Source organism: Sarcophilus harrisii, chromosome 1 (genome assembly GCF_902635505.1).
Source record: "Sarcophilus harrisii chromosome 1, mSarHar1.11, whole genome shotgun sequence".
Classification (NCBI taxonomy): domain Eukaryota; kingdom Metazoa; phylum Chordata; class Mammalia; order Dasyuromorphia; family Dasyuridae; genus Sarcophilus; species Sarcophilus harrisii.
Genome location: NC_045426.1, coordinates 661,840,798 through 661,952,058, shown reverse-complemented (window position 1 = coordinate 661,952,058; position 111,261 = coordinate 661,840,798). Strand labels below are relative to the sequence as shown.

General features: G+C 43.3%; 3 protein-coding genes and 1 non-coding gene across 9 annotated transcripts; 1 reads left to right on the top strand and 3 right to left on the bottom strand.

Annotated features, from left to right (window-relative positions):
• Window positions 1-5,963: 5,963 nt before the first annotated feature.
• ANO8 (anoctamin 8) lies at window positions 5,964-27,400 on the top strand. 3 transcript variants are annotated; one of them, XM_031947999.1, is made up of 18 exons: window positions 5,964-6,242; window positions 15,146-15,257; window positions 15,416-15,548; window positions 16,005-16,143; window positions 16,267-16,363; window positions 17,973-18,089; window positions 18,484-18,611; window positions 19,065-19,226; window positions 19,687-19,839; window positions 20,073-20,199; window positions 20,768-20,823; window positions 21,336-21,410; window positions 22,359-23,150; window positions 23,526-23,717; window positions 23,944-24,075; window positions 24,265-24,375; window positions 24,860-25,496; window positions 26,669-27,400. In XM_031947999.1, exons 1-18 carry the CDS (start codon window positions 6,129-6,131, stop codon window positions 27,037-27,039), a joined length of 3,648 nt encoding a protein of 1,215 aa, XP_031803859.1. In that variant the 5' UTR covers window positions 5,964-6,128; the 3' UTR covers window positions 27,040-27,400. The 3 variants fall into 3 exon arrangements, with proteins under 3 accessions (XP_031803859.1, XP_031803861.1, XP_031803860.1); XM_031948001.1 differs by lacking the exon at window positions 5,964-6,242 and adding an exon at window positions 8,178-8,300 and having other exon boundaries at window positions 15,147-15,257; window positions 26,669-27,039; XM_031948000.1 differs by lacking the exon at window positions 5,964-6,242 and adding an exon at window positions 9,809-10,736 and having other exon boundaries at window positions 15,147-15,257.
• A 5,216-nt stretch (window positions 27,401-32,616) lies between these two features.
• On the bottom strand, window positions 32,617-67,583 carry DDA1 (DET1 and DDB1 associated 1). 4 transcript variants are annotated; one of them, XM_031948002.1, is made up of 6 exons: window positions 67,489-67,583; window positions 65,506-65,729; window positions 42,543-42,623; window positions 41,934-41,985; window positions 39,485-39,546; window positions 32,617-33,533 (listed from the first exon to the last, which is right to left on the bottom strand). In XM_031948002.1, exons 2-6 carry the CDS (start codon window positions 65,638-65,640, stop codon window positions 33,423-33,425), a joined length of 441 nt encoding a protein of 146 aa, XP_031803862.1. In that variant the 5' UTR covers window positions 65,641-65,729; window positions 67,489-67,583; the 3' UTR covers window positions 32,617-33,422. The 4 variants fall into 4 exon arrangements, with proteins under 4 accessions (XP_031803862.1, XP_003760882.1, XP_012397702.1 ...); XM_003760834.3 differs by lacking the exons at window positions 65,506-65,729; window positions 67,489-67,583 and adding an exon at window positions 59,702-59,761; XM_012542248.3 differs by lacking the exons at window positions 65,506-65,729; window positions 67,489-67,583 and adding an exon at window positions 59,662-59,694.
• Window positions 67,584-81,319: 13,736 nt separating this feature from the next.
• Window positions 81,320-82,480, bottom strand: MRPL34 (mitochondrial ribosomal protein L34). The gene has a single exon (XM_031947998.1). The coding sequence runs from the start codon at window positions 82,130-82,132 to the stop codon at window positions 81,734-81,736; it is 399 nt and encodes a 132-aa protein (XP_031803858.1). The 5' UTR covers window positions 82,133-82,480; the 3' UTR covers window positions 81,320-81,733.
• Window positions 82,481-93,705: 11,225 nt separating this feature from the next.
• Window positions 93,706-93,812, bottom strand: LOC111719238. The gene has a single exon (XR_002769449.1). It is a non-coding gene; the product is annotated as a U6 spliceosomal RNA (small nuclear RNA).
• Window positions 93,813-111,261: the final 17,449 nt, after the last annotated feature.

Below are 111,261 nucleotides of genomic sequence, written 5' to 3'. Positions count from 1 at the left end.
CAGGTGCCAGGGCTCAGGGAATGCTGACCATGGGGCCTGATCTCCATTCTACTCCCCCCATTCCTGCCAAGTTAGGTTGAGGTGTGGGGTCCCCACTGCTGTTGCTGTTTCTCCCATTTCTACATGTGGGGCAGAATTTGAATTTCCCTACATTTCTTCAGCATTCTCTTTTCTTAATCTGATCTGAGACAAGAGGAGCAAACAAAGAGGGGCTATATCAATCCCTACAACTGAGATATATTCAGGATAGGTCAGTGGAGCATGCTGAGTGATCAGGATTGTGAAGAGGATCCCTTAATACCTTCTGGGATGCTTTCCCTTTTCAGCACCTACCTTAACTTTTATGTAAAATGAACCATATTCTCCTTTCCCAATGGAGCAGAAGGGGACTCTGGACAAGATTATATAAATAGATGCAGAAAAAGCATTTGACAAAACACAATACCCATTCCTATGAAAAACACTAAAGAGCGTAGGAATAAATGGAGTTTTCCTTAAAATGATAAGAAACATCTATCTAAAATTATCAGCAAGCTTCATATATAATGGGGATAAACTAGAAGCATTTTCAGAAAGACCTGGGGTGAAACGAGATTGCCCACTATCACCATTACTATTCAATATTGTATTAGAAAAATCCACATAGGTCATCAGCATTTCTGTATGTTATCCACAAAGTTCGGCAGCGAGAGAGAGAGAGAAATTCCATTTAAAATAACCAAAGATAAAAGGCAGCTAGGTGGCATTGTGTATAGAGCATCAGCCCTGAAATCAGGAGGACCTGAGTTCAAATTTGACCTCAAACACAACACTTCCTAGCTCTGTCATCAACTTCTGTAGTTTCTTGTTTGTATCATAAATATGTTATAAAATGTGAAATTTATATCATTTAAAACAAAAATAGAATCCTACTTAATAAAGTCAAGAACCTGGATTCAGTTAGTTCTAAGCTTGAGTATTTCTCCATGGGCTCCTTCAGTCTGTTTAGGAAGGCTAGTGGAGCTCCATCTTTCTCTAGCACGATTTCAGTCACCTTCTTCATAATTGGACTTTTAGGGACCGCATTCCCAATTCCCTCCACGATCATCCTTCTTAGTTCTCTCATATTTTGTCTATGCGGGGCATTATCATGGTCCCGATTAGGGTCTTTTGGGGGGGGGCGGGGTTCTGCCTCCGTGAGTCAGTGGACGTACAGCAAGCTTTCACAGCCGCCCTCCAAATTTGCCTCTGCTCCTCCCCAGCGAAGAGAATGTCTAATATGGCCATTGGCTCCCGCCCAGTGTACAAGGGAGCCCCAGGAGTGGGTGGCCCCAAATGGATCCTCTCTCAGATTCTTCAGAAAAGGGGGGACCTTCCCGCATCCGATTCCCCGTGGAGCCAAAGGAACTTCTTAGAGGGAATAAGTGGGTGAGATGAGAAGCCAGGAACGAGAAGTTCTGGGGCTTTGACTCTTGGTGGAGGAGAGCCTGCGGTGGGATAGCAGCCCTCCCGTCCCATCCCTCCGATCCACCTGGTCCTCTTCCCGAAGGTACAGAGGGATGGGGAGGAGATGGGGGGGGGCGGGGAGAAAGAGGGGAGGCTGGCTGAGGAGCACGGGGAGGATCCTCTTCCTCCATCTCCTTTTCCCTCCGTATGAAGTGCTCCGCAGCGGGCAGCCAGAGGGCAGCATACACACACTCCTCCACGCGCCGAGGTTCTAGGCTATTCACCTATTTGTTGGGCGGACCCAGTCCTCCGGGAACCCTCCTTTGGCCAGACCTTTCCTCCGAGCTGGGCCCGTTCCAAATGAAGCCGCAATATTTGATCATTTTTCTCTTGTCCTTTCCTTCGTATGTTGGTTGCTCATCCCAACTCCGTAACCTAGACCCTGACGGACGATTCCCCGGTACTTTGGGGAGGGGAACCCCACCATTCGCTTTTGACCGAGGCTTCCCCACGTCTCTTGTGGAGAGCTTTCTGTTTGCTGACTGAGAATCTCATACTCCGGGACATGACTGGGATTTCTGACGGGGTACGGCCAATCCGGGCCCAACTGGACTAATCCCCACAAGGAGCTGACCAGGATCTCTTGGAACTTTCAACCCCACAGACTCGACCTATATCCCACTCTATCTGGTCACCCCGAAATCCAGAACAAAGAGGCGTATCCGGCTCGTGACCAATCAGTGGCTCCCTTTCCCTGGGGTCGTTTCCTATTCTCGCCTTCAGTCCCCCTTCGGGTCTCCTCAGAGGAGAGTCTCCTTCACATTTGCCAGAGGGGGAGAAATCCGGGGATTAGACCCCAAAACTGTGTAGAAGGGCGGCCCATCAGAATTCAAAATCCGGAATCCGAATCAGAGATCAAAAAGATCTTTATTCTTTCCTCATGAGAAAGGGCACATCTCGAGATCTCTACAGAGGGTGGGTCTCAGGGGTTTGACAAATCTGCCCTTCCCGTGGCTGCTGCCTTCTTTGGGGGTCAGTCCCCCATGGCACTCTGCCTCATGGTGTCTTTCTCCTTCCCCCTCCCCCATACCACTCTGCTTCCCAACCCCACTTCTCCTCCTTAGAACTAACTCTTTTAGAGTGCTAAGGCCCTTTCAGGATTTAGCCTGCCAGCTAAAGGCACGCCCCAACCTCATGGGAGTGTTTCCTTTCTGCTGGTAAATGGCAAGTTCCATTAGAGAGCTTGCCTCTCCATCATTAATTATTAAAACCGCTTTCTATGCTTTCCCATTCTATTTCATATTTACCTTTCCTGGTGTCTATGGCATCCCTTCATTACATCTCTAACCTATTCCCCTAAATAAATCCTTCTTTTACCAAAAAGAATGGCTATTGTGAATTCTTCACGTGACCGAATCCCAACTTTTGGTATCTACCATCATCTGGAATCTACATCACCCACATCATTTTGAGGCCCCAAACAGATCATATTGGTATCAAACCCATCAAAATGAAACAAGCCTGAGGAAACCGCACTGTCAGCCATCCCTCATACATCCCTGCAAGGTGGATACACTTCCCCTCTAGTGAGACTCACAAAGCCTACATAACCCGGTCACCACCATCCTATTTGTCCACAGCACCCCTATCTGCCCAGCTCTTTTATTCAGCCCATTATGACTCCCAAGAATTCTCCCAACTGATATTTAGCAATTCCACTTGTTCTGGGAAAAGGTATCAATCAATATCAGTCATTAAATAAACATTTTATGAAGTACCTTCTATTGCCAGGTACCATGCTATGCAGGAGGGATGCAAAAAGAGGAGAAAGACAATTCCTGATCTCAAGAAGCTTATAATTGAATGGAAAGATAAATAAACAAATATATACAAAGCAATCTATAGAAGATAAGAAGGAAATAATTAATGGAGGAAAGGCAAAGGAATTAAGAACGGTTGAAGAAGGCTTCCTGTGGGAAGTGACATTTTAGTAGAAATTTAAAGGAAGCCAAGGGAGGTCAGTAACTGGAGCAGAGGGAAAGAGTTCCAGACATGGGGGATACCCCACCCCAGCAGAATTCAGAGAGCTAAAGATGGAAACCATTGTGACTAGATCAAAGAGTATGTGTCTGGATGGATGTTTAAGAATACTGGAAAGGTAGGAAGGGGCTAGGTTATGAAGGACTTTGAAAGTCAAGCAGAGCATTTTGCATTTTGTCCTAGTAGAAAGGGCGGGAGAAAAAAGGCCAGTGGAATTTATTGAGTAGGGAAATAGATGCTTGGACCTAAACTTCAGGAAAATCTCTTTAGTGGCTGGATGAAGGAGAGATTGGAGTGGGGAGAGACTTGAGGCAGGCAGACCCCCCAATTCTCCTGCCTCACCCATCTCCACTCCCCCAAAACCATTGCAATGATCCCAGCAGGAGGTGATAGCACTAGAGGTGTAGCAATGTCAGAGAAGAGAAGGGGTGTATCAGAGAGATGCTAAACAAGTGAAATTCCCCATTTTGGCAATAGCCTGGCCATGGAGGATAAGAGATAGGTAGTGAGGAGTCCATGATATCTAAGATAGTGAAGAGAATAGGTTTTGAGCCTGAGGGAGTGGGAGGATGGTGTTGCCCTTTACAGCTATTGGGGGTAGGGGTTAGGAGGGGAATTAATGAGTTCAATTTTGGACCTATTGAATTTACCATGTCTACTGTTGATCTAGTTTGAGATGTCTGAAAGGCAGTTGGAGATGACAGAGGAGAGATTGGGGCAGAATTAGTAGATTGGAGAATCATCAACATGGAACTATGAGCTCACCAATTTAGGTGGTATAGAAGAAAAGGACGCAGGACAAATCCCAGAAGGACACTTAAGATTAGAGGATATGAGATGGAGGCTCCAGCAGAGTGGACAGAGAAGGAGTTGTCAGAGACATAGGAGGAGAACCAGAAGGTAGTTGTACCCCAATATATGAAACGTGCAGACCCTTACCAACAATTTCCAGAGCCTTGGGATAAATGTAGTAAGAAGGAAAGTTTATTAGCTTTATTGAGAAAGGATACTCCCAGAATACCAAAGCTGGTGTTAAAAGAGAAGTATTCATGTGTTCAGCAAAGCAGATTATATAGACCCTAAAGGAAACCCACCCCCATCCCTTTTTCCCCTTTGACCTCATCTTCTGGGTCTCAGGAGGTACACTCCATTCGAGGAAATCTACCCCAGCACAAAAGCAAAGAAAACAAAATTTTTCCTAACATGTCTCACCAGATGATGAGGCAAGGACCCCTTTCCCTTCTAGTCTGGAGGTTGGACAACTTTTTAGTTTTGACTATTCATGGTCAGGATGTCCTTTAAGCTGTCAAAAACAATTTGATTTACAGGGCAAGCTACAGGATATTCTGAGCCCTTCGGAATGAGAGATACTTTCCTAGCATAAACATTTAGGCTTTAGCCCTGAGAGGACTTCATCTCACCAAAATCCTAAAGGGAAGAGAAAATCAAGAAGGAAAGAGCGATCAACGTGTTCAAATGTTGCAGAGACACGGAGGGGACTGAAGATTGAAAAAAAGGGGAAAGGATTCGGCAACTAAGAGATGATTAGCATCTTTGGAGAGCAGTTTCAGGGGAATGACAAGAAAGTCAGCTTGCAAGGGAAGGGGGAAGGGGAGTGTCGGGAATAGCGGGGGGAGGGGAGATAGAAAAGCCGCCCTGGCCTCACCTGAGCCCGCCCATCTAGCCTGTCTGGCTGACGGCTTCTTTGCCCACCTGTCTCCCAGCCCCTCGTCTGCCTCCCTGGATCCCTGTCTGCCAGTCCATCTGTCTCCCATCTTGTATCCACCTGTCTGGCATTCTTCGAGCTTCTCACCCTTTGTCTTACATCCACCTCCCATCTCTCCTCCTGAGTAACTGCCTCTTTTCCTGCCAGCCCGTCTCATCGCTGTCACACACACACACACACACACACCGGACGAGTAGGAACTCCGCACTACCCTAGGAAGGTGGTCAGAGCCCGCGGGTGGCACTGGGTCCCAGGAGGACATCTGGCCCGGCCCCCCGCTTTCACGCCAGAGACAGTCCGGGTGGCTTTTGTCCGTCTCTCATCCCAGACCCAAGGGAGGGCCGGCGGACCCCCCTCTCGCTCACTCGCGGGCGCGCTCCCCGACACCCCCCGCACCCATTTCTGGCCCCCTTTGATGGGTCGGGGCAAGCTCCGCGGTCCAGCGGGGGAAGGGCCCCGTTTTCCCATCAGGGGCGAGGCTGACCCTGCGTGCGCTGCCAGGCCGGGTCCTGGGCACATCGGCCCCAGCCCCCGGGGGGCCCAGCCAGGTCCCCAGAGCTCCCCCGGGCGCTGCGGCCGGTCCCGCCCCGGGCTGGTCCGATCTGGGGGTGCCGGGAGATGCTCCGAGGCCCGGGTCCCCCCGCAGCTCCGGGGCGGGCGCGCTCGGCCCCCCGCCCAGGCCTGCCGGAGGCGGCCAATCAGCGGCGGGGGGCGCGGCCGGCCGGGCGCTGGGGCGGGGACGGGCCCCCCCAGGATCGCGCGGCTCCGGCGGCGGCGGCGGCGGCGGCGGCTCCAGCGGCTCCAGCGGCGGCGGCTCCTTCCTTTGTCTTCCGCCAGCGCGGGCGGCGGATCCAGCCCCATGCCCCTGCGGCCGCCCCGGCTGGGCTGCGCCCCCCGCGGCCCCTGAGCGCTCCCCCTCCGGACCGCCGCCGCCACCATGCCAGACTCGGCGGGGCCCGGGGCCGGCGGCCCGGCGGAGGGCGAGCGCGGCAAGCGGCCCCCCCCGGAGGGCGAGCCCGCGGCGGCGGCGGCGGCGGGGGCCGGAGTCCTGTAAGGCGGCACTGACCGGGGCGGGCGGGGCGGGAGCTGGGGCCGGGCTGCGAGGGCAGGGGCGGGGCGGGCCCGGGGCACTGCGGCCCCGCGCCCGCCCCCCCCCCCCCGCCCCGGGCAGCGGGCTGCAGTGGGGTGGGACGGGGGCATGCGAGGCTCTGGGCACCCCAAGGCCCGGGCGCTGCGGGGCAGGGCAGGGCGGCCTCCCCATCAGTCCCCGCTGCCCCATCTCCCAAAGGGAGCGCCGGCCCAAGGGCCCGAGAGCCCCCTTTAGCCAGAGTCCTCGGTCTCCTCCTGCTCTGCGGTCCCGGTGACCTCAGATCAAGGTGAGGGGCCTTTCGGGGACCTCGGTAAGGGCAGGGGGAGGGGGCTCTGCGGGGGAACCAGGCAGCCTTGGCGGCCTCCTCCCAAAGCCAGGAGCACTTGCCCAGGTGGGACACGGACAGGGCTGAGGAAGCCGTTTCAGGAGTCAGCTCCCCGCCAGGCTGCTCCAGCCTCTAGGTTCCCCCAGGCCTTTGAGCCCCAAACCCTCCTTGTCTTTGCTGGGCCCACTCGCTGCTCCTTCCTCACCCACCTCAGGCTGCTGTCACCCACCAGAGCTGGGGTCTAATGGGGCCAAGGTCACCTGCTGAAGCCTTCCTTACAAACCCTCTTCTTTGTTTCCTGACCCCAGTGACTCCCTGGAGCCCAGATCCAAACTCAGCATCCCAGAGCGCCTCTGACTTGGAAACTAGCTCCCAAGCCCAGACCAGGAACGCCTTAGCGGATAACCCCAAACTGAGCCGAGCCCCAGAAGTAGGGAGCCCTGAGTGGTACAAATGGCAATGTTTATTGCTCCTTGGAGCACGACCGTGTGTTATAGGCCACAGACGTGTGTGTGTTTGGGGGCAATCTCTGTGCCCCAAGGCGGGACTGTCATGTAAAACAGGTGAAGCATCCTGGACAGCGCCTTCAGAGAGATTCCAAAGGTGGCAGGCACACACACCTACCGGTGCCTGACCAGCTTACTCACACACGTGTATTTGGGCAGTGGCCCACACGCCCAGGATCATTTGCAGAGCCCTGGCCCAGATCTGTAGCTAGGTTACCTGCCCAGGTACACAGGTATGCAATGCTTTCTGCAGCCTGTCCTTCTTCTCAGGCGCCTCTGATGTGGGTCAGCTTCTGGGGACACCAGCTCCCACTGGAACCATTCCACTGTTGCTTTCAACTCCAGGACTCTCAACTCCTCAAATGTGCTGATCTCGTCTCCATCCTGAGGCTTTAGCCTCTTAGCCCTTGCTGCCCCCAATCCAATTAATCTAAAAGAAAACTTCCAGGGTCCAGCCTAGATAGTGCTCAGAGTTTCCAACCGAATCCTTAATTTAAATTCCTTAGTCCCAATTTGTTATTTTACCCTCTCTAGGCCTAGAATTTGTCTTCAGATCTCCCCATTAGAGATCTGAAGATGGGCCACCTAGGTTTTCTAGATTTGAGTCCATTGGTCCATTTTGTAATCCCAGTGTAATCACTCTCAACCAATCAAAAAGCTCCATAATTACTACTGGATTTGGGGCTTCCTTTTTACTAGGCACCTGCTTAGACCTCTCCTAAGAATGAACTAGAAAAGATCTTCAATTGATGTTCCCTTCTTTTTGGACCTAGGAGAAGTAATCCCAGGCCTGAATTCTATCAATGTAGGAAAACCTGGGGTCAAAACATCTACCAAGTCAGAAGAGTTCTACTGTTCTTTAATTTATAGTCTTAGAGAATTGCCAGGGGTAATTTAGCCTCTATGTGTCAGGGAAGAACTTGAGTCCAGGTTGGACTCCAAGGCTAGCTTTGGCTCTTGGTTCATTTCAATACTGACCCTAAGTTTTTCCTATCGTCTCAAAAAAAAAAAAAAAAGTTGGGCTCATTTAACTTGATAGCTGGGTGATTTGCCCTCCTCCGTTCACAATTGACCGAACTTTTTCTGATCGTCAGGCTTGTTTCACCCAGATTTGCAGATGGGGCCCAGCCTGGATCCTTCCCAGCTGTGTGAGCTTCTGTCACATTCTGCAGGTTCTCTGCAGACAAGGTAGTTACACTCGCAGGTTTATATGGCCCATCTTGTATCCATGGCATTTTTACATACAGCTGGACATCCTCTCTCCTGTAATTACAGACTCTATAAACACCCACAGGTACCTGTGTATACACACATGCCCCTGTCCTCACCCCCAGCTGTGATGAAATCATTCTTGGCAGCTTCACATGCTGGGCACCCACCCAGGAGCATACATACATGGATATGCTGGGGCCAGAGCTTTGAGATTATGTAATATGGTCAACTCTGGACTGTCTTCACCATGACTTGACCTGGAGAAGCAGCACTGAATGGGGAGAGGAGGGATCATTTGAAGGAACAGATAATCCCAAACCATTTTCATTTGGCTTTGAAATACATGTCTCTGAGTTTGTTCTGCCAGGCCTGGGAAACTGAAGAGACTGCTTGAGTTACTTTGAGCAATAGAACTGATCTGTCAGGAATAGGAGGTGGAGCCTGGTGAAGAACTTGGCCTGGCACTGAGCAGCTACTGAGTGAAATGGAAGGAAAAGAACCAGGGATTACCTGGGATTTAGGAGACTCGGTTCTATACCTAACCCTGACTGTAACTTGTTAAATGGTCTCTAAGCTTCCTCATTTTTAAATGTGGTAAAGTTTGGATCAAGTAGTCTCTAAGGTCCCTTCCAGTTCTGACTTCCTGTGTTCTAAGGAACCTCCAAGTTCTGACACTCTCTATTCTAAGGGCCCTCCCAGCTCTGACACTGTTCTAAGGAACCTCCCAGCTCTGACACTATCTGGTCTAAGGACTCTTTCAGTTCTGGCAGTCTGTGTTCTAAGGAGTCTCCCAGCTCTAACATTCTCTGTTCTAAGGGTCCTCCCAGTTCTGACACTTTATGTTCTAGATTCCCTTCTAACTCTGGAAAAATTTGTATATTCACCAAATACCACAGGGTGCCCAAATGAAATGATTCTTACTTCTATCATCTGATGCTCAGTTATATTCCTTAGATTTTAAATAAGAGTAGTTACTGCCTAGTAATCATTTCATTTGATCCTTTGAAGAAGATGTCATGAATTTAAGGAGTGATTCTATAACTTTTTTCCTCTTCTTTCTACTTTTCTACTTTTTTCCTCCAAAAAGGCCCTCGGGTCCTTCAGTTTGCTTGGATGAGCAATAAGAACAACTCTTGAGGAGTTTGCTTTCTCTTCTGTACAGTTGCCTAATATGCACCTTTGGAGTCTTATCTAAAGTGACAGAAATGTACTGTGCAAATGTTCAAACTCTTGAGCGTGTGAGCTTCTGGAATGTGCTATCTTCATTTTAATCTTTGAAACTACTCGTGCAATTAAAAATACAATACACAAAAAGGAAAGAATGAAATGACATTTTATTCTCTGTCCTTAGTACAGACATTCTATGTCCTCAGTTCTCTTTTGATTCTGACCTTCTATGCCCCTGTATTCTGTGGTTCTTTCCATCTCTGACAGTCTAATCTGTATGTTTTAAGGTTCTTTCTAGCGCCAACATATTTTCCTTAAAGTTCTAAGATTCCATCCAGTGCTGATGCTTTGTGATTTCCACAGTTAATTCACATTCAGAATTCTGATTCTGCCCTTGGCAGTGTGTAAAATAGTCTGCCCACGTGTCCCTACACAAGGATATTCCCAGGTCTTGCTTGTCTAGGCATCCTGGTTCTCCAACAGGCCTGTCTTTCTTTCCTACTCTGGCTGGATGGCTGCATCATTCCCTGCCCCTGCTTTGTCCTGCTTAGCCTCCCCCAAGAGAGCTCAGGCTGTGCCAGGGAGCATGGGCGCTGATAGTTCTGGTCTTGTTGGCTTGGGGAGAGACTGACTGCCTTTGTCTCCAGGCTGGGGTGCCTAAAATATGCCATAGTAGAAAAAAGAATTAGATTTGTTGTCAGAGGACCTGAGGTCACATCCTGGCTGAGCTACTAACTCCTCATTTGATCCTGAGTGAATAAATGACTTTCTCCCTGGGAGCCTCAGTTTCTCTATCTGTCAAGTAAGGAACTGGATTTAATGCTTTCTGAGATCTCTCCCACTCTTTAAATCCTCTGATCTGAGAAGTCAGGAAGTCTGAGCTTTTGCCAGGTTCAGAGCAAAACTTTAGCTACTTTTGTGGAATGACCCATGGTCCCTTTGGTGGGCATGGGGATGTCAGGAGATATGTATGTGGAAGGGTTGAGGTCTTGTCTCTCAAATGTGGAGAAACCAGAATCTTCCTTGAGCTGCATGTCCCAGGGAAGCCTGCCTGTTCAGGAACTGCAAGAGTTAAGTGAGACACACGTGTGCACACCCAGAGACTTACCCACATAGAGCTAGGGAGAACCGGAAACCCTTTGAGTCAGATTGGGGTGGGGGTGGGGGAAAGAGCCAAGCAAGATCCCCGAACAGAAGATGGCTTGGTTTCCCGATCTCCTAGTCCTTGCTTGAAGTCATTTTGATGTAAGTTGGGGAAATTTGTCACTGAACATGGGTCTGGTCCTAATCTCTTCAGTCCTAGGGCATTTGTGTCTCCATAGAGACAAGCTCCTCGTTCCTTATGCCCCTTTAGGCTTTAGGGCCTGGTTTCTGGCGCTTGTGGGAGGCTAAGGCTTGTGGCAGCCCAGGCAAGGGCTCCAGGACCGGTAACTGGCTGAGTCTGGAAGAGAATCGGGGTGAAGGGAGGGAGGTGACAGGAGTCAAAGAAGCCCCAAGAAGTCTGGGAACTCCTAAGGATTGTTAGTTTGGGTGTGGGTAGACTGGCACAGCCTTTGTCCCTCCGTGCCTTCTCCCCAGCCTCCAAGGGCAATAGGATCTTGTGGCAGGGGACCTGATGCTTAGTTGACTTACTCCCATTGTGACACTTCCCTTCCCCACTATCCCCAAGCTAAGCTGTGAGCATCTAGATCTGATGACCAATAAGTCATTTATCTTCCCCTTCTTCCCTTCCCTCAGTATGAGAGAAATATCCCTAAATATGATAGAAAAAGCTTTGGAATTGGAATCAAAACACATGGTTGCAAATCCTGCTTCTTCTGCTCTTTATTACCTTGGACAAGTGAATCCCCTTCTCTGGCCCTCAGTTTCCCCAGCTGTAAAGTAAAATGCTTGGATTAGTCTCCAAGGTCTTTTCCAGCAGTGATCTTCAATAGAATCTTTGTTGGAGAAATTTCAGGTATCCCTGCCATTGTAGGTTAATATTTTTTGGCTTTTATTTCCATCTCAGCTTCTTTCTTTAAAAAAAATGTCTCTTTTTACTGTTTATATGGACAGATTTTGTTTTAGTTACCATTTGGGTGCAACAAATAGTTCCTAACAAATTTGCAAACAGCCTTTCCCTGCAAGCACAAAGTAGATTCCCCAACAGTACCATGTCATTTTCCAGTTTTTGTCAATTATCATTTATTACAGTCAGGGAACTTGGGTACCATATTGCCATGGGTCTGTGACATAATTTTACTTGCTTTTATTTATATTACAATAAGTCATTTTCTATAGAGAGGCAGTGTGGTGTAGTGAATAGGGAAGAGGGTAGGATCTTGGAACTTGAAAACCTGTGTTCAAATCCTACATGCAACCCCATATACTTGCTGTGTGAGAGAACAAGCTATTAAACTCTCAGAGCCCCCTAAGGTAATTTGAGGCAATAAAAAAGCCCTGAATTTGAAGTCAGAGGACATAGATTCAAATCCTGATTCTGCTACTTATTACCATGTCATCTTGGCTAAGTCCCTTTACATTACTAGGATTCAGTTTCCTCATCAGTAAAATAAAGGAGTTGGATCTTGGAGGCCCCTTCTTACTGTAAATCTGGGATCCTAGAAAGTTACAGCCTAATTGCAATTTGCATCAAATTTGAGTTTGAGGAAATCTCAAACCGTTATAATCACAGGCCTGGCTAAAAAGAATCATGGCTTATTTTGTGGTGGGAAATATTTTTGAAGAGGTAAGTATGGCTGAGTGGAAAGTGATCAAAATGCAAGGTTGGCTCCATTTCCTAGTCTTAGCACTTCTTAGATGTGTGACTATGGACACATTCCTGACTCTGTTAAATGGTGATAATCTTTATATTGTCTACTACATTTATATGTCACTATAAAATTCATTCATTTCATGAGTATTTTTTAAAATATCTGCTGTATGTTAAAATATCTGCACTGTAAAAGGATCTGAATAGCGTAGTGGCTAGAAAGTTGAACCTTGAAAGGCAATACTGAATTAAAATCTGGTCTTACTAGATGTGTGACTTTGGGTAAATTACTTAATTTTGGCCTGTCGTGGTTTTCTATTTTGTAAAATGAGGAGAATAATAGGACCTGCCTTGACAGGTTGTCATGAGGTTAAAATGAAATAATATTTGTGAAGTGCTTTGCAAAACCTCAGATGCAAGATATTATTAGTATTATTACTGTGTTGACTATATAAATACAAAAAAATGCAGTAATCCCTGCTCTCAAGGAGTTTGTATGAATATAGGTACATATATGCAGAATTAATACTATATATGCAAAGTAAATATTTGCATTCATTTTGGGAGAGAGGGTCCTAACTTGGTGAGATCAGGAGAGGCTTTGCGTAGAATATGATTGAGCTTCATATTGTAAGAAGTTAGGGATTCAATGAAACAGAAGTGAGAAGGGATGGCAGACAGCCAGTACAAAGACACAGAGGTGAGAGATGAACCACCTTGTTTGAGAAACAGAAGACCAATTGGCCCATACAGTATAGTATAAAGGGGGGCATGTATAATGAAACTATAAAGATAGATTGGAGCCAAGTTTTGAAGGTCTTTAAGAATCAAATCTTTTAAGAAAATTTTTTTTAATCTTTTAAGAAGCAAAGTTTCTAGCTGATCCTAGAGGTAGTAAGGAACCATTGGAGTTGATATTGAGTAGGGAAGTGACATCAGATTTATGCTTAAAGATCACTTTGGCAGCAAGATACTGGTAACAGTAAGTAGGCCAGTTTGGCTGGAACACAGAGTACATGAAGGGAAATAATGTGCAGTATGTCTGGAAAAGTTGGCTGGAACCAGATGATGGAGGGCATTAAATGCCAAATGGAGAAGTTAGTATTTTATCTTAAAAGGCAAGAGGAGTCATTAAGGAGTCTTAAGAAAGGGGAGAGACATGATCAGATCTGTGCTTTAGGAATATCATTAGCTGTGGGGATGGAAGGGAGAAGAAGGAAGATAAAGGCAGAGGGACCAATCAGGAGACTTGCAATAGTCCAAGCAAGAGGATGAAAACTTGGCCACATAAGAGGCAGGATTAGATGTCAGAGATGTTTCGGGGGGAGGGTTCAATTTCAATTGACATTACTTGGCACTTGATTGACTTATGGGGAAGGGGAGGAAAGAGAGAATGAAAATTAAAAGTGGCTTCAGTATTCTGGATCCAGGAGACTGGAAAGATAGCAGTGCCCTTGAAAATAGGGAATTGAGGAATAGGAGAGGGCTTGAAAGAGATTAGCAAAAGTAGAATATCAAAGGAACTAATGAACAAAAAGTAACAAAGTAGGGATCCAGCATGCCCAGATCTCGAACTATTACAAAAGAATTTAGTACTGGTTTAAAAAAAAAATTAGATTAGTGGAACAAACCAGATAAGCAAAACAGAGTCAGAAACAAAGGAAGTAGTAATCCAAAATTTAATAAGCCTGATAATATAGGACCATGGAATTAGAGGAGCAAGGGATGTTCTGGAGGCTATCAATCAAATTCTCTCATTTTACAGATAAAAAAACCTGAGACTCAAAGATTTAGGGAATTTGCCTAAGGTTCTAACTCTAACTCTATGGAATGGCAGGATCCAAATCTAAATCTCTTGACTCCAGGTTCAATATTCTTTAAAAGATACCACTTTATTGAGATGTTTTGTTTTTTTTTCTTGTGCAGCATGATAAATGTGGAAATACGTTTAGAAGAACTGTACATATTTAACCTATATTGGAATACTTGCTGTCCAGGGAAGGAGGGAGGGAGAAAAAAATTGGAATACAAGGTTTTGTAATGATAAATGTGGAAAACTATCTTTGCAAGTATTTTGAAAAATAAAAAGCTATTATAAAAATAAAATAAAATAAAAAGCAAAAACAAAACAAAAACAAAAAAGATACCACTTTGTAAATAGTAGTGGTTAGTTTTGGTAGGACTTCACTTTTTTTCTAATACATTTAAGTATGAGGTGCATTGGCTAGAGTGCTGAGTTCAAATGCAGTCTCAGCCATTTTTACTAGATATGTGACCCTGGGCAAACTATTTAACCCTGTTTCCTCATCTGTAAAATGAGCTGGAGAAGGAAATGTCAAACCACTCCAGTATCTGGACAAGTTGGACAAGCCAGAAAACAGCTAAACAAGATGTTAGATTACAGCTCTAAGTTGGAAGGGACTTCTGAGGCTATCTTCCTCGTTTTTTTTCATCATTTTTTTTTAGTAGATGAGGAGAAATAAGGCCCAGACCAAAAAAAAAAAAAAAAAAAAAAAAAATCAGAGGCAGGTTTACACACAGAGTTGGCGATTTTTTTCTCCCTAAACCACATTCCCTCTATTTTCCCCAAAGCCCTCAGAGGTTGACAATACAACGAGTATTATCTCCATTTTACAAAGAAGCAAATGAAAACTCAGGGAGGGAACATGGCTTAGCGGGATCTAAGTTCAAACCCGGCCTCAGACACTTAACACTTAGCAGCTGTGTGACCCTGAGCTAATCCCTTAACCCCGATGCTTGAGCAAAATAAAATAAAATAAACTTAAGAGAGCTGCAGTTTCACAAGGTCCGAACCAAGATCTGAATCCAGGTTTCCCGTCTCCACGTCCAGGGCTCTGCCACATCCTTGGGTCTCACGGACCCTTTTCTTTCTCTTTTCCCAGACAAGCTGTTTGGGAAGCGGCTGCTGCAGGCAGGGCGCTATATCATGTCCCACAAATCCTGGATGAAGACGGTGCCCACGGAGAACTGTGATGTGCTCATGACCTTCCCAGGTACCCCACCTGCCCAGGCCCTAACTCTTGGGAAGGCCCGCTTTCTCCGGGAGGGAGAGAGGGACGGACCCTGCTGGGACTGGGGAGGAGGGGGCTCTGAGGACCCTCCGAGGGACCGTCGGGAACCCGGCTGCTTCCTCTGCCCCCCCTCCCCTCAGACACTACTGACGACCACACTCTGCTGTGGCTTCTGAATCACATCCGCGTGGGTATCCCGGAGCTCATAGTGCAGGTCCGGCACCACCGGCACACACGGACCTACGGCTTCTTTCTCACCGCCACCTATGAGAGGCACGTTCAGACCCTGGGCCCCCCCCCCCTCCGGCCCAGCCCGAGCCCGGCTTCCCCTCCCCAGCTCTCCTCCAAGCATCCCCTCTCCCCTCCCCCGGCTTGAGGCCTCCTCCTCATTCATCATTCTCCAGCCCCCTGCAGCTCTGGGCTCCCTCCGCATCCATCTCCTCCCCCCTCGGCTCCCCGTTTGTGGGTTCTTCCCCGTCCCTCCATCTCCTCCCTGAGGGCTCTGGGACCCCTCCCTGAGCATGTCCCGCCCCCTGCTGTGAAGCTGAGCCCCAAGCATCTTCCCACCACCAGCTCCGGGCCCCCCTTCCCCCCCAGCTTCCCCACGAATCCCTGGCAGCCCCGCCCTCGGCTCTGGCCCCTCGCTCCGTTCTCCCCTCTGCACGCCCCGCGCCCTCAGAGGCTCCGTTGGGGGAGGGACCTGCGGTGACCCCAGCCCCCTCCCCCCAGCCTGCTCCGCGGGGCCGATGAGCTGGGGCTGCGGAAGGCCGTGAAGGCCGAGTTCGGCGGCGGCACTCGGGGCTTCTCTTGCGAGGAGGACTTCATCTACGAGAACGTGGAGAGCGAGCTGCGCTTCTTCACCTCCCAGGTGCGCCGCCCCCTCGGGCCCAACACTAGGGGAGGGGCGGGGGGGGGCTCCCCTTCTCACCCCCGCGGCGGGCGGCCCTGGGGAAGGCCCAGAGGCACTCCATCCCCCCACCCTCCCCCGCAGGAGCGGCAGAGCATCATCCGCTTCTGGCTGGAGAACCTGCGGGCCAAGGCCGGGGAAGCGCTGCACAACGTGCGCTTCTTGGAGGACCAGCCCATCAGTGAGTGCGCGCCGGGGGAGGGGTCTGGCGGGCGGCGGGCCGGGGCCAGGAGGACCTACCCCTCCCGAGGGAGCCAGAGGAGAAGGACCTCTTGGGAGGGCCCCCCACCTGTCCATCAGCCTCCGTCCCTCCCCTATGGTGGGGACAGGTGGGGGGGGCGGAGCCGTGAGAACTGCCGCATGATGGGGTGTCGTCAGATCTGGGGTTGGAGGACCTGCTAATGAGTGAGGGTTCAAGGGAGGGGCCTAGGGAGAAGCCCTCCCTAAAAGTGCCTGCGTTCCAGGGGACGAAGTTGTGGAGCTTGTTCTAAAGAGCTAGTGGGGGGGGGTGTGTGCAGGGAAAGAGCCAGCACTGGGTCAGGAGACCTGGATTCTCCTAACATCTTTCCTCACTTCTGTCATCTTGGTTGGACGAGCCGCCTCTTCTGCTGTCCTCAGTTTGCTCATCCATAAAATAGGGAAAATTATCCTTTCCCACCCCCTCACCAGGTATTATAACTGGGAAAACACCTTAGTGCAGGCAAAGTTATTATGTATCATAATTATGGTAACCACTAATGAATAATTACTTTTGCTCTGATCAGAATTATCACTAATTGCCTAAAGTATTCTCATAACATAATTATGTTGACAATTAACATAATTTGACAATAATAAATATAGCCATCATCATCATAACATAGGGATTAGACAGGACTTGGAGCCTCTTTGTCTCTCTCCCTCTTTAGCCACCCTCCTGCATGAGTGCACACACACATCCTCTGAAAAGTACCCAAAAGATTGTATTTCTCATTGTAAAAATTATTTCAGGTTCCACCCACACTTAGGTACAGACCCATATACACATATATAGGTCAGAAAATTATAGTTTGTAGAGCTGGGAAGGCCCTTGGGGCTTAGAATGTCAGAGCTGAGAGAAATCTCAGGAAACATCTAGTCCAATTCTTTCATTTTACAGATGAGGAAACTGAGGCTTAAGACACTTAAATGAGATCGTAAGCAGAAAAAGGGATTCCTGATCAAAAAGCCACACACACACATGTGCAGAACGCATGCACACTAACCTATTTTGAGGCAGAACCCTGAGAACCTTGTTCTCCCAGGGCATCTCCAGGCTTGGGAAATGGGTTGGAGAGGTGTGAATTGTGTCTGTAGCTTGAAAGTTAGGGGCCTTTCAAGGGCAATTGCTCCAACAAATGGTCTGTAAATTCCCTGTGTCGCTGTCTGTGGTGCTGAACGAGGAAAGGGAAGGCTCTATCCTCTGGAGAAAGCCTTGAATGACGTGGGGGAATGTCTGGGGGGCAGGAAGTGATTGATAGTATAGAGATTATCCAACTAAAACCCCAGCCTGGATTAAAGCTATATGGGACAACTGAGTCTTCCAGTGAAGAGGAAGGCTCTACTGGACTCAGAGCCCACTTCTTTTCCTTTCCTCTCACCCCAGTCTCATTTTTATCCTCACCAACACTCAAAGATGAAGGGAATATTTTTCTCATTTAGAAAACCAAAAAATAGGGCTCAGGGGAAGGCGGGGACTTAACCAAAGTCATGCCCAGAATTGGTAACTGTCAAGAACTAGATTTGACAAGTCTCCATCCCTCCTTCCCCAGTCCCAGAGTTGGCTGCCCGTGGGATCATCCAGCAGGTGTTCCCAGTACATGAGCAGAGAATTCTTAACCGGCTCATGAAGTCCTGGGTGCAGGCTGTTTGTGAGAACCAGCCTCTAGGTAAGGTGGGGACTTGCATCCTCCCCTTCCCACTGTGGTCTTTGTCCCATCTCCTTTGGTCTTAATGGTCAGCCATTCCCTCTCCATGTAGAAGAAAACACGGTCCCTCTTTCTGTCTTATTTGGACGTGTCCCTGGCTAGTTTTAACTTCCTCTCCTTGCTCGGGGCTTGCACATGGACTGAAGACCACCTGATCTCAACTCCTTTCCCATGCCACAAGAAGCCTTCTCCTTTTCCTATGTAGCCCCTTCTCTTTCTTATCCAGCTGCATTGTTCCCCCCATTCACCAGCCCCTTCCTCCAGTCCCAAAGGGAGATCCTTAGAAGGGGAAGGGGGGATGGCTTAGTTCTTATCATCTGGCCCCAAGCCAAAAGCCTGCTTCTTTGGATCCCAGATGAGATTTGTGACTACTTTGGCGTGAAGATTGCTATGTATTTTGCCTGGCTGGGTTTCTATACCTCTGCCATGGTCTACCCAGCTGTGTTCGGTTCTGTGCTCTATACCTTCACTGAGGCTGACCAGGTGAGCCTTCCCTTGGGAAGACGTGGATGTCCCAGATTACACCTGGGGAGATTTACCCAGAAGTCACAGAGATGTGGAGACACGGGTCCCAAAAGAGATATGATGCTTGGGCAATGGGGAGAACTGAGATTCAGTGAGACTTGGGGAGATTTGGGAACTCTCAAGAAGACTTGAGAAGACTTTGGGCCTTGGGGCAATGTAAGAAGTCAGAAGCAACAGGGGTTCAGGGAGCCAGATTATTACAGAAAGATGATGCAAGAGGAGGCAATGTGGGGAGAGCACATGGGGGTAGGAAAGGGCAGAGGAGGAAGACCACTCTTTGGCTTAGCACAGAGCCTGGCACTTTAATATTTATTGGGTGGGATTGGCTCTGAAATTAGAGATGGAAGTTGCTAGGTCTGGGATGTTCCTGCTTTGTCCTTTTCCTTTCATTGTCCCTCTGGATTCCCCCAGACCAGCCGGGACATCTGCTGTGTAATCTTTGCCATTTTCAATGTGATCTGGTCTACACTGTTTCTGGAGGAGTGGAAGCGCCGTGGGGCTGAGTTTGCCTATAAGTGGGGGACCTTGGACACCCCCGGAGAAGCCATTGAGGAGCCCCGGCCCCAGTTCAGGGTGAGCTATTCAGTCCCCCCGAGGTCCAGACCCCATCCCAGGCACTTGAAGACAAGGTGGGGACTCTGGAGATTAGACCTCACGGTCCCTGGGAGCACAGTGCACATGAGGCTGACTCCGAAGTCACACTGAAGGGACGGGAGCAACTCAGAGGCTGCCTGGAGGAGATGCTGGACCCAGGTAGGACGAAGGTGTTCCAGGCTCCGCCCCAGGACCAGGACTCATCCAGCATGGCGTGGTGGGAGAGGCAGGAACCGTCCCTCCCGCGGGTCTCAGGTTCCTCATGGAAGACGAAGTGACTGATCTCTGTGGTCTCTGAAGGCTGTTTCTCCAAAGGGCTGAATAGCAGAGGGCCCTGAATACGGGTTTACTTTGTCCTCAGAAGCGGGGTTCCCTTGGGAGTTATGGAAGGTCCCTGAGCTGGGGGACCAGAGCCCCTCAATCATGCCTCCTCCTCCAGGGCGTCCGGCGGATCAGCCCCGTGACCAACGCTGAAGAGTTTTATTATCCACCTTGGAAACGGCTCCTCTTCCAGCTGCTGGTCAGCCTGCCAGTATGTGCCACCTGCCTCATCGGGGGCTTCCTGCTCATGCTCGGCTGCTTCCAGCTGCAGGTGAGGTGCCCTCCTGCCTCCTCCTCCCCCAGACCTTGGTCCCGCCTCAGCCCAGGCTGAATGCAGACCCTGCAGCCAGGATCCCACCCCCGAGCTGCTGCTAGGACCAAGCTGCCCCTGAGTCCAGCCCGACCGTGGCCAGGCCCAGGCAGTACCCAGGATCCCAGCTGCCAACGGCCTGAGCCCGTCCCTGCTCAGTGCTGACCTAGTCCTCTTCCTTCCCTGCCGGGCAGGAGCTGGTGCTCAGCGTGAAGGGGCTGCCGCGCCTCGTCCGCTTCCTGCCCAAGATCGGCCTGGCCCTCTTGGTCAGCGCCTGCGCCGAGGCCTACAAGAAGCTTGCCTACTGGCTCAATGACATGGGTATGCGAGGGACCCACCTGCCTAGAGAAGAAACCCCCGGCCTCCGCCCCTCAGGCATCTCAGGCTGGGAGGGAGCAGGAGGATGGGAAGCCATCACTGGCTGGAAGCACTGGGGAAGGGCATCAAGTAGAGATGGGCCTTCTGGGGGCCAGAGTGTCATCACTTGGCCCTTTAGTGTTCTCCATGTTTAAAACCTCGGGCGGTTCGCAGCCCAGACCAGTCCATGAGACTTGGCCCAGAACACTCCCCAAACAGAAGGCACAGAGAGGCCCGGGAAAGCCGCCCGCGGGATCCTCCAAAGCCTCACCGCTTGGTTTCAGAGACCCCGATCTTCCCATCCAAGCCACTGATTGGGTTGGCCGGAGACTCTGGTCCCTCCGTGGCCTGCTGCCTCCAGGCAGCCTCTAGCTGCAGACCCCCTCATCAGGGTTGTTGGCAGCAAGGGTTGCCTCCCTATTCTCACAACTCAAGTATCCTACCTCAGCCTGGGTTAATGTGGGGAGGGGGGACCATCCAAGACCCCAGCTCCCCAGCCCTGGCAACTGCCCCACCCCCTCTCCTTTGGCAGAGAACTACCGCCTTCAGAGTGCCTATGAGAAACACCTCATCGTCAAGATAGTTTTGGTGAGTGAGGGGTTGGCTGTGCCTGGGGTCGCACTCCAAAACCAGGGATTTTCCAAGAGTATTGTGAGCCAAAAGTCTCAGTTCCCACATAATCAGTGGAGTCAGTCACTGCCCCCAAACTGGAATCACAGCAGACGCCCGGGGCCCTGGATACCCTGCTGGGCTTTGATTTGGGCCCAAGCCGAAGGTTGGGTTCTATGATCCTGGGTGTTCTTGGTCCTGGCTACACCGTGGGGGAGACCGAGGGGGGAGGAAGAGCCAGCCTTTTAAATCGGAGGTTCAGTTCCTATTGACCGGAAGGGCTGGAGTCGGTCAGGAAGGACTTTGCAGAGGTGGGACCAGAACAATGGCTAAGGTTTTGAGGAGAACCTGGGGAGGATATTCTAGACTGAGGGAAGAAAGGAGCGAGCCTAGTGCCTGTTGAGGTTGGCAGGTGTAGGATGTCCTTGCTTGCCTCAAGGCCCTGGGCTCCCCAGACTCAGCCCCCTCTCTCCCACCTACCCTCCACCCAGTTCCAGTTTGTAAACTCGTACCTGAGTCTTTTCTACATCGGTTTCTACCTCAAGGACATGGAGAGGCTGAAAGAGGTAAGAGACCCCCATGACCGTGGCCTGAACTTTTTGGCTTTTTGGCTCCCAATTGGGCTCCAGTCCCGGCCCTTCTCCCCTTCTCCCCACCCCCGAGCCTCTCTCTGGCAGATGGAACAAGGGAGCCGGGAGCCAGGGCATCCCCCGAGCTGGCCCTGCAGCCACAGCCTCCAGTCCTCCATCACCCCCTCCCCTCTCCATCTCCCCCTCTCCCTGTTTCCTTGCCACTCTTCTCCCTCTGCCCTCTCCCAGTGACTTCCTGAGCCCCCCTCTCCTCTCTGCCTGTGTCTCTCTGTCCGTCTCTCTGTCTGTTCTGCCACCCGTCCTGTCCCTGTGTCCGTCCCTCCACAGCTCCTGCTCATCCTCTCTCTCTCCCAAAGCCTGGAGCGCCAGCTCCGAGCGGCTGTCGTCCCCTACGCCGCCCTCCGTCTCCAGCTCCTCCTCTTCTCCTTCCAGGGTCTCCTGGCTCTGGCCAAGGCCAGAGTACGGGCTGGCGTAGGTGGGGTCATGCGGAGGGTGTGGCCAGCCAGGCCAGCGAAGGGGACGGGCAGGGATGGAGTGTGGGGCCGGGAAGCTGGGTCGGGGAGCTAGGAGGGGGCCCGGGGGGGAGGGGAAGTGCTGACCAGGCGTCTGCAGGTGGGGTCCTGAAGCCCAGGCCTTTGGGGAGAGGAGGGGGGATCGCTGGGGTTTCCTAATTTTCCCACTTAACCCTCCATGGGAGAGGAGCACCCTTAGAACCTAGACCATCAAGAGCTCAGATCATCCACTCCAACATGTTGGGGAAACTGAGACTCACAACAGGAAAATGCTTTGGCCAGTCCCTCAGGGCATTAAGGGAGGGTGGGCTTGGTGACTACACTAGTGACCCTCCTTGGGTGCTCCCCTTCCCCTCAGCCCCTGTGCTCTCCTCCCCCGGGTCCCTCCCAACCCTGCCTCTCTCTCCCCCAGATGTTAGCCACCCTGCTCATCACCCGTCAGTTCCTGCAGAATATCCGGGAGGTGCTGCAGCCACACCTGTACCGCCGGTTGACCAGCGGGGACCTGAGCGCCCACACGCTCTGGGAGTTCTCCAAGACCTTCCTGCAGCTGCTCACCCACAGGCCACCTGTCCCAGAGGCCCGGCCCCGAGAGCCCCTGGCAGGGCCACCTGAGCCCAGGGCCCAAGAGGGCAGCGGGGGCCGCAAGTGCCTCAATGGGGGCTGTGGGGTCCCCGAGGAGGAAGAGGAGGAGCGGCGGAGGCGGGCTGGGGAAGGAGGGGAAGAGGGGGGCGGTGGGGGGGGCGGAGAGGAGGAGGAGGACGACGACGATGAGGAGGACGAGGAGGAGGAAGATGAGGAAGAAAGCCTTCTGGACTGCAGCCTAAAGCTAAGGAAGGTGAGCTTTGCCGAGCGGGCTGAGCGGCAGCGACGGGCAGGCCCGACGGGTCCCGAGAACTTCCTGGAAGAGGGCAGCCCAACCATGGTGGACAAAGGCCTGGACCCGGCCGCCGTGTTCGCCTTGTGTGAGGATGAAGAGGATGCTGAGGAGCCTTCCGACAGCCCCAGCCGGGAACCCCCAGAAGCCCCTGGGAGTCTGCGCGGGGAAAGGGCGGGTGGGGAGGGTGACGAGGCTGAAGCCCCGGGCCCCGGGGAGGATAAGCGGCGAAAGCACAACCGCACGTCCTGGATCGACCCGCCTGAGGAAGATTATTCCCCCCAGCTGACCCAGGCCGAGCTGGAGAGCTGCATGAAGAAATACGAGGTGAGCCCTGCAGAAGGGCCCAGGCCTGGACCCCGAGGGCGTCAGGGAGTGATGCGGAGGCCCTCTGAGAGAGGGGACGGGCGGAGGGGCAGGAGCTGGGGGCCGCTGGCTCTAGGGCAGGCCTGCCCTCCTCTGACCCCGGGCTCCTCTGCAAACGGAGAGCCGGGGGTCTGGAAGAACGCAGCGCACCGAGCTGGGCACGAGTCGGGAAGACTCCGCTTTGCCTCAGGGGGACTTCCCCTGCGGCCTCCATTTCCCTCTCTGTCAAATCGACCGGAGAAGTGAATGGCGGACCTTCCCCGACCCCGTGCTGACATTCTGGGTCGTTATGGGATTCGGGGCGGTGGCATTAGCGGGATCTGTATCCCCCCCCAGGACCCCTTCCAGGACTACCAGGAGATGTTTGTCCAGTTTGGCTACGTGGTGCTCTTCTCCTCCGCCTTCCCCCTGGCTGCCCTCTGCGCCCTCATCAACAACCTCATCGAGATCCGCAGCGATGCCTTCAAGCTGTGCACAGGCCTGCAGCGGCCCTTCGGGCAGCGGGTCGACAGCATCGGGCAGTGGCAGGTGACGCACACGGGGGGGGGGGGGCACGGTCAGGGAGGGCACCCACACCAGGCCCGGCCAAGGAGCTCGTGGGGGGGAGGGGGAAGGAGGGCCCTAGGGATGAGGGCCCCCCCCTGACGGATGAGGGAATCGGGGAGGGGGCCCCAGTAGGAGGAGGTTCCCCGGGGGATGAAAGCCTGTGGGGGTGGATTAGGTGACACTTCTGCCTGTCCCCTTGACCCTGCAGAAGGTGATGGAGGCCATGGGCATCCTGGCCATCGTGGTGAACTGCTACCTGATTGGCCAGTGTGGACAGCTTCAGCGCCTCTTCCCATGGCTGAGCCCAGAGGCTGCCATCATCTCCGTCGTGGTGCTGGAGGTACAGAGGGGCCGGGCCGAGGGCGCCCTGGCATGAGCCGTGCTGACCCGCCGGAGGGGGGGGTCCCCGCTCAGCCTTCCCCCTGCCCCGGCTTCCTTTCCGTGGGGCCTCGGAGGCCTGGCCACCGGCATGTCGGGGAGGGCCCGGGGCCTCCTTGCTCACACCTGTCTCTCCCCTTCCCGGCCGCAGCACTTTGCCCTGTTTCTGAAGTACCTCATCCAGGCGGCCATCCCTGACATCCCCGCCTGGGTGGCCGAGGAGATGGCCAAGCTGGAGCACCAGCGGCGAGAGGCCTTCAAGGTGAGCGTGTGCTCCCCATCCGGAGCGAGGCACCCCGCCGACCCACTCAGGACCAGGACGCATGCCCCGCTCAGTGGGGCCTCAGTGGGGCCTCAGTGGGGCCTAAGGGGGCCCTCCCGACGGCGGGTCCCTCCCAGCAGTTCCCTGACTGTCCTGGCATCTGCTCCCCGCCGTGGCTCCCCTTCTCACCCTGTCCTCCGATGGCCCTCCTAGTCTGATCTATCGACGCTCATACTCAGCCCCCCGCTTTCTCCTCTGCCACCCTCCAATGTCAGTCTCTTCCAACGCCCAGCTCTCTCTCACCTGTCCCCCCATATGTGGCCATTCGGATTCCTCTGGTCTCCCACCTGTGGCTCCCTTTCTCCTGGGCCCGCCATCCTCCCTACCCCCACTCCCTTGCCACCCGGTTTCCCTGGCCCACCTGCCCCCGCTCTCGGGACCCCCTGTGCCCGGCCTTCCCCCTGACCCCCCCGGCTCTCCCCAGAAACACGAGCGCCAGGCTCAGCACCACTACCAGCAGCAGCAGCGGCGGCGGCGGGAGGAGGAAGAGCGGCAGAGGCACGCGGAGCACCACGCCCGGCGGGAACGTGAGGCTGGGCGTGAGGAAGGCCGGGCTGAGGGCAGCGGGGCAGAGCTTGCCCCCGAGAAGGCACCGGCCAAGGCCAAGGGGGGGCCCGGCCCCGACAGGCCCAAGAGGCCGGGCTCCCTGCTCGCCCCCAACAATGTCATGAAACTCAAGCACATGATCCCCCTCCAGGGGAAGTTCCTGTCCTCATCCTCTTCGTCATCCTCCTCCCCTGCAGGGGGTGCCGGCCCAGCCACCCGCCAGCCGCAGGCCCCCTCACCCACGGGGGAGAACCGCCTGCCCGCCTTCCTCAGCTTTAAGTTCCTCAAGTCACCAGAGGCCAAACGAGACCAAGAGCGCAGCCACTCGCCTCCCAAGCCCTTCCACGCCGGCAAGCTCTTCCCCTTTGGGGGCCGAGCGGAGCCCGCCACAGCTAACGGGGCAGGCGGGGGGCAGGCGCGGCCCGACAGCGCTCCCGGCAAGGCCCAGCGGCCCGGGCTGGCGGACGAGGCCGGCGGGGAGGAGCCAGAGGCCCGTGCAGAGGAGGAAGGCTCAGGTCATAAGCTTTAACGTGGGGTGGGGTGGGGACCTAGGGAACACCCGGGTCCCAGTTACCAGAGGATTGAGGGGCAGATGCAAGGACAAAGGGGGCCTGGCTGGGGAGGGGGAAAGCCATAGGTTCCTTCTGCTGCATCTGACCCTTGGAGGTGAAAGGGTATGGAAACTAGGGACTCCTCCCAGTTCCTTTGGGTAGGGGTAGCTCCTCAAACCCAGGGCCCCCCAGGAAGGCACTCTGCTCTAGAAGCTATGGGTACAGGTTTCAGAGACAGCAGGGGTGGTCTGGATAGCCCCCCTCCCCATTTCCTGCCCTGCCCTCCTAGGACAGGCCACCCCTGCATGGCTGACCTGCCCACCTCCATGGCCTTCCCTCCCCCCTGCCTCTATGCAAACCCCAGTGCCCCCAGCCTTAGCTGGGCTGGCCCAGGGATCTGTCCTCTGGGAGGAGACCTCAATCAGGGAGAAGGGGCGAGCTGGGAGTGGTCAGTCATCAGCCGGTCTGAGACCCAGGAGCAGGGCTGGGGGGCTGGGTCCCCAGGCCCCAGAGACCCCAGCCGCAGCCCCAGGCTGTTCCGCAGAGGCTCAGCCCAGCCAGGCCACAGGCACAGCAGGGAGTTTCTCATCAGTGCTGTTCGGCTTGGCACTCCCACCCCCTCCCACCCAGCCCAGCAAAGCCTGAGCCAGAGGGAGAAGCCGGTATCGGGCAACACCTTGGGAGCCCTCCCTCCCCTGGCCCCCCAGTCTGGGAGGGGTTAGGGGCTCCGAGGCATGGGGCTGGACCCGATGAGCTTCCCCTGCCTCTCCTCTTCCCCCCTGAGCCATTGTCTAGAAGCAATAAAGCCTTCCTTGGGGGTAAGGGCGGGCCCCAAACCTACCCCGGCCCAGCTTTTCTGTGCTTGGTGCCAACCCTGGGGCACAGGGCTATGGGCAGTGTTGGGTGGGGGTGGGACCAGGTTAGACTTTTTCTGGTTCTTAAAGGGGATAAGTAGCAGGGAACCCCCTAAGGAAGAACCTCCACTCCTGACCCCAGATTGGGGAATGCCACTTTGTGCCCAGGGGCAGCTTGTCTGAAGCCAGTGTGAAGCAGGGGCAGTGCCAGCCAGGCCCTAGTCCTTTTGGTCTAGCCCCCAAGGGCACCGCACTGGAACTGCCCCCTCTCCCCTTCCGCAGGGACAGCGCAGCCAGCTTCTGGCGTCCCCTCCCGCGTCCATCGCCGGAGCCCTGCACCACCACGCTGCTCCTGCCCACCGTCACCCAATACGCCCCCGCCCACGAGCTGCTGGCAATGGGAGGGCCCCTGGAGTTGTGGGGGAGAGGGGAGTGCCGCTCGAGGAGAGGGCCACGGAGCCGAGTGCCCCCCCTGTGCCCGGGCCCCAGGGAGCCCTGCCTGGGTCCCTGCCCCCCTCCCTGCAGCCCCAGCTCAGGGTGGTGACAGGTTCTCCAGCCCCCCGCTCCCGGGGCCCTGCCCTCTGCCCCCAGCTGACAGCCCCAGCCCCAGCCCCAGCCCCCAAGCCATCTGCTGGCCAGCTGGGTGGCACTAGGTAGCCCCCTCCTCCCCACTACTCCACCCTCCACTCCTGGAGCCCTGGGCTTTCCTTCATTCACATATGCAATATGAGTTATTAAGGCAAGGAGCTGAGGCTGAGCATGGCCAGTGAGGGCCAGCCTGTCCTCCCCAGGCCAGGGGAGGCAGCGGAGTGGGGGAACATATATATCTGGCTGCTGCAAGCCAGCCTAGCCTGGCCCGGCAAGTGGACTGGGGGGGTCAGGATCCAACCGTCCCAGGATGTTTACTCCCCAGCCACTCCCCAGGGCTCTGAGGGTTGGCCACCGTTCAGAGGCAAAGAGGAAAAGGCAAGTGTTTTGCCGTCTTCTTTCTTTCAATCTAGAAGGAAATACCTAATGGGGATTATTTTGATTTCTTCTTAATTTATTTTGTCATATTTTTGTAAACTTTGCAGAAATGCAATAAAACTATATTTCAACAAACCTGTCTGGTGGGGACATACTAAGTAGAGTGATGACTCCCAAGGCACCTTCACCTGAATACCCAGCTCTCCCCTCATTCTTATCCTCAGACCAGGAACCCCCCTTCATTCCACCTCCAACACCGCACCCCCCACCAGCTGCCATTTCTTCGTGGCTCAGCCCTGATCCTTCAAAACTCCAAGGGTCTGGGATCAGGGAGTGGGCCCAGAAAGCCTGAGCCATGGACTATGATCTGGTCCCCTCCTCCCTCCTCACCTTGGGGCCAGCACTGATGACTGGGCAAGTGCTTCAGGTTTCCATCCACAACAGCTCCCTTCCCCCATCCCCTAGATTCTTTTGGCCCTGCCCTGCTTCCTTTCTGGCTTCTGGACCCTGATGAACCCGCAGGGTAAGGCTGGCCCTAGGCCCAAGATCCTGAGAGGCCCCTAAAAGTCTCCACTAATAGAGGAATCACATTTCTGCTCCGTGGGCATCAGGGTGGCAATGGGATATCGTGGGGAGGAGGGAAGAGCTCACACCTAAAGTTGCAGGACTCGAGTCCTCCCCTTGACCCTAAAGCCCACCTGGCCTGTTTCTGGGAAGGACAGAGAAGAAATTCTTTTATTGTCTATTAGCCCCCCAAGGACAAGAGGAGGCTTGAGAAGTTATAGTGGGTGGGGACCATTGGAGCTGACACCGGTGAGTTTTCCCAAGGGGGCAAGTGTTGAGGCAGAGCCTGGACCTCACTTGGCAATGGATGGGTCATCAGGCTGGCTGCCCGCTTAGGTCACTTCCAAGTGCAGAGCCCGGAGGCACCTGGACAGGTTAAAGCAGCGCACTGGCCCTCTGTGTGATTGACTTGGCACAAAATGAAGCCACAGGCCCCAGCAGGAAGCTGGAAGCCCCTGCTGGGATCTGGGACTCCCCAAGTCAGAAAAAAAAACAAACCCCAAGCAGGCAGGACGGGACACCAAGTGCCCACCCCTTTGAGGGAGGTGGCAAGCAGCTGGGAGCCAAGGGGACGGGAGACGGGAGGCAGGAGGGCAGAAGCCAGGCTCAGACTATATCAAGTACCTAACACGGTGTACGGCATTGGGTACGAAAAGCAAAACCAAACCAAGCCTGCACTGACCATCCCTGTCTTAAAGGAGCTCACATTCTAGCCAGTGACACAAATGAAAGTTAACTTTCTGGTTTGGACATTCTCTGTTCAATTTAATTCAACAAACATTTATTGCCTACAGTATTACCATGTGCAAGAACCCGTGGTGCTAGGCCACTGGGGAGACAGAAAGCGGAAAACAACTCCTGCCCTCAAGGAGCTTACATTCTCCTGGCACAGATTACAAGGAAATGCAAGATAATGGGAGGATCGAGCCCACAAGCCACTGGGGGGGGGGGGGGGGGAGGAGAAAGTCTTCTGCTGGGGGAGGTACCCGAGAAGGGCCTGGAGGAAAGCTAAGGAGTCTAAGGGCAAGGAGGTGAAGCACTGTATTCTAGGTGGGTGTATCCAGTCTGCACCAAGGCACGGAGGCAGAGATGAGCCAATGTGGCAGGAATGTAAATCGCATGATGGGGGAGAACGGGAAGTCTCCCCACCCCCAGCCCTGACTTCCCATGTTCTAAAAGCTCTCCTAGTTCTGACATACTGTATTCTAAGTCCCTCCCCCAAACTCTCACTATGACATTCTGGGTTCTAAGGATCCTCGTGATTCTGATATTCTGTATTCTAAGTCCACTCTCACCTCTGGTATTCTATATACTAAGTCCTCTCCCGGCTCTGACATCCTGTGTCCTAAGAACCCTCTCAGCCCTGACATTCTTTGTACTTAGAGCCCTCCCATCTCTGATATTCTATGTTCTAAGGATCCTCTCAGCTGATCTTCTAAGCTTTGTGCTTAGAACAGGCCCTTTCTGTTCTTTATCATGAAGCCCCTCGCACTAACAATCTATGTCCTTTTTTTGCAGCTGAGGAAATCAGACTAGAGGTGGGCAGAGGTTACACATGAGCTGCCTTGCCTTCCCATTAAAAGACCTGGTGAAAGCCTAAGAATACCTACTATCTCAAGAGATCTCAGCAGCCAGTCAAGTCTGTAACAGGAACCCCAAAAGTTCCCTGGGCAACTTACTGGCCAAAGAACTATCTAGAAATGCACAAGGATTAACTAAAGCTTCTGATATCTTTGTGGGGTCCAGGCTGGAGTTATAGGGAAAAATAAGTGGCAAGGAAGAATCTGCTTTTAGGCTCTCAGAAACTTAATGGAACGAATTCTTACCCACAATGAACCCACCAACTTTCTTTTCCAGAAGATGGCAGAGCCAGGAGCAGTAATGGTACTATGCAAAGAGGCCTGGGCTCCTGTGGGACTGAGAACAAGCTCCTTCCCTCCCCTGGGTCTGGTTCCCCTTTTATAAAATTAAGGAATTAAATGATGAGATCTCCAAGCCCCAGACCAGCTCTATGATTTGAATACAGAGGACGCCACACTGGATTCTGCAAGACAAAGCCCACAGGCTGATTCCTAGGAAGCAGTCAGGGCAGGAGTCCAGACACCTAGACCATCAGGCGGCCACTTACTGGTCCCTTCCCCCGCAGCTAGACATCTCCCTCTTTCTTCACCACTCACTGGCAACCTCAAAAACCGGAATGGATGATGCATCACAAGCCCCACAAATGCAATGCTGTAGATGATGAAACCCTCAGTGCCTCTGGAACTTACTGGGGTTGGCTAAGTAAAAGTTCTCCTATGTAACTTTTAAGAGGTTCCTAAGAGAAAAATCAAGGCTCACATCAAGTGTGGAAGGAACAGCCAGATTGGGCCTGCCTGGGACCACAAAGGCTCTAGAGCACCTGGGTCCAGTCATCATTCAAATCTCCAAGGCTCTTTCCCAAGTCTCTCTTCCCCACCCCTCAAACTGGGGAGGTGTATCCTTAACTCCTGTTTGGGAGTCCTATTTGGGAAGCCAAGTAAGGCACCCCAAATAAAAAGTGGGGCCACTTGTAAGGCATGGCCCAAGCCTCCCTGCATGAGATCTGAGGGACAGTCGTGGGCCAGATGTCTACTGGGAAAGGCAGTGGATTTGGAGTCAGACACCGGGCTTCAATCCTGCCCTTGCCTGGGTGATCTTAGGGAAATCCCCATAGCTTTCTGAGCCCGAGTTTACTCATTTGTAAATCAGCAACATCATCTTGAAAGACAAGACTTCCATTCCCCCTCTTCCTACAGAGCTGTTGTACGGAAACTAATTTGTAGACTTTAAGGCATTAACAGAAATAAGAGAGTACTGTTAATAGAACTGTTCAGATTTGAGGGAAGGTCTCAAAGGATTTCCAAGAGAAACAACCATGGAGCATTTGTGAAGGTTTTCTCCCACAGGTTCCCTAAAAAGATTGTCTGCCCCATCCCACAAGGAAGAAGAAATAAGCTGAATGAGAGGTTTGCCAAGTGCTCTTCTCAGTCTAGACTCATGTGTCATCCCAGTAGAGTGGAAAGATCACTGTTCAAGAGTCAGAAAACATGAGTTCATATCCTGGGCTCTTATTATGTACATGTCCTCTGTGTGTGTGAGGCAGTCCCTTCCTCTCTGGGTGTCAGTGCCTCAGCTGTCAAAGGAAGATGTTGGGACCAGATGATTTCATTCACTTGCAGCTCTAGATTCCACATCATTCTAAAACTGAGGAAGGAGAAGAGAAGAAGGAAGGGGGATCACAGTCTAGCAGCCCCTTCAGCTCCTATGCAAGGAAGAGTTTTGACTGAAGACATGGCAGTGGCCCAGGAGACCAAAGGCTGGTCATTATTCTCCAAGAAAAGCAGAGACACCCTTTGAGCCAGCTCAGGCAGGATCCACCTGGCAACAGAGGGAGGGCGAGGCCTCTGGAGTCCAAACTATCTGCCAGTACACACCACAGTGACTCCATCCTGCACCACAGCTGGGATGTAACAAATCCAAGAATTCTTGCCCAGAAGTTCTTCAAGTACCAAGTGACTCAGAAGGAATCCTTCTGAGGTGCACCTGAAAAGCCACGGAAGGGTGCTATCTCTCTCACGCTGAGATCCCAGCAAATAGGGAACAACTTGGGGTAAAAACCTGAAGCGACCTCAGGGTCAGAACAAATTCAGGGTCTTCCAGCTTTGTCTTCTAAGGAGGTAAAAAAGTAAGTTGAGATGCTTACCCCCTACTCCTCTCCATCCCCAAGCTTGCAGGAAGGCTGAATGCTTTCAAAGTTACCTCCAAACTCACACAAGGGTGAGACTCCCATTCCTGCCAGCAGGCCTAAGCTGAGCTTAGGCTCAGGGAGTCCCATTCCCATCTACAGCGCTGCAGGAAACAGCTCTATTCCCTCCAAACAGTAACACTCAGGATTCACTATCCTTTCCATTATCTGGGGTTTCAAAGCAAGTAGCAACCAAACCAGTCCCAAGAGGAGGTGATGGAAGGGAGAGGAGCCAAGTGTTTCATTTCAGTCCCAGTCCAAGTTGCACATTCCCAGTCTGCACATTCACAGACCCCGTGCTTCTGGCCTCCACAGCATCTGCTCCTGGCTAAGAGACCCCTGGACTCATTTTTCTCCAACTATCCACAGATCGGGATGATTTGGCTCCAGCTGTGAGACAAGAGCCCTTCTGATGGCACCACTATCACTTTAAGCATTCCTACTGTCCTCCCTATAACCCCATTACAGGGGATAGGGGCAGGCAGAAGACTGGAGGTTGTCCCTAGGGCAGTGACACAGTTTGGAAGCCAAGTCCCAGTTTCATTGAGAGCCAGAGAGCCAGTTCTTTCCCCGGCTGCAGTGTGAGAAGGCAGATCACCATCATCCCCAACCTGTCTTCCTGAACCAGAGTGACAAACATCTGAACAGTGGGGTTGGCCTAGGCTGTTCAGAACCTGCTGGAACACTGTTTTTCTGTCAACTGAAGTTCCAAAGACCCAGAGAAAAGCCCAAGACTGTGAATATCCTTAGACAGTACCATAGCAGAGTTGCCCTGCCCATGAAAAGTATCAGCCCCGAGGGATACTGCTGGCTGGAGAAACTCAATAAAAATGGCCAAAGAGGAGAGAGATAACAGACAATCAGACTCAAAGACTAAACAGCTTTCTCAGTGCAACATTACTAATTGTGCTGCCGATCAAATACTCAAGGTGGGATAAGAAATATCCTTTTATTTGATTGGAGAAGTTGAACACGCCAGTCCTTATTAAATTGATGGGGGAGGGAAAAATAATAATAATAAAAACAAAAAACAAAACAAAACAAAAAACCAAAGGAGTTCCGTTAACTCCAGCTTCCTGGAATGGAGGCCCTGCAGTTGGAGCACTCAATACTACCCAAACATGCAGCCTTTGCCAAGTGCCCAGGGGACACAAGAGAAGCCCACAAAGAGCCTTCTGAACTGACCAACTCCAGCAGGGAGGAGTCTGACGGTTTTTGAGGCTGAGAGTGGAGCTGCAAGCAAACCCACTGGCCTCCTAAGGGCCCTGCCATTGGGAGGAAACACTGTGAGCTCCAAGAGGTCCCAGAAGAAGCTTGTGGGTAAGGCCTGGAAGGCCCAGACTGCATTGTCACTGAACCCCCACCCCCAGACTCTGGGACTAGGCAATGCCCCAGCCCTAGAGGGGACAAGACACATAAGGCTGTGCTTGGCTCCCACCTTTTCCCAGCTACTTCCGAGTTAATTAAGTAACAGATCTAGTAAAACCTGGAAAAAAAAAGTGACCATGTATTTTTTTAAAAAGCATCTACCAATGTTACACTACACCATCCGATGACTTGCTTTTAACCATCACTCCATACATTTTACAACATAAATAAAAATTACGGAAATAAATACATTGGCTCCTATGAAGTCAGAAGTGGTTTGGGCTGCATAGTGCGGAGGGAAGGGGCTTACACACTGTGATGAAACAAGACAGGAAGCGCCTGTAGACAAGTTGTCGAGGGAAAGCAAGAGTCCTAAGTGTCTTCGTTCATGTCCTGGCTGTCTGTCCTGGCAATTTTTCGGGGGGGCGCTGAACTCTCACCTTCTAGTTCTACTTGTTCCTGGTCTCTCTTCTTTGCAGCATTCTGGTTAGGAGAAAGAAAGGAAGAGGTAAGCACTCCGGTGACCTTGGCCAGGTCTGCTCTGGGCCTCAAGGCCATGTGTAACCTGAGAAGACTAGACTAAATGATGGCCACCTGAAAGCCCAAGGTCTGCACCCCTCTTCTGGAGAAGTACCGAAAAGACAGCTTTCCCCTTTAGGTGGGAGGCCAGCTAGCCCCCCAACATAGTAGCTGCTCAGCCAGCAGTCATAGTGAAGTCTTGAGAGCAAAAGCCTGCTAGATAGTCCCTTACCGAGGACCCGCTCCATTCCAGCTAATGCCTGGCCTCAGGCAGGGCCCTTCCTCCTGGTCTCTTAACTGAAGGGGCCACAGACAATAGCCAGGGATCTCTTTGGCTCTACATTCTATCATCCCGTCAGTCACTCTGCCCTCTCTGCCCTCAGTTTCCTCATCTAAAGGTAGCCTGGACAGTTCCAAGGTTCCCTCTGAGCTCACTAATATTGGCCGTGCTGACATTCCAAGGCCCTTTCCCCTCACTACACCACAAAGCTCCAATGAAATTGGTCCCCAGTCCCCTAAGCACGCCCTGGGCTCTCCTCTGCTCATGCTAAACCTGAGTCTGCTGTTCCTGGAGCACTCATTCCCAATATTACCTTCTTCAAGAGGCTCTCCTGATTGCTGGCACATAGCAGGAACTCAAACAATGCTCTATGACTTTCATTAAGAGTTGTCTCCCCAATCCCTATCCCCCAGATTGAGTTCCAAGGAGTAACAGACCCAAGGAGTAACAGAAAGTAAGGACTTTCCAAACAGCAGATGCTTAATAAATGCCTGTATAATAATATACAGCCTCCACACCAAGGAGGGCAGCAGGAAGCATGTGAGATGAGGAAACAAAGTGAGATGTCCAGAGAGAGGAGAGAATGCCATTGCTTGGACAGCCCAGGCCAGAGGCCAAACGTCTGTCAGGAATGCCAGAACAAGGACTCGTGTGAAGAATCGGCTGACTTGCATGCTTCCAGAGGCCGGCCTGGATCATCTAGACACTCTTCATGTCTTTTCAGTGCAGTAGAATAACAAATCCCTTCACAGGGATCACATTCCTCACCTCAGAAATCTTAGATCTTCAGGACACAGAAGGGACTTTAAGATAGCAACTTGTCCAAGCAGATCAAGTATTATTTTACAGAAGAGGAAACCAAGGCTAATTGATTTCCCCAAGGTCAAGCAGCTAAAATTAGTGGTGGAGCTGTGGCTGGGAAGGCCATGCTCTCCTCACTCCAGGGCAATGCTTATCCCCAAGGGGTTCAGAGCACTCCCATCCCTCTAGCATCTATCTGTAGCATTCTCCAAACGCTTTATGCACATGAACTCACTAAAGCTTCACAACAACCCCGAGTAGGCAAGTGATGCTCCCATTTTACAGCAGGAAACTGAGGCTCAGAGATGAAGTGACTTGTCCAGAGTCACAAAGTTAGCAAATGACAGAGACAGGATTAAAAAACAGCCTTCTGGTTCCAAATTTTCTGCTTTCTTTTTGATGAGGGGGGACAGCAACAAGTTTTATGACCGCACAAAGACAGTGGGGAGGGACCCCTCCCGTCCCCCATGTTTGCACAGAGTTGTCCTAATGAGTGATTCTGGCAGATAGATGGGCTTTTTTGGGGAGTAGCGGCCATCAATTACAAGCTGGAGCAGGGGACTGGTGAGGTAAGTTGAAAATTAAATGGTATGTAATACCTAAAGAAAAGAAAAGGGGTGGTTGGTGAACAAAAGGACAGAGCAAGAATTGGGATGAACTAGGTGCAAATCTAGTCTTAAACACTAAACCTGTGACTCGGCAAGTCAGGTGAACTGTTTACCTCAGTTTCTTCAATTGTAAAATAAAGATGATAATTGAAGCATTTATTTCACAGGGTTATTGGAAGGAGAATATGAGAGAATATATGGAAAAGCATTTCATAAATGTTGGTTATGACAATGAAGAAGAGTTCAGACATAGCTCCATTTTTACCTAAACCTTATGATGCAATCCTCAGTGCATATAATCAATTGCAGCCTGAGTGATTATTATGTGCAGAGAGAAAATATGTGCAGAGTATTTGGATTTTGGAGACTCCAACCCCAAACTCCAGAGAATTCTCAAGGCCATTTAGTGGAATGCACAAATGCACAATGTTCCTCTATAGGCCTTCCTTGAATCACAGTATCAGAGGCTAAAGGGGGCCACTCCCCTCCCATAACAGGCAATCCAGAGAAACTGGACCTCAGGAGAGCAGCTGGGCCAAGACAAAGGCCTCTCAAGCTTACAAAGCGCCTCCCTCCTAACAGTCTTAAAAGATAACCAGGCCATCTTCACTTACGTACAAGAAAACAGGATCTACAAAGGTGAGTAGTCATGACCACCAGTGCCTTCACCCCCTTGTTTCTTGGAGTCTAAAACAAGGCCATACACACCTTATAATAAAGATTTAGTGACGTTAGTAGGCTAACCTACAGACCTATGCCCCTAAGACTGCCAAAAGAATTTTCCACACATAGGGTTAATGAAGGACTTTTATTTACCTATCAAGAATAAGGCCCAAGGCAAAACCAATTTCTGGGCACTGCTGTGCTTCACACTCAATTTACTGACTCCATATCAGTATTACATGCCTATTTGCAGGAAGCTAAAAGGATGGTTTTTTCTCAACTTCTCTCCCCTCCCCCCTTTCAATCTACTAGGAAGGGGAGAAGGAGGGGGACAGGCATACCTCCAGGGCAGCTGGCTGGGTTGCCAGGTTTGCAAAGGTGAGGCAGTTTTTAAGCATGTAACCCTTCTGCAATCTTGGATGGCTGCAAACAAGGGTTGGGCGGGGCACAGAGGGAGTTAAATGGTCCTGCCCTGGATATCCTTGGCACAAAAGAGCGACCTTTGCATTGGCCAGAAGGCTCAGTTAAGGAGACTATTTACATCTGAGAGTCAGGAGTCGGAGAAGGCAGGGAGAGTATGAAATTACAGCACTTCACGAACAACATCCAACACTCCATGTTGAGCCACTATAACAAATGATCAGAGAACCTCGGAGTTGGAAGGGATCTCAGAGGGAAATAAGGCCAGTGCTTACTTAGCAGAAATCCTTTCCATCAAGAGGCTGAAAAGTAATAGTAGAATGAGCCCTAGACTTGGAGTCAGAGGCTCCGGGATCAGGTCCTAGTTCCACTGCTCCTACCTGTCTCCCTCACGCATGTCATCACTTCTCTGCTAAATAAACTCCAATGACTCCCCTAGCAGCTTCATGAGTAGATACTTTTAAGAAACTCCTTTGTCTTGGTCATGTTCATCATGTTCATTTACATCTTCCAATCTGTTAATGTCCTTTCTATGGCCTTGTTACACAGAAATGAAAATTTCAAACTGGTCTAAACGGATCAGAGAAAAGTGATCTGATCATCTCCCCTCATTCTGGAGACTGCAAGTGTATAAAAACAACCTAGGACGTAATCAGGTTGGTATGATTGTTACAACATCACAACTGATCTTTGAGAGCTTCTAGTTCACTAGGACAATCAGTTCTTTTTCACATAATACTCTTTCCTCACTCCTTCCCAAAAAATTGTTGTCTAATCAAGACTCCTTCCTTCTACATTTGGATAACTATCTAAGTATATTGGTTACAAGGCGATCACCAGGAATGGTGAGAGATGACAATAAAAGTGGTAGGAGAGGCAGAATCTGAGTCAGGGAGATTGTCCCATACTACTAGTACAATGGGATTGAGTCATTGTTTTAATGGGATGTGACTTAGTCTGACTAGTCAGTGCTTCATTCCATACTGGGAGCACACTGTGAATAGCAATATATCCAAGTATGTGGTTACCTACACAAAGAATGGGCCAGAATGAAAATGACCATCCAAATAAAGGTCAATTATTATGATTCTTCTTGGTGCCACCTTTTAGGGAGGATTAAGACAAATTAGAGTATATCTATCTGTACAGTCTAATTCCATGCATCTCAAATTTGACCCCTTCTCCTTTCTCTCAACCCTTCATCCATATTGCCTAGATTACTGCAAGGGTCTCCCAGTTGGTTTCCCTGCCTCAAGCCTCTCCCTACTCCAATCTATCTCTATCCTCCACATAGCTAATCTGACCACGTCACTTCTTTCTTCAATAAACTGTAGTGGCTCCTTGTTTCTGGGATCAAACAGAAATTTCTCTTAACTTTTCACTAGCCGGTCTCAACCTTTCCCCCCAAATTAAGCATTACTCTCCTGACCCAATCAAACTGGCTGCTTTCTTGATGTTCTTCCCCACCATATCTCCTGTCTCTGTGACTGCACCAGCTGTGCCTCCTCCTGGTTATAACTCCTCCCTACCCTCCCATCACAGAATCCCCAGCTTCCTTCAAGCATAAGCACCACTAGAAGCATCTCCTCACTATATCAAGTTCTACTATCTTTCCTCTCCAAGGTAGAACCTGAGACCTATTTTATATCTATTATTTTCTGTATACTGTAAATATATAAACATACCCTGTTCTCTTCCTAATTTCCTCAGAGTAAGAGAGTTATTTTAGTTTTGTTTTTTAGGGAGGTGATATTTGTACACTCACCACCTACCACCACAGTTCCTGGAAAACAAGGGTGCTTAATAAGTACTTATTGTTCACTGATTTATTGGAAATTCTACCAAATTGGTTGAAGAAATTAGGGATGGTAAATTTGGAAATGATAAGACCTGGGAGGAATAAAATAACTGTCTCCAAGCATTTGAAGAGTATATGAAAGTGGAAAAGAAATAGGCCTTGTTCTGCTCAATCCCCCAGAGCAAAAGAAGGAGCAATGGCAGCAGAGCTGGAGGGTTCCCAGGGTCTCCCAAATGTTCAAGGAGCCTGGCAGAAAGAAGAGACAGTGAATATGCATATAAGCAAGTGTGCCTATGTCTACACTTGTGCATGTACAGCTTTACATGCACCTAAGCCTGCAAAAAGACAAATCTATTTAAGAGACATACAGTGGAGCAGAGCTAGGTGGCACAGTGGTTAGAGCACCAGCCTTGAAATCAAGAGGACCTGAGTTCAAATCTGACCTCAGACACTTAACACTTCCTAGCTGTATGACCCTCAGCAAGTCACTTAACCCTAATTACCTCAGCAAAAAAAAAAGACACACAGCAAGCATGGTTGGAGATTAAGGATGGAGATCTCTCACATCCTCATGCATACATGCAGGCACACATAAATTATGAAATATACATGAATCTCAGAAGACAGATATAGCATGGGAGGAGGGAAGAAGTCTGTATGGAGTGGAATGTTCTATATACTATCTGGTCCAGTCATGGTATCTATTGGCTTTACTTAACAGTTTCTCGTGGTCCTAAGAGAGGATTGGGAATGAGTATCTAAGTGATTCTAGTGCAGAACAAAAAAGAATCAATAATTTTTTTTAGAGAGATCTGACCTAGGAATCAAGAAGCCTGGGTCAGTCAGTTTATTACCTGCAGTAAATATTTTTGGCTTTTACTGCCTGTCTGTGAGGTGATAACTAGCATGAGATGATTTGGCTGCTCTGTCCATTCCTTTTAGTTCTGTCATTCTTTGCTCTTCCAGAATATCAAGAGTTGGGAAAACTGCTCTACACTCAATAGTGTCGCCCTGTCACATAGGACTCAGGAGGCCATGAGGAAGAGTAGGGGGTACTCCTGGCTTCTAAGTCAGACCATCTGCTGAGCCCCAAGAAGGAAGATGACTTCAAGCAAGAATCATGGCTCCCGATGCCCAAGAACCTGACAATCACCTTTTTGGGTCTATATGCTCAGCACCTCAGAGTATCTGGCACCTAGTGGCCACCTGAAAGTGCTAGTTGGCTGGGTGACTGATCAAAAGAAAGAGTTTGCCTCGAGAAGGGCAGCCACCACCCATCATTCCACCTGAATATTCCTGCAATGAAATGGTATTCTCCCCAAGTTGCAGCATTTAAAACACTTACCTTTTTGTCCCATTGCTGATGAAGATAACGTAAAAGAATGTTTGTCTTTTCTGTTACGATAACTGGAGGGGTAGACACACAAACAGAAAGCAGCAGTTAGTCATGATGCTTCATTTTCAATTACTGTGTCAATGACATATGACAGTGGCGGCTCAAATGTCCAGCAATCACAGCAGATGGAGGGGCTGCAATTATGCAACTTGTCATCTTTGCCTAGGATACACAAGTGTTGTTTCAGTTCTATCACGAATTCCAACCCCCAGAACCATTTTGAATTAATGGGAAATCTTATAAAATATTTTAAAGCAAACAGCTCTACCTCATACCATGTGACTTTAGACAAGTCTCTCACTCCCCTCTGAGCCTGTTTTTTTCTATTCAATGAAGGAGATGGATTAGGGGTCTTTTCCAAATCTCAAATGTGGCCTCCTTCAGGGAATAAGATGAACAAAGTATTTCCCAGCACTAGGCCAGGTCCTTAGGTGTTCCGTTTTTTTGTTAAGAATGATTTATAATGAGCAGATCAGTATTTCAACAGGGTATCTTAAATGCCTGAGGAGTTTAAAAGCGAGCAAAAGAACTCCAGGATAAAATTCTATTTACTTCATTAAATGAAAACTTCCAAATACAAGCTATTAGCCAACTGATAAATGGTCAAAAGATATGAACAGACAACTTTCAGATGAAGAAATTAAAGCCATTTCTATTCACAAGAAAAAAAAATGCTCTAAATTACTATTTTCAGAGAAGTGCAAATTAAAACCAACTCTGAGGTACCATTTCAAACCTCTCAAATCAGCTGAAACAACAGGAAAAGATATGATTAATTTTGGAGGGGATGTAGGAAAAAACTGGGATACTACTATATTGTTGGTGGAACTGTGAACTGATCCAACCATTCTGGAGAGCAATTTGGAACTATGTCCAAAGGGCTATCAAATTCTGCATACATTTACTGGGGTCATATCACAAAGAGATCATAAAGGAGGGAAAGGGACCCAGACCCACATGTGCAAAAATGTTTGTGGCAGCCCTCTTTGTAGTGGCAAGGAACTGGAAGCTGAGTGGATGCCCATCAACTGGAGAATGGCTGAATAAATTTTGGTATATGAATGCTATGGAATATTATTGTTCTGTAAGAAACAACCAACAGGATGACTTCAGAGTGCTGGTGCTGAATGAAGTGAGTAGAACCAATAGAACATTGTGCACAGCAACAAGATTATGTGATGATCAACTGTGATGGACACCCCTCTTCAACAATGAAGTGATTCAGGCCATCTGCACTCAGAGAGAGGACTATGGGGATGGAATGTGGATCAAAGCATAGTATTTTCACCTTTTTTGTTGTTGTTTGTTTGCTTGTTTTTTTTTTCTTTCACCTTTTGATCTGATCTTTCTTGTGTAGCATGATGGTTATAGAAATTTGTTTAGAAGAAATGTATATGTTTAACCTATATTTGATTGCTTGCTATCTGGGGGAGGGAAATGGGAAGAGGGAGAAAAATTTGGAACACAAGGTTGTGCAAAGGCAAATGTTGAAAACTAATTTTACGTGTATTTGGGGAGCAGGAAAAAAAAAAGAAAACTTCCCAAAGAGGCATCATTCTTCCAGCCATACTTTATAGGGCCCCTAATAGTATTGATAAGGATCAGCTTGTCCTTAATAACAGACACCAAGACACCAAACTCAGATAAAAAAACTATTCCAGGTTGTTGCTCCATAGACCTAGCCTTGGGAAAACCAGTAATTTTAAAGATTTTATCATTGCTATTGTTCTTACTATTATAAATAGCAACTCATATTTATATGGTACTTTACAATTTATAAAACGAGGTAAATGTTGCAAGCATTATTATCCCCTTTTAAGAGATGAGGAAATTAAAATGTAGAAAGAAAATATGAGTTTTGAGGATTAGGAAAGAAACACAACTACAACCTGGACTTGATTTTCTGACATGATATCCAGTTTTGTTTTTTACAACACATATTCTTCAGTATATTCTTATTCAGGCAATTCTTTCTTCAGAGATAGGGTAAAAAGCCAACTTCTACCTAGTCATGTCCCAATTTCCCCACTGAAAAGATATGGCTTAACAAGGCTTATTTAACTAAGGTAACAGCACCCCCTCTTCAGTAAATGAAAGGAATGAAAAGCTTGGCCCCAGATGTTCTGATCAGAGAATGCAGAGCTATGGAAGCTAGCTTGCTATAAATGGGGACAACAGCAGGGTGGAGATCTTGATCCTCTTTCCCGGGCTCAGCCTCTCAAACATAAATCATTTTGGACCATAGCCTCTGGTTGGCCTGGGCCTAGCCTGGCCCGACATGCCAGCATCCTTCTCCTGGGAAAACAGAAGGTGCTCTCCTCCCCAAGTCCTGGGCTAGTAAACCCAAATCCCTGCTTGGCATCTAAGCATAATAGGTCAAGAGAAAGATTTCACTTACTCTGTTCTGATGGATATTCTCTTGTGGGAAGATAGACTGATGGCCGTCTGTTCTGTAGGAGAATCAGAAAGGAGGAGATTAGGAACCATGTAGTGATGAGGAAATCCCAAAGTACTTGTAAATGAGGATGAGGACATATTCTACCCCTTCCCACAACCACTCAGCTCAGGTTAGCTACTACTGTGTTACAGAGGTAGAATGTGACCCCCTCAGAACTTAGATACTTGGAATTAAAATGATAAGGAGGATTCTTCCATGATAGAGTTTAATTCCTCAATTTACAGAAAGGAAAACACTCAGAAATCCATATCCAAGCTAAGACTAGAGCTTGCAACCTTCAACCAAGTGTCCTTTCCCCTCCACAATGCTGTGTCCTTGCTTTCAATGGGAAAAGCACATGAAACTAAGCATAAACTACAATTAATAATCCACCTGAATTAGATGCCTTACAACTGCTTAGCAGCAATTAGAGTTCCAAACTAATTCTATCTCTAACTACAAAGTCACTCTGGCAAAAAAAAAAGGAGCTCATGGCAAGTGATACTCCATCCAAGTGCTTCATTTAACAAAGCCTCTAGGAATATCACCCCACCCTTCAAAACTACTCACCGAGGCTTTGCACACCGAATCAGCATGAAATCTACTAAAATTGCTCTTGTTGTAGACAGGTAATCCTTTCAAAAAATCTGCCTGGAAAAAACACAAGAGATCCAGTAACATCAGTAAAAGACAATGTTCATTAAAGCCAGCAAACAGAGAGTAGCTCAACCACCGTGAGGGTGACCTCCAAGATCTCAAGATGGGGTCATGAGGGTGAAGAGTCAATGCTGCCCTTTATTGTGTGTGATAAGCAAGGTCATCTTGTGATTGTTCCACCATTCAGGTTACTACAGGCTCCCCAGCACTCAGCATCCTTTATATAATTTGTTCAGACAGAAAAGGAGAAAGAAAGGCTCCTTTTTGGCCTGGAATCTTTCCATGAGAGGAAATCCACAAAGTGCATTGAGTGGTCTTCCCATCAATTGTTCTCTCCTTCCACCCTCAGCAGAAAAAGTCATTTGCACCAAGAAAAGGATTTATAGTTAAGAGACTTAAGATCATCATGGAAGACTTAGAAATGGGAAAAGGACAGAGACAGGGCAAACATCAGTAAAACAACTTCTCAGAGTCCTTTCTCCCCAGATCCCAATCATTAGTATCTCTTTTTTTCTTCTTATCCACATCTTTTTGCCCCTTCCCCTCTTCTCCTTTCCTATTAGAAAGAGTGTAGGACCTAAAGCCTTAGGTGCAAGGCCTGACTCCACCATTAATCACTTTATAAGGTATAAACTGGGGATAATATTTGTACAGCCTGTCTCCCAGGATGATTGTCAGCAAAGTGCTTTATAATCTGTCAAGTGCCACAGAAATATTATTATTTCAGTTCTCCCTGTTCCTAGCCCAAGGATAATGTTTTGCTAAGTCCATTGGTAATGCTCACACAGCCCAAGTTTCACAGTGGGATCCAAAGACCATACTGTGGCTCTTAACTATCATTTGGTAACAACACCCCCTCTGTATAATCACTTGATGAAGTCATGGCTTCACTGGTAATGACAACCCTTCGCCACCCCCCCCCCCCCCCCAAGTTGACTTCTTGAGGAGAGCTTCTTAATGTAGACCTTTTAGTGATGAACCTCCCCATACTTAACTACTAGTTAAATGAATCCTTTGACAGGCATATTAGCAGTCACCAGGCCAATACACAAAGCTTTTTTGATCTGGTATACTCTACCTTTGTTGACACAGACTTCAGAGGACCCCAGGACACCCCCACACCAGCAACAGGAATCTAAACAGCATTTTAGTGAAAGTCCTGAGAAACTGTACAGGGTTGTAGGAAGGACAAGGACCCTGGGTTCAATTCCTGGCTGTTCTGGATTCCCTCAATCACTCTAGACAAGAACTCTACATTATCTGGGTGCCTCAGGTTTTCACCCATAAAAGGATTTAGATTAGCTGACCTCCAAAGTTTCTTCCAAGTCTTTTAGGAATTACCCCCCTTGACTATTCAGTCACACACACAACATAGTATTTTCATTTTGTTTATTGTTGTATGCTTGTATTTTGTTTTCTTTCTCATTTTTCCCCCTTTTGATTTGGTTTTTCTTGTGCAGCATGATAGTTGTGGAAATATATATATATATATATATAGAAGAATTACACATGCTTAACATATATTGAATTACTTGCCATCTAGGAAAGGGAGAAAAAAATTTGGAACACAAGGTTTTGTGTGAATGTTGAAAACTATCCATGTGTTTTGTAAATAAGCTTCATTAAAAAGAGAAAGAAAGAATACATAAATGTCAAAACAAATCTAAGTGCTAGATTTTAAACATTATTTTCCATTAAACTTCATCCTATCAGTTTAAAAAGTGTCCAGGAATCATTTGTACTGGGATTTGGAGTATCTTATTATACTTGGACATTTCATTGTATACTCTTTAGATTGCCCTATTACTTTGGAAATGGATTGCCTCAAAAGGTCCTTTCTTCTTGCGGATCTTCAAGGAGAGGTTGGACAACCATTTAGTAGGTATATTACAATGGAGAACCTTTTCTACATGGGTTAGGTGAATGCTGATTGAGATTCCCTCTAACTCTTAAATTGTATAATATATACAGATTGACCATTCTTTTTTAAAAAAAAAAAAAATATATATATATATATATATATATTAAAAAGCATTTATTAAATACAAAAAAAATGAAATTAAATTTAAAAATGAAAGAATTATTCCCCTTCCAAGTCAATAGTTATCTCCCTAACCTGCGCTCTTAATAACAGGAACTCAAGTATTAGACTTGACACAAAGTACATGGTTGAGACAGTTTTCTACAATTGTTTTCTCTAACTCTAAAAGTCAGCAGAAAATTGTATTCTTTTGCCTTAGTAGGAATAAACAAGAAAGTCTCCTGCTCTATGAATGCTAGACAGCTTTCAAAGGAAAGAAGAAAGACTGCTGCAAAAGACATGAGGTAAAGAGCAGATAAGAAGTTAGCAGGAAATCATTTTTGCTGACCAGCTAGACATGTTATCCTAGAGAAGGCAGCTGAGAAGAAAAGGAGAGACTAGGAGATCAGTATTATCTTCTCAAAGATGACTAGGGAGACACTAATACATTATTGGTGGAACTATGAATGGATCCAACCATTCTGGAGAGCAGTTTGAAAGTGTGCTCAAAAAGTTATCAAACTGTGCATACCCTTTGACCTAGCAGGGTTTCTATTGGGCTTATATCCCAAAGAGATCTTAAAGGAGGGAAAGGGATCCACATGTGCAAAAATGTTTGTGGCAGCTCTTTGTAGTGGCTAGAAACTGGAAACTGAACGGATGCCCATCAATTGGGGAATGGCTGAATAAGTTATAGTCTATAAATGTTATGGAATATTATTGTTCTATAAGAAACGACCTGCAGGATGATTTCAGAGATGCCTGGAGAAACTTACAGGAACTAATGCTAAATGAAATGAGCAAAACCAGATCATTATACATGGCAACAGCAAGATCATACGATGATGAGTTCTTCTGATGGAAGTAGCCCTCTTCAACAATGAGATGATTCAAACCAGTTCCAACTGTTCAATGATGAAGAGAGCCATTTATACCCAGAGAGAGAAGACTATGGAGACTGAATGTGGTTCACAACATAGCATTCTCACTCTTTTTGTTGTTGTTTGCTTGAATTTCATTTTTCTTTTCTTTTTTTTTTTAAACTGATTTGATTTTTCTTGTGCAGCATGATAATTATATAAATATGTATGCATATTTTGGATTTAACGTATATTTCTACTATATTTAACACATATTGGACTACTTGCCATCTAAGGGAGGGCATGGGGAAAAGGGAAAATTAGAACACAAGGTTTTGCAAGAGCTAATGTTGAAGAATTGTCCACACACGTTTTAAAGAAAAAAAAGATATAAATAACAGATATAATTTTATAGACACCCAGGGAACACACTGTGATGACCAGATCTGGAACTTTGCAAAAGAGGTGGAGATGCAAGAGCCAAGTTCCCATTTCAGCTTTGTCACTACTCTAGTAAACTTTGGTCTCCTTTTAACTGAATGAAAGAGGTCATTTGCCTCAATGGCCACCTAATCTTAATCATTGATAGATACTGCATCATCCAGAGCCATCTCCAGTTATTTTGATCTATATCTTTTTACTGGTTCCAGATGGTTCTGGAGGGGAAAATGAGGCAGGTGACCTTGCCCAGCCCTTCTTCACTTAAATCAATTCACTTGCATGTCATGGCATCACCTCTCTGATGTCATGGTCCTCTTCAAGAACAAAGGACAGACAACAATTCTACTATTGCTAATAGCAATTAAGTGACTATTGAAATGGAAAGCTGCATTTGGAGCAAGGAAAACTTGAAATCCTGTTAGTCTCAAACTTAGTTTCCTCATCTACAAAAAAAGGAGATAACAGAAGCCAAGTAACACCTTTGTGGCCATGAGCAATTCACTCCCCATCTCTGTATGTAAAACTGGTGTCTGAAACCTGATTCTTGGGTTCATGAGCTAAAGTTATTTCCTTTATAATTATAGGACTGCTAATTCTCAAACAGATGTTTGGCTGCTATCAAAACACTGAAGACAAAGCAAATCTAAAGTGATAACAGAGAAAGGTGGCTGATTCTCCAACTGATGAATGGTCAAAGGGTACATACAATTTTCAGATTTTTACAATTTTTAATATGAAAAAATGTTCTAAATCATTATTGATCAGAAAAATACAAATTAAGACAACTTTAAAGTACCCCTACACACCTTTCAGATTGACAGGAAAAGATAATGATGAATGTTGAAGGGAATGTGGAAAAACTAATATAAGATACTAATACACTGTCAGTGGAGTTATGGACTGATCCAACCATTCTGGAGAGCAATCTGGAACTATGACCAGAAAGCGATCAAAGTAGGTGTGGTCAGCAATGTCTCTACTGGGAACTATCCCAAAGAAATCATAAAAAAGGGAAAAGGACCCACATGTGCAAAAATATTTGTAGCAACCAGGAACTAGAAACTGAGTAGATGCCCATCACCTGGGGAATGGCTGACTAAGTTATAGTATATGAATGTTATGGAATACTACTGTAAGAAATGACCAGCAGGATGATTTCAGAAAATCTTGGAAAGACTTATATGAACTTACATGCTAAGTGAGAAGAAGAATCAAGACAATACTGTACACAGCAACATCAAGATTCTGTGATGATCAACTGTAATTTCAACAGGATTAATTCAAACAGACTTGTGATGGAGAGATTATATCCAGAAAGAGGACTATAGGTACTAACTGTGGATAACAACATACTATTTTCACCTTTTTTTTTTTTTGTTGTTTGCTTATATTTTGTTTTCTTTCTCATTTTTTCCTTTTTTATCTGAATTTTCTTGTGCAGCATAATAATGGAAATGTGTATAGAAGAATTGTACATGTTTAACATATATTGGATTACTTGTTGTCTGGGGGAAAAAGGGAGGGAGAAAAAAAATTGGAGCAGAAGGTTTTGCAAGTGTGAATGTTGAAAATAATCTATGCAAATGTTTTGAAAATAAAAAGCTTTATAAAAAAAAGATGGCTGGCTCATAATAAATGTATATATATATATTTAAAGTTAAGAATTACAGCACATTTTCCTTGTTGTGACATGGGGTTTAAGTAAGTATTATTATCCCTATTTTAGAGACAGGGATCAGAAATATAAGGTGATTTTCCCATGGTTAATAGAGACAGGTTTGAGCTAGATCTCCTGATTATCAGTGTTCTTTCTACTCCACCACCCTCAAGATTGTAAAAAAGAGACTTAAAAAGGAAGAAGTGGTTTGTTCAGGGTTACAGTCAATACAATGCAAGAGCCAAGTTCCCTAACCATGTAATCCAGGACATAGGGCCACCAGAGAAAGCTCAGCAAAGCCTCCAGCAGAGGGAACTAATATTAGGGGAAACATTCTCCACTAAACATTTCAAACATCACCATTGGTTTCTAGTGCAGTCTCATGGAACCTTCTTTCAGAACCAGTATAACAGGTCTGGAGCTCAAATGCTTACTTACAAAGACAGTAGGAACTCCATTAGGCTGGTACATGCAGTTCAATTCCACCATTTGTATTGGAAACAAGGCATCAAATCTGAGAGGGAAACTAGGCTTCTAAGTAGGAAACCAAAAACAACGGGCCCCATTCACATGTCTGTAGGCCTTTTAAATTAGAAAGCATTTTGCATATATAACCTTTACTGACTCTCACAAAAATTCAGAAGACAGACAGAATAAGTACTTTTGAAAAATATGAACAAACAGACCCAGGGAGATAAAACTACTTACTTAATGTTACATAGTTGTACATGGATTCTTATGACTTCTAGGCCCAAAGCCAAGAATAATGGACATAGGAGGCTGATCTACAATGTGCAAGATACTTAGTCAAGAGCTAGCTTTTAAGAAGAGAGAAAAGGAGACCAGATGATGAAAGATCAAGTATAAATGGGAACATTTCCTACCTGTGGGACCCTGGGCAAGTCACTTAACCCCAATTCTCAGCAAAAAAAAAAAAAGTACAAAGGGAAGAAAGGAAATCAGAAAAAATAGTCTTCTCTTCATCTATAACATGCCGTGGATTCAAGAGATAATATTGATAAACCAGTGACAATCAGAAGGGACAAAACCTCCTGGGTACCTGTAATACTCTTCACTGCTTGGGAATCACTGCCACCTGGCTACTAAGGCATGCTGAAAATATCAAACACTTATCAGGGTTATACAAGATCCAGGGATGATCTATAAGTTTTCCCACCAGGCCTAAGAAAACTCCTTGATTTCTGAAGGATGAATAAAAAGATGGTTTCGATTCTACTTAGAGCCTGTCATCAACACACCATCTGATAACATGGGTTCTGAAGATTATTGCTTAGCCTTTCCTCATCATGATTTTGTCCAGTCTTGCCAACCACAGCATTAATAAGATGAAGTCATTTTCATATTTGTAGACTCACAAGTGCTAGCTGCTGCATCCCTAATATTATGAACCAGTGGTGACTGTATTGGTGGCTCTTGGCAAAAAAATCAACCTCTCACCACACCCTCCAAAGAAATGGGTTCTACTTTGACGCTCCTTGTGAAATTATTCAAAGGGTTAAGTCATGATGGATGGCAGTGTAACTGAGATTGGCACCTGGCATTCAGTAGAGATCAATAAGTAATTAATAGTTGCTCTCAGGCAGGCCGCCTACAAAAACCACTGGTAGCTACATCACTCAGCAACATAAAAACTGGAAAAGTCTTATCCTAATCAATGGAAAGAGGCAGAAGTTTCAAGGGACATGGCAAGAGAAGCTGTATTTCTTAGTCAAAAATTAAAGGTTTTGCAAAGGTCAATGTTGGAAAAATTACCCATGCCTATGTTTTGTAAATAAAAAAAAATAATAAAAAGGAAAAAAATTTAAACACAAACATCTTTTCCCCATTATCCTATTTACTTTTAAATGCCATCCCCACTCTCAAAAAATTTAAACACAAACATCTTTTCCCTATTATCCTATTTACTTTTAATTGCCATCCCTACTCTCCGTTCAATAAACTCCAGTGGTACCCTATTACCTATAAAAAATACCTTATGTGGCTTTTAAGACTTCTAAGAAAAATTCTTCTCCAGTCTTAAGACCTCCTTACCATTCCTTCCACACTATGCTCCATCCCTTGATACTCCCTCCCAAATCCATGCATTTCCACTGGCTACCTCACAAGCCTGGAATGCCCACCTTGGCTCTCTTCTAGCCCCAGACAAAATCCCACCTTCCACAGAAGCCTTTGCCAATTTCCACAATCCAAGCACCTTTCCACTGAGATTAACTCCAATCTGTCCTACATGTCTCATTCATATATAGTCATTTAACATGCTGTCTCCCCCATTAAACTTCGTGCTCCTTAAGAGCAGGATTGGTTTTTGCCTCTGTATACCCAATGCTTAGCATAGTGCCTGTCAAAAAGCAAATGTTCCCCAAATGCTTTTTGAGTGGTTCGGCTTCTCAGAAGTGGGAACACTTTCTACTCCAATCTTACCCTTTGCCTCTCCTCTTTATGCCACACTAAATTAGCCAGTGTGACCCCGCCCCATGTGCCCTTCTTGAAAAAAATCCTGTTTTCTTTGCAGCTTTCTTTGTTCATGCTCTTTTCTTAACCTCCATTCCATACCTCTAAACTCAGACCTTCTGAAATTCTGCCCAACCTTCAAGGCCTTGCTTTTACCTTAGCCCCCAAGTTGGAAATTACCCTTTCTCCCTTGGATGTCATACAACAAGCTAACTCTCTTATATACATATGTCATACAACAAGCTAACTCTCTTATATACATATTATGTTTTACTTTGCATAACTGTTAATGGAATGCATATATATTGTGAGCTCCCTAAGTGCAGAGACCATGTCTATCTCTATCTTTCCCACAGCCAAGTATAGGTGTTGCACATAGTCGCTATTTAATAAATAAATGTTTATAAAATTTAGCTGAGCAGGGTAATATTTGGGAAGTTCAAGGGGCAGACTTCAGCACGAGGAAGGATAAATTTCATAACAATGAGAACAGCCCCAAAGTGAAATGGGTCATCTTGAGAAGTAGTGGGTTCCCTCCCCATTACTAGAGACAGATGACAACTTTTCAGGGATCCTGTTGAAGCACAAGTTAGCTCTTCTAACTCAAGGATTCTGTGTTACATCATAAATGACCACATAAAGGCAAGAGTCCCAGATGTGATCCTCTGGACCCAGAAGGGTAAACTGTGACAAATCAAGTTCTCACAACAATTATAGCTTCTCTCAGAAAGAAAGATATACACTAGATTTTGTTGCAGAAACAATCTTGCCTGTCTCAAAAGACAAGAATTCCAAACTGAAAACACACAGCCCAGATATCACAGGCCTTAATGAGATAGTAAAAGTCCAATGGCCTAACAGGAAGCAGGGAATCTTTGTTTCCTGTTATCTTGCTTAAAGCAGAAAACCACAGCTGCCCAACTTCCTAGAAATATGCTGTCTTAATAGAACCAAGGACAACAACAACAAAAATCATCTGTTTCCAAATTGAAATCCAAGAAAAGATAGTTGTTTTCAAACATTGTTATGCTCATTCCACTTCGTTACTAGCAACAGGGTTTCTTCCAACACAAAAGACAACAATCCCTTTTCCCACACTGTTGCTAAAATCATCCCATCAGAATAGTCAATATTGAAAGGGTTCTGGAAAGCTAGGCACACAATGTATTTTTGGTGAAGCTATGAAGTATTACAACCATTCTGAAAAGCAATGTGGAATTATGCAATAAAGTAACTAAAATGCCTATACACTTAAACCCAAAGAAATCTAATACTAGATGTATAAACCCACAGAAGTCATGAACAAAGTCCTTATATACACCAAAATACTTGTAAGTAGCACTTTTTGTGGTAACAAAGAACTGGAAACAGAGTGGATGCCCATCAACAGAAGACTGGCTAAACAAAACATGGCACATGAATTATAATAGAATATGCTGTAAGAAAAAAAGAATATAATGAAGATAGAGAAGCATGGGAAAATTTACATGGTACAGAATGAAATAAGTAGAGCCAAAAACAAAATACAGTGACAACATGAATGAAAAAAAAAAACCCACAAAAAATGTATGTGGATATTGCAAAATCACAAAGAACAAGTACAACTCTAAAAAAAAAATATGAAAAAATATCTTCACCCCACACCTTCACAGAGGTGAAGGTCCATGGATGTGATATACTACATATATTTTCATTTTTTTTTTTGAAGTTATGATTGATTTTGCTGAGTTTTTTTGCCCCATTTCTCTCTTTCTTTGAAAAATATTGTTACATGAGATGGCTCTCTGGAAGTGTGAAGGAAAAATACTCAGAAAAATCCTGGCGATGTAAAAAACAAAAGATGTCAATAAATGTAATTTCTTTAAAAATTATCCCACTCTTAGAAAATGAGTAGCTGCCCATCAAGGAGAATAGCTGAACAAGTTGTGGTATATGAAAATAATGGAATATTATTGCTCTATAAAAAATGATGAACAAGCTGATTTTAGAAACACCTGGAAAGATTTACATGAACTGATGCCGAGTGAAACAAGCAGAACCAGGAATAAATTGCACACAATAATAGCAAGAATGGGTGATGATCAATTATGAAAGACTTGGTTCTTCTCAGTGGTTCAATAATTCAAAGCAATCCCAAAAAACTATGCCTCCTTATTCTTCTTGGATCAAATACAAACTCTGTTGTTTGGTATTTAAAGTTTTTCCCAACCTAGTTCTAATTTTCCTTTATAATTTAATTTTAGTCGCCTGTGGAAAATGGAAAATATTACTTGTCAGATATCTATGGATAAGCTATGATCAAACAAGTTTATGATCAAACAGGACACAAAGGGATCATGAAAGACAACATGAACAATTGTGATTATGTAAAATTAAAAAGTTTTTTGCATAATCAATATCAATGCAGCCAAAATCAGAAGGAAAGCAAGAAACTGAGGTAATTTTTTTTTACATTATGTTTACCTGATAAAAGTTTAATTTCTCAAATATATAAGGATTTGATCCAAATTTAGAAAAATAAGGCCAACAGATAAGAACGGGCATTTTTCAGAAGAAAGCAAAGATAACAATGTCATATAAAAAATGCTTTAAAACTACTAATAGAAAAATGCAAATTAAATAACTCCGAGGGGCCATTTTACACCTATCAGACTGGTTAACATGATTTAAAAAAAATGAAAATGACAAATGCTGGAGGGGATATGAAAAAATAATACAGCAATATACTACTCTATTAATAAGAGTTGTGAACAGAATTACATAAAAGGCAGTGGAATAGTAAACTAGTTGAATCATTCTAGAGAACAATTTGGAACTAGACTCAAAAAGTTATAAAACTGTGCACACCTTTCACCTAGCAAATGGATACGTACATTGGGCATGTATCCATAAGGGGGAAGGAAGGAAGGAGGGCGGGAAGGAGGGAAAGAGGAAGGAAGGAGGGAGGAAAGAAAGAGAGGGAGAAAGGAGAGGAAGAAAAGATGGATAGATAGATGGATGGATGGAAGGAAGGAAGGAAGGAAGGGAGGGAGGGAGGGAAATAGGGAGAGAGGGAGAGAAGAACTTATGTGTACAAAATATTTATAGCAGCTCTTTTTGTGGGTACAAAGAATTAAAAATTAAGAGGATGTCCATCAAGTGGGGAATGGCTGGACAAGTTGTGGTATATGACTGTAATGGAATAGTACTGTGCCATAAGAAACAATAAAAGATGATTTCAGAAAAACCTGAGATTTATAACTGACACAAAGTGAAGTTACCAAAACACTGCACATCCAACTTTAATGATGATAAACTGACTTACTTTTCTTGTTTTTCTTTTTCTTTTCTTTTTTTTTTTTACAATCTTGTTAATAGGGAAATACGAATGATTTCATGTATAATAGGTATCAATCATATTATGATTTCAGAAAAACCTGAGATTTATGAATAACACACATGAAGTTAACAAAACACTGTACATAACTGCAATAATCAAATGATAACCAACTATGACTGACTTTTCTTGCCTTTTTTTTTTTTGGCAATATGGTTAATATGGAAATACAATTGACTTCATGTACAATAGATATCAATCATATTGCTTGTCTTGTCAATGAGAAGGGAAGTGGCTGAAGAAAATTTGGAACTCAAATTTCAAAAATATGAATGTTAAAAAAGTAAATAATATGTTACTTCCCTTTATATACTCTTGGTCTAGTTAAAATGGCCTTATTATTATTACTTGCATTCCATTTCCCACCTCCATGCCTTTGCACACTACCCCTCTTAGAATCTCTAGTTTCCTTTGGAGTTCAGCAAAAATATGACTTCCAACAGGATTCTCCCAAGTACTGGTGCTGTTCACTCCACCAAAAAAATTACCCTATAGCAATTATTTTGTAAATACTTAAATGTTTACACATTTTCTCCCCCAAGAAAATCTAAGGTTTTTCAAAGACAGGGACTATTTCATTTCTTTATATTCCAAGTGCTTGGAAAACACAATACTTTTGATTGATAGGTTCTACAATCAGTTGCAAAGACCCTGAATACAAGCCTAGCAACAAAATTTATGTTATAAATCTATTGGTCTTAGCATCAGCAGACCTAAGTTTGGAGAGAGTCATTACCCAAGAGATGTTATTCAATGACTAATTATTCTGGCTAATTATGATTGGTAGAGGGGATGAAATCCACATTGGTATAGGGAACATCTACAACAATAAAATAAGAAAAAATCTGGAAGCCTCCATGCAGGAGGCAACATTTGAGTTGAGCCTAATATTTCATAGTAGAAATAGTTAGAAGAGCAAGTGATCATCTTGTCCAACCTTTTCAATTTGCAAAGGGACAGACTGATCTGTTTAAGACCCAAAAGCAAATTAGTTACAAAGCCAGGACTAGCATCAAGGGTTGATTCCCAAGCCAGTCTTCTTTCTACCACACCAGGCTATCATCCCAAAGGAAGAAAATGACATTGCTAATCTCTGAGGAATATTTACCTTGCCCATAGTAGATGCTCAATAAATGCTTGTTAAGATTGTGAGTTCCCTTCAGGGGAAGGCTAATGTCTTATTTTATCTTCATACATCCAATGCCAAACAGTATTGCACATAGTAGGTATTTAATAAATGATTATTTGATCATCTTGAATTAAGGCAGAAACATTATGAGCCATTGGCAGCTAAATGGTGCAACAGATGGAGTACCAGGCCTGAAGTCAGGAAGACAACTTCCCGAGTTAAAATTTGACCTTAAGATACTTACTAACTGTGATCCTGGGCAAGTCACTTTGCCCCGTCTGCCTCAGTTTCCTCATCTGTAAAATGAACTGGAAAAGGAAATGGCAAACTACTCCAGTGTCTTTGCCAAGAAAACCCCCAAATGGGGTCACAAAGAGTTAAATGTGACTGAAAAATGAATGAATGGGGAGGAAACAACAAAAAAATGTAAGACATGTTGGAGGGGATACCAAAATTTTTTGTACAGTTAAAATAAATGAAGAGAAGATTAGAAAAACAGGCTGAAGCCAGATGGAGGACGTTGAATGCCAAAACAAATAGCTCTGAAATATAGTCCCATGTTAAAGTTAAGAGTATCCACCTTCTATACTTCTGGAACACACAGTATTTATTTCCAAAAGCAGAACTGCAAGATCCTATATAATCAGAGTTCATTCAAAAGGTATTTAAGAAAAGGCTTTATATACAGCTAATGTTCTCTCAAGCCCTATTCCCTGAGGGAATTATAATCTTGCTAGGAATAACACTCAGGTCACATTAAAAATTAATCTCTCAAAGCACCCTTAGGTGAAGGCTGGTTATCTAGGACCACATACCTTTTCAAGTCTCAAACTCTTACCAGTCCACTTGCTATTTTCTAGATCACTGGTTCTCAAAATTTTTGGTCTCAGGACCCCCAATGCTCCTAAAAATTATTAGGGATGTTCAAAAAATGTTGAAATACATTGGTAAATTATAAAAATAGCTTTGACTTCAATGATCTCCTGAAACCATCTTGGGGACTTCCCCCCACTGGGGGAATAAAAGAACCTGGTATTTCATTCTGATAAAGCAGATGAAAACATTCATCAACCATCCAATAGGCAATCCTGTATTTACCCCCAGCACAACAAAAATTATTAGGGGATAACATAAACCATAAAGGTCAGGGAGAGTGTCAGAAAAAGCAGGATTTCAGTAATGCTGACTTGGGTAAACCTGAAAACAAGGCCACATGTAAGAAAAAATTGATACCTCAACCCCTGAAACCCAATTGTCTGTGGTAGGAAACCCTGAAATATGGGACTATATGGAAACGACTATTGGGCATGCATGGGGACTCATCCACTAAGCATGAAGTCCTAACCCCCCACCCACCTCTTCCCAGGCCCCGCCCATGGCAACAAGCAGAAGAGAGAGGCTGGCGTGGCAGGAAGCAGAAAATGGTAAACATGGACAGTGGAGGGAATGTGGCCTCTTCATTCACTGCAATGAGGGATACCCCTCTCCCTCTTTCCTGCAGCTTGGAAATCATTCCAGGGATCGGCTCCCCGAAGTGGCTGAGATGTTTGTGAAGTTATACTGACAGCAGCAGGAGCAGGGACCAACTGGAACAGAGAGATGGCAGCAGAGTTCAGAGAGACCTAGGGGAAAGGGGCCAGAAACAGATCCTTCTCTTTCATACCAAGCTAAAAGGTTCAATTAAGCTGCTGAACAGAGTGATTCAACTGTAGAGTCGGTTGCTTGACACTCCTTCCCCTCCTCCCAACAGAAACACATCAACAATCAACCACAATAACAAAATAAGACACTGCTCATCCTATAAATTCTAAGGGGTGTGGTTTGTAAGTGTATAGAGGGGGGAAGGGCTCAGGGCAGATCCTAAAAGGTCAGGGCTGTAAAGAAACCTTAGAAAGCATCTAGATTAACACTTGCATTTTGCAGATGAGGAAATTCAAGTCTTAGGGAGGAGATATTACTTGCCTAAAGAGTGGATAAGTCCTAGGAACAGGTTAGGATTGACATCCTCTTCCCCCCAATGGTACAAGCAGAGGGACTGCCCTCTGACTATGACACTTTTTGGAAGAATGGCAGGAACACAGAAGTTTGTGAAGAAAAGCCACAATGTGCACAATTTTAAGAGTGGAAAAGGCTGCCCCCACTGGTATCCCCACAGAGGGAATCAGCAGAAAGAAAATGTTAAAAAAAAGGATTTCAGGAAGGGTTTTAAAGGATGATACACAAGGATCCAAGAAAAGCCTTGAGGGAAAAATCCAACTCCCAACAGTAATGCTGGGGTGCAAAAGGAGATAAAAAATTAGAATTGCTCACATTTTCCTAGCACTTTGGAGTTTCAAAGCAATATGTATGTGGGGGGAGGGGTGATTTCGATAAAATACTGTGAAAGGGACTATGGAAGCTATTATCCTCATTTTACAGATAGGAAAACTGAGGGATTAAATGATTTGCTGCAAGATCACAAAGCTAATTTGTATGAGGCAGGATACCCAAGTGTTTCAGTCTTCAAATCTATAATTCTACCCACCATGTAATACTGCCTCTCAACAAAAATGGAGAAAGATAAAAGAAATAATAACGGAAAAAAGGGAAGGAGGGGAAAGAAATAGGAAAATAAAGAAAAAGATGAAAGAATGAGAGACGGGGAAAGAAAGCTCTAGTCTAAGCATAGGCATGAAAAAGAGAAGGGGGGAAGGAGGAAAGCTCAGGAAACATCAGATAGCCAGACACTGGTTACGTTTTTACTATAAATGAAATATTCCAACAAGTGGGGGTGGGTGTTGGATGAAGCAAAGGAGGAGAGGAATGGAAGATGGGAAGGAGAGCCTGGGGCACTAAACTGATGTGGTATCTAGGTCTGAAAAGGGCCATGTCAAGAGAATGGGGGAGGATGCGCAGCAGAGAGGAATGACAGCAGAGCTAATGGCCAGGGGATAGATAAGGTCCCCCGGGTGGAAGGGGGAAGGAGAAAGTGGTGGAAGCTAGAGGGCCAGAGATCTCCGAAGAGGGAGGAGGTATCTAAGGAGATGGAGAGGAAAAGAAATGAGTCACGTGGAGGATTGGGGAAGGGGTTTTCATGCGGTTGATCAAAGGGACCGAGAGGTGATTCAGGATTCGAGGAAGGGGGGAGACAAAAGGATCGAGGAGGAGGAAGGTTGGGGAGAAAGAATCCAAGGGGGAGGCGGGAGTGGGGGAGGGGATAGGTGTGTCTAGACTAGAAGATGAAAGATGGGGAAGAGGAATGTTGGGGGAAGGGAGAGTTAAGAAAAGAGACAATGGAAGGGAATGTCGGAGAGTGGAATTGGGGGGAGACCAGAGGTGGAAAGGAATGGGGATGACAATGAGGGGGACAGACACGGGAGGGGCCAGGGACAATGAGTAAAATAGGGGAGAAGGGGGCGAAAGAAAAATGGGGAAGGGGAAACGAGGAAAGGGGGAAGGGTGGGGTGTAAAGGAAGGGCGGGTGTGGGGGAGGGGCGACAATGAGAGGAGGGGGAGGGGTGGGGGAGGGGCGACAATGGGCTAGGGGAGGGACCCGCGGCAGCGCCGACCCGATCTGGGGACTGCGCCCTCAGCGGCGCCTGCCCTAGCTCCCGAGCACGGGTCCGAGCCGTCCCCGAGGGCAAGGCGCCATTTTGTGGGGCAGGAATGGGTCCGGGGAGCGGAACCTACCATCTTCCTCTGCCTCTTCCTCAGCCGCCGCCGCCGCCGCCACCACCACCGCCGCCGCCGCAGAACAACTTCTAGCCCGACGCTGCCCAACGTGACGCTGCCGTCACGGATTGGTCCGGGGCTACCCCGCCCCAGAGGCTTGAGGACGTTTAGCCCATCCCCATTGGCTAATAACCAAACCAGTCTATACTTATTGGCTGAAATGGAGAGCCCGCCCACCTTATACGCAATCGTGCTTGGTTGAAGGAGCAAAAAAACCCCGCCCGGGAGTTTGAGGGAGCAGGATTCCGGAAATGGACCGAGACACGGAGGTGGGGGTGGGGGGGGATAAAGACCGGAGCTTGCCTTTGAGACTCATGGGAGTTGTAGTTTGAGCACCGGAGACGTGTTTCTCCTGGGGAGGTTTCATATATGGTGTCGTATAGCGACTAAATCTAGCCATCAATCAATAAATCCGCACGCTTTTATTACGCGCTAATGGGTCCGGCCCTGGGCTGGAGACGCAAAGCCAGTGAAACAGTCCCTCTCTTCAAAGACCTTACATTGCTTTGAGAGAGAAAACGCAAAACATTCACCAGACAGCTGCCCGAGGACAGGGCTAGGTGTGAATGGAAGTGAGGGGAGGCTTCCCGCGGGAGGCGAGGCGGCTCCCGAGCCGCGTCTGGGGCGAGGGGGAGAACGCCCCGGGGAGAGGAGCCCCTGCGGCGGGAGGGGCTGGCCGCGGCCTCCTAGGATAAGGGACAAAGCCAGCCCGGCCGATTCAGTCCCAATCAGGTACATCGCTGGTGAAGCTCCCCGAGCCCCGCCGACGCTTCGTGACAGCCATCTTACCCCGCCCCCTCCTCTGCCGTTCAGGGACAATGGAGCCCTTGCTGCTCCCGGATGGCGGGGGAAGGCAAAAAAGCTGACACGGAGCTAGCATTGAATGGAAGGGACCGGGAAACCACAAACCCGTCTACCCGAGAATCCCAACAGAGCTACAAGGTAACCTTCGAAGGGAAGACGCCCCCCCGCCGAGGGCAGCACGGAGCCGAGCCTGGGGCAGCCGGGGATTCCGAGAGGCCGAAGGCCAGCGTGGGGAGAGTCTTTGGGGAGCCTTGCGGGGGCAGAGGGCGCCGGGGGGCCAGCCCGCACCGCGGCGCTCCCTAACGCTCTGCCCTGGGCCCCCTTCTCGCCTCCGTCTCTCTTGATGATCTCATCGGTTCCGATGGTTTCAATTCTCACCCCTGCCTCTTAGGCCTTAATGAGCCTGTCTCCTCCCCTCAGGAAAACCCCACATCTCCAGCTGCGCACTGAACCCCTCTTAAGTTAACGTGCCCGTACCTCCGAAAGCCCCCTTTCCCTAAGCTCCCCGTTACTCAAGGACACCGGTGTCCTCCCGGTCACCTTTGACTTGCCCCTTTCTCACCCTTCCCACAAGTCCCATCATGACCTGGTACAGTTATCACCTTACACCTGGCCTCCTTCGGGAGTCTGCTATTGTTTCCCTTCATCTTCCTCCCCTTCCTGCCCGCCCTCCGCTCAGAGGTGAGGGACGATCAGCCAATAAGCACCAATTAGGTGCTGAGAGGCAAAGGACTGACCCTGTCTGGGAGGAGCTCACAGATGGGGCTCCCTGAGACAAGCTTAGAGGCTCAAGGACAGAACTCTAAGTGGTTTTTGACTTGATTTAGGCCTCTTGCTCCAGTGGGCTTTTGATTACAGTCCCACCCCAGGTAAAGGTCTCTAGTGATCACGCCTTACTACATCCAATCAGAAAACCAAGTTCTGATGTCAACCACACCGCCCTATCAGGAGCCCGGTTATAGTTCCCCCATGAAAGGTCTGCTCATTCTATAGATCTTTGCAAACTTCTCCCACCTCATGGCATCTTCCTTTTAATGGTGTCTTCTTCCTGGTTAATAGCAAGTTCTACTAGGGAACTTGTCTTTCCCCTGGTTAATTGTTAGACCTCTTTTTCCTCCATAACTCCTCTTGGAATTTAGCCTGTTCTTAACAGATAATAAAATCTTAGCTCCTTGACTTGAAAGTCTAAACCTACATATTCTTTCAGGAGGTCATGACACTGGCCCATGACCCCAGTATACTTTTGGGGTCTCACCCATACCTCATCATTCTGGTGACCTGATATGGAGAAAGTCTGAATATACCCCATAACCTCCACATCACAATGAAATGAGGCAGACAACATGCAAACAGTGATGCACAACCAAGCTATTTGTAGGAAAAATAGAAAATAATTAACGGAAAAAAGGCATTAGAATTAAGAAGTATTAGGGAAGGGTTCCTGTAGAAGCTGAAACTTCTGAATCAGTCTCTCTTGTCCAACAAGTGACCATCTTAAGACCACTTAGTCCAGTGGTTCTCAAACTTTTGTTTTCAGTATCTTTATCCTATTAAAAATTATTGAGGATCTCTCCAAAGAGTTTTTGTTTATCTGGATTATATTTATAGACATTTGCCATATTGGAAATAAAAACTATTTTTGAATTTGTAGACCCGCTAAAAGGGTTTCAGAAATCCCCAGGATTCTCTAGACCATACTTTGAGAATCACTGACTTAGTCAGTAGAGATATCCCATGATCCTTCCTGCTAACATGTCATTTTTGGTCCTCAAGAGCAATGAATGATCCTATCAACCAATCAAATGCTGTATTTTGTAATGCCTCTTTTGCATATTTGGGTATCAAACCTCATAAAAATAAGGTACTGGAAGGAAGCATCTCAGAATGTGAGGAAATATGAGGTCCATTTCATTAGCAGGGACCCTGGACCCTTTAATAAAATGCCATTGGCATATCACTCTACCTCAGTCTCTTTTATTGTAGGTTGAGCAAATTTAATTCTCATAGAAATAGCATCTTGAGATGGGATTGTATGTGAACATCAACCTCTTTAGCCAGTTCCTACAAGAGACCTAAAAAGGAAGTGCACTCAAGTTGAATTTTCAACACAGACATCTGCCTTCAAAGGTTGGATTCTTCTCATTATCTGCATCTAAATTCTCTGAGTCTGGGGTTGTCTCTCCAAGATTGATGAGTTTACCTTGATTTATTCTAAATTAATTTTCTTTAAAAAGAGTTACTGATAGGACTAAGAGGGACTGTTTGAATTTGTGACTAATCCATTTAAATCTATAAGCTCCAGAGCACTAAAATTCTATTTTTATAAAAATTAAATGATCTAGTGGATGACCATCATTTGGAGGATGTTGAATAAGTTGTGGCATATAAATGTTATGGAATATTATTGTACTGTAAGAAACAATCAGCAGGATGATTTCAAAGAGGTCTAGAGAGACTTACATTAACTGATGCTAAGTGAAATGGCTCTTTTCAACAATGAGATGATTGAGGCCAGTTCCAATGATCTTGTGATGAAGAGAGCCATCTACACCCAGAGAGAGGACTGAGGGAACTAAGGGTGGATCACAACATAGCATTCTCACTTTTTTTGTTGTTTGCTTATATTGTATTTTCTTTCTCATTTTTTCCCTTTTTGATCTGATTTTTCTTGTGCAACGAGATAATTGTCTAAATATTTATGCATATATTGTATTTAACATATATTTTTAACATGTTTAACATATATTGGGATACTTGCCATCTAAGAATGGGGATGGGGGGGAAGGGGGAATTTGGAATACAAGATTTTACAAGGGTCAGTGTTGAAAAATTACCTATGCATATGTTTTGAAAATAAAAAGCTTTAATAAAATAAATAAATACATAAAAATTAAATGGTCATAATTTTAGCTCTTTATACACAGGCTACTGGGGTTCCCCCACTCCGTTTTCTTTACTTTCATTTTGTTTAGACTAGAGAAATTCAGCAGTGGAATTGCTAGTTCCTCATTTTCAGCCAGCTAGCTAATTTTAAAACTTTCTGTTGACAGAGTATTTTTGTATTTATTTTTTTTTATTTTTTTTGTATTTAAATTCTTTAATTAAGGAGTAATTAAATCATTCTTCTGTTAGCAGAGAAATCTCTTCCACAGCCAAGGAACTCATCTAAAAGACCCTTAGGATCAGATCAATCCCTAGATGGAAAGTGATTCCTCCACCACAAGGGAGCAATAGTTCAGGCGAGAACCAATAGCCTTAGGGAAGAGATTCCCCACTTCAAGGGTAAATTGTCAAGACATGAAAATGATGTGAACTAACTCTTCCTAGTAAAGAAGAAGCCCAAATGGAATAAGGTGAAGTTAGAATCTACTGTTAATTCATCCATCCTGTCTTTGGAACAATCTTGATGGGAACTTAGCTTTCCCAGACTGTCTTGCTAAAAGACTCATAATGTAAACTCTATCAGCCATAATTGCATTCAAAAAGAAAGTTCGCTTTCCCAGACCATATACAGCATATCTTTAGACAAGTCTGGGACCTGGTCTATCAGATACATTTCATCTAGCTCTTCCATTCTCTCTATGAGTTTACCTTTAAACCTGGCAAAACCCAAGGCTCTATTTCTCTTATAAAAGATCTGGTTATGATGAAAATCTTTGCAAAATTTTTTCAAAACTAAGACTATTATGAGGTTATTCTTTCTTTCCCATCTCATAGTGCCTTCCCTCTAATGGTGTATTTCTCCTTACTCTGGTTAACTCTGGTTAGTTTATATGTTTTCCCACTCTATTTCATATTTACCATTCCTGGGGACTATTGTATTCCTTCATTTTGTCTGCAATCTCTTCCCCTAAATAACATGTTTATTTTAAACTAGGAATTGTTACTGTGACCCCATCAAGACCACCTTGTAAACAATCCCAACCTCTTCTAACCTGAGAAGAATGCTCATTTTAGTTTTACAGAGGTGAGGAAAGGAGAATATTCCCTTTCATATCATTATTCATTATCACTTGTATTTGGTTGGGATTAAGTCAGTCACTGACAATAAGAGCTAAATTTTCAGGAAGTTTTAGAGGAAAGTAGATATAATGTTGACTTATGAAGGACCTTTAGGCCCTTGGTTGACTGGTTTTGGTATTTTAGAGATTAAATTCAAAAATTAAGAATTGGAAGTATTGGATAATTTGCTAAAACAAATCCCTGAATATTACATTGTTAGTTGGAGGAAAAGAAATTGCATATAGGTGGAACCCAGATGGATAGAAGATTGCTTCCCTCAATTGATAATCTGAAAGGGCAGGAAAAGGGAGCAGCAGACATTTCCTACATCTTCAGTGGAAACTTCTCAAATGGAATAAGCCAAAAGGCAGGTATCTCAGGAACCTAATCCAATTCTCTCAAAAGTTCCTCTGAGGAGTCCCACTCCTACTTGGGCATGTCCCCAGGAGAGATGGGTTCTGTGGCCTCCCTGTCCCAGTCATGACTAAAGAAAGAGCTATTAAGCTATGTAAAGTTTTGTTTGAGAATACAAAGAATTTAGGAAATTCTTTTGATCAAAGCACGGAATTTTTGATGACTTAAAAATTACAGAATTTTATTGAACAATCTCCCCGAATCAGCTTAGAACAAATGAACTACTAATATTACAAAATTCATCATCATTCTCAATTTTTCTTCCTGGGATTATACTTTGGCAAAAAGCCTAAGGAATGAAACTTTAACCAGTTCTTCTATCTATTAGGGATTTGTTCTAAAAACAAAGTGATCTTTTGATGGAATATTAGTTCTAGGGAAAGAGCAGTAAGGAGACCCCCCTGACTAGAGTGCTTCTGTTCTAATAATCTGTCAATGATTCTAAAGTCTTTTGGCTTTAGAATCAGGGATCCCAAAATCCCCCCAAACTTAAAGTGCCATCATTCTCACAATCTGTCTGTCAATGATTGTAATTCTGGCCTAGGAAAATAATATTTCTTCCCTTAGACCTTATGGTATATATATTAAGGATCTTGAAGCTCTCTGACTCTAGAGTACTATTATTCCAACAATCTGTCTATCAATGATTGTAAAGCCTTCTGGCTTTAGGACAGTCCTAGGTCTGCTGGTCAGTGATAACCAAACTCCTGAGACCACTCTGAGGAGTTCTACCTCTAGGCCATAAAATAGCATATCAATGACATGAAGAACTGGATAAATGTGTCTTCTTGCTCCTGGTTCTTTGCTAAATTCTTTTGGAACTTAGCCTGCGTCAATTGGTGTTACAATTACAATAAACTTTGCCCCTTGACTTGGATATGGGTTCAAGCCTCCAAATTCTTTTGAGTACCTCATGACACCGGTCTGTGACCCTTTTGGGTCATAACTTTTTGGGGTCCCTTCCCAACCTCAACATTTGGTGGCCAGTGCAGGGAGTCCTGCTCTCCTGACTTGATTCCCTCTTTATTAGAGTAAGCCCCTTATTTTTTCTTCCTCAGTCCTAAAGCTGGTACACCCCAAGCCACTGTGAGAAGGCTTGTCTGGGTCACCGTGAGCTCCACACTCAGCAAGATTTCCTTGACTGGGGACACTCTGACTTGAAAATTCTTGCAATTTTCAGCAAATATTCCAGGGAATCTTTGCCACCTTTTCACCTTCTCTGGGATGCCAGAGGAGACAAAGTGCTATAGGATGGCTTTTAGCAAAGAAATTTTTATAGCTTTTGGCAAAGATGGGATAGTCCTCTTCAATGTCATTTTTGTCTGTGTCTGAGTCTCTGTGCAGAATGTCTGAGTCATGTTTGTAATGTGAGCTAAAGTCTGTTACCTGGAAAGATTTAAAATGCAGCAGCAAGAAAAACCTTCTATGCTATAGTTGGAATGCTGGGAAGATTATGACTCCCACCTTAAAAAGGGAAAAAGCCTCACTTTTTCCTATGGACCCCAGCTCTGGCAAAGGTGGGAGCTACAGAAATGAAGTTAACTAATTAAAATTAAAATAGCATCTTAGCAGATTCTCAAGGCTTTGAGAGCAATGATTAAGAAGTTTGGCAATTAGTCATTTTAAGATTGCAAGAAAAATTATTGAAACACTGGAAATAATTTTGGTAATTTACCCCATTCTGAAAGAAAAGAAAAAGGAAGAAAAAAAACAAAACAAAACTAGGTAAATAGCAACTTTTTGCTAACCTTTCCTTGACTCCTGTCTTGTCTGGAATCTCCTTCTGATCCATTGGGAAAACATCCCAGAAGGTATCCAAGGGACCCTCTCCATTCCACTCCCCACAGTCCTGAATGTGCCTCAGTTTGGGGGATTGCTAACAAGATCAATATAGCCCAAGCCCCTCTGTTTGCTAACTTCTCTCAGTTAAGATCAAATAAAGAAAAGAAAATGCTAAGGAAATGTTGAGAAACTCAAAATTTTGTCTCACCTGTAGAAAGGGGGAAGCAGCAACAGCCATGGGGACCCCACACAACCTTGCCAACACCCCCCCCAGCTTGGGGGGCGGGGATACAGTGGGGGTCAGGACCATGGTCAGCATTCCCTGAGCCTCTGAAACTACCATCAAGGGAAGATCCTGGCACCAGTCACTCCAGCCTTCATCAGGTTCTGTCCAGCAATTCCTGGGAAGAATCCGGATACCCCTGGTACCCCCTAGCATGGTAGTGTGAGATGAGAAAGCCAGTCAGCCTCCGCATTTGGTAAGCCCACCATTCTCTGCTTCAGTTCTGGATATGAATTAGCTATATAACTTATGGCAAATTATTTTATCTCTGTTTCATAATTGCAAAATTTAAAAAGTAGTAGCAAACTGCTATAATGCCCAGTTTTCTGATTTGTAAAGAGAAATAATAATGATTGTTGTTGTGAAGATCACATAATTGCAAATGTACTTAGCATAAAACATTCTATATGAATGTTAACTGCTTTATTGGATATAATTGTTTTATATTTGATAAGTTTATATGAGTTTTTGGATGTGACCAACAAATAATTCCAGTGTTTATTTCAGGGGTCCTCAAACTTTTTAGATAGGGAACCAGTTCACTGTCCCTCAGACTGTTGGAGGGCTGGACTATAGTAAAAACAAAAACTTTGTTTTGTGGGCCTTTAAATAAACTTCGTAGCCCTGGGTGAGGGGGATAAACATCCTCAGCTGCTGCATCTGGCCCTCGGGCTGTAGTTTGAGGACCCCTGGAGGTAAATGATTTCTATGTGAGTATAAAGTAATTTGGAAGCAAATTCAACTAAATTAAGGCCTCTCTGAGACTAGAAAGATAGTGCATAGAGGAAAGAGCAATTCAGTGAAATTTGTTATTTGAAATACAATAGTAAATGCAGTTTTAAAGGAGCTCTAATTAAAGCCCACTAAAGGGATATATAAATTGTAAACTATTTGCATTGATTGTGTTAACAGAAGATGTAAGAGTTTGGGAACTTTAGGAAAACAGAAAAGCAGTTTGCTACTACTTTAACATTTTTGGCAACAAACAGCCTACTTTTCAGTTATCTAGAGACAGGTTTCTGAGGGCCCCTGTCAGTAAAAATTGGCACCTTAACCCTTTTCCTGGCTGGAAAAAGAGAAATGGTTTGTGTGAATTGGAAAATAACCAAATGGCAATTCAGTTTGTCTAGAGCATTTAATTAGAATTTAGGGAATCTCATTAATTAAAGTTAAGTGAATTTTAAAATCTGTTCAATCTCAGTCTTAAGAATTGTCTTGTTTTCTCCCTAAAACAAAAGGGAAAAGAAATTGCAGCTAAGATGGGCTATTACTTAGGAAAATTCTAAAATTGTTAACTAAATTATTTGGAGTTACTGTCATCATGTAAAACCTAAAATTGGTAATTGCTATGTGTGGAACAAGAGGGATGAGGTGAAAACCTTATCAGTTTATCTCCAAGTAGGAGAGTGTGCAGTACCTTTTCCCCCTTCACAGAGGGGGAGGAGGTATCAAACAGCACAACCCATGAAAATACTAAGAATAGTTGGGGTGGGCAATAGCAAGCTCAGTCCTTTCCCTGGGGTCTCTGTCAACCCCCCTTAATTTGTAAACTTGCCAATTTTCTTGAAACTATCAGTGTAAGCCAGGTCATCAGCCCTGAGAAATGAGCCTGTTTAGACTCTGTTTTCTGTTTACTAAATAGGCTTTCTCACCTCCTAAAAAAGGAATGTATTTACTAAGAAAATATAAGCTTGTATAACGATGGATCTGTTGCACCAGGATAAGTTTAAACATATAAAACATCTTAAATAAAATCTCCTATAGGTTTAAGTCCTGGTAAACTTTTAAAATAACATACCCAGCCCTAAGCTGCAATTAGTAGAATTTGCTATCAGAAATAAAATCTCTTGGGACTGTAACTGATATTCTTTTGAGTTTTGAATTTGATTGCCTGAGTCAGTAGCTCACCGTTCCAGAGAAATGCCCTAATTTACTCAGAGAATGCCTTCCTGAATTGTCATAGCTGAGCGTCTTATCTGGGCAAGAGCTGGGAGGACAACCTTGGTCTCTGTTCAAGGTGGGACTCAGTTTCCCAGCTCTGTTTCTTTGTTTCCCACCTGATTATTCCTGAGTCTGGCTATGAGGTGTAATTGTTACTGTGTGATGGGCTGTCATACAGATGTAACTAAGGATGCTTTATTCCTGTCATATATGCTCTCAGGCTGAGGCCTGAAGGACCAGTTTTGATGCTATTATAATCATGTCCCTGCTTTTTCCTCTTATAGCAAATTTCTGTAATCAGGGCAAATGGTTAGCAGAAGCCCCGAGCCCAGTACAAGTATCCCAGGGGACACAGTGGTCTTCTACCTTTGCAGATGCTTTCTTTGGGATACCATGGCATAAAGACTCACAGTCTCTTTTTGCCCTTGAAGGGGCAAATCCAGGGGAGCACAAGCCCCGCCAGTGCCCATGGGCAGTCATGTCCCTCCCACGGAGGTAGCTCAGGGCCTCCGGGACAGCCCCCACAGGCTTGGACGGCCCTGACTATCCAGTAGGTAGATGATAATTCCATCTGTAGCCCCACTGAGGCTTCTCTGGCTGCAGCCATACAAACTCCTAACTTCCAGGCCCCTTCTTTGTCTAAAGGCCCACATTGGCTATCATTTGTTAATCACTCCCTGAACCCCTGTGTGCTTTCCTGGGCAAGGCTGGGTTTTGTACCTAACTGTAGTTATTGCCAAGGCCCTCCATGATCTGTTCCAGGCCCTGACACAATTCCCTTCCAATGGGGCCCTGATCAGGCCAAGGCGTTTAAGCCCCTGAAGGCCAAACCCATCTCTTGCCCCGGCCTTAGCCCTGCCTGAAGCCTTTCCCACTGTACATCGCTGGTGGGGCAGGTCCTAGGGGTCTCAACTCAGTCCCTGGGACCCTCACCCAGACCCCTTGCTTACTTCTCAAGGAAACTGCGTCTCTAAAACTGTTTTAGAACTGGGAAAAGGAATGAGAGTGAATATCTACATTGACTCCGAATGTGTCTTTCATGTTTTATATGGAAAGAAAGGGGACTTTTGACAGAAAAAAATAAGTAAATAATTCCTCCACTAAAGATTCAGGGGAAACTCTACAGTTATTGCAAGCTGTCCATGGGCCCAGAGAGGTCTCTGTTATAGTTGTAAAGGACCCCAGAACGGGGATTCACTTCAGACCAAGGGAAAAGCAGGCCTGCAGATTCAGCCGCCTGTGCTGCTGCCTGTTTGCCCTGACCCTGGCACTTTTAATTCCCCAGCTCCTATACTCCTTTTCGAAGGAAAGGGGACACAGACACACCCTTTCCCACTCTGGGCAGTTTCAAACACCCTGAGACCAATTTCTAATCTCAGAGGCCAACCAGTGGAAACTTCTCCTCTAAACCAAGGTACTTACTTGGGGAAAAAAATGCTCTCCAGGCCTTGTGAAACCTATTCCACAGGTCACAGACTGGGAGAAGCAATTAAATGGATCTGTCAGGTCTGCCCAGTTTGTAAAAGGACTGCTAACCCCCCCTCCTGAAGCCCATCTGGAGGAGGGTACACACCCAGAGGAGGACTGGCAGGGGGATTGTGTACACAGGCCCCTCTCAGGGACGTCAAACTGTTTTTGGTGTTTGCTGACACCTTTATTAATTGGGTAAAAGCATTCCCTTGTAAGACTGAAAAGGCTCAGAGGTTCTGGCTAAAGGAGATCAAACCCATTTAAGATTAATTATTATCTCCACTCTGCATGTCACCCTCTCTACCCAAGGCCTAAAGCCTTTTAGACATGCTTGTGCCCTAGGCCACCTGAACACCCCTTTCATGTGTATGTCACCACTATTCTACTACAGGGATTTGGGGGAATGTTCTTTTGTATTTGCCCTAGGAAAAGCTATCTGGATGAGAGACATGGTGATAGCCTCGACTACCCCCAGCCTTCCTCTGGGTGGGGTTCCTGGTTCCTGTCCCTAGTGACCCCCACACTGACTCCACTTTTAATTATTCTTTTTGCTCAAATTTGGCCCCTGTATTTTTTATTTATTTTTTTATAGCTTTTTATTTACAAAACATATGCATGGGTAATTTTTCAGCATTGATATTTGCAAAACCTTTTGTTCCAATTTTACTCTCCTTCCCCCCACCCCTTCCCCCAGATGGCAGGTTGACCAATACATGTAAAATATGTTAAAGTAGATGTTAATACAATATATGTACACATGTCCATACAGTTATTTTGCTGTACAAAAAGAACTGACTTTGAAATAGTGTACAGTTAGCCTGTGAAGAAAATAAAAAATGCAGGTGGACAAAAATAGAGGGATTGGGAATTCTATGTAAGTGGTTCTTAGTCATCTCCCAGAGTTCTTTCCCTGGGTGTAGCTGGTTCAGTTCATTACTGCTCTATTGGAACTGATTTGGTTCATCACATTGTTGAAGAGTGGCCCCTCCATTTTTTACCTACTTGTGAGCAAAAAGTCCTAGGTCTGCTGGTCAGTGATAACCAACTTCTGAGACCACTTCTCAGTTCTACCTCTAGGCCATAAAATAGTATATCAATGACATGAAAAACTAGATAAATGTGCCATCTTGCCCCAGGTTCTTTGCTAAATTCTTTTGGAACTTAGCCTGCGTCAATTGGTTTAACAGTTACAATAAATTGTACCCCTTGACTTGGATATAGTTCAAGCTTCCAGATACTTTTGAGACACCTCATGACGCCAATCTGTGACCCCTAACCTTTTGGGATCCCTTCCCAACTTCAACATTTTAAATGGGTGAACCCAATTGGCAAATTAGGCTAAAGAAATTTGTCTTGTTATTAAGTCACATATTCTATTGATAAGATTTTGAAAGTTTTAACATAGTTAGGAAACAGAACTATCCCAGGTAAAATCCCTTCTACAAGATGACCATAAGTTCTAAACTTAAGAGAGAAGACAGGTAAGATCTTGACGTCAAAATCTCCTAGAGAAAAACTTAAAAGTTCAGGGCTAATTTAATGTTATGTCTTATTATATATTTTGTGTTGTCTGTTTTGTAAGTGATGAAACAGAATTTAGGAATAGTGGGGTCCTTACTTCAGATAGAAAGGGATCTTATATAATCAAGAAAATGTTTAGAAGAACAGGAAATAATTATCTCCTTATGTTATGCTATTTGTGCTTCCTGCTAACTCATAGCTAATAGGTGTTTTACATATACCTTTTCTTTTGGCACAATCAAATTTTAAGTCTGTTTCCTTAAAAAAAGAGTTTAATAAAAAGGCTTAAAAGAAGACAAGTCTCTCTTTTTTTCTCTGTTTCTCACACTGGCCATATTGGTGAAAGACAAACACAGAAATTAATTGACAACATTAAAAAATAACTGGAAACCAAGTCGTGAAAAAAGGAATATCAAATTTTTTTCAATTCTAGATTATAATCTGGATGTCTTTATAAATATTTTGATGAGTTTAAAGCATACTAGCAATTCTGTAGAGCTTAATGAAACAAACACCAATAACAAAAAGTCACAGATCAGTTATTCCTTAAAAGGGATCTTTAAAATGACTAGGAATTGATTTAAAGTTGAAATCTGTATTTTTAAGAACTATCTTTTTAGTCATGAGATATGTTCAGGAGAGATTCAGTGAAATGGGAATTCAGGGCAGTGTTATAATAAGGAAAAACTTAGGGAATAGTATGAATGAATCTAGAATAAAACTCTTATGGACTTTAATTTCATAATTCATAATTTAAAAAACATTTACTTAAACCAAAAGAAGTTTCAGCTAGCCAATCTCTAAATCTGTATCATTTTGAGGTATCAACTGTGAAACTAGTTTTTAATGTAGAGTAAAGATCTATTTTAAAGCTACTTAAAATTGGGGTAGGTTTATCGTAGAAAGGAATTTTTATTATTAGAAAGCAGAATAAGAAAATTTTAGGCCATCTTCAGAAAAGAATAAAAGTGAGTAAAACTGGAGTTCATTTACTCTTCTGTTGTTTATTGTTTTTAAACAACCAACTAGAGGGCACCAAGAAACTCCTGATGATTAGAATTCTAGATTGAAGGTGATTGCCAAAGTATTTGCAGAAAAAGAAAACTTGTTTTGAAATCAGAAAGCAACCAGAAGTAAATGAAATTTAATGATATTATTGTCTGGGTAAATTAAAACAGTAAACTTGTATTAAAATCACTTGGTAAGTAGAAATAAACTCAAATAGTATAAATAAGGCTATAATAAGTTAAAGAATTATTAATGATAGAATCAAACAAGAATATAAAAAAGATATAAAATAAATTAAGTGCATGCACATTTAATAAAATTTTGGGAGGAAAAACAGAACTTACAAATTATTCTAGAACAAATAAACATTTTATATGATGAAATAAGGAAATTTACAGTATAAAAAATTATTCTAAGTGGAAGCTTGCAAAGTCATAAAACAACCAGTGATTTAGAATTTTTACTAAATGATACCTTACAACAGGTTAGGTTAAAAAAAAAAAAAAAAAGAACATAAGCTTTGAGTGATTTGAAAGAAAATAGGGAAAAAGTTATACCCTAAGCCCTTCAAAAAGTATAACCTCGATCAGATAGTTTTACTAATGCAATTCTTATTAACTCTATGTGAAGGTCAAAATTTTTTTTAATAAAAATAAAAATTATCAGACTATAATTAAAAGAAGCTTTCTAATTCAAATCATTGTCCAGTATATATATTAAAGTATGTGTACATTGATGATATTGGGTCTTGAAATTTTTAATCTTGACTGTTAATGGCCTTATTGAAGTTGAAAATTTTAAATTATTTAATTATATTTCATTTAGTTAAGTTAGATAATAAGGATTTCTTTTAATTTCTAAGCATTGGGAAATTAGCTCTTGTTTTGATATGAGGCAAAAATAAAATTCCCAACCAGGAGACTATCGAAACTTTGTAAAAGAAAGAGGCATTCAGGAGTCAGAATCATTCACAATCGGCAAGCACAAAAATGGAAGTTGCCTTTGAAAAAATGGTTCGGTGTTTCATTAAAAGTAAGTGATATTATAAAAGTGAATGTTGAGGAGCATAGTCAAGGTGGCAGAGTGAAGATTGGGACTCTCCTGAGTTGTCCCCTAAATATCTCCAAATACCTTTAAATGATGACTCTAAACGAATTTTGGAGCATCAGAACAAGAGTGGAACAAGAGTGTCCACAAGAGTGGAACAGCTTTCTAGCAGGAGAGGGCTTGGAAGGTCAGCAGGAGGGGTAGGTCTGGAGCAGCTGGCACAGGCCAAGCCCATACAAAAGGGCCCACGAAACCAGGGGCAGACAGCGGGCCTCTCAAGTGGTGGCAGCGGCAGCGTTCTCCAGACCCCTCAGCCCAAAGAAACCAACAACAACTCAGTAGAAAAGCTCCTGGCTCTGGGAGCCACTGAATCAACAGCAAAATGTATATGTATTCTAAGAGAGACAATGGTGATTCGTTTCCCATTTCAGGTTCTCAATGCAACAATTAAAATTCTCCAAAGTTTTAGATGAATAGTGTATTTTTAATATACTAATTCTTCTTATAGCTCAATTTTATATTGAGTTTGTATCAAAAAGCAGATCTGGAAGGAAGAAGCCCCTTCAAAGTTAACCTAAGAACATGGCTTGTTTAAATATAAAATTAAAGACCTTGAACTTTTTTTCATCTACATCAAGGATGTGTGATCCTTAATAACTGAATCCATCTAAAGCTATGAAGCTTTGGTTATTGAAACTTGTCAGACCTCCTGGGACTATAATTGCTATTCTAAAGGTGATTCCAGGTATGATCATTAAGGACTCTTATTAGGTCAATGATCCATGATACCAGTAACCCTATGCATGAATTGCAGGTGAAGTTTTTATGAGGAAGGCTGGAAGAATGACTCTAAGCATGAGCTGAGGTAGGATTTTCTGGACTTTATTTCCCCAGTATAAAATTTCCTCTTAAATGGAAAATATCACACCTGAGAAGAGGGAAGATACTGATTATGTTCCATCTGATAAAAATTAACTCATAATCTACTAAATATGCAATAGATGTCTGAGGTGACTCTCTCATTAACCAAAGGAAAGTGTCACTTCATCAGAGACTGGAATGATAAAGAAAAAGGGAATTTTCTGAGGTAAGATCGCTAGTAAAATTTATTGATCAGCCACTTTCTATATGCCAGACACTGTAAAAGGCTCTTCCAACACACATGCTGCCTTTCACTTCATCCATATCTTCCCCTACCAACTAAGGCACTAAATAGGGGCAGACTCATAGTATGATATGGAGGAAGACCTCAAGGGCCCTGCCTCACCACCTCAAGTGGCTCCCGTCATTGAATTCTCAGTCCAAGAGGAGAATGGAGGGGGTCACATGAAGGTCCACAGTACAAGGAGGAAATTGTGAGCCCAGAGAGGTACAGGACATTATCTGGTTGGCACTCAGGGTATAGAAGACCACAGGATGGGGTCAGAGTCAGAAAGGATTCTACCTGCCCAGCATCTGCCCCATCTGTCCCATTCTCCCCACTATGGACAGTTGCCATCTGGTCATACTCAGACCTCCATTACATCTCATGCCAGGCTACTGGCATTCCAGAGGGAAAATTATGAGCAGTTAAATGAGAGATTTAGAATCTGAAGGTCGATATTCAAATCCTGGTTTCTTGGTTTCTTCCTCATGTATAACTTAGTCATGTCCCTGTAGAGGACTGCAGATATTGGGGAACTCTGAGAAAAGTATACTTGAAGCAAAGATACAGCAGGGTGTTAACTCAGTGTGACTGATGAGATAACGGTTCTCTAGTTCACATATACTTAGTACTTAGTATGGTGATGTAATGGTTCTATAGTTAGCATATGCTCAGTGTGCTATAGTGATGTAATTGTACTAAGGTATATAAGGGCTGAGAAGACTTGAAATAAGCGGACTCAAGAGAGACTTGGGTGAGAATGAACTCGAGAGAGACTTGGGTGAGAGTGTGCTCGAGTTCTATCTCAGAGTCCAAGAGAGATCCTCAAGAAAGTTAGCCCGGGCATTACATGTCCCTTCTATTTCCATCTGCAAAATGGATGAATGAAGCATTTATTAAGCTCTTACAATGTGCAAAACACTGCACTGGGACCCGGAATACAGAAATGTTAGGCAGTGTCTGCTCTTAAGGAGCTCCCATTCTAGTGGAGAGTCAACCCATGTAGGGAGCTTCAGCTACAAGTCTGTCGGATCACAAGGCAATAAAGCAAAGCCTCTTCTCTATGTCATTCCCACTGTCAGTTTCTGATATAGATCTTCTGAGAGCACTAAGACTGTATATGATGATCTGTTCTGATGGATGTGGCTCTTTCCAATAATGAGATGATTCAGACTAGTTCCAATGATTTAATGACGAAGAAAGCCATCTGCACCCAGAGAGAGAGGACTGTGGGAACTGAGTGTGGACCACAACATTCTCACTCTATTTGATGTTGTTTGCTTGAATTTTGTTTTCTTACTCATTTTCTTTCCTTTTTGATCTGATTTTTCTTGTGCAAGATAATTGTATAAATATGTATATATATGTTGGATTTAACATAGACTTCAACATTTAACATGTATTGGATTACCTGCCATCTAGGGGAGGAGGTAGGGGGAAGGAGGGAAAAATTTGGAACACAAGATTTTGCAATTGTCAATGCGAAAAATTATCCATGCATATATTTTGAAAATAAAAAGCTTTAATTAAAAAAAAAATTGCTTTCCCAGATGATGGCCATGAGGACTGGTCGGGGAGATGCTATCACCCTCAGGGTTATTGTGCCTGCTGCTGCTCCTGCTGCTGCTGAAAATGAGTCTCCTCTTTCACAATGATTTCTCTTCTTGGTCACTGCCAAGAGTTAGGCTAGAAGCAGGTCTGATTGTTTTCTAGCTGTTATCTAAAGTACCTTCCAACTTAAGGTACCTTTCTTTAATTGGCTATTGGATAACATTTAAAGTCCTTATCTTAGGATTCAAGGCCAACTAAAGCCTGGATCCAACCTTCCCTAAAAATCTTGTTTTTCAAGTAGTTCTCTTATCTGTACCTCTCCTTAAAGGTTACTTTTCTTCTACTCTATCTCTGCATGCTGACAGCCTCCAGGTTAAAAATCCTGTTCAAATACCACTTCCTCCATGAACCTGCCTCTGAGTGCTCCTCCAGCCATATATATGTCACAGAACTTCAAAGCTGGAAGAGACATGAGAAGTCATTCATCCCAAACTCTACATGAATAGGTATCCTTTATGCCACATCCAGAAATGGTTCTTCAGTCCCTGCAAGAAAGCTTCCAGTGGAGATGAGCTTTTACCTCCTAAGGCAATCAAACTACTTTCAGAAAAATCTAATTGTTGCAAAGTTTTTCCTTGTTATCCACTGATCATCTGCCCTTCTCTAACTTCTACCCACTGTTCCAGCTCCAGTGCTTCAGGCCCAGAAAATAAGGCTCATAATAACCTTTCATATCCTTCTAGCTGGCTATTACCCCCTCCCCCTAAATTTTCTCTTCTCTAGACTAAATATCTCTAATTCCTTCAAACAATGCTCTTATGATATGACCTCAATTTCAAGCTTTCTCACCATCTGGGTCTCCCTTTGCTGGACATGTTTCAGGCAGCCAACACCCTTCCTAAAACGTGACACTTGGAAACTAAAACCCACACTCCAGTTGTGGTTTGACCAAAGCAGAGAAAATCTCTCCTGCCCCCCCCCCCCTTTTTAATGAAACATGTTTTAATGATTAATGTTTTGGCATTGTTTAACAATGTGGGTACAGCCAGATGAGCTAGGATTTATTTCTAGCACACTTAGCACTACTGATTATATAACTTCTATACTGAAATGTGTAGACTTCTGCAAACTGGTATCTGTAATAAAGACACATCCATGCCCTCTCCAGTTTGGATAAGGTAGATGTAAACAGATGCCACAACTTCTTTAAAACAAGTAAAGAAAACCCATAAAACTAATAAAAGAACCCGTCAGTTCTCCTGAGATAGTGGATGTGCAATATTAAAGCATGGCAAACCAGCACACACAAAGTAGCTCTCATGTGGCCTTTGGGTAGTCGTGCATATCCTAATCTCCATTACCAGACTGGGAGATTTGGGGGATGATGTATCTCCCCCACAGTGCTGGGTAATGTCAGCCTTACAGGAGCCAGAGCCTGACATCTGGATAACCATTTCAGGGATGAGGGGTCTGAGTTGGTAATGGTGACAACGGCCCTAAGGAAGCTGCCCGCTCCCTAGGACACCAACCTGCTACCTCTTCTCTTTACTTTCTCGTCTTTGCCAACAGTAGCAGCATCGTTACAGGACCCCAGGCTCAAAAACATCAGTGTCATCTTTTATCCCTCCGCTGTTAGATCCCATACTTCCAATTAACCATAATACCCCATCTATTCTACCTGCAAAATGGCTCTTCTATTAATTCCCACCATCTAATTCTTGGTATATTTATTAACTTTCCTTTGAGGCAACTTCTGTCTCACCAGGATCTAATCCCATTACAAGTACAGGAAGCTTTAATTTTCCTTTTTTCTGATATGAATTGGTTTGCTTTTCCATAAGCAACCTGGTGGACCCCTGATCCTCTGCATTCCCCATCTTGGTGTGGGTCTTCGTTGCCTTAGCCTTGCTGCTCCGAATTCCTGCGAGCTCAGGCTTAGACTTCCCAACAGCATGGATTAAGACATGGACCTGGGCCTCCCACCTGAATCTTAAGGGGACCTTTAGTAGCCTCCCTGCCTTTATACTCTAAAGCCCTGCTCTGGTCATCTCCTTTCTAGCAGATCATCAATCTGCCTATTGTGGGACCTTATAAAGTTCTAACTCGGCCGTCTTTCGGGGTTCTCCAGAATAGGATTCCAAACTAAAATTTCAGTTTCATCTTGCCCGATACCCTAGACAAATTGATGACATACCAGTCCCTAAACATCCCTGTGAATCCCATTTCTTTGTGTTTGCTCATATTCTTCTCTGTGTCTGGAACAAACTGCACATACCCCTGCTCTTCATCTGTCCATTTATAAATATATTTGCCTTCCTCAAAGCCGTCTATAAATTCCTCATGAGAAGTCATCATTCTTTCTTCAGACTATTTCTGGTATTGTCGTTTCCTTATGATCCCATGACTTGAAAACATCCTTGGTTATCTTCTCTCACCTTCACTAAAAGTCAATCCTTTCTGTGATACAATCACTATTTGAATAATACTCTTTATGAACTGCTATTATCATAACACTCCTACTCAAAAACCTTTGGTGGTTCCCCACTGCATACTGAATAAAGCTGAAAAGTCTTATTTTGGCATTGAAGGACATGTAACATCTGGCTCCAACCTTCCCTGAAAATTCTCCCTTTCAAGTAGTCTACATTCCAGCCAACTTATACTACTCCTCTGCCCCTGATTTCACCCAGCCCACTTTCATCTCAAGGTTTCCCAGGGGAAGAGACTCCTTCCCTCCCATTTTCCCATCCTATTGTCACCTATTGAAGTATTTTTCCTTCCTTTTTGGTCCAATGCAAACACTACCTATTCCATGAAGCTTTTCCTGAAACCTCAACATAAAAATGATTACTTTCCCCTTTAATTTCTTGGCAACACTTTGTTGGCTCTTTGGGTCTGTGGAATTCAAACTTGAATCATATCTGTTTGTCTACCCCTTTCATTAAATAATGTCTGAAATGTTATTTGTGGTCTTTGTCTCTCTAATGCCTGCCAAAATGCCTTGCACACAATATAAAAGAACTGTAAGAGGCTTTGAAGGCCATCTAGTTTAAGTCTATATTTGAAGAAGAATCCACTTTACAACATATCCAATAAAAATCACAACATTTAGGCTTTCCTAAAAATTCAGAACTTAAGGGAAATGAATCCATTACCTTCCAAGGTAGCCAATTCCACTTCTGCAAGCCTTTTCACTTTTAAGAAATTTCTCTTTACATCAAGGCTAAATTTTTTTTTTTGCTCCTAGATTACTAGTACCAACTTCTGACTAGCCTCTGGACAGTTCTGAATCCGCCTCCCTCCTCTCATCTGGGCCTTCATCTAGTCTTGCCTAATAACTACAGGCTTCCCCCAAGGCTTTGTCTTGAATCTTCTCTTCTCCATCTAACTATGTCACTTGATTTCGTCAGCAAAAAACTCTTAGATCTACTTATCAATCAAGCCCTAATTCTCTCTTGACCTCCAGGAAAGATTTTGCATCTTCACCCTGGGACATCTCGATCTGGAATATCCTATAGATATCTTAAACTCAACATGTCCAAAACTGAGCTATCTCCCCCACAAAAAAAGAAAAAATCCTCTCTTATTCTTAATTTCCTATTACTGTTGAGGGAATCACTATCCTTCCAGTCACTCAAGTTTGAAACTTAAATGTCACTTTTGACTTCTCATTCTCTCTCACCCTCTCCCTTGTTTCTACGAATCTACAACCAGGGGACAAGTCTTGCCATTTCTACCTTAACATCATTCATAGATCAGCCCTCTCTTCTGTCTCCTAACCCTGACATTGCCCTGGAGGGGCCTTTATCGCCTCTCACCTGGACTCTTTCAGTAGCCTGCTGACTGGTCTCCCTGCTTCAAGTCTCTCCCCACCATAGGTTCTCCCCCATTCAGCCAACAAACTGATCTTTCCAATGTGTAGGTCTGACCACATCCCCCAGCTATTCCACAAACTCCAGGGATTCCTCCCACAAGAGACTCTTCCAGGCCCAGAGCATTTTCACTGACTATCCTCCATATCTGAAATTCTCTCCCTCCTCATGTCCGGGGTTCTCTGGCTTCTTTCAAGCCTCAGCCAAATCCCCACCTCCTGCAAGAAGCCTTTTCCAATCCTTTCCTAGTGCCTTCTGAGATGATTTCTACTTGTTCCTCTGTGTGTTGCTATACACATAGCTTTTGGGTGTGACTTTTCCTATCACAATATAAGTTCTGAGGGCAAGAACATTTTTTGCATTCCCAGTGCTTAGCAGAGTACCTAGTATATAGTAGGCACTTAAATTCTAGTTCACTGATACTTAAATATAATCCCTTGTATGTACAGTTTTCTTAAAATATTTGCTTTATCTTCCCCCTCAATGGTCCCTTCTGGGGCCAAACATTTTCTTTCAGCTGTTCTAGTTTGAGCTTGAGGCTCTTTTTACTATTCTAGCTTTCCTCCTCTGACCCCTCTAGCTCTTCAGTGTCCTTCCTAAATTGTGATTGTTCCCAGAACTGAACTTGATACTCCAGTGGAGTCTGACCATTAGAACTGTCCCCTCCTGAACACTACACCTCTCAATGCAGCCTGGCTTTCTTGCCTGTCACCACTCAGTATCTAGCAGAGTCCAAAGAGATACCCTTAGCAGCCCTGAAATCATCAGAGAAAAATTTTGCTGCCCTCCATTCCCCACCAGAAGCAACAAGAGAAACCTAAATCGGTGGTAATGGAAGCTAAACTTGTAAAATCTTTTAGACAAAACCAGGGAACACTTTTTCCATCTGACCAGAATCCCCCAATCCTCTCTCTAGGTGAGCAATCCAAGTCAACAGAGATGTATGGAATGTTTCCCTCTGGGGTAGAGCAATCAATGCTGGCAATCAGGTAAAGTGACTACAAATACTCTTACGTCCTCAATCCAGAGCACACAGGAAAGTGAGTATTTTATTCTGCCTCTCCACGGGGAACTCATTCTCCCCGTTCCAGAAACCCAAGATTCAGATTTTCAACAATAAATGACCATCTGAGAATTTAAATGTAGCTTATCTGCCTGCAGGGTCCGAGAGGGTTTGGACGCTTTGAGGACTAGGCATATGGATTTTGCAAAACCCACTTTAGGTCAATCTCTTAAAGAAAGGGTATTCAGAGGTCCTGGGTTCTAACACTATAGATATGTTCTAAATCACAATTTCCATGGGCCTCGGTAGAACCTGACAATTTCTAAGGTCCCTCCAGTTCTAGATCTATGATCTTACCCCTTTATAACAAGACTAAATCAGCTCTTTCACATCTTCCATTCATTGTTCCTAATTGCCCTCTGGAGTCAATCATATATATGTCTCAATTCTTTCAGATCCTAAGACAGCCACTATGCCCCATCCCTTTCTCCTCTATCTTCTGTCAGTCAAGGAACATTTAAAATGCCTAAGGGCCAAGCACTATGCTAAGCTCAGTGATACAAAAGCAAAAGATAATGGGGGAGACAACATGCAAACAACTATGTACAAATAAGGCATATACAGGATAAATAGGAATTAATCAACAGAAAAAAGGCACTAGAACTAAGATGGAAAGACTTCTTGTATAAGATGGGATTTTAGGTGGGACTTGAAGGAAATTAGGAAAGCCAGAAAGTAGAAACAAGGGCGAGCATTTCAGGTTTGGGGGATAGCCAGTGAAAATATCCAGTCAGGAGATGGGAGTGTCTTTTTTCAAACAGCAGGGAATCCACTGTCATTGGATCTAAAATCATGTGGGGATCGAAATGGTCTAAGAAGACTGGAAAAGTGAGAGTGGATGAGGAGAGTAGCTTGTGAATGGCTGTGAATGCTAAACAACCAAGTTAAGCAGTCCCACTTCTCCTTACCATCATAATCACCTTTTAGCTTAGCTACATCTTTCCCAGAATTTGTTTAACAGAACTCAACACAGGGAGACTATCTCATACTTTCTGGCCACTTCACCTGTATTTTATGCAGCCTGAGATTGGATTTTTAGCTTTCCTATCAGAGTTAAGGTATCTTGTATTTGCAGTCCAATAAAAACCCCAGATTTTTCTCAGTGAACCATTGGCTAGTTCATTCATTCATTCACACCTCCTTCATTCTTTATTTGTGTGGTTGTTTTTGGAACCTCAGTATAGGACTTTACATTTATTCCACTAAATTTCATTTTCATATATATGCTTACAACTTCCCTCACCAATTGCACACCTGGAAAAGATCATACTCCAACACCTCTGCAGGGTTTAACTGCTTTAATAGTTCTGCATTTAGTCAATTCTCTGACATCACAGGAAGAAATTCAGTCTTCGAAACCCAAGATTTTGCTGAAAAAGTCCCATGGTATCAACATACCAAATAAGGATAGCCATCGTCCTGGCTGGCAGTCAGGAGCTCGAGCTTTGTCTGGGAGGTGTCCCTGTCCATCTCGTCTGGCTAATGCAGTCCTTGGGCGCTGCTCATTCTGGCTCCTGGAGAGGGCCGGCTTAGGCCTCAGTGGCTCAAGGACTTCCGATCCTTCAGCATGCGCCGCAAGATCACCTTAATTCCACCGGGAGTGCTGAGTCTCCGAATCCATCCATGTTTCCGCTTCCGCTTCATGTTGCTGGGCTGGTATTCGTTGCCTCGGGCCTTAGAGCGCACCTGCTGATAGCCCCAAGGTGCCAGGGACCTAGGCTGGGCCACATGGAAGCTGCCACAGGGATCAGTAGAGATTCGAGTGAGGAGGCTGATAGTCCTGAGCTGGGGCAGCCACGGTAGGAATGGTCTAGAGAGAAGGAAGGGGGTTTCTGTGAGCAAGGAGAGGGGGCAGCACAGCAGTGTGGGGCTAGGAGTCCTGCCTCTGACCACAAGCAAGGCACTAGACTTCTGTGTACCTGTTTCCTCATTCATTAACTGGGCTAACTACTCGCATAACACCTGCGTCCCAGGCACTTTGTCATTTACAAATCACCTTCTTACTTGATCCTCTGGGGAAGGCAGAGCAGTATCATTAACCCCATTTTACAGAGAAGAAACCGAGTTTCCTCTAGAAAGGGGAAATGGCTTATCTAGTGTTAACTTCAAATTAGGGAGAGAGGGCACTATGTCTTTTGGTTGTAGGGAGAGTCTCTCCCCCGGCAGCAGGGAGCCAATCAACCACCTCCCTCTCAGTACCAGTTATCCGTCAATTCCTCAAGAACGGTCCTGTCATTAAAAACATTAGATCCCTAGAACTGAGCACAGCAGGCCCTTAATAAATCTTAGGCTCCCCCCACTCACTGAACCCGCCTCCCTCTTTTTCCTTTGCCCCTCCTCCAGATCTCCCACCCCGACCTGGTCCATTACAGGGAAACAACACCCCCAAAGTGACACCGTAATAAAATTTAGACAGGCCTTCTCTGCCCCATTGCCCTCAGAAAAGAGAATTCTCCGCTGAATTTTAAATCCCCCTTCCCCTCTCCCTTCCAGCTCCAGCACTGCATCTCCTAAACGCCCCCCTGGCTCCTGTCTAAGGCTGACATTCCCCCTTTTAAGGGTCCCCCCCCTTTCAGACAAACTTAAGCCTACTTAACCAGACTGTCCAGACACCAAGCAAGCCCTGGTTCGTCTTCTTGGAGCAAGGCTGGTCTTTGGCCGTCTGGGCTAACCTCTCTCCTCTCTCAAGAGGTTCTGGCTCCTCCCGTCCCCTCCCCCTTCAGCTCTGAAATTCCATGTTTTAAGGCTGCCCCGCCCCCCTTCGGCGCTGACGTTCCACGTTCTAAGACCGCCCCCCCCTCCTCGCTCCGTTCCCGTTCTAAGCCCGCCCTCCTCGCCTCACGTTCCCACGCCTCTTCCCCTCCCTCTCAGCTCCAGCGCTCCGTGTTCTAAAGCTGCCCTTCCTTCTCCTCCGGGCTTCCTGACCTCACCTGGGAGCAGGAGGGACCCCCCCAGGCCCCGGGCCCCGGCACTGGCCGGGGTACGCAGCACGAAGCTCATCCTCCGTCCTCTCCGCCCGGCCTCAGACCTCACTAAGCTGGAAGCAACACCTTCTCCTATTGGCTTCTCCCGGCCCAACCCCTTCTAAAACAGGCCGGGAACCTGGGGCGGACCTTCCTTGCTGCTGTCCTCTGGGGGAGGGGGAAAGCAGCGCTCTGCCGCAAGGCCTCACGGGAAGTGTAGTCCGCGTGGGCAGCTGGCCTCTGCACAGCTGGGGCTGCATCTGCTGCGGGCTTTCAGAGCGTTCCTGGGCTCTGGGGCTGCCCCGGGCCTGGCCAAACACATAGTAGTTGCTTGATAAATTTTGAATGATCGATTTATAATTAACGAAGACTCGGGGGCAGAAAAGATTTAAGGCCAACTTCTGTTTGCAATAGACTTGGAAAGAATCTTCTAGCTGCTGATCAAAAGCATCTGAGCAAAGGAGTCCCGTCGGATGAATACAAGTGTTAACCGTGCATCGTGCCCCGGGGCTGTGCTGAGCACTAGGAATATAAGCACGGGCAAAAGGGGCAGTCACCGCCTTCAGCGAGCTCCTAGTCTGAGGCAAGACCGCGCACACACACGCATTTAAAGGGTGTGTGAGAAAGGGGAGGAGAGAAAGGAAAAAGGGAGAAAGACACAGAGACAGTGAGACACAGAGATAGAGAGAGACAGAGAGGGGAGAGACAGAGAGGAGCAGGAGACACAGAAGAGAAAAGCAGAGGGGGGGAAGAGACAGAGAGACAGAGAAGGGAACAGAGATAGAGAGAGACAGAGAGGGGAGAGAGAGAGAGACAGACAGAGACAGTGAGACACAGAGATAGAGAGAGACAGAGGGGAGAGAGACAGAGACAGTGAGACACAGAGATAGAGAGAGAGACAGAGGGAGAGAGAGAGAGACAGAGACAGTGAGACACAGAGATAGAGAGAGACAGAGAGGGGAGAGAGAGAGACAGAGACAGTGAAACGAGATGGGAAGACAGAGACATGGAAACAGAGATAGAGGGAAGAGACAGAGAGAGACAGAACAGGAGACAAGAGATAGAGAGAGAAGGGAGGAGAGGGAGAGACGAAAGTGGACAAGAGACGAAAGAGACAGAGAGAGGAGAAAGGACGTGGAAGAGAGAGAGAGGGGGAGAGGAGACAGAAGAAGGACGTGAACAGAGATAGAGAAAGAGGCAGAAACAGAGAGAGAGACAGAGTCAGAGAGACAGAGAGGGGAGAGAGACAGAGACAGACAGTGAGACACAGAGATAGAGAGACAGAGAGAGACAGAGACAGTGAGACACAGAGATAGAGAGAGAGAGACAGAGACAGTGAGACCCAGAGATAGAGAGAGAGACAGAGAGGGGAGAGAGACAGAGACAGTGAGATAGAGAGAGAGACAGGGGAGAGAGAGAGAGACAGAGAGACAGAGACAGTGAGACACAGAGATACAGAGACAGAGACAGAGAGGGAGGAGAGTAGATGGAGAAGAGAGAGGAGGGAGAAAGAGACAAGACAAGAAAGAGAGAGAAGAAGGGGAGAGAGAGAGACGACAGTGAGACCGAGATAAAGAGAGACAGAGAGAGGGGGAGACAGTGGACACAGAGATAGAGGAAAGAGAGACAGAACATGAGACCCAGAGATAAGAGAAGAGACAGAGGGGAGAGAAAGAGACAGAGAAGAGAAGAGAGAGAGACAGGCAGAGGACAGAGGAGGGGAGAGAAGAGACAGACAGTGGAAAGAATGAGGGAAACAGAGAGAGAGAGAGACAGTGAGACACAGAGATAGAGAGAGAGAGACAGAGACAGTGAGACCCAGAGATAGAGAGAGAGACAGAGAGGGGAGAGAGACAGAGACAGTGAGACACAGAGATAGAGAGAGAGACAGAGTCAGAGAGACAGAGAGGGGAGAGAGAGAGAGAGACAGAGAAAGAGACAGAAACAGAGAGGAGAGACAGAGAGAAAGAGACAGTGAGACACAGAGATGAAAAGACAGGAGGGAGAGGAGGGAAAAAGAGAAGAAGAGAGAGAGAAACAGAGACAAAAAGAGAGAAACAGAGAGGGGGGAGAGAGGAGAAAGAGACAGAGACAGAGAGACAGAAACAGAGAGAGAGAAAAAGAGGGAGAGAGAGACAAAAGGAAGAAGAAAGAGAAGAGAGGGGGAGAGGAGAAAGGACGAGACAGAGAGGGAAAGAGACGAGACAGAATGAAAAGAGACAGAGAGAGGGGGAGAGAGGAGAAAGAGACAAAGACAGAGAGAGAGAAAAAGAGAGACAGAGAGAGAGAGAGACAAAAAGAGACAGAGATAGAGTGAAAGAGACAGAGAGAGGGGGAGAGAGGTGAAAGAGACAGAGATAGAAAAAAAAAACAGAGAAAGAGGGAGAGAGAGACACTGAGACAGTAGAGAGACAGAGAGAGCTCAGTTAGGGGCAAGGTGAAGATGTAACCCAATCAATAAACATTTACTAAATGTCAGGCACTCTGCAAAGAAAGGATATAGAAAGGCAGAAGCCCTCTATAAATAAATAAAGACTTATTCAGGAGTCCCTGTGTGACAAAACCGGCAAAAGTTCACCAAGAGTTTCTACAAAACCCTCCCTGCTCCCAGCAGTTATGAAGGGCAAACAGAATCTTGCTTTGTAACTCCCAAGCATGAGCTGTGTTTATGTGTCTGCCAGGGCACAAATGAAAAGTTGGTTTTTATTCTAGAGCAGACACAAAGATGGGAGGACTCCTTTACTCTCTCAGTGTAGAATTCCTTGGAGAGGAGGGGGGAAGGGGGGACACATGCTGTCGGTTTAAGAACTGATTGGCACCCAGAAGGTATTCTGTCTCAACCTTGAGAGTAGTTCGAGACTAGCACAATCGGTGCCAGGAGGCAGACTTAAGTCAAGCCTAGGAGTCTCTGAGTGATGATTGAGAGGAAAAAGCAAGCTCTTTCAGAGCAATTGCAGCCATAGCGAAGGAGATATCATCCCCACCCTGCCAGAAATCATCAGCAAATCCATTGGCAAAAAGGAGATATTGAAGCAGGGCTGAGCTGTAGCAAAGAGATAGATCAAGGAGGAGCACTGAACCCCTTCAGGCTGAACAGAACAGAAAACATTTTTGGTTTTTGCTAATATAATTCAACTTTTTATTGTTGTTGTCAGTCATTTTCCATTCATGTTCTACTCTCCCCATTTGTGATCTTTTTTTGGCAAAGATACTGAAGTGGTTTGCCATTTTCTTCTCCCAGATCACTTTTAGAAAAGTAACTGAGACAAACAGGGTTAATTCTGAACCCAAAACCTGAAAGTTACCAGTTGCACTCACCCCCTCAAGAACTAAAATTCCCCCTAAAAAGTCTGTTCTTTCTCCAACTTCCCCTATAACCGTCCAATAATAGAATCTATACTATGCTCTATGGTGCTGATTTTTTTCCCCTTCAACATTTAGAAACTATATAATAGCCAGAGATAAGAAAAGAATTAAATCAGTGCAGAAAATCAAATCTTCACCTGGATGTTAGGAATTTTCTTATTTATTTTAATAGTATATTATTTTTCTAATTACATATAAAGATGATTTTCTTTTTCTTTTTTATACATATTTCCACATTTATCATTCTGCACAAGAAAAACCAGATCAAAAAAGAAAAAAGAAGAAAGGGTGAAAAAAAGCAAGTAAACAACAACAAAAAAGGTGGAACTACTGATCTAAACTCAGTTCCCACAGTTCTCTCTCTGGGTGCAGATGACTCTCTCCATCACAAGTCTATTGGAATTGGTCTGAATCACCTCATTGTTGAAAAAAGCCACATCCATCAGAATTAATCATCACATAATCTTGTTGCTGTGTACAATGTTTTCTTGGGTCTGCTCACTTCACTCAGCATCAGTTCATATAAGTGTCTCCAGATATTTTTTGAAATCATCCTGCCGGTCATTTCTTACAGAACAATAATATTCCATAATATTCATATAACTATAACTTAGCCATTATTCAACTGATGGGTATCCACTCTTGCCACTACAAAAAAGGCTGCTACAAAAATTTTTGCACATCTGGGTCCTTTTCCCTTTTTTATGATGTCTTTAGGATACAGACCTAGAAGAGACACTGCTAGGTTAGAGGGTATGCACAGTTTTATAGTCCTTTGAGCATAGTTCCAAATTGCTTTCCAGAATGGTTTGATCGGTTTACTACTCCATCAACAATGTATTAGTGTCTCATTTTTCCCACATCCCCTCCAAAATTGGTCATTATCTTTTCCTGTCATCTTAGCCAATATGAGAGGTATGTAGTGGTACCTCAGAGTTGTCTTAATTTGCAAATCTCTGATCAACAGTGATTTAAAGCATTTTTTCATATGACTAGAAATGGTTTTAATTTCTTCTTCTGAAATTTGTTCATATCTAAAGATGATTGTTAATATTTATTTTTGTAAGATTTTGAGTTCCAATTTCTTCTCCCTCACCTTCTTCCTTACCTTCCAAGACAGCAAGCAATCTAATAGTATACATGCACAATCATTTTTAACATATTTCTATGTCTTTTTTGGAAAAGGAAAATCAGGACAAAAGGGAAAAATCATGAGAAAAACAAACAAAAAAAAGTGAAAATAGTATGTTTTGTCCTGCATGCAGTCTCCATAGTTCTTTCTCTGAATGGGAATGGCATTTTCCATAGGAATTTTCTTAATTGGGGTTCTGAGCTATTGTGATTGAATTAATAATGTTTATCTGATAGTTATACCACCAGCCCTGAAGTCAGGAGGATCTGAGTTCAAATTTGACCTCAGACACTTAATACTTTCTAGCTGTATGACTCTGGGCAAGTCTCTTGACCTCAATTGCCTGGGGGGGAGGAGACAGAGAAAAGGAGCCCTTGAACCTGAGAGCTATTGCTTTAGGCAAAAAGATGAGGTAACTGTTGAAATGACAGACAATGACAGATTAAGTCTCCCAGAAGGAAAGAACATAAGAAGGAAAGAAAAGTTTATACCGTAAAGCCCCTGAAAAAGGACATTAGAAAGACCTGAAAAAGATCCATCCTGGAAGAAGGAACAAAAATGCTCATCTCTGTCCTTCACACATCACCCAGTATGGTACCCAGCAGCGTGGGCAGCTAAGTGTCTCAGAGGATAGAGTGCTAGACCTGGAGCCAGATTTTTGTTCAATTGTTTTAAGTCATGTCGGATGCTTTGTGATTCCATTTGGAGTTTTCTTGGCAAAAATACTGGAGTGTTTTGCCATTTCCTTCTGCAGCTCATTTTTACAGCTGAGGAAATTGAGATAACAGGGTTAAGTGACTCGTCCACAGCCAATCAGCCAGGTAGTGTCTGGGGCCACATTTGCTTTTCCTGACTCCAGACCTGGCGTTCTATCCACTACACAATTGCTCAGGAAGTCAAAACTCAGAAGTCAGAATAATGGTAGTATTATAAGCCAGAAAGGGGGAGGAAAGGGAACCCGATCCATTTTTGAAGGAAAGATCGAACCCAGTCTATGTGAATCAAGAGCAGAATCTGCACCTCGAAAAGAGTCTCCTGGGTCATGGGTCACAAAAGTCATAGCTTTGAGGTTCTTCCCGTAAAAGATGGAGCTGTAGCCATTAAAAAAACCAGCTTCTTGTGATTCAAGGAATGGAGGTAAGGATCCACAGGAGTCACAAATTGAAAGATCAGTCAGTAAAGTTACAATCAGCATTAGCAAAGTGTTGATAAAACACTACAATTCATTATAGTAAAAGAGAGCTCTGTTCTCTTTTGGACACCTGAGCTGAGTAAAGCCAGCAGATTCTTATCCCCAAAACTTAAATTTTTACATTTGTCAAACACAAAGTTAACATAATCCTTTATTATTCTGCATTATATGTCTGTTCTGTTCTGATAATCTACCTTTACTATTTCTTAGCCAGTAACAGCTGGTTTTGAAACTTACTAGTTTAAAGTCTGGTATTGCTGAATCTCCCTCCTTTATATTGTTTCTCTTAGTTTCTTTGAAATTCTTCATCTTTTGTTCTTCCAAATTAATTTTATTATTAGTTTTTCTAACTCATTAAAATAATTTTTAGTAATTTAATTGCAATGGCATTGAATAAGTAGATAAGTTAGATAAAATTGTCGTTTTTATTACATTGGCTTCGCCTACTCAAGAAGTGTGAATATTTCTCCAATTATTTAATCTGACTTTATTTTTATAAATAGTGTTTTACATCTATCCACATCATTTCTAGGAATCACATTTTTTCTTAATTTGTTTTATTTGAATTGTGAAAGTATTATATTTTTTAAATTTTATTTTTCATTTCCAAATTCTTTCCCTTCAACTAGCTCCTCCTACCCCCCCCCCCATCATAAGAAGGCAAGAAATACAATACCCCTAATACATAGGAAGTCATGTGAAATATATTTCCACATCAGTCATGTTAGGAACCACATTTTAGGACAGACACTGATGAGCTGGAGAGAATTCAGAGTGAATCAATTGGGATGATAAAGAGCTCGAGATTATGTCCTATATATAGATCAGTTAAAGAAATTAGGGGTGTTTATCTTGGAAAGAAGACAAGGCAGAATATGGTAACTGTCTTTTATTTTATTTATTTAATATTTATTTTTTAAATATTTTAAGGACCATTCTGGAAAAGTGAAATTATATTTGTTGACCTTAGCCTCAGAGGGAGGAATTAGGAATGGGAAGGAGTGGATGTTCCAGAATCAATTGCAACCTGATATCAGGAAAAAATCTCCTAATAGACTTGTCCAAAGGGGAATGAGCTGCCTAAGTAGGTCTTGAGTTAGGGAGCAAGAATATAGGGTTCTCCCAGGCTTGCAATCTAAGAATCACCCTGAAGACCCCCTGAACCTGCTATATCAAATTTGGTGTTTTCACCTTTGTATCATCTCTCTTCATCCCAAGACTCTTTATCACAAGTTGCAACTGCCAACACATACTCTTCAGGCAAATATCATTGAACTCTTGTCTATTCCACAAAAAAATACTCCACATCTCCGATCCAGGCATTATCTCCGGTTGTCCCCTGAGAAAACACTCTCACTCTCCTCCAGTTAGACTACTGACCTCCCTAAAATCTCACCTTCTACCAGAAGTCTTCTCCAATGTTTCTTAATTGCAGTGCTTTTTCTCTGTTAATTATTTCCAATTTATTCAATCTATAACTTGTTTTATATATATTTGTTTGCATGCTATCTTGCCCTATTACACTGAAAACTCCTTAAGGACAAGGACTGACTCTTTTTGTATTTTCAGCACTTAGCATAGTCCCTGATACATACTACATTCTTAATAAATGTTTAGTGAATTGAATTTTAAATCACTGACAATCTGCAAGTAGAGAATGGATGACCATTTTTTGATATATTATAGGGCAGTAGCATCAATCTCAAAGAGGAATGGATCCTTGTATAACATGTTAACTTATCTACATTGAATTGTATTTTTATTTATTTCGCTAAATGTTTCCCAATTAATAAAAATGGCTAACATTTACATAGCATTTTCTGTGTACTAAGCACTACGTTAAGGACTTTACAATTATCATCTCATTTGAATCTCACAACAACCCTGTGAGGTTAAGTGCAATTACTATTCCCTTTTTGCAGATGGGGAAATAGAGGCAAATAGCATTTAAATGACTTGTCTAGTTCTGCGGAACAATTCTAGATCCAGCACTATGTCTACTGAGCTAACTGCCTTATATACTGATTATGTAGTTATTGTAGGAAAACTACATAAGAGCAATTAGCCAAGATACAAGTTTCATAGAAACAACTTCAAAGGGATAAATAAAGCCACCATAAGTTGGAACTTATTTGGGAATCTATAGAAAAAAAGCAAGATTTATTCAAGTACTCATGGAAAATAGTTGTATTTGTTGTATTTAAATAATAATTGTTATTGTTTTTCAAGAAATAATGAGCAGACTGATTTCAGTTTATTGTATTTAAATAATTGTTATTATTATTCTATAAGAAATGATGAGCAGACTGATTTCAGAAAAACCTTAAAAGATTTACATGAACTGATGATGAGTAAAGTGAACAGAGCATCGTACACAGTAAAAAGATTATACAATGATCAGCTGGGTTGGACTTGGCTGTTCTCAGCAATGCAGTGATTTAAGACAATTCTAACAGATTTGGGACGGAAAATGTCATCAGCATCCAGAGAGAGAATTATGGAGACTGAATTTAGATTGAAGCATAGTATTTTCAAATTTTTTTTTTTTGCTTTTTCTTTCTCATGTTTTTTTCCCCTTTTGATTTGATTTTTCTTGTACAACATGTGAAAATAAATATGTTTAGAAGAATTGCACATACTTAACCTATATCAGATTTCTTGTTGCTTTAGGAAGAAGAGAGGGGGAGAGAGAAAAATTTGGAAATAAGATTTTGCAAAGGTGAATGTTGAAAATTATCTTTGCCTACATTGGGAAAATAAAATATGATTGGAAAGTTTTTAAAAAAGAAAAACAAAAAACAATAATAATTGTTGCACATTTCCCAAAAAGAGCTATTTAATTGTGATTTAAAAATCTCGATTACAATAAATCACAATTAAGTGATTAATAAAATCACTAGGCCAAAATCCCCAAAGATATGTATGGCCTTCCCCTTGACATAGCCTCTGCTGGGTCTTGTACCATGCATGCACTTTTATGCCTCATAATCATAACCAACAAATGGAGCATTATCGATGTTTGCTCAGCAGAGATACAGCTAGGGATTTAGCCCCTCTACAGCTAACAGTGCATTGGACCCATTGATGTTCAGGGAAGGTAATAGACTTCAGACTTATTCAAGCCCATGTTCAAATACCAGCTTTGCCTCTAACCAGCTCTGTAACTCCAGATTAGTCTCCTCTCTTTTTGTGAAGCTCAATTTCATCATACGTAAACTGGGAATAGCAATGAGTTCTTCCCCTGACTCATGGGACTGTTGTTTCTATTTCTATTATTTATTTGCCTCTTACAAAAAGATCCCAGTTTGGCTGTTTGTAGCTATGTGATCCTGGGCAAGCCTCTCTATTCAGATTGTATTTCATTCAGCAAGCATCTATTAAATGTACTCTTGAGTACACTCTTGCCTATCTCAGTCATCCTTAGGTGGAGATGGTTGTCCTGTTCTTCAAAACTTCTAGAATATCCAGTAAGCTGGTGGCTGATGTTGAAATTATAAACAAAAAACTCAGGAGGCTTCATGAACTCACTACAATGGATATCTGATAACCATCCCAATAACTGACATGTATGCAGCATTTTAAGGTTTACAAAGTTCTTTAATAAATTTTTATTTAATCTTTTAAAAAAATGTTCATTTATCTATTTTTCCTTTAAAAACTATTTTGTTCAATTTGAGCTTAAAGAACTATTTTGTTTGATTTGAACTTTGTACACAAAGACAAAAAAAGAACATTTCCATGTACAAAGCACAATATAAAAAGATGATTCAATATATTTCCATTTTCATGAATTTCCATTTCATACTGTTTACTTAAAAAAAAAAAACTATGTATTATTCTCCCTCCCTCCCCACTTCACCTTACAGAAGATTACTATTAGACACAAATATATGTGCATATTGTATATATATACATATACATACATATTTTATGTGTAAAACCACACTATGCATCCTTCCATTTCTCAGTTCTTTCTCTAGATGTGGCAATCATCTTCCTTCATTTATAACACTCAAAATGATGTCGTCATTCTAAGTTGTTCTTAGAACAATATTGCTGTTATAGTGTACAATGTTCTCTTCATTTTACTCATTTCACTCTTCGTTATTTTATGCAAGTATTTCCATGTTTTTTCCTAAAATCAAGCAGCTCATCCTTTCTTATGGCACAGTAACATCCCATCACAATCATATATTACAGCTTCTTCAGTCATTCCCCAATTGATGGGCTTCAATTCCCAGTTTTTCGCCATCACATATTCTTGTTTACTGCTCAAAAAAAACAAGTCTCAACTGGAGTAAAATGAATGTATGTTGTGGGTAGTGACTTGAAGCTCAGGGCTTTTTCCATAATACTAAACTACTATATATATATATATATAGAGAGAGAGAGAGAGAGAGAGAGAGAGAGAGAGATGCCTACAATTCACCGTTTAATAGCCCTATTACCTTGGGCATCTTATAAATTCACAATGTCACAAAATCTCCAGCTGGAAGGGATCTCCTAGGCATCTGATTCAATTAAACCAAATAGAGGTCTTTTCTTCAAACATCCCTTATAAGTGGTCATTCAGCCACAGGCACTGGGAGTAGGACTCAGTTGAGTTGTTCACTTAATCCCAAATGCCTTGCCATAAATAAACAAATAAATAAATAAAATAAGAGAGGTGGAGGAAAAATTAGGGAAAAAAATGAGACTGATGCAAGAAAACCATGAAAAAAAAAAAACTTTACCAAAACTTGGTAAAGAAGGTAGAGAAAAAACAGAATATACAAAAATCCATTGAAGATGAGAATCCTTAAAAAGCAGAATTGACTGAAGCGGGGAAAAGATGTACAAAAACTTCACTGAGGAGAATGCATTAAAAATTTTCATGAATTTGTGTGTCATTCTTGCACAGGGACCATACTAATCTTTTCTACATCGTTCCAATTTTAGTATATGTGCTGCCAAATCAAACACAAGAAGAAAGCGTTAAAAAGCAAAATCTATCAAATGGGAAAGAAAATACAAAAGCTCACTGAACAAAATAATTCTTTAAAAATTAGAATTGAGCAAGTAGAAGCTAATGATTCCATGATATCAAAAAACAATAAAGCAAAACGAAAAGAATGAAAAAAATAGAAGAAAATGTGAAAACTCTTATTGAAAAAACAGGTGACCCGGAAAAGAGATTGAGGAGAAATAATTATTGGACAACCTGAAAGCCATGATTTTCCCCTCTCCCCAAAAAACCCTAGATATCCTATTTCAAGAAATTATTGAGAAAAATGAAAGCCTAGAGTGGAGAGTGAAATAAAAATTGAAAAACTCCACCTACTGAAAGAGATCCCAAAATGAAAACTCCCAGAAATATTATAGCCCAAATTCCAGAGCTCCCAGAGGAAAAAAAATATTGCAAGCAGCAACAAAGAAGGTATTCAAATATTAGGGAGCTAAAATTAGGATAAAACAAGATTTAGCAGCTCCTACAGTAAAGAATTGGAGAACTTGAAATATGATATTCCAGAAAGTAAAGGAGCAAAGACTACAACCAAAAATTCACCTACCCACCAAAACCAAGTATAATTCTTTGGGGTGGCAGAGTAGAGGGGTGAAGTGATGGATATTTAGTGAAATAAAGGACTTTCTAGCATTTCCAATTAAAAAACTAGAACTGTAGAAAATTTGAGTTTCAAATAAGACTCAAGAGAAGCATAAAAAGGTAAACATGAAAGAGAAATCATAAGGAATTTATTAAGGTTAAACTGTACAATTTTACATAAAACGCTTGGGTAACTCATAAGAACTTTATTATTATTAGGATACTTAGAAGGAGTATACAATAGCTAAAGGGCATGGGTATGAATTGACTATGATGGGATGCTATCCAAAAAATTAAATTAAATTAAGGGATAAGAAAGAGAAATGCACTGGGAGAAGGGGGAAGGAGAGACAGAATGGAATATATTGTCACATTAAAAAGTTGAGAAAAAGCTTTTACAGTGAAGTGGAAGTTGGGGTTGAGAGTGAACAGTAATGTTTGAACCTTACTTTCATTGGAATTAGATCAAAAAGGGAATAATATATACACTCAGTTGGATATTGAAATCTATCTTATCTTATAGGGAAGTAGGAAGAGAGGAGAGTAAAAGAGGGCATCAGGGTGCTAATAGAAGGGCAGATTGAGAAGGGTTGTGGTCAAAAGCAAAACATTTTTTAAAAATTTATTTATTTTATTAAAGCTTTTTATTTTCAAAACATATACATAGAAAATTTTCAACATTCACTCCTACAAAATCTGTGTTCCACATTTTTTCTCCTTCCCTTCCCCCTACCTCCCCTAAACAGCAAGTAATCCAATATATGTTTAAAATGTGCAATTCTTCTATACATATTTCTACAAATATCATGTTGCACAAGAAAAATCAGATTAAAAAAGGGGAAAAAATGAGAAAAAATAAAATGCAAACAAACAACAACAAAAAGTGTGAGAATGCTATGTTGTGATCCACACTCAATTCCCACAGTCCTCTCTCTGAGTGCAGATGGCTTTCTTCATCACAAGATCATTGGAACTGGTTGGAATCATCTCATTGTTGATGAGAGCCACGTCCACCAGAATTGATCATCATAAACTTTTGTTGTTGCCCTGTACAGTGATCTCTCAGTTCTATTTCACTCAACATCAATTCATGTCTCTCCAAGCCTTTGAAATTGCTTTGGATCATTGTATTGCTGAGAAGAACTGAGTCTATAATAGCTGATCATCACATAATCTTGCTGTTTCTGTGTCCGATGCTCTCCTGGTTCTGCTCACTTCACTCAGCATCAGTTCATGCAATGGACTATGATATTTTCAAGAACAAAGGAAGTGAATCAGCTTTAGCCATTTGTATTGCTCCCTTCTTGAAGTGGTTTTTCACCTTCAGTTTCCTCCTCTATAAAACGGAGATACAAGTTGTGAAGATCAAATGAGGTAATATATGTAAAGCACTTCGAAAATTTTAATACTAGTTATTATTTTTATTCAATAAATAAAGTCCTTATAAAATAGTATCCTCCCTGAAACAAATTCTCCAATTTGTAGAGTTGATCCTTCTCCCATGGTCTAGGTTTCTAGTACTATATTACTCAGGAGCCCCCATAAAGTATACTCCCCAACAGTTTAGTAGTAAATCAATAAGCTCTTAGCAAAGGTATTTACTAAGATATCATATCAATTCTCATGTCAAAAAAATTTTTTTAACTTTGTAAAAAAATTTTGAGTTCCAAATTTTCTCCCTCCTTCCCCTCCCATTCTCATTGTCAAGACAATTTGACCGATTACTCATGTATAATCATGTAAAACATATTTCCATGTAAATCATTCTATGAAAGAAAAGACAGACCTCCAAAAAAATCCCCCCAAAAAAAATTTTAAAAGAATTTTCAATCTACTTTCAGGTTCTATCAGTTCTTTCTCTGGATATGAGTAGCATATAGTTTCCTTTAACAGTCAATCAACAGCTTTTTTGGGGTGAGGTTAACTGAGTTCTCAAGGTTACACAACCAGTAAATCTTATGTGTCTGAGACTAGATTTGAATTCAGATCCTTTAGATTCTAGGACCAGTGTTCTAGTCACTGCACCATCTAGCTGCCCCTTAATTGTAGTAAAGGCATTTACTAGAACATAAGGAACAGTTAGTATAAAATATTCTTCCTAACTCCCTCCCACCTTCATTCTAGCCCATTCATCTACAATTCACCTACTATGTTGTAGGATTGTAGGAAAATTCATCTACTACTTTATAATTACATTCTATTGACGGATTGATTGATTCTATGATTGTGTCAATCAAGGTGCAGAGTGAATCTCCTTTCCCTACTCTTAATAAATTTGGAGTCTTATGTTATTACATTAGTAGAGGCAAAGAGTGGAACCAACTTTACATGGGCTCCAGGTGGTTTTAGAAAAGGAACGTTTGTGATCATGATCTCAGAAAAAGCAACAATAAAAATTGATAAAGGCAAGAAAGATAAGGAAATCACCTTATGTTTAAAAGCTATATAAAAATGAATAATTAGTAATGTTAAATTTATGTGCAAAAATTTCATACCAGCTAAGTATGATCACAAAGCAACAATAAAAATTGATAAAGGCAAGAAAAATGGCATAATAAATGCTATATTTATATAGCATATATAATAAATAAATAAAGCATAATGCTTAAAAGTTATATAAAATATGAATAATTAGTGGTTAAATTTATATGCAAAATTTTCATACCAGCTAAGTAAAAAAGAAGAGCTAGATGAATTATAAAAATGCATTGGTAACAACATAATAATAAGGGACTTCAGTATTCCTTTTTCAGAACTGGATAAATTCAAACGAAAAATAAAAAGAAATGGAAAAATATAAAACTGAATACTTTTTGGACAAACTAGATTTTGTTGAATTATGGCAACTTCTAAGGGGAAATACTGAAGAATATATATATATCTCAGCATTCCACATTACTTTTATAGAGAGTCATCTTGGATAGAGGCAAAGCCAAATAGAAGCAGCAACCCCGCTGAATTCTCCTTAATATTTCCCTCTAAATAACTTTAAAATAATGTGTCAAATTTAATTCTGGAGCAGTATAGTCAATAAAAGTTCACGTGGGATATTATTCTAGCTTAATACAATTTAGGAGGTTGAAAGGAGAGTTCTGTACCTCTGGGGAAGAGACCAACTCAGGGGTCTTAGAGGTAAGTGTGATAACATCAAAAGCTTTAGGAACTCGGCCCAGAGATGCTCCAGGGCAAAAAGGAACACTGGCACTTAAAGCTGCAGGGGAACAGGGGCCATTCCCAGGCAAAGACGAGACTGCAGCCCAGGAAAGCAGTGATCTCTGGATATTTCCATGTGGACAGGATCTAAAACCTACAGATCCCCAGAACTAGCTCTGAAAATAGCAGTGTGAAAAAGTATGAAGTTGGGACAGTCCTCCTCTCCCTGGGAACAGAGTGCTACTTTAATATAAAGATGAAAGCCAAGAAATAGTCTGAAAAATTGACCAGACTACAACGACCAAAAGAACTAGACCATCAAAGGCTTCTGTGGTGGCAGGAAAATCAAAACACAAACTCGGAAGAAGACAAAACCATGAAAATTGCTACCAACAAAGTCTCAAAGGAAAAATGCAAGTTGGGCATGCGCTCTGGGGCCAAGGAGAAAATATTGCAATCAGCCAGAAAGAAGGCTCGTGTATTGTGGAAGCCACAGCCAGGATCACGTAAGATTTAGGGGCTTCCATGTGAAAGGAGTAAAAGATTTGTATAATAAGTTAGGATTAGAACCAAAAATCACCTACCCAGCAAAACAGTGTAATACTTCAGGGGGAAATGGATATTTAATGAATGAAATGATGAAAAAAAAAATCAAGAATTGAATAGAAAATGTAACATTCAAACTGAAGAAAAGCACAAAAAGTTAAACATGAGAGAAATCATAATGGAATAATAAAGTTAAAGGCTAACATTCCTATATGGGAGTTAATAATAACTCCTACGAACTTTATTGTTATTAGAGCAATCAGGAGTATACAAAAATAGAAGGCCCTCATGTGAATTGATTTAAAAAAAGGAATGAGAAAGTAATATACAATGGATGAAGGGAGAAGGGAGGGGAGGCATGGGAGAAATTATCTCATATAGAACAGAAGTATAGGGAAGAGCTTTTGGGATGCAGGGGGAAATGGAGGTGATAATAGTAGGAAACACTTGAACCTTTGGTTCAAAGATTGGAATTGGTTCACAGATGGAAGAATACATATAAAATATATATTTTTAAACTTTTAGACTGTAACACAAAAAAGTAATCATGAATAAAGAAAATATGAGTCTAAGATTTAGACCTAAATAGGAATAGATAATGACATTCTGAATAATGAATATGTTCAATAAACATAAATAATAAATATATTGAAATAATAACATTAAAACATAAAAGCATAGGTTATAACTCTGTCCTCAGAAATGCCCTTTCTTTCCACTATTATTTGACATATATAAATAGGTTTCTTTGGTATTTGCTATGTATATTCATTGTGGAATTGATATTAAGTAGAAAAGGGGTTAAAACTTAGATACAGAATTTGGGGTTCCTTTTTTCTCCCAATAACAATGAGATGAAGTGATCAGAAGTCAGTGAGCTCTACCATATCCATTAAGCAAAAAATATTTAAGAGAGCAGAAAGATATGAATCCTATGGTATTTCCTCTCTCTCTGAGAAGGATGGCCTCTATCCCCAACCTCCTGCTTTCTTTTTTAGAAGGAATGAGTCTCCCTCGGAGAAGAGAAGAAGTCCTGGAACCCATGCCCCTACCATCCAGTTAGATATGAGAATCAGGCAGATTCAGTCTTGCAGAATAATGAAATTTCCCAGTGTTGAACTCCCATTAGCTTCATTAAGGCATCAGGATACAAAATAAATATACCTACAAATCATTCCTACACAAAAATGAAGATGCAATGATAGTAGAAGAATTTCCATTCAAAATATCTTCAAAGTATATGAAATGTCTGGGAGCTATTATCAGCAAGATAAATACAATATTTATAAAGATATAATACAAATTACTCTATAGAAATAAAGGGAGACAAAAAATTAGATATTTGGTGCTCATGGTTGGACCATGATAGCACAATAAAAATGACAATATTAACCAAATTCATTTACAAATTGTTGTGCTATATCAACAATATTGTCAAGGGGATTTTTTTTCTTTAGAACTAAACAAAATAATATTTATTTGGAAGAATTCTCAAATTTTCAAATACAATGGCCTAAAGTCTTATGGGAAATAATGAGGAAAAATATGAATGAAAGGATATAGCATTATTAGGTCTCAAATTATTTTATAAAGCAGCAATCATCATAGCTATTGGTATTGATTAAAATACCAGAAAAGTAGCCACAGCAGAACAAATTAAATAAACAAGAAATAAGAACAACTAAAAAAAAAAATCAGTAGCTTAGTGTTTAATAAATCCAATAACATAAATTACCAGAGAAAGGATTCCCTTTTTATTATTTTTCCCCAAGCTAACTTACTTTTTATTTAATGCAAATCCAGTATCAGTTAACTATTTTCAAACTGAGTCACACAGAACAAAATGTATTTCCAAGGAAATGTGGGAAGGAAAAAAAAATTAAGCATACTGTTCACAAAAAATTATATATTTAAATGAAAAAAAAATCCATCATAGAGTCATTCAAGTACTAATATTATTATACAGGTTTTGCTTTTTTCCTTTAAATCAAGACAGATTTGCACAAAGTGTTTGCAATAGTTTGTATACAAGCCATAGTCCTTTATGTACATATACATATACATATATATATTTAGAATTGTTTCTAATATGGAAATGGTTATGCTAATCAGTGTATGTATAGGCCCGAGTGATCCATTGGCAACACATTTATAAATGCAAATTTTACAGGCAAACACATTTTCAAATATCTATCTGCATCTCCCTGTAGACAGATATAAAAAAAAGTTTAGAATGAATTAACACAAGGAAACTACTTTTCAAGTTAACACTTTACATACAGTTCATCATTTTCTTTTTATTATAGAGATACAAAATGGAGCAACAAAATTTGAATACTATTGAGCATAACTCTTAGGAAAATAATACAATTATTTTTCAAAATTTCAGAAAGACAGTTCCTGATCTGGTTCCTTGTCTGTGCTTCTAAGTTGTCTGTTTTACCTTCAATAGCTAGGATTTCCTTTTTAACAAAAACTGCAGGAAAACAACTAGTGGGTTTAAAAGAAATTAATTTTAAACCAATATTTTATACCATATAACACGTTAAAGTCAAAATGTATAAACATCTTGAATGTAAAAAGATATTTTTAAAAGTTAGAAGAAAATGAGCTGTTCTTTTATAACTCTGGGAGAGAATTGTGAGCCAAATAAAAGACAGAGGTGATTATAAAATAGATGCTTTTGAAATAGATGATTTTGACTATATAAATTTATTTAAATTATATGAATAAAATCCATGGAGACAGAAATAGAAGAGAAATAATAAAGTTGAAAAATATTTGTGTCAAATATTGCTAATAAAAATCTGACATACATAATATACTCAATAAAAATATGTAACAAGTGCCATTCCCACAATTAATAAATTATCTAAAAATAGGAAAAGTTTTCACCAGAACTATAACTGCATGCAACAACTCCACTCAGACTATATTTCTAAATCCCACTAGCACTAGTAGTACTTTGGGTCCTTTCTTCAGAGTTCTACGGATAACACTTAAGGATTAAGAAATTTATAGACTTGCAACTCACGAGCCCCTACTTGACATCTTCCCCAATATCAACCAACCAGTTGACATCAGTTGGCTTTAATAAAGGAATATTTATTGAGAAGGTGTAGCCAAGACAATTGTTACAGAAATATCTCCCCAAAATGGGAATATACTCCCCTCTCAAACATATCAAGTCCCCAAGAGAGTTAGCTCAGTCTTAAGAGAGCAGATTTACCCCAAAATTAACATTCAAAATTTCTGGCTATGGAAAATCTTTTATTTTCCTTTTGTGGAGTCCTCATGAAGTTCCACTTTGGTATACCTCATTGCTGGGCTGGCAGAGGTGGGAGGATTAAGGGGGGTGGTAATTCTGTATTCATGTGGAGTCCTAAAAGTTGTATATAATTGTATATATTTGTCACTGTATATAATTGTGTATATAATTGTCCTCAGTGTATTTTTAAACTCCCAAGGCAGGCGTTGATCTCAGCTTCTGCTGCTACTACCAGCTTAGTTGCCAGTGGGATTTCTTTGCTAACTCTTACAGATCTCCCAAATTTACATGGTTGCCTGGCAGTAGGAAGGAAACAGACTTTCCTCTTCCCTCAAGCAATTCTCTTTTAAGAGCTTGGATGGCACAGTTTCACCACTATAATAGCCTGCTACTGCAATACACGATTCCAAATTGGCTTGCAATTTTATCCATAGAGCATGACTTATTCTCATTAACCAACTACATGCATTTTCCTTTTTTTTTTTTAATTAAAGCTCTTTATTTTCAAAACACATGCAAGGATAATTTTTCAACATTAACCCTTGCAAAATCCCAAGGGTTTTTGTGTTCCAATTCCCCCCCCCCATGGCAAGTAATCCGATATATGTTAAACATGATAGAAATATATGTTAAATCCAATATATATACACATGCATTTTTTAGAGCCATCTTCTCTCATCTAAAAATCAAAGTACTATATCTTTTCTAAATTGATCAAGGACTTGTTTGCACTTAGTTAATGCCTTTAACAGATTCATTTATTGAGTGCAGCAATCTGGCCCTTCTTTGTTAACATTAATTAGAGTAGAACTATTTATTCCCCAGGCTTACATATAAATGACCACATGAAAACATGCTCTATAATCTTAGTAGCGATGAGATGCAAATTAATAAAACCTCGAGTTTACCTAAAAGATGGTAATTGTTAGAGGGACACTGGGGATGGCAGGCGTGAAATAATCCTATCATTCTTATAATAAGCACTATGGGATTCTATAATTAAAGTGGCTAAAGTATATATACCCTTTGATTCAGCAACAATCCTAATACTGGCTTCTATCCTATGAAAGTCAAAGACCGAAACAAAGATCTAATAATATACTAAAATATTTATAGCAGCAATCTTCATCCCTAGCAAAGAACTAAAAACAAAATGCATGATTATCGATTGGGGAATGGCTGAAAAAAAAAAACAACTAAAAGAATATTATTGATCAATAAGAAGTGACTCTTCTAAAGATTTCAGAGAAATATGGGAAGATTTGTTTGAACTGATGCACAGTGAAATGAAAGGAGGCAATAAAATATGTAATAACTGCAACATTATAAATGAAGATTGCTAAAAAAAATTTTTTTTGAACTTCAAGTAAATGAAAAACTAGTAAAAACATACCTTGTTCCTCCTGGCAAAGAAGTGTGTTTGTGTCAGGGGGTAAGGGGAACTATTGGTCCGAAATATTGTACACATTTTCATATGCAAGATGCTGCTTTTCCAATAGATGATCATTAGGTATATTTGAAAAAGGTGAGAGAGAAACACAGAAACAGAGAGAAAGAGAGAGGTAGAGAGACAGACAGAGAAAGAATATTTATTTGGTGGTGATCTGGTGCTTGAGATGGGACCTTTCCATGTGGAAAACCTGGGAAGCCAGTTTCTAGCAGAGTCACAATTACAATGTAAATTACAAAGTAAATCACAATGTAAATTACAAAGTAAATTAAGAAATGTACAAAAGCAGATTTCTTTAGTTTTGCTTTCTAAGATTAAGTCACTGACCACAAGGATGCTTTGATTTGAAGCCTTGGAAAATATAGGAAAGGTAGAAATTAGGAGAGAGATAGGAGACACGGGGGAGTAAGCACAGGATAAGTCACAAGAAGCTGGTCAAGAAGACATGGAAGGTTACAGTTCGCTTTCCCCCTCCCCCCCACCTAGCATGAAGCCTGCTGATTGAAAAACATTACGTTCCCATTTTGCAGCAGAAAGACTCCACCAGCTGAGAAAATTTTTCAGCAGGGCTGATTGTAGGAGAGATAAATCTAACTGTTATGTGTAGAGCTGTCCAAGATTATTGCTTTCTAGTGCCCTCTAAAGCTGGAGGGAGGAAGGGAATGAGCATTTAAGTGCTCAATCACTGCTATATGGACCAGAAGGGAAATCACTCTGTGATTTGAGAAGGGAGAAACAGAAGGGGAAAGAAACCGGGCTGATTTAACTGTAGATTGAGCTTATTGGAGAAAAGGCTTTGTTTGGTCTGAGGCTGATATGGGAAGCTGCATTTTGTTGAGGGAAGAGCTGGTTAGAGGAACCTGAGATTTGCTGTTCTCTGCCTTCAGGGAACTGCTTGTCACTGAACAAGACTAATTTTTTTTTTTTCCCTAAAGAGTCTAACAGTTTCTTAGCATCCTATTAAGGAGAGCTCTGAACTAAATGAGTTTGCCACAGCAGGAGAGCAGAAGAGAAGGGTTTCTTATTAGCAAGGTGGTAATGATCAGAAAGGGAGCACGGAAGCAGCTTGGTGTGGGACAGGTGGACAGAACAATTGTGAATTGTTCTGGTTTTTCCTACTTGTACCTCCTTCCTAAATTTCTGTAAATATGTGCACACTCTCCCTCATAGACATTTTGTGCATTGATGGTAATAGTAGAGAGTAGAAACTCAATATAAGAAGACTTAGTTTAAAATTTTTTTACATTTTTATTTTATTTTTTTCTCAAATCTAAATAAACAAAATTTTTACATTCAGCTTTTTTTTAAATTTTGAATTCTAAATTATCTCCCACATTCCCCTTTCCTCCCCTCTTATAGATAAGGCAAACAATTAGGTATAAGTTATACATATGCAGTCATATAAAATATTTTATACTAGCTGGTTTGAGGATATACTTTGACATTTTGATTATTCCTATTTTTGTCTTCTATCAAGTAAATATAATGATGATGATGATGATGATGATGATGATGATGATGATGATGTGTCACTTAGCATTTTATGTTTAAGAATTCTATCACACCTCAATGTAAACACTTTGGAGCTACTATTCAGGCTGTCTACAGTAAAATTTCCTTATCTTAGTCCTGCTAGTGAATTACAAGCACGAATTGCAAAGTATTTATTATATAAATAAATAACCAACCATAAATTATACTTTTAAATTAGCAATTAAAGTATCTCCTTGTAGCTTTAGATCATGTGACATTTCTTGACCTTGCTAGTTATTTCATTAGATCTGTGCAAGATTTAGTCACCTGGTTGAGTATTTTAAGCAGATGCGACTATGAACCCAAGGAACTGTATTACTCTTACTTTGGTCATACTTAAATTGTTTATTCCCTTAAGTATATGACCCACAAGGATGTATTTTTGTACATCCTTAGTATTTTTACACATATATGGTAGGGATGCAATTATATTTCTTCATACAGACACTTAAATAAAGCACCAAGTCAATCTGCTTAAAAAGAGAGGAGCTAGAGTGGCAAATAGAGTATGTCTCCCCCACATAGCAAGGTTATTCTTAGCACTGGGAAGGGGAGAGTATGACTGCTAACAATATAATATACTTCCTTCTGGAAATCCAAGACTTATCAGCATGAGAGCAGGTTGGGAAAATAAGTCAGTCTAGAAAGTGAGAATGAGTTTTCACAGGACAGAGTTATATAGCCATTTTATTGAATATTTTTGCTTGCTTATAAGAGAGGCGGGTTCAATTTGGGACAGGCAGGCTGAACAATAGTTAAAATGACCATAATGGAAAGACAAAAGATATAATTAAACATTTTGCTTCTTTTTTTTATTAAGAGGTAAATTTTCATTTGGAAGAGAAGAGATAAAATGAATAATATGAGCGTGAGATAGGAACATATATAAAGTATGTGACTTGCTGGTTGGAAAGTACATTTTGGTTAAATTATATGGCACTTGGAGAAAAGTCATATTTCATTTTTTATTCAGTACCTATTATTTGCAAAGCACAGTGACAGGCACAAAGAGATAAAGCTAAAAATATGGTGGCACTAGAATGTGGAGGACCAAGCTAAACTGTTTATACATTATATGGTAGGAAAGGAAAAGATGTGGCTGGGTTTTGGGTGGAGAATTATCATGACCAAGTCTAGGTATGAAGAAGATGGTCTGGCAGCTTGTGAAGGATTGGGGAGTAGAGAGTAGAAATTCAATATGAGAAGACTTAATTTAAAATATTTTTTATATTTAATTTTTATTTTATTTTTTCTCAAATCTAAGTAAAAATTTTTAAAATTCAGGTTTTTTAAAATTTTTGAATTCTAAATGGTCTTTTTCCCCTTTCCTACGTTTTTATAGCTAAGGCAAACAATTAAGCATGTTAGACATATGCAGTCATACAAAATATTTTCATATCACCTGTGTTGCATAAGAAAATGGTACAGTGGATAAAGAATCAATCACCTGGAGTTAGGAGGACCTGAGTTCAAATCTAATCTTAGATACTTAATGCCAACTAGCTGTGTGATGCTGGACAAGTCACTTAACCCCAATTACCTTGCAAAATAATAATGAAGGTTTAAAAATATGCTTCAATTTGCATTCAGAATCCATTAATTCTTTCTCAGGAGGTGGATGGCTAGCATTTTTTCATTATAAGTCCTTCAAAATTGTCTTGGATCTTAGATGTATTGCTGAGAATATTTGTCATTCATAGTTGGTTGTCATACAATATTACTGTTACTGTGTTCACTGTTCTAGCTCTGCTCATTTCACTTTATATCAACTCATATAAGGCTTCCCAGTTAAAGCATCCTCTTTATCATTCCTATAACACAATAATATTCTATTACAACTAAATTCTATCACCATTCCCCAATTGATGGGCATCTCTTCAGTTTTCAATTTTTCCCCACCACAAAAAGAGCTGCTATATATATATTTTGTACATGTAGGTCCTTTCCATTTTTCATATCTTTGGGATACAGACCTAGTACTAGTATTGCTGGGTTAGAGGGTATAGAGTTTGATGGTCCTCTGAGCACAGTTCCAAATTAGTCTCCAGAGTGGGAATATCAGCACACAACTCTACCAACAATGCATTAGCGTCCCTATTTTTCCACAACCCCTCCAACAATTGTCATTTTTGTCATTTTCTTTTTTATGTCATATTAGCTAATTATAGATGTGAGGTGGTTCTTCAGTTATTTTTCTTTTCATTTCTCTAATGAATAGTGATTTAGAGCATTTTTAAAATATGACCATAGATAGCTTAGATTTCTTCTGAAAACTGTCTGTTCATATTCTTTGACCATTTTTCAATTGGAGAACAACTTGGTTGTATTCTTTTGACTCAGTTCTCTATATAGTTGAGAAATGAAGTTTTTATCAGAGGCTTGCTGTAAAACCCCCTTCGCCCATCCCGGTTTTCTGCTTTCCTTCTAAGTTTGGCTGCGTTGGTTTTGTTTGTATAAAAATGTTAGTGGGGGTTTTGGGGGGGGTTCTTATTTTTAAAATTTTTTTATAATTGCTTTTAATTTATGGTATATGAATGTTATGGAATATTATTGTTGTATAAGAAATGACCAGCAGGATGATTTCAGAGAGGCCTGGAGAGACTTATATAAACTGATGCTAAGTGAAATGAGCAGAACCAGGAGATCATTATACATGGCAACAGCAATATTATACAATGATCAGTTCTGATGGATATGACTCTCTTCAACATTGAGATGATTTAAACCAGTTCTACTTGTTCAGTGACAAAGAGAGCTAACCATCTAGAGGAGGGGGTGGGGAGAAAGAGGGGAAAATTTGGAGCAGAAAGTTTTGCAAGGGTCAATGTTGAAACATTACCCATGCATAAGTTTTGTAAATAAAAAGCTTCAACAAAAAATATTGCTGCTTTTTTTTCAAAATACATGCAAAGAGTTTTGAATATTCACTCTTGCAAAATCTGGATTCCAAATTTTTCTCCCTCCTCTCCCCTTAACAGCAAGTAATCCAATATAGGTTAAACATGTGCAATTCTATATCCAGCTATTCTGGAGAGCAATTCTGAACTATGCTCAAAGGACTATCAAACTGTGCATACCCTTTGATCCAGCAGTGTTTCTACTGGGCTTATATCCCAAGGAGATTTTAAAGAAGGGAAAGGGACCTGTATGTGCAAAAATGTTTGTGGCAGCCCTGTTTGTAGTGGCCAGAAACTGGAAACTGAGTGGATGCCCATCAGTTGGAGAATGGCTGAGTAAATTGTGGTATATGAATATTATGGAATATTATTGTTCTGTAAGAAATGACCAACAGGATGATTTCAGAAAAGCCTGGAGAGACTGACAGGAACTGATGCTGAGTGAAACGAGCAGTGTCAGGAGATCATTATGCACTTCAACAACAATACTATATGATGATCAATTCTGATGAACGTGGCCATCTTCAGCAATGAGATGAACCAAATCAGTTCCAATAGAGCAGTAATGAACTGAACCAGCTACACCCAGCAAAGAACTCTGGGAGATGGCTATGAACCACTACAGAGAATTCCCAATCCCTCTATTTTTGTTCACCTGCATTTTTTATTTCCTTCACAGGCTAATTGTACAATATTTCAAAGTCCAACTCTTTTTATACAGCAAAATAACTGTTTGGACATGTATGCATATATTGTATTTAACTTATATTTCAACATATTTAACATGTATTGGTCAACCTGCCATCTGTGGGAGGGGGTGGAGGGGAGGAGGGGAAAAGTTGGAACAAAAGGTTTTGTAATTGTCAATGCTGAAAAATTACCCATGCATATAACTTGTAAAAAAAAAAAAAGAAATTGAATATCAAAAAAAATGTGCAACTCTTCTAAACATTTCCATATTTATCATTCTGAACAAGAAAAATCAGATCAGAAAGGAAAAAAAATGAGAGAATAAAACAATCAAGCAAACAACAAAAAAAGGTGAAAATACGATACTATGATCCATATTCAATCCTTCCTCTGATGCAGATAATCCTCCCTCTAGATGCAGATGCCTCTTTCCATCACAAGTTTATTGACTTTGTGCTGTTATCACATCATTGCTGAAAAGAGCTTCATACATCAGAAATGATCATTGTATAGTCTTTTTGTTGCCGTGTACAATGATCTCCTGGTTCTGCTTATTTCACTCAGCATCAGTTCATGTAAGTCTCTCCAGGCCTTTCTGAAATCATCCTGCTGGTCATTTCTTACAGAACAATAATATTCCATAACATTCATACACCACGATTTATTCAGCCATTCCCCAACTGATGGACATCCACTCAGTTTCCAGTTCCTTGCTACTTCAAAAAGAGTTGCTACAAACATTTTTGCTCATGTGGATCTTTTTCCCTTTTTTATGATCTCTTTGGGATATAGGCCCAGTAGTGACCCTAATGGATCAAAGGGTAAAAAAATTTTAGTTTTGTATAATCAAAATTATCCATTTTACAGGTAAGAAGATTTGTTAGGAGGCTATTACAAAACTACAGGTTGTAATGAAGGGGAAAGGGGTGTGTGTGTGTGGGGGGGGGTTCTGAGGGATTTTACAGGGGTAATATCCACGGGCTTGGTAACCAAGTAGATGACCAAGTGAGGATAGTCTAGACAACAATTCTCGTGAAGAATGTTTGGAGATGCAGGAGGGTTTGTTTAGTGAATGGCAATCCTCCAAGTTGATAAGATTTCTAGAATTTAGAGTTGGAAAATCTAGATGTTATCTAGTTCCAACTTCCTTATTTTACAGATGAGGAAACAATCCAAAAAACCCCAAAGAATTGTGTAAAACGCACAGGCAGTAAGCCACAGAACTGGGATCTATCTGAACCTGAGCTTGTGATTTAAAATCTCAGGGTTATTTCCATTACACTCTGTTGCCTTTCATGGCACGTTGCCTGAGGGCCTTGGGGAGAGAGGGCTGGCCCAGCCAAGGGGACTAAGGACTTTTAAGCTTCCTTTAAGTTCAGAGAGCAATGGAGTCTGGGCCTCAGGTTGGCCCAAGGGGCCTTCTGCTTCCCCTGGCAATACTCGGTACTCCTTTCAGTGAATCCAGAATGGGCCACTCAGCTTCTATTACCAGACAGAGTCAATACTGTAACAAGTGATCAAGGTCAAGGTCAATAATCAGAGTCATCACAGCAATCCCATGGGGCCAGGATTGGGCAGGCGGGCACAGGCCTGAGTCAGGAAACTGGCAGACTTCTTCTGGGACGTATTTGCCTTCTCTACCACCCAGGGAATCGATGTGGCTAAGTGGATAGACAGTGGACTGGACTTAGTTCAAATCTGGCCTCAGATACTTAATTAGTTTATGTCCCTTAACCCTGTGTGCCTCAGTTTCCTCATCTGTAAAATGAAATGAGCTGGGGAAGGAAATGGCCAACCAGTCCAAGAAAACCCCAAATGGAGTCACAAAGAGCTAGACAAGACTAACATGATAGACACTACCTGTGTTTGTTTATGGCTTTCCTGAGGCCAGAAACCAGATCTCAGTTGGGGAAATCGGGAGCAGTCTGGGATCCCTGGAAGACAGAAAAGCTCTTTATTTGGAACAGGATCTTTTATTCCTCTGAGTTTACTTAGCATTTGTACCTCTTGTCTCCTTTTCTGACTGTACAGCTTGTACATTCTAGTTACGCAGTGGGATATAGTGGATAGAACGATGGACTTGGAATAAGGGAGATCTAGATTCAAAGGCTACATATGGCCCTTCTTGAAGGAGTGATAATGGGCAAGACTTGTGATTTTCTCTACGCTCCTGGTTCTATAAAGCAATAATACTCCCTCTAGTCCCTACACCAACAGGTTGATACAAGGCTCAAAGGTGATAATATGAAGTGCTTTCCAAATCTTAAAGCACCATATAAATGTCAATTAATTATTATAGTATACTGCACACATTGTGCCCTTATAGGTGATGTCTGCATGGTTGTCTCGAGATGTGACTTTCAGGGAGATGTGAAAAGTCAACCAACTAACATTTATTAAGCACCTACTATGTGCCAGGCAAGTGCTAAGCACTTAAGATATACATAAAAGCCCCCTTTCCCAAAAAAAACCAAACCCCACACCTTCCCTGCTCTCAAAGCGTCCACAATCTAATGGACAGATATATCTGGAGTCCCCTCAGCTCACCCTTCTCCCAAAAAGCCTTTGATACTTTCCAGAAGGAATTTGCAGGCTGGCATGGTAAGAAAGGCTGCTCTACTCATCTCGGAGTTATAAGCTAGAATTCCATCAATCCATTCCCCTAAGTGTTATTAGTCTAGAGAAATAGTTTTTAGGCTGAAGACCCTTTTGATCTTTGTCCTTTGAAGTGCTCCAAGCTATAGATCTAAAGACTTTACATCCTTTGCCACCAAGTGCTACTGATACAGAGAGCATCCCACGTGGCAGATAACATATAAACCCATTTATCCAAGCCAATAGCAAACAGAAATCAGGAGTTACACAGATTAGAACGTCAGGCAATTCAGAGAATGAATGAGTTCTAGGTTCCAGCTCAATTGAGAGAGAAATAGAACAGAAAGAGAGAGAGAGACACACACACACAGAGACGGAGACAGAGACACAGAGAAACAGAGAGACACAGAGAGAAACAAAGACAGAGACAAAGACAGAGATCCCCTGAAATCTCTACTATGATAAACTAGTTAGAATTATGACCAAGGCTCCAGTTCTTCTGTGTATCACCTTTTTCTAGTTTTTTCTTTTTCCTCTGGGGACCTTTCCCCAGTTAGCCACATGGGACCTTTTCCAAGAAGAACCAGGATCTCCCCTCTCTCAAGCTTTCCCCAGTTCTACTCTCTTGTAGACACAGCAGTCATTCTCTACTAGTAGAGTCTCACACAATTAAGTCTGAGCCTCGGTTATCCTCT

Coding starts and splice junctions, on each gene's coding strand:
- MRPL34 (XM_031947998.1), bottom strand. CDS start 82,132: ATGAATGAGGAAACAGGTACACAGAAGTCTAGTGCCTTGCTTGTGGTC.
- DDA1 (XM_031948002.1), bottom strand. CDS start 65,640: ATGGTAGTTTCAGAGGCTCAGGGAATGCTGACCATGGTCCTGACCCCC. Junction 42,624..65,505: donor CTGCTTCCCCCTTTCTACAG/GTGAGACAAAAT, acceptor TGTTTTTTCCAG/GCAGATTTTTTGAAAGGATT. Junction 33,534..39,484: donor ATCAGCAATGGGACAAAAAG/GTAAGTGTTTTA, acceptor TCTCCTAACCAG/AATGCTGCAAAGAAGAGAGA.
- ANO8 (XM_031947999.1), top strand. CDS start 6,129: ATGCCAGACTCGGCGGGGCCCGGGGCCGGCGGCCCGGCGGAGGGCGAG. Junction 23,151..23,525: donor GCTGCATGAAGAAATACGAG/GTGAGCCCTGCA, acceptor ATCCCCCCCCAG/GACCCCTTCCAGGACTACCA. Junction 24,376..24,859: donor AGCGGCGAGAGGCCTTCAAG/GTGAGCGTGTGC, acceptor GGCTCTCCCCAG/AAACACGAGCGCCAGGCTCA.